This window comes from Zonotrichia leucophrys, chromosome 2 (genome assembly GCF_028769735.1).
Source record: "Zonotrichia leucophrys gambelii isolate GWCS_2022_RI chromosome 2, RI_Zleu_2.0, whole genome shotgun sequence".
NCBI classification, from domain to species: Eukaryota; Metazoa; Chordata; class Aves; order Passeriformes; family Passerellidae; genus Zonotrichia; species Zonotrichia leucophrys.
In genome coordinates, this window is record NC_088171.1 from 83,699,001 (window position 1) to 83,820,896 (window position 121,896).

The 121,896-nt window shown below is 40.5% G+C and overlaps 2 protein-coding genes across 10 annotated transcripts; one reads left to right on the forward strand and one right to left on the reverse strand.

Moving 5' to 3' along the window:
• Positions 1 to 32,137: 32,137 nt before the first annotated feature.
• Positions 32,138 to 100,773, forward strand: IKZF1 (IKAROS family zinc finger 1). 7 transcript variants are annotated; one of them, XM_064705565.1, is made up of 9 exons: positions 32,138 to 32,199; positions 44,553 to 44,606; positions 51,449 to 51,568; positions 77,384 to 77,443; positions 79,501 to 79,761; positions 85,550 to 85,717; positions 87,606 to 87,731; positions 92,084 to 92,218; positions 96,408 to 100,773. In XM_064705565.1, exons 2-9 carry the CDS (start codon positions 44,567 to 44,569, stop codon positions 97,109 to 97,111), a joined length of 1,614 nt encoding a protein of 537 aa, XP_064561635.1. In that variant the 5' UTR covers positions 32,138 to 32,199; positions 44,553 to 44,566; the 3' UTR covers positions 97,112 to 100,773. The 7 variants fall into 7 exon arrangements, with proteins under 7 accessions (XP_064561635.1, XP_064561629.1, XP_064561630.1 ...); XM_064705559.1 differs by having other exon boundaries at positions 51,449 to 51,535; XM_064705560.1 differs by lacking the exon at positions 77,384 to 77,443.
• Positions 100,774 to 116,074: 15,301 nt separating this feature from the next.
• On the reverse strand, positions 116,075 to 121,395 carry FIGNL1 (fidgetin like 1). Of its 3 annotated transcripts, XM_064705568.1 has the most exons (3): positions 120,473 to 121,198; positions 120,096 to 120,206; positions 116,105 to 118,747 (listed from the first exon to the last, which is right to left on the reverse strand). In XM_064705568.1, exon 3 carries the CDS (start codon positions 118,737 to 118,739, stop codon positions 116,670 to 116,672), a length of 2,070 nt encoding a protein of 689 aa, XP_064561638.1. In that variant the 5' UTR covers positions 118,740 to 118,747; positions 120,096 to 120,206; positions 120,473 to 121,198; the 3' UTR covers positions 116,105 to 116,669. The 3 variants fall into 3 exon arrangements, with proteins under 3 accessions (XP_064561637.1, XP_064561638.1, XP_064561636.1); XM_064705567.1 differs by lacking the exons at positions 120,096 to 120,206; positions 120,473 to 121,198 and adding an exon at positions 121,313 to 121,395 and having other exon boundaries at positions 116,075 to 118,747; XM_064705566.1 differs by having other exon boundaries at positions 120,096 to 121,198.
• Positions 121,396 to 121,896: the final 501 nt, after the last annotated feature.

The window sequence follows — 121,896 nt, forward strand, 5'->3', positions numbered from 1 at the left end:
TTTGTAGAGAAGGAGGAAAAATCCAGCCCAAGCACTTATTGCTTTTAGTTCCTGTGGAGTGATGCTGCCCCTATCTTGTCAGGAAAATCAGGGAAATGATGAGAGACTGTGAAGTGCAGGTTTAGCCAATGCAAGATTAACACATTTGCAGAACTTAAATCTCATTTTTCTAGTACCTTAGTTTACCATGTTCCTCATTGCAGTGAGTTCATAGTCAATCTTCCTTTATTCTTGGCTTCCTCCTTAAGAACATGAGGGTTATGGGGCTGTACTCCTACACCACCTTAGGCAGCAGGCAAACTGGTTTGTGACTTTCAGCTAAAGTGGATGTGTTGTAGAGATCAAAATATATAAGTTTCTAACAGACATTTTAGGGAATTTATACCTTTAAGTAGAAAAGAGTTAGTACTGAGAGAAAACAGAAGTTGACCTGTGCCTCAACTATTGGCAGAGGGTAGGTGACCAGGAAACCTGTGCTTATTGCCAGGCTGCCAAGAAATGTCACCCAGAGGCAGCCACTGAGTACACTGACTCTTTGTCAGCTAGGAGTGTAAAGGATGTTGGAAGAGAGGAAGAGGAGGGGAGAGTGACAGAGAGACACATGGGAAGGTCAAGGTGGCATAGAAGGGGGTTGGTTTTGAAGGAGTGGAACATTTGAAGAATGGGAAATTTCATTCCAGAAGAAATAATGCTTCATGTTCAAAGAATTATTGATTTTTTTAATATATATTCTACATTCTGTTTCTATTTCACAGTTTTTTTTTTTCCCTCCCCACACTCATTAACAAGGCTTGTGACAACATGGAGTTAGCAGTTTGGGTGGGCTGTACATTTGCCTCTGGAAGATTTTAGCCATCACTTAGAAGAATATGTTAAAACTCTCAAGAGAAGATGCAGATGCAATGCACTGCAATGCACAGTTAATGCTGATCTCAGAATAAGACATGAGACCTCAACCCCTTTTTTTCAGTCTCAGAATAATAGCCTCCCTGCTGAAGCAAACAGAAAATGTGTTGCCTGTGCAGATAAGAGAACCTAGAGTACCTTGAAACTGTGATTCAGCACACTTGAAGTTACTACTGTTTTACAAGAAGCTGCTGACTCATTTACTAACTGCATGCAAAACAATCTAGAAGTGCCACTCTTTTTCTCCAGCAAAAATTTATACATTACTATCAGTAGCAATCACAGTTCACAGAAGGGATCAGGGTGGAATGGATTGTTGGTTCATCTACTCCAACCTCCCTGCCCAAGCAAGGTCATCCCAGAGCACGTGGCATAGGATTGCCATCACAGTCATGAGCAAAGGATGGCCAGAAATAAATGGCTTTTGGGAAGGCAAATGCTTCCCCACTTGCCAAAGCTGATCAGCCCATGTTGGGAATTATCAACAACTTTCAGGAACAAATCTGAGCACTGGTCACAAGAGACGTGCTTGTTTGCTCTCTTGTGGCATGATGAGGTAGGAAAGGGATTGATCAAACTTTGAATGTTGTCAACGGAACTGATAGAGACAGTGAGAAGGCAGTCAGAAACAGGTACAAAGTTATTCTTTCTGCTCTTTCTTGCTTTTTAAGGCAAGGTGAGGTGAACGACCAAATTCTTCTTCCTTTTTGATTTCTTCACAGCAGCAAGGACATAAAGACTGTCTCTGCAAAGAATTTGGTAAATGTCTATAACAATTTATTTGGTAAGGTTTTTATTGTAAGGCTTTTTTCATAAAAAATAACATGCTAACTGAAAGTTAATTTTGTTCAGATTTCCTAACAGCAAATGCCCTAAAAATCTAAGAAATGCCAGTTGAGCAGTCATTAGTGCCTGGATTGTCAATCCCAGACGATGTAGCATTCAGCACTGCTCTCTGATTTTATCCAGGAGAAGTGATATTGCCCCCATGCAGCAAATGACCACCCATACTGCAAACCTTCAGTTCCTTCCACACACCTCCAAATTGACTCCAGCTCCAGTAATGTGAGATGTCATATAGAAAAATACTGCACTGAGTGAACACACAATGGTCCTAGAAGTTTTGGGCTGCATTCAAGTTAAAAAGCAGTGCTGGGGAGTCCTCTATCATCTGTGCCTTTCTTCCTGATTTCACACCTCCTCACATATTAAATAACTTTTCAGTCATTTTAAAGTCCTCATGCAGTCTACCTGTCTTTTACTAGGGAATTTACTTAAGTGGATGCCAAAGCAGCACCATAGCAAAGACCCAGATCTAACTAGTATAGATATAACCTTCTCAAATCTCTCCAGATGGAAACAGATGGTGAAACTATCCCATGTTCTTTCTTCAAGAGTTTGATAAAATCACTTCTCTTCTTGTAAGTTAAACCATGGTAAGGCAAGTATGGAAACCATGAGCAATGATCAATTTGTAAATGTAATTCTCATTCTTTCTCTAGATCACACACAGGGAAACTGTCTCCTCAGCAGACCTGGGCAATGGATTCAAAGTGCTTGCTCTGCATCTCTCAGGGTAAGATCTAAACTTGCATTTTCTGTATTTTAGCTGAGCAATTTATTTAATTTATTCAATGTGTAAAATGAGCCTACTACTGCCATTTGTACTTTTGCATAGGACTGGCTATATTAAAAGTTGCTGACATAAAGTAATATGAATCCCACCATGGACTGACAGGAATGAAGTGCATAGTTGCTCAGAGGGACCTGGAGTCTAGCAATTGTAAGATGTGCCTGGAGATCAGGGGTTTGCCTGGAAAAAGCAAAAGTATCAGTAGGGCTAGAATTTGGTTTTGAGTGGAAAGGATACCAGTAGCACATACATGCTGGAATTGTGTGCCCTGGTGCCTCTTGTGAATCTAGCCCAAAGCTTTCCTGTGCTGCCCTGCCAAAGTGCCTCAAGTCAGTCCAGCTGGCAGATGAGAAGCTAGGCCACATCTTATGCTTTTTCTTACAGTTCCCTGAAGGGTTAATTAGTATATAGAAATAAAAATAATTACGTGTTGTTTTTACAGGGCTTATCATCAATAGTGCCTAACCTTAGTTTTAGAGAAACTAAGGCAAAAAAAGCAGTTATTTGCCCAAATTCACACATCTAGTGAGGCTTAACACTAAAGGCAGCTTAGTTTTGTGTATTGACTTTTCTTTGCACATGCCCCCAAAGTCTGACTTTGCAACTGAAGAATTAAAATTAGCCTGCATTGCACATTTCTGAAGACTTGTATAGCTAGAAATTTGAAATACCACAAAATATTGCATGAAAAAATATCTCCATTGAAAGTGTAAGAAACTTGAACAGCCTTCTCCTTCATTGCAGAAGGGTTTTAATCCAAGAAAAAAAAAAAAACCATACTCTCCCATGAGTGTGTACAGGATAAATAATTGTAGTGTAACCTTATGACACTACAGAGCTGCATGACTACAGGAAATACACAGGCACAGGACAGGCTCCACTGGAAGAGTTTCAGAGTCGAGTATTTGGTAATACAGAGACAGCAGTGCACTCAGTCCCTTCTGCATTTGGTTTTCGTGGGGTTTACAAGAGACAAGACAACAGGGAATCATAGCCCTCCTCTCCATACTCAGGAGAAACACAAAAATATGAATCTTGTTGAAATCTATAGCATAGTGATAATATCTGGGCTTTTTTTCAGGAGGGGAGTAAGACTGATTTGTAGGTACATCCATGTCCTCTTGCCATAATTTATTTTGAGAAAAATTATTAAGTACTGATTTTCAAATCTGACCTGTAGCTAATTCCTTAGGTGTATGACTATAATGGAGTTTATAGGGTCATGCCCTTGGTCGTCTCTTCTTCTGGACAATTTATTTATTTATAATGTTCTTTGCCCATCATGCAGCATTTCAGTTATATCCCTTTCAATATGTGAGTCTGTTGAGGTTCTTGCAGTGCTTCTAATTCTGCTAGCTGCCAGAAACAGCTCTGAACATCAGCTAAAGCCTGAGGTTTTTTAATTTTTTTTTCTTGTGTGTCTGTGCCTTGAAAATTGTTAGTTACAGCTGCACAACTTCTGAACTTTGTTTTTATCACCTAAAGAACTAACGATAGGGTGTATTTTCTCCTCTAGTGATCTGCTACCTGGCCTTTTAATTTTTCATCCCTTTTCATCCCTTCTGCTTCCTCCTACAGATGCTTCCTCCCCACCTCTCTGGTCTATAATTTCCCATTATGCCTTGTAGCATTCAGTCCACTGCAGGAGGTATTAAATCTACTGTAGAAACAGGAAAAGTCGCTACCAGCTTCCCAGCTGTGGAGGATCCCCACAAGGAGGGGAATTCTCTGAATAAAAAATGGGAGAGAGTGTTCTTGTGGCTCCACCTGTGCTGCACAAGCAGAATCAAAGGATTGATGGAGAACCCAAGCAATTGTTATCTTGTTGGAGGAATATCTGTTTGAAGAATGTGGTGGTAACTCAGAAAGTCACTTTGGCTGATGGCTCACTGTTGCTTTTTGCTTTCCTTACTGTTTCACATTGTCTCTGTGTGACACTTAGAGAGGCAAAAAAATAGGTGTCTGCAAAGAGTTTTCAGAGCAATGGTATAGGGGGTGCTTGTTTCCTGGAGATTAGTTTATACTTGGTGTGACTCAACCCTGATAAGATCAGCTTATAAGAGGATAGCTGATCATGATTTCTGATTAGATTTATTTTTCTTTTTATTTCTTTAAAAAGTTTGGTTTTGACCCAGAGTGATATTTTATAGCTTGCATTCATTCCCTAAAGAAGCCAGAATGTTTTTGCAGTCAATAGTGGAAGGATTGGATTTAGAAGGATGAGCTTTCATGACCTATGTATTAGCTCACCTTGCCACACAGCTCACTGAGGTGATGCTGCCAAGGGGTTCATTCTCATACCCAGAGTGTATCTGTGCTCCAGAGAAAGTCTGTGCCTGAATGCCTCTGGCCTGCAGGACACTCTATATACAGGCTTTTGCTTTCAGGAAAAAGAGTTGAATTCAGAGGCAAAGGCATAGTCTCAAGCTACATAGGGCTAGTGGTTGGGTACTCTCAGAATCCAAGCCCAAGGCTCCTTATTCCTTGGTGTCACCTCACATAAGTGTGTATGGATGAAGCAGGGGGCCTAAAGATCCATGTGCAATGCAGAGAGGAAGACTTAGGTGGGAAAAGACTCAGCCAAGTTAATGCAGAACTCTGTTTCAATGACAGCATTTTTGAGCTGACAAAGCCATCACTGCCAAAAATACCAATACTGCCATATTAGTTAAGGGTGACAAACTAACTCCAGCACTGCCACATACACCTGCAAGGCGTTGCAAGCAGCCACTGCAATCCTTTTTTGACAACATATGTGATATATAAGACAGGCAGTTTAGGAGTAGTGTCTGTTAGCCAAGGCTGTTTCCAGGGCAGCTGGAGGATTTACAAAATGAAAATAAATAATTTGGGGGAAAGTAGTTTTAAAAAAGGAAAAAGAATGTGGATTCCTGTTGCTGAAATTTTAAGAATTATAATTATTTATGTGCAAATTGTTCATTTCTGGTGAATATTTAGTGCATGGAGTAGGTGAGAGAGAATGGCTAAAAAGGAAACATAAGACAGATGAAAAATTTCAAATTTTGAGATCTGTTATTAAAAGCTTTTACTATGTGGTGGGGCTTTTTTTTTTTGGCTGGTTGTTTTGGATTTTTATGTCAGTTCCTCAGAAGGAAAACAGTTTCTCAGTAAAGTCTGAAGTTGAGTGGTACAGTGAGAATTGGTATGAATTCTATGACACCTACAGTAATTGATGTTAAATATCAAATTTAGAGTAATATGTAGTTTTTGTAACAACTACCATTTCCCTATAGAGATAGTAAAAAATTGTGTCCATAATTAAAAGACAAGTCAGAGATATGTAATAGTTCAAGTTTACAGGTTTACAGTACATGATGGTATATTCCAAAGTATTTCTACTAAAACTGTTGATGTTTAGGAAGAGAAACTTTTTTTGAGGCAAGTATGAATGTACTCCCTTCCAAGCAGGATGCAATTCTCAGTGTTCTCTTCTCCCACCTTCTGCCCACACAGATTATGTGAGAAATGTTTCAGCGCCTTACTATATATAGTCAAGGCTTCTTACTCTCCTGCAGAGGTCAGTGGGAGGTGCTGAAACCGAGATGTGGGAGGAAATGAGCCACGTGGGAGTGAGCTGGTGCGTCCTGAACCTGGGAGGCACAGGGAAGAGATGGGTCAGCTTCGTCTGTCACATCCAGCAAACGGCTCAGTGGGGGTGCAAGGGAAAGAGTTGGTGCAAAAATAAGTGTTGTTAATAATTGTGTGGAGGTGGAGTGGGGCTTTTGCTTTAAATGAGATGTTTGAGCTGTCTAATGAAGCTGAGGGGAAAGGTGGGACTGAAAGATGCCAGTTAGAGGAAACTGTGAATATGTTTGCAGCTCCCCTTTGTGAGCTGGCAGAGTGTGTACTGGGACAATCTCCAAATAGGTTGGGCAGAAATGATGTAGGAAGAGTCATGTATTCCAGTGATTTATGATAGGAAATTTCCCATGGCTGAAATACTTGCCATTACTGGATTTGTCTTTCTCTTGTAGTAGGTATTATTGTTACAATATATAGTTGACCAGACAATATTCCTCAACTTTCAGAACTTTCCTACCCTCTAGCTGAAATCTGGTAATGAAGAGAAACAAAAATTTCAAGTGACTTTCTTAACAGTTTGGTGGATTGTTTTTCTGGTTTTGGGGGGGTTTGGTTTTGGTTTGGTTTTTTGGGCTTTTTTGGGGAGAGGTTTTTGGAAGGTTTTTTTTTGTTTGTTTGATTTGGTTTTTTTAACAAAGTAATTTTTTTTTAATTGGAAGTGTCTATCTGCACTAATGATTGACTCTTACTTGCACTGAGATCTAGCTTGAACATCTGAGTTCTCTACAAAGCAGCGCAAAAAAGGAGAGCCTGCTCTAAGTATCTTTCAACCTTGAAAATTCAGGGACAAACTTTCTACTTTGGACGGAAATGAGTGGTGTGTTAATATTTTTTGGATAGGCAGTTTTAATTAAAGGCATATTACACAGCGAAATTGCAGGGGAAATCTCACACAGCTTTGAATGGGACCTGCAAGTTACTCTCCCTTTAATGATATGTTAAGTCTGATGGCTAACCCTGACGCTGAACAAAGATTAGAGCAGTTTCTATGTAACTTGGCATGCATTTTTCAAATTTTTTTTTTCCTCAGGCAAAGATTCTTTCTGCAAGGAAGAATCACCTTTTTTCAATTCATTTTGATCACCAATTTTTCAATTCATCACCTAATTTTACAATTGGAAAATGCTTTTGCTCACAGAAGTAGAGATAAGTGAGGAATTGGACACAAGTTCTCTTGTGTGGAAGACCTTCCTTTGCTGGTTTTAGAATTCAATGAACGTTTGTGAGTTTGTATATGAACCAAGCTCCACTGGGTTGGGCAGTACCCATTTCCAGCTCAAGGAAACTTACCTTTAGGATAGCAAATGAGCAAAGTTTACATTTGTTTATATTTCAATGGTATAATCGTTGGATAGCTTTTTCTTTCAAACCCAGTGAAATGAAGAAGGAGATGGTTTGGACAAACCGCTATGTTTCAGAATTAGAAAGCAAAAGAGTGGGGTAGAAAAGAGGAACTATTTTATTAGGCTGCAACTCATGTTCTTTATTTGGCATCTATTTCATTATCTCCTATTTCCTGATGATAACATCATGTCCTCTCTTTTCCTGTTACCCAAGCACTTTACAGAAGATGTGTTGCATGCCTGTTGGCAGTCATGGACAATTTGACATTCACAGTTTATTACATGACTTGACATCACTTGTTTTTCAAAATACTCCCTCCCTCATCAGTGGAATACATCTCCTCCTTTCCATTGCTGTCTCACACACTGAAGACCAGCAGATGTTACCTGCAATGAATTTTAAGGCCATGGATCCATTTGTGTGTATCTGGACTGATCTGGACCATTCTTGGATATTACCCTTTTTGAAGTCAGGGGTGCTCTGGGTGGTCCTGGGGACATGGGAAAAGCTTTGACTATGACTATAAAAAACTATGACTATAACTATAGTTTAGTTGACTATAAAAATGACTATAAAAAACTATGAAACAACTCTGTTTCAGTTTTTTCCCAGGGTGAGTTTTAAACAGCAGATTTAGAAGAGCTATAAGGTCTCCTGTAATCATGGTGAGTGTCTCGCTGCTTTGTGAGCAGTCTAAACATGTTCTTTGTGTGAGACCAAGAGACAGGTTCCCTGGCTCATGTCAGGTGTGTTTCCATATATAAATATAAAGCCAAGCTGACATCTGCTCTTAAACTTGCTGAGAAAGGTTCCTCTTCACCCTGGAGACTCAATTACCTTCCAAGCATGGTTCCCCCCACTGCCATACAGCACGCAGCTCCCTCTATACAGGAGGCTTGGATCTTGGAAATGTCACCATCTCTGAACTGCTCTGACGCTCCTCTCCCACCTGGTGCTTGGTCACGGTGTCTATCCTGGGCCCTCAGCTAGAGACAAAGATATACTTTTGCAAGGCAATACACCCACTCTCCTTCTCCACAGCCCTCTGTTCCACTGCTGGGAAAACTTGCTCTCCTCAGAGTGTCTACCAGCACTGCTGCCTTGGCTTGACCCAGCCTTACCCTGAATCTCAACCTTTTGGTTTCAAATGTGTGGGTTGTAGGTATATGGATCCCCAGCACAGAGACTTCTTTACAGCTTTCTCATAGGTACCAACCTGATGGAATCATCACTTCTGAAGTGAAGGGAAGGACCTCCAAAATTATTATCTGAATCTATCCCTCCCCCATCTTTTTTTTTAGTCACCCAGCAGACACTCAGTATCTCATCCTCCCATCTCAACTGGTCATCTTTGGGGTAAGAGAGAAGACACATGTAAGTACCTCACCAATGGGAACAATCAATGACTTCTTTTCAATAATTAGTGGGTTTGGGTCAATGTAGGTCCACAGTCAATGTCAACATTTTCTGTCTGATTAAAGTTTTCTGAGTTCACTGATGCATTTTCTTCTCAGGTTTGACAGTTCATTCTGTGGGGACTCCAGTGCAGACTGTGAAATAGTTAGATTTTCTTTCCCACTTCCACTCTTACCTTATGTCCAGGCATTTTTTCCTCTATTTTTCATTATTTGTTCTACAATGAATATACTGAATTGGGATTGTTGCACATTTGTTCTTTGTTGACATCCATTTGCCCTTTTACCAATGCTTTTTGGTTTTGTCTGGACTGAGCTAGTGACTTTTAGGGCTCTTTTAGCTATTTCTTGACCCATAAAGATGAAATTGTTACCTGGACTTTCTGCAGAGTAAGGCTTGTTTTTTCTCTGACTTTATTTTAAGAAAAGTCTTGTTGGTGCATCCAACAATGCTGAGTAGAGATCCATGTGGGTGCCCAGGTAGCTAACAGAAGAACCTAGTCTGCTTTTTTAACTTTGGGTTTCAGGTTAGGATCACAAACCCAAAATCCTGAATTTCTCAGATGTCTGATTCTGCCAGTGGTCAAACACAGTTATAGGATATCCTGCTTTTCAGCCACCAATCCTAGCAGCACTCACTGCAAAGCTGCTATGGCAGTTATTTAACTTCCAGTAGTCCCTGAGCTGCTCAAGACCACACTTTGTGTAAAAGTGTTTTAAATATTTCATATGTGGATATTAGTTATTACTATGCTGAGCAAGAAGCTGATGTACCCATAGCCAGAGAAAAACTATATTTCATCTGTAATGTATAGAGTATCTATTAATCAGCAATGGTTCCTGAATTGATAGCATGCAGAAGTTAAATATAACCTCATATACATTATTCTACTAAATTCTTTAAATTCTCCTTCTTTTAAGTTACTTTTAGGGAGAAGCTGAGTTACACACTTGATAGAGAAAGTCCATGTTTTTTTTTGTTTATGCAGATAGTAAGACATGCCTTGTCCCTTATGTTTCTTATCAAAGGGAGTGAGTAGATCTGAGAAACACTTGGGTGGGAATGCGGAGAATGAGTTAGGATCTTGATTGTTTTTTCAAGCAGAATCCCAGGGGAAAAAATTTTATTCCATAGATGACATCACATAACAGTATCATATCACTTGGCTGTTGAGCTACAAAACCACTCAAAATGCCTTCCAGGGCTATGGTTTTTTGTAATTAAGCACCATATTCAACATTAAGAAACAGTTTTCCTACCTTAGGATTGAAAAATTTGCAGGATTCCACTGATAATCTTTCTGCACATGACATTTGCAGTGGTTCAAGGCATGGGGCCTTAACTGAGGGACACTAATGTCAAGAAGATGTGGATGATAGAAATATCCTTTCAACTACATCCATCCCTTGCAACCTTTCAGCTTTCATTTGTGAATCCACTGTTGGTTCCTAAGGCAGCAAGTGTGAGTTTAGGATGATCTGGTCTAAGAGCAGAGACTGCAGAACAGGAAATTTCTGTCCACTGGAGCTTTCTATCTCATCTGGAACATCTAGTGCTTCAGTGGGTGGGAAATACTATGGCAATAAGGAGGCAGAGGAGAAGGTCTCTAGCTGCCTACGCTTTTCCCCATAAAAGTACACCAGCCTAGTACAATGATGGGAACAGGGGAGACCTGAATAAAAGAACCACTCTTGGACCTTTTGAACTGCAGAAGCATGGATCTTTGGCTAGGACACCTATTGTATCGAACAGTGAGCAGCTGCTGCCGATATGCAATTGAGACCTGAGGTCTATTTAGAGAAATAATTGCTTTAGTTTCCAAGATGCTCCTGGAAATGGGATCTAAATTTCTTATTATAATCTTACCTGGCAAAATACAGTATGTTCTAAACAATAATTAAAATTCTCAAATGAAAAATTCTCAAAGAAATCAGGTCAGTCTTTCAGGTTTGCAATGGCAAAAAGTAGGAACAAACAATCCTCTTGTAAAAAGGAGAATATTATTTTTGTCCTGTTCTCTCATCAAAGTGAGGAATGAAACACCTGCGCTCATCCTTTCTGGAGTAGTTCTTGGGACTATATTTTTCACTGGGAGTATCTTTCCTTCGAAAGAAAAATGTCAAAACCAAAGAGAAATAATTTGGATACCTTTGTTTTTCCAGCCCACCCCACAGGATATGATACAGAATGCTGTATTGTTTACATTTCTCCAGATTAACTATTTCATTTTGGTAATTCTTTTTTAAGTTGTTCCTTCTTAAATTATTTTAAAGGGATAGTGCTTCTCAAATGCATCTGAAATTACATGAAGTTTTTTAAACTGTGGGCTGCTAGCAGTTTCTTGCATCTTACTGTTAAAGGCCCATGGTCCTTTCTTATGCTGATGATCTTAATAATACTTTTTCAGAATGGCAGAACTGAGAGTGCACACAGTGAGGGAACAAGGTAGGGCCCTAAATGCACAAAATAATCCTTCATATGAGTATAATCTTCTAGTCACTTCCTAAATACTATCTAGTACTGGGAATCAGGACATTGGTTAAGAAGTTGCAAATTCTGAGAATTCATCTCCTGCATTTTATAGTTAAGAATTTCTTCCTTTTTTTCTTGTATTTCACAACAAAAATTTCAAACACTTGCCATCTCCCTTTTAAGTGTGGCAGCAGGACTAATAATCTTTTCTAAGATTCAGCTGAAAACAAACTTTCCTTACACAGCATCCAAGTTTTCAACCAAACATAGATGCTATTACTTGTATATTAAATAAAAATAGATGGCATAGCATTTTAGGACTTCACATTTTACCTTTTTATTTCCTTTTTCCCATCCTGTTCCTACTAGCCCAGATGGTTCAGAACTGAGAACTGCAGGATTAAACCTTCAACAAATTATTTTTTTCCAGAATTTTTACTTTGTTTGAACCTATGTCCTTATAAGTCTTTGTTTTTAAATGAAAATTCCACAGTGACTTCCTAGCAATTCTCTCTTACTCTGAGTATTCACTCAACTTTTTCCAGAAGTATGGATCACTCATTGGTCTCATGGTTCTCTGCTGAAATGAAAGCCTCATGCGTGACTTTTTAAAAAACAGTAGCTTTGATGAGTGAGATAATAAATGTTCAGCCTTTATCTCTTTATCCTCTGGCTGATGCCATGCAAAGATGTGAATATCAAGGAAGAGAGCCAGCTGGGTTTCTGCCCCATACCATAATCGTTCCCTTTGCTATTTATCACACCAAGCACCACAGTACCCTCTTCCTCTGTGAGGAGCCTCCTGATGTGCTGCCAGCTGAACTCTGCTGCTGGCAAGGGGCTTTTGGGGACCACTGTACCATTCATACTCAAAAAATAGCCTCCCACTGCAACACATCTTGTTTCCGTGACACTGTCTTGGGGAAGGACAGTGTCAATTCCCCTTTTGGAATATGGTATCAATGTTCAGTGTCCATGGAGCTTGCCTGTGTTATATCACAAAGCATAATTAAATTATTGGAGAAAGAAAGGGAAACATAAAGAATAATTGATTGCACATTTCTGTGGGCCATCTATTTTCTTTGGAAAGAAAAGAAAAATATCTATTTTTGAGGGAGAATTTCTTTTCATGCCTTACCTGTTTTCCACTAGTGTACACAGATAAGACAGATGGCTCACTGTCCATTTTAAAAATTGCTGGGGAAGAAATTCCTTTTGTGAATGAAGCTAGTCTTCCCAACAACTGAAGAAGTCCAAGCCTAGTTAGGATTTTCCTACTGTACCCAGGTCTCCTTTGCCTGAAGGAGCTGAAAAGAATAAATGTGCAGACAAATACATGTGTAGGTTTCCCTTAACAGCAAAAATTAAAGGGAAACACGGTCTTAAACTAGGCACAGGAACATAATTTACCGGCTCTCTGATCCCTACCTAGGTTGAAAATCTGTTCATTTCCCAGGCATTGAACCTGTTCTCTAATTATTTTTTATTTCCCACACCAATTTTTCCTATCTCAGCCTGTTGGAGTGCATTTCAGGGGTGCCTGCAGGTTTGACAAGTTACATCAGCCAGCAGTGAGAAGTGTGGGTGATCAGCATCTCATAAGTTTGGACCCTTCTAGCAAGACTTTATTGGCTGGAGTCAGGGAGCAGGGGCAAAGCACTTTGCCCACAGCCGGACTCAGAGTTCTCTCTGTTTTGAGCGAGGCAGAGAGGAGCTGACAGGAGGCAGAAAGCCATAAATCCACGCTGTGCTTCACAACCTCAGCAGAAAAATTACACCAGTTTATTTGTGACTTAAAAAGGAAGACTCAAGAGCAGTTAATGTGTAACCAAGCTGATCTATAATTACCCCAAGATTGTGTTTGAAAGCATTTTTAGTGATATAAAATGTAATACCAGTATTACATAAGCACAGCAACAATCATACCGTCTCTAAATGGTTGCATACTGCCTCTTTTGACAGCTGGGGTAGAAAATGGATCACTGGATGGTCATGAAATGAATACTTTCCCTAATCAGAATGGAGAGCTTTATTACCCTTATAATTACTTGTTTAGCAGTCACTTATTATTTTTTTTTAATCCATGAGTAATAAAATGGGCCTGTTTATTAAATAACATTTTAATTGAGAATCATTTTTAACATGGTGCCAAGCTCTTAATGTTTTCTCCTGTGCAATTACTTAGATAAATGCTTGTATTTCTGATAACTCCATTAACTCCATAAGACAAAGAAAGACTTCCCTGGTATAAAGCCCATACAACAGGCTCCCAATGCCTTAGTTCTCTCAAACAGCTATTTTTTAACATATTGCTATAGAATATTGCTTATTTTACTAAACCATTTTCACAGACTCCTGATAGATACTGTGTATTTACAGCTCATTTGAATTCAAATTTAATATTTTTGCTCAGCTAAATTTATTATTGACTGCACTGGAAAGCTTGCATTTAAACATTTTTTTAAAAATTTCACATTTTCATTAAAACACACCTCAGAGGCAATGTTGACAAATTGTTTTGCAAATGTCTGCATACTATTTGGCCATGCATAAAACTTGTTTAAAACATTATGAATGTTGATATAATGTTGAGTAAACATTTTAAGTGTTGATTTCTAAATAGTAATGATCACTCTGAGGAAATGCAAAGGTTTTTCTTTTGTCTCTACGATAAAATCTGGACTTCAGGGGCAGGGGACATTGTTTGATTTTTTTCTCTTTGCTTCGGTTTTTTAAAGTAGGATCAGCATAATCAGGGTGCCTCCTTGTTTACACAGACATACTAGCACAGTTTCTCGTTTTGTCTTGAGACCGAAACCCTCACTCTGGTCAAAAAGAAAGATGTCTGTCCTTTCACTAAGACAGAACATGAGTAAATCAAAGACCCTGTGTTTGTGGAAATAAAGCCCTCTTTGGCCATGCGGGCACTTAGTTTTGGTATAGGTATTGGCCTAATGAAGTACACATTCAGGTAATAGCACAGGGCCTACAGATTCCCTGCCCAGTGCCAGCTGATTTTAGTGAGCCTCTGCAGATTTCTGCTCACCAACATTTTCACTCTTATTCTGTAAATACATATTTTCTGGATTTCCTATTTTGTCCCTAACATTTCTGTACAGGTTAGAGGTTAAAATTGGCCATCCTACATAGCAATACAAATTGTCTAATGAGACTCATTTTCAAAGACGGGCTTGCAGTAAATTTTTCTCTGTCATTTTTAGGATGGTGGACCTTGTGTCCTAGGGATATCTGGAACACTAGCCTTTCTAAAGTCAGTACAATTTTGTTAGGAAATTTAATCAATGTGAGGCATCCCTGTATAAGGGAAACCATTTGTTCTCTGATTTCAACAGAAACCTTTTCTTTGGAATTATTCTACTATGTGGTAGTTACCATTTCTCAGTAAACACTGGATACATAAATTCAGTTTAAACCTAGTTTTGAAGGACAATTGAAGCAAACTAAGGGTTCAAGATGACTTAAATGAGAAACAGAATCTGTTCTGAAATTAACATTTCCATTCACTCACAGGAAAAAAGGGAAAAAAATGAGAAAACCAAATTAATTTGACTGAGGACTGGTCTACAGACCCAACTGATGGCTTGTCTGTATGTCAGATACATTAAGCAATTTGCAAAAATTGAGATGTTTTCCTTGTTTTTTGTGCTCCAGATCTTTATTTGCACAGCTTGTTTCTTTGGGTGTTTTTGGGTTGGGTTCTAGTCAGTCTTGGGTGATCAGTCTCATCATCCCTTTTAACTTTGCTCAAATCTTCTCTGCTTATAGTTATATACTGTACCATGTAGTAGAAGCACTGTACACAATAAAATTACCTTTGATTCTTACAAGAAGAACATCCTTCACCTGGCATTGCTTCCAAGTGAAGCCTTGTCTATATTGATATTTCTGTGTATTTTCTCCCAGTTTATCTCATAACAAAGCAAGGTGGAATTGAATACATATTTTTCATGTGGTTAGAAATGAGATTTGAGATCTGTATCTAGATCCTGGGGCTTCTTTGGCCTTTTTGGATATTCTCTCCAAGACAAAGATGTTCCAGTGTTGAGTTAAAAATGATGATTTGAGAAATTCCCTGGACTGCTGCCATTTAGGGCAAATATTATTGTCTCTGTGATATGCTGGCTAATTTCCAGGAGCATTAAAAGCAGCATTGTATTGTCTCTGATATTGTCAGAGCCCTTTGGAAGCTTTCTAAATTGACCTAGAGGTTTATCAACCTTAGTTTTAGGGGGGAACTGCAGTGTCACTTGAGCACAGAAGCTACAGACAGTTCTGGGCAGTGTTGCTAAATTTCTGAAAACCAAATCCACCAAGGTCATTGCCTGACAAGGGAAACAGCTCTGCTCATGGCTGTCTTATGGTCCTTTTCTTCATCCATTTCAGCTGGGAAACACAACGTGATAATTGATGGTCACTGCCCTGAAATCAACTTTGATAGTTTGGTTTTACCTACAATGTCTGCTTTTCTTTCCTGATAAAACGCAGCAAAAGCTCCTCCTCTCACCCTGCTTCCTGCTCTCCCCACACAGATTTTTATCTGATTGTCCCTGTTACAGTTCTAGGAGACCAAGTTTTAAGTTTCCCCTCTGCCTATGGAGGAGAACCTGTATTTGTAGTAAGAGAGCATGGTCATTTGATTGAGCTGCTGCTGCATTGGTCATTTGGAGCAATGCTGTCTCTGTCTTGCCTATTAAATCCTAACAGCTTTCATCAAGTGGGGAAGAGGCTTGAAGCCAGGTCCTGTAGCTGAGGGCTTTTCCTGACACAATAGAGTGCACAGGAGATGTAGGGATTCAACCAGCAGGGTGCACAAGTAAATCTGGGTTTGCTCAGGCAGAGGAGGGATATCTCTGTGAATGCACAGTGCGCACATGGTCTTTAACTGCTGGCTTGGGGAAAAGAAAAAAAGGGTGCTGACTTACTGGGGAAACATACTGAGGGGCTGCCAGACTGAGGCGGGAGAGGAGTCTTGATTTGAGTCTGGATTGTTCTGCTAAGTTATCTATAAATATAACAGCAACATAAACACCAGTTTAAGACATTTTGTGCATCAGCTTCCTTGACAGTTGGGTCTGAGGCTTGGACCCTGTCTGAGTTGCTTCTTCCTCTCTGAAAAAGCATCCTGATGTGAAGATTGCCTTATCATGACAACCTCAACTCAACTGAGTGTTTGGAGACATTCTTTAGATGAGATAAGTTTCCTTTTTGCATGAAAAAAAAAAAAAAGAAAGAAAAATGAGGAACATTGGTGCACTAAGGATTAATAGAAATTTTTCTTAAACAGTTTTAAAGTCTAAGAGACTGCTACTATGTCTAGCTGCTCTGGTTTCAAGGAGAGAGGCAAACAATGCTTGTCAAACTTGACTCTGAAAAGACACTAGCTTTTTCTGTGGTGGTATCCCTCAGTTTCCATTGCACTGACTTGTCCTATTTTAAATTTGTAATGAAAGAAAAAATTCTAAAGCTGGTAATCATGTGCCTTCCTTGTATAAAAACACATCTTGTTTTTATCATCAGTAACCTGCACTACATAAGAGCTCTGACACATACATTTCAGGATAGATTAGGAATTGCCTGCTCCATTTGCATAACATTAAAATCACTGTCTAGATACACAAAATAAAATGAATACCTTCCTGATTCTCTAGTATGGGCTTGCATGAAAACGATTTTACCCTTTTTTTCATGAAAGCAACAGCCCTTTTCTTTATTTAGTAGATTGGAAGAGTAGGATTTGATAGCTGAGTGAGGGGATACCTATGTAATTCATTTTTCTTGAACAGCATGATTACTGCATTTAAAAAAATATGGGGTACAGGCAGGGGGGAAGTGTTGCAAAAAAGCATATGGAGAATGTGACAGGCTGGCCATATCTGAGTCCCCATCATTCCTTGCAGCTGTCAGAAGCCAACCGCTCATCTTTCCAAACCACAGGCTCATGCTGGTAATGATATGATTTCCTCTATCTTGTGTTTTGTGTTTGTGCTCCAAGAAAAGCAACCCCCTCAAAACTCTACACACTCAGTTAATCAAGATAGCATTGGCTTCTCTCATCCTACTGTAGTGATTCTTGCAGTGGTGGGACAAGGATCTGGGGGCTTCATCTTCTGTCCCAAGCAGTGTTCACTGTCATTCACGTTTTTCTTGATTGCCTTGAGCTTTGTCCTCTTTCTGACTACTAAGTAGCACACTCACAAACTGAAAAAAAAAAGGAAGGGAACTTCATATAATTTGGTTTCATACTAGTATAAAGTATTTATTATTTCACTTTCTTGAGAAGGTAATCTGCATATTACAAGAAAAAAAAATGTAAAGTCAAGATTTTTTTTTTCCAGTTGTTGCGTTTATCATCACTGTTTTGTATTGAGGGCTTTTAAAATCCTGGCTCTGTCAATAAGTGTTGGAAAGAATTGATATCTTACAAAGAGAAGTAAGGCTACATTGGTGTTGAAAGTACTCATGTTCACTGATTTCTTATGATGGGGAATAATTTCCAGTTTATTCTTCAAACAGCCATCTTATAGTCCACATGAAGCCTCCCCCACTATATTACAAGTATAAATTTCAGTCTTTCTATGCCTGTTAAGAACAGGATATTGTTTTTAGCTTTAAGAAACCTTAATCCTGGCTTACTCAAGGCCAGAGAATGAAAACTTCCAAACAACAAAAGAAATGGTAGACTGGGAGGTGTTCCCAGTGAGGAGCAACATGGGTGAGAGCAAATATTCGTGTTTGGAAAAGATATTGTTTCTTTTGGTGGAGGCAGGTTGCAAAGGCCCACTGAATATCAGAGCTTACACTTTGATAGGCAATAAAGATCTTACATTTTGATAGGTCAGAAAGGTCTCAAAAAAACCCTCAGATTCATTTGTTTTAAGCGATGGAATGAATTGTGGATGAAGGTATCTAGGAAAAGATTCTACTTGCTTAAAGGGATAGGACAACAAAATAAACCCTCTATCCATATTCTGAATGATCATGACTGGAGCTTGTCATGATGAAAAATAATTTATGAGAAAGAATTTTGCAGTAATCAAGATACAAGGGGATGAGAACACAGAGTTAGCTGTTAACTGTTGGATGTATAGAAATAGTTCTCAAGTGTTTGAAATAGTCTGAATGTGAAAAACATGAGAGAGTTCTAAGTTCAGGATGGGGATTTGGGGTGACAATGAGAGAAAAGAAGCAGGATGCTGAAGAAGCAGGATGCTGATTTTGCATACTATTATTCAGAAGGAGGTAGTGGTCAGAACCCAAGGGAGAGAAGTGACATCTGGTTTGGCACTGTTGAACTTGGGCTTAGAGAAGTATTCTCAAAGGCATGTTAAAGAAGGCTGAATTTTCAGTTTGAACAGAAATTTACAGAAACTAGACAGTCTGTGAGTATGGAATTGCTAGCTAAAACTTTAATTGGAAAAGTACCTTACATTGTCTTATTTTGGAGAAGTGTGGGATGAAGAGGTCTAGGACAGATCCCAGAAGTCTGCCCAAGAAAAAGGTTAAAGAACAAGTGGAACTTCCAAAGATCATAATGAAACTAGGAGGAGAATCTAAAGTCAGCACTGGTTTTGAAGCCATCAAGACAAAGGGAGATAATGTTAAAGAATGCAGACAGGGCAAGAAGGAAAAGTGTAACAAATTCTGGCTGTTAAATTGGCTGTAAAGTGATCATTAGAGATTTTGACCAGAACAGCTGGGGGTGGTGAAAAGGATATCTCTGTATCCTTGCCCGTACTGATTATACTTCACAGGCATCTGGCTTGGCTACCGTGTAAGACAGAATATTGGGTTAGATGGTCCTCTGATCTGACCGAGTTCAGCTGTTCCCAATTTCAGTGGAGTAAAAGGTGCAGAAACTAGATTAGACACTCTTAGGGTGGAAATGGAATACAGGAAATCTTATCAGTGCTTGCAGACAGTACACTCAATGTGGTCAGATACAAAGGGGAAATGTAGGAGGTAACTAGCCAGGCAAGGGAAGTCAAGAATGGGAGAGCCTGCTGTAGAATTGGCATGGGAACAGGGGAGATGGATTAGCACAAGTAATGAAGGGAGTAAGAATGGGTGTGAGGGAGATTGAGGAAAGATTTGGTGGACAGAGCTCCTGGGGAAACTGGAAGAATTAGAGGAAAATAATTGCAAAATTCCTGTGCCTGTGGGAATGGTGAAGGGAAGTTGCAGGACATATAGGAAGAAAAGTGGTCTGTTGGGAGTGCAGAGGTCACACCAAACCAATATGCAATTGTTACACCTTTGCAAATTATGAACAGAAGTGACAGTGAAGTAAAATTGAAGCCATCTGATATTAAATTATTAATATAAGGATGCAATAGAAGCATTTTTGTGCACACCCAGCTTGCAGTAATTTCGGTCAGGCAGCTGTACGCCATGGTGACCAAGTGCTACAGCTGCCTCAGAATAAGTAAAGAAAACAAAATTCTCTCAGTATTTTGGATTTACCTTTGGGGCTGCCAAATGTGTGCCTCTTCCACTCACACTAGGGGCTGCTGGATAGGTCCCTGTTCCTACACTGCATCAGCAGCAGCCAACTCTCCCCCACTCAACCTCCACCTCCCTTGTCAGTGGGAGACTGGGTGTGTAGATTGCTTAGTCCTGAGTAGTCCCACATAGAGCCCAGAAATCCAGAGTATAAAATGGGTTGGATGGAAGGTATTAACAATTCCCTGGAAAAAGTGTTTTTGGAGACTATTCTTCCCAAATGGTCCCAAATGGTCTAACTGAATTTTGGAAGTCCATGTCACTGTATACTGGCTTTCCTCTGGGCAGTCTGAAAATTCCATCCTGGCCAAAATAGCAAGCTTCTGGCAAATTAATCCTAACAAAAGTGTCTTAATTTGCCACAGAACAGTCAATTTAAACTACTTAAAATACACGGAGATCTTAACTCACTTGAGGGATACAAATGTCAATATATAGTGGTATAAAGGTATCTGATAAACTGGAAGATATTTTCACCTGGCACTACTGGAGATTGGAAAGTGAGGTTCCTCCTCAAAAGCCAAGCTCAGCAGACACGTTCTGACTCTGCTTAACTATTTCTGCAGGAGGAGAGAAATGAGAACCCTAACTACAGTTCTTTAGAGGGTGCAAGTAGCATTTTATTACATTATTCCATTATGCATTTATTCATAAGATAAATTAAAAGCTGTGCATGTTCATGATTTTTTTTCTTGCTTTGCCTTAATGTAGTTAATAATCTGAAGTTACTTGTTTTTTGTAAAGCATTTCTATTCTTAAATTTTTAAATATTATAATGCTTCTAATATTTCTTCATGTTCTGAATTCTTCATGGAAGGAGAGGCACTGAGAGAGTACCCATAAGGGTGGTTAATTTGTTCAGTTTTGTATATTTAAATAGCATTCTTAACTTTTTCCTGATTAATTTTCCCTTGAAATATTACCATTTTCAGTCTGAGATCTACAAGAAAAAATCTCTCTTAGAGTAGACCAAACTAGCCCTTTTATAGCTACCTAGTCTGCCTTTTTGCTTTACTGAAGTGTGGAATCTAGTTATGATTGGGATTTGAGAGTTTTGATTTTATTTTTGGGGGTTTTTTTTGTTTTTTTAAACTAATGCTAACCTGTAGTGGCAACCACAAGAACAACAAAGTCAGGAAAACTTTTTTTGGCAAATGATTTCAAAAAGTATTTCTAAAATAGAAGAAAAATTATGAAACTGCAGATTCTGTGGTTCTGAAATAATGGTCAAATTCTCATCTCCTTTCTTATTTCAAAGTCAGGCTCCATTGCAACCATCAATTGCAAGCAACAGTTAAGACACAGAGCTTGAAGATCACAAAACAGGTCCCAGGATTCCCTGGAAATTTGTAGCTATTTTTCAGACATACACACAGAGAAACACTCCAAGAAGTTAAAAATAACAAAAAAGCAGATAAATTAATGTGGAATATTGACTGCTTCAGCTGAGCTCAGTAAGGACCATTGTTCACTGTCTAAAAAACTGGGTCATATACGTGGATGTGTACTATACTGGCTCAGCAGATGTGAGTGATAGTATTTTTTGAACCTCATATGCAGCATTTTACATGTTCAGTCTGGGTTATATTTTTTAGAACCCTGAGCCCTACAACTGTTGGAGCTAAGCAAGAAAAATGTTCTCATTTGCTATATACCCAATTTTATCCAATTATGAGACAAACTTTTCCTCTATGTAAAAATAAGTACTTATTGATTTAAGAAGAAACAGGCATATTGATCCAAAGGAAAAATACACTGTACATGTTGATCAATATTTACCTTGCAGGACAAAACATCCTGGTATTCACTTCAAGGCATCAATATATACATATTACTGGATGTTTGTGTCATTAAGTCAGGTAACTGGGCTAGATCTCCATCTAACAGCATAAACTCTCTTAATGATTATTTTTCTAGTCAAATATTAGTCTCTAAAGGGAAGAAGGAGTTAGAGAACCAGAAAAAAGAATAATTGTTCACCTCCCTTGAGATAAATAATACTTTTCATTAAACTCAGCTGATGCCTATCAAGAGACACTAGACTGATTATGTAATATAAGCAGTGAGAAATACTCCAGATTCCTCCTAGAAGTTTTTACCTGTATGGAGGTAAAATTGGAAATCTAAGCATAGATATTTGAAGATATTTAGGTGCCTAGTTTATTATTAGTTTGATATCAATTAACTTGTACAAAAAGGAGCTGTTTCCTTTTAATTTCTAAGGATGGGACACAGTTCACATAATTCCTTTAAAAATTCTTTGCTATCCAGGGCTCCTCTCTTTTTCAGCCCTGCTGCAGGCCAGGATCTTCTTCTGTCAAATTCATTGACATAGAGCTAAGCATAAATTATACAAAGATAAACTAATTATAGTGTAATGGGGCAGTCATGGTACACATTTTTTTTCTCTGACATTTCTTTTCTGTCCCATAATAGCTCTAACAGTGGGTTAATCATTTTTATTTAAATGTTTTCTTTATGGTTAATTTCACCCTAATATCACCCATCTCCATCTTGAGTCTCCTGAGGCGCCCTCTATAAAGGACACACCCAGGGAAGGGGCAGGCATGGGACAAAGAGCTGCTGTGACAGTCCCACCTTTAGTATGTATTCTCAATAGGATCATCATAATTACAATGTCTAATACGTGTTTCTTCAGACCCGGATAAATAAGATGACCCTCCCTCCAAAAAGCCTTTATCATAGCCTCATCTTAGGAATGGGCTTGAAAGCTGTGGATCCTTTCAGCATGGCTTTGTCCAGGTGAGGCCCCTCCTAAACCTGCCTGTAGCTGTAATTCATGTATAAATTCTCATCACCTTGTGTCTCATCCTTGTCAGAGACAAACCTATCCTCTCCTGTTCATGTGCATTCAAAATTCTGGGAACATCACTGCCTTAGCACATGGTTTGGGGAGTTTTTATCCACTCCAGGCTCTCCATCTTCAGTTAATCTAATACTTACTTACTGTACTTCTGCTGGAAGAGTCTTGTGTCCCTGACCACTCTTTCCAGCCTGCTCATTCTCTTTTCAAATCAAAATTTTCTTCTTGGAGAGCTGGAAAGGATGTATCTGTATGTTCTACCCTGGATAATTAATTTTCTCCTTTGAACCTGTTTTTATCTGTGGGATAAGAGAAACTATACAAATAATACAAAACCTGATAGCAACTACAGTGAGGCTGCACTTCAGTCCCTGGCCTATTTATTTGCTTGATAGGATCTCACCTCTTCCTTGAGTTCCCTGAGCTGTGTGTAGCTGTTTGTTATCTGTTGTCTGACTAAATATAGGTCATGAACTGTTTGCACACTGCCTCACACGTGATGGGCTCCTAGACCCTGAATGGCATCTGCATTTCATATTGGCATTCAGGTAATTCAAATAACAAATAAAATAATCAATAATCTGAAGTACAGACTTTTAGTAGCCCAAGTGTAAAATACTGCTTATCTGCCAAACAGGCATCCCTTTACCTACATGAAGGGAAGAGATACAGTGTTCCCTACCTCTGCTATGCATCCACTGGAGTAAGCAGCTGTACACTGGGAGTCAGCTGTGCTGCAATCTTCAAGCTACCATCAGTGTTTACATGGCATGGCATTGGTAGGGAGGGGAAGCTGTAGCCATGTCTTCTGTCAGCTGCTGCCCCTTGTCAGACAGATCCAGTTCCAGCCAGCCAGAGCCAAGGCCATCAGCAGCACTGGTGGCAGCACTAGGGAATTGTATGTAAGAAAGCTGTGAGCAAATGTGAGAGAAGGAGCAAATACCAAGACCAGTGAACAAGGAAGAAGGGGTGCTCCAGGTGCTGGAGCAGAGGTTCCCCAACAGCCCAGGGAGAAGATCATGGCAAAGCATGATCTTGAAGGCCACGGAGTATCTCAGTGGAGCAGATATCCACCCTGAAGATCAAGGAGGACCCTATGCCACAGCAGGTGAATGTGCCCCAAAAGAAGTTGCATCTCGTGGAGAGATCATGCTGAAGCAGGCTCCTGGCAGGATATGAAATGCAGTCCAGGGAGAGGAGCACACACTGGAGCAGGTTTTCTGACAGGAATTGTGACCCCATGGGGTAACAAATCTGATGCAATCCACTCCTGAAAGACTGCAACCCTTGGGAAAAATCCATGTTGGAGCAGTAGATGAAGTGAAGTCCCTCCCATGAGAGGGACTCCATGGAGCAGGGGAACAGTGTGATGAAAAAGGTGTGGCAAAAATGAAGTGTTAAGAGCTGACTACAAACCTCATTCCTCAAACTTCTGCAGCACTCAGCGGGGAGGACACGGAAGCATTAGAATTGAAGCTGAGCCTAGCAAGAAAGCAATGGAGGGAGGTAGATTTTAGGTGTTTTTGTTGTTGTTTGGGGTTTGTGTTTTTTGTTTTTTTTTTGGGGGGGGGGGTTTCCTATTCTTCTCTGTTGTTAATTGGCTATGAAACAAATTCATTTCCCCAAGCTGAGTCTCTTTCCCCATCATGGTAGTCAGTGAGTGAGCTCTGGGTCCTTACCTTGACCCATGACTTTTTTCTTGGTATTTTTTCCCCCTGTCCTGCTGAGGAAGGGGAGCCAGGATCTATCTTGGTGATCACCTGGCAGCCAGCCAACGTTAATCCATCACAAGCTCATAGCTGGCTTGTCATCTGGCCAGCTCAATGTGAAGGCAGAGAAGGTTCTGCCTGCCCTGCAGACATGCCCTCATAATGGATTCCTTTACCACAATTTCTGAAATTCTCAAAATGTTTATGGTGTTCTCTGAATACCCTTGTGAAATAAAGAAGTGTTAACATTGCCATTTCTCCAAGGAACTATGGTACAAAGACACTGAATGGTTCACTTAAAACTGCACAGTGAATTCTATCCAATCCTCTTGCTTGGAATGCAGCAGTGGTCTCCAGAGCTTGCTTTATCTCTGTTAGTAATAGAAGACATCTCCTTCTTGGATTCCTTAACAGAAACTCTGAACTGCTATTAAATACAAAAGGTTTTGAACAAGTGATAGAGATCACAATGGTACTCGTACCACAATGGCACTCTGACCACCTACCTGCTATCAGTAACTATAAATAAAATAATCCAGAGACATGTACCCTCTCAGCTATATTGCAATACATTGGATTAGGAAGCCATGAAGATAATCTTACTTAAAATAGGTTTGTTTTTCTAGCCTCAAGATATTTCTCATAAGTGCAGGAGGTATCAGAAATTATAATTAATCTCTAACTATGCACATGAGCAACATCCTGAGCCAGGTGGGGCCTGTAGAAGATCGCAGATCTCACGGACACCAGAGCTTTTTTCTAGGGCCAAACAAATGTACTTATAAAGCTGAATTAAACTTTTTCATACAAATGTTCAGTGAAAGCAAATCTGTCACAGAATGAGTACAAGATCCACTAAAAGGTGAATATTCTTGCCATTTTTGGACAGTTCACAAACAACCACATGTGATTCACATAAGCAAATAAAACAACTGAATATTGAAACAGCAGGCAATGCAATTGTTCAGAGATTTTCACTAAATATATATCAGTAGTAAGTTAACTTAACTTAAAAAATTAGGATTTGTTACTGAAGATTTTGTGTGCAGTGATGTTGAATCAATCCTTCAAATATTAGCAGTGCTGTTAATAGTTTACTTTCTGAAAATTGACAGTAACATACTTCTGAATCTTTCTAATCTGACTTCATTAGAGATCTGTGACTTGAAAAAATAGACAAGAGACCTTAAAAGATGGATTTAAAAGAAAATGAAAAAGTAAATCTCTATGATCAGTATGTCAGTTCATTAACACAACTCTTCATTGCTTTCTGTTTCTTAGTAGAGAGCACTGAAGTTACAGCAGAGTTGTATCTTTTCACCTTTGCCAGAAAATCCACCGGATTTTTAAAGATTTTTTATCTGCCCATATAAATTTTTAGGGGGTAATCATAAGAGTAGCTGAGGAAGAAGGTGAAGTGTCCATTTGCCAACCAACTACCATTCTTCCTAATTAAGCCGAGATTAAGGCCATGCAAAAATGGACTTATATCTTTTTCCTACTTCCAGTTACTTTCTCATGTAGGTATAATTTTGGCAGTAGTCCCTCAAGAGAAATGTTAGTCAGCCCTTACACAACTCTATTAGTGGAGAAATGCCTGATTAACAATGCTGTTCTTGGAATAGATCCAGTGTCTGACTGGGTTCAGGAGCATCTTCATCTCTGCCTGGGTAGTACATAAGTCATAAACACTGTGATCTTCATCTTGTAAACAGACAGCTCTAGCACCTCCATGTAATATATATTTTTAAAAAAGGGCAAAAGGTATACAAACCAAACACTTTGATCCTCAGATGCAATGGATGGCCAAAGGAACTGTGTGATAAACCCTCTTAATTCAGCTCCTTTTGTATAGATTACTTTTACTGCACTTTTCTGAGAAGAAAATTAGTTGAGAAATTTAAGCTGAAGTACAGCCTTAACTGTACAAGTTTGGAAGGGATCAGTAACAGAAAAGTTAACAGGAGACAACATTTTTCTTTTTAAATTTGTATGTATATTTAATGGTCTCTGAAAAACAGATTATTGCCTTTTTTTTATCCCAGGCTCCTTAGATCATCTCATCCACCCCCGTTGCTGAAGAAGGGTCAGCCAGAGCAGGTTACCCAGGACCAAATCCAGCTGGGTTTTGAATATCTGTACAGTTGGAGACTCCACAACCTCTCTGGTAAACGTGTTCAAATGTTTGAACACTCAGAGTAAAAAAAGTACTTCTTTGCTTTCAGGTGAAATTTCCTTCACCTCTTTTGTCTTGTCCTAGCAGTGAGAACCATTGAGGAGAACCTGGCTGCTTCTTCTCCCTTTTTCCCATCATGTATTTAGATATGAATATCCCTTTGGGCTGTCTATTTCTGAGGCTAGACAGCCCCAGCTCTCCCAGCCTTTCCTCATAGGAGAGGTGTTCTAGTCCCTTCATTGTCTTTCTTGCCCTGGGTTGGACACTGCATGTTTTCCCTCATGTCTGATTGAAGAGTTCTGGAAACCTTGCAGATACATACTTGAAACATACTACTAGGTACATACTCTACATAAATTACTGGGGTCCTCTTCTGAGGCATTTTAAGAAAAAGAAATATCAAATCATTTTATGTTTGTAATTCTGAACAAAGCACTTCTGTTCTTAGTTTTGTTAGAAATCTAGAGTAACTATTGCACTTCAGTAGCTGTCTCCAGATGTAAATGGATGTTGAATTTTCAATATGTTGAATATGTTCTATGTAAAGTTAGTTGCAAAAAAAGAAGCATAAACTAAACTTTTCATTTAAAATAGCTGAAGCAGCAAAATTTTGTCCATAGGCCATAGAGGGTATTTCAAAATAGAGAGACTGAATTTTGGTTTCAGTTACATTAGACTAAATCCTACATGCCATGTTTCTATATGCAAAGTCATTGATGGGTAGTCTTCAAAGCAAAAAGTGTCACTCCTGCAAGCCTGGTTTTATTCTAGCTGAGGGTGCTGTTGGTGACAGCAGTGTCTCAGTCCTTTGTAGTCAGAACTTTCCTATTGTAGAAAGAAATTGTGTCCTGCTGTCTTCCTTTGACACCGAGGTATTGCTGTATGTAACCAAGTCCCTGACAAAACTGATTAGCCTGTCATCAAGACTGCCCCATCTTACTCAACAGACTGGGCAATTCATGTTGCCTGGGAAGCTAACAGCTTGTGATAAAGTGACACCAATTACCTAGCACCTTTGTGCACTGCCTAAAGATAAACAGCAATAACTAGAGTGTGTCAATCCTATGAAATGGAATGGTGGTGTGCCTGGTTCCTATCTCCATCATACTTGTCCTGTAGGCAGACCCAAAGGCCAATTGTTCTTCCAACAGATTCTTCAGGTTACAAAAGCCATCTGAGTGAAAATGCCAGAGATCAACCAGCAAAACAAGGAGATAACAAGTTGGATGTGAATGAGATTTCCTGAGTTTGTTCTTAGCTTTGGTCCAGATGCAGCTATGAGCAGAAAGTTTTAGAAAGGATGCTTTTTGAACAGTGATATGACAGAATGTGTGGGACTGATGATGTCTCTGGTATGTCCCTTCCCAAGTGTTTTGTGCATGTGTAAATGGATGTGTGTATATGCACACCCATAACTAGAGCATTTGATTATCATAAATTATAAATCCATGAAAACTTGAGATTGTCCTGGTTGAAGAGCAATTGTGATTCAGCTTCATGGTTACACATCAGTCAATCAACAGACATACAATATGCACCTCTCCTTGATGCCAGAAGTGTCTGTAGTCATACGAATTCAGCCTATTACATTTCCTTAATATAAAATATTCTTCTACATTAAAGAAAAAAAAAGGAGAAAACAAACAAAAAAATCCACAAACAAACCCCCTTCTCTTCCCATACACTATTCCTTAAAAGGAAAGAAGTTAACAAAACCACTGATTACAAACTGTTATATACAAACTTTCACCTACACACAGATTAAAATCTCACATAGCTGATCATGTCAGCCACGTTTCCTTGCATTGTTACAGCAATTACTTATCTCATGTTGGTGTTAGTGTCTATAAGGCATAAAGAGATTCTCTAGCCTCTCAGTAAGCAGCTCACAAAGAAAGAGTGGAGAGGCTGAGGTGCAGAAAACCATTTGAGGGGGGCTTTCGAATCTTACACAGGTGACTAAACAGTAGAATGGTAGAAATTAGTGGAAAAATACACAGCCTGGAGAGAGAAAGGGACTTGTAGTTGAGTTCAGGGAGGTCAGTTGGTGAAAGAAATTATGTAGGGAAAAAAAGTCTGAAATGCTTATATATAAATGAGCTACTTGAATTGTGGGAGAGATCAAGTAAAGGACAGTGGGAAGCCAGCATAAATTGGGAGAAAGGTGAGTAAGTATGTTGTAACAGAGCCTGAGGAGTCAGCACAGCAAGGAAGAGAGGAAAATTACATGAACAGATTGATGGGAAAGAAAGAAGATCTTGGTGGGGATATTTTCTATTTATATGTCCACAGCACAGGTGGTATTTCCTGTGATGTGTAAGGAGAGGAGAATGTGGAATTTTGAGATGCTTTTGAGGTAAAAGCATTAGAGCTCTGCTGAGAGGTCAGAGTTCTTTTCTAAAGCTAAAAATCTGAGACTACAGTTTAATGGATCAAATGTTTTATTCTAAACAAAAGTCTATTAAATGTTAGACATTATGTGCAATTGGAGCAGTGATCTGTATTTACTAAGTAATATTCAAATACTTGCCAATCAACTACTTAGTGTGAGGTCCATGATATTTTTAAGTATTTCTGGCACTCCAAACTATGAAGAGCCCTCTGAGAGGAAACTAGTCCAGTGGGGGATTTCTCAGGGTGAGGGAACTAGTTACTATAAGGACTGTGAAATGAGCTGGTCACACTTAGCATTATGGTAGAATGGTTCATGGGAGATTTCTGGCTGTAGAATACAACATCCATTACCCTTTTGTACCTCTGAAAAATCACCAAGCTTCTGATAAATCTTCAGCATCCTCATCTTGATCAGAAATTCTGTATTCCAAACTGAATGAGAACTTCTCACCCAACCAGTTCAGGATCCCACAAGCAAACCCTCTGAATAATTAGAACTAAAATAAAAATTTTGTGACAGAAAGCCAAGAGAAACACCTGCCTGGCACACTCCAGCTGTTGCACCTAATATGCATGCTCTGTGTTTAACACTTTTTTATTGATTCTCAATTTGCAAATCTTTTCTGTTGTACTTTTATATTTAATCATCAGCACCTGCCTGGTAATGGACTGAAGCAGCATGAGCGTGGCATGCTGTCCATTTTGAGGATTCAGGCTGGTAAGACTGCTGCAGGAAAGCAATAAATGGGAAGTGGCAATATACAGCAGTAGAAACACAGTAGCTCCTGCAATACAAATTACTATTTGTATTTAAAAATAAATCTGAAAGAAACCATTCATTGTGCAGTCTTGTTAGATGCTTCCCACAATAAATCTAGCAATGGAAAAGCCTCTTTGGCAGATATCAACTGCTGTAAGATTTAGCTGGCAGTGAATTAGACGACTCTAAGGCCACTCTTTTTTTGTTTTTTCTCTACATTGCTCTCCCTTTACAGCCCACTTTGGCTCATCCTAAATTCCCACTAATGTCACTGGAAATACCGCAAGGGGAGGATTGTAGAATCTGACTCCTCAGGCAAATACCTGAGTGTGCATCTGCAAGTATCCCTCAAGAGATCTGTTTGAACAAGCTCTGGGCTTGGGGCACTGCACCGGGACAGTGAAGGTCTCTTCACACTGGCCACTGCTGCTTGCCCAGCAAGGAGCTTGCTGCACCTGACAGAGCTGGGACCAGTGAGCTCAGTGCTGCCGTGCTGTGCTGCTGGTCACTCTCCAGGGTGCCGGTGGTAAAAGGATTTTTCCCAACATCTACTGAGTATAGAGAGCTCCTACGAGCTGTTAACAAACCTAAACACAGTGAATAGCAGAAGATCACATCTCACAAGATTCAGCTTTAACAGGCTCAGCTCACACATGTCTAGCGACTCAATTTTGACCTCAAAACTTTGTCAAGTATTTAATGGGACATGGCTTGTGCAGTGTAAAATCTGCCTTTAAAAATATATGCCAATCAGTTCCCCCTTGGTGTGCTGGAGCACACAGACCCTGTGCCAGCTGGAGCACAGGAGAGCAGCAAATAGCTCCTGAGAGCCATTCCCCAGTGGAGTGTCAGTCCTTTTACTTTGAAACATCCAAACGCACATATCTGTGGAAAGTTGCTGAGTTCCCTTGAGTTAACCAGCTTCTGCTTTTGAAGGTGTCTGGTGAAGCTCTTCCTGCCTGTATTCCCGGTCCTGCTGAGGATGAGCTCTTTGTGAATTGCTGGAGAAAAGTACTAACTGCAAGGCACATGGTGGCACCTTTTTCTGGATCTTTTGTAAATCTCTTTCTTTCTTTTTACTACCTCGGAGTGCCAGGTGTTCTACTCATCAAATGCTCTTGATTCCCTGTATGCAAACCTGCTGGAAGACATGGGGTTCTTCTGGAATAAATATGAGAATTTGCCTCTGAGTTTCAACCCTACCAGATCCATAAAGTCTACTTATAAGTTACAATAAAAGGAGGGTTCTGCATCTCTTTAGAGATGCAGTGTGAAAAATCAAAAACTTGAGAAGCCCCAGGTCTCATCTTACACATACCCAGATACTATCCCAGTTTGTGAAGCACAAAGCAGTCACATCTGCAGAACTTCTCTGAGGGAAGGAGTGCCTGAAATAAATCTCCGGGTACAGTCTTACTATTTCTGTTTTTAAAAAAAGTCCAACTTACCCTCGGAGACCTAATTTTGTTCTATAGTACAAACTTTTAGGAAGTAGTAAACAGTTTCTGTTTCAAAAAGCTTGCATTCTAAGCTCCTGATCTTTCCAATGCCTACTTGCTTAGCTTTCTTTTTTTTTTTTTTTTTTTTTTTAATCCATGAGATTACACACATGCATAAAGCTATGCCTAAACTTTTGTCATATGAGAGCAAAGATAAAGGTAGGATGTGAGAAAGGAAGTATTTGTTATCCACATCTTGAGGATGAGGAACTGAAGCACAGCAAAAAATTAGATCCTCATCCTCCACAGAGTGTAAATGTGCTTAATTCTTAGGCATGAGTAATTTCCATCAGGTTTGACGTGCCCTCCGGACTGAAGAGTTAGGTCTGGGTTTCAGCTACTGTCTCTGCCACCGATTTTAAGTAAGTTACTTAAGTTCTGCTGCGGCGGTTAAATTCAAGCGCACAAAAAGCGCGGGACGCGTTTTGCACGGGATGGGAAAGACTAGGTTGAAGTAAAGAAGGATGATCTGACCCCTTTGCTCGGGAGGTGGATGCCTGCAGCTGACGGTGTGTGACTCTGAGCCCTATCGCTGTGCCTGGTAGCTGTCAGCCGTGCGGGGACACCCGAGTCCCGGCACCGCAGGAGTCCGGCCCCGGGAGCCTCCGTGGGGCGGCGCGGAGCCCGGCCCCTCTCCCGCGCTTCCAGCGGTGCGCAGCCGGCGGGGCGCCCCGGGAGCAGGTACCGCAGGTGAATGTCCCTGCGTGCCCAGGGCCGCCGCTCGCCCGCCGCCGTCCCGAGCCCCGGCGGGGCAGGGGGGGGCGGGGGCGCGCGGGTGCGGAGCGGGCGGCGGCCGCGCGGGGCGGAGGGCGGGAGGCGAGCGGGAGCGGGAGCGGCGGGGGAGGGACCGGGCGCGGAGCCGCCGCCCGCGGGGCAGCGCCGGCACATGGAGCGGCGCCAGCCGCCGCCACAGCTGCCGCCCGCCCCGGCCCCGGCGTAGCAGGTACCGCGGGGCGGGGGGTCCCGGGCGGGCACCGGCTCCAGCCCCCGGGGCGAGCGGGGCGTCAGCCCCGGCGGCTGCGGGGCGCGGGCGAGCAGGGGCCGCGCGGAGCCGGGGCTGCCGCGGAGAAGTTGCCGGGCGCGTAAAGTGGGAGACTGCGGAGCCCGGTCATCCCATCCCATCCAATCCCACCCCATCTCTTTCTTCCCGTCCCACACGCCTTTTTTTTTTTTTTTTTTTTTTTTTTTTAATTTGAAAACACTGAGCCGAATATACACCTCGGGTGTAATCCAGGCGTTTTAGAGTGCTTCCTTAAAATTTCAGAGATGAGTAGCCATGAGGAGCTGCCCGAGATGGGGTGTTCATTGATTCAAATGCGGATTGGTCTGCGTTCTCGTGTCAGCTGCAGCACTTAGGTTCAGTCAAAGCCCGCGTTCCGAGTGCTTGCGCCTGTAGTTTGCAGAGGGGAGGCAGATACGGAGGTCGTAAAAACTATTAGGAAATTGTAAAATTATCAGCCCCAGTGCGCTTGAGGGGAACGGCCTTAGAGAAGTTGCTGACTTCCGAGTAGCGGTGGCACCAGAAGTTTTTCTCCTTGCCGTACAGCCTGTCACAGCTGGAGGGTTTTTTTCACCTTGCTCCGCAAAGTTACCCTCTCTGTGAAGGGACGGTTTCGCTCCGCTGTCGTTGCTAAAGAAGATGCACTTAGTTAGAAACTGTGTGTGTGAAGAAATGAGTTCCCACTGCAGCAGTCGGTTCTAAGGAAACTTTTAATTTTGTGCTTCAAGAAACCTGATTACTTCTTGGATTGCTTTTCTACCTTGGTTTAGAAGGTATGGTAACACTGCCAGATATTGTAAAAAGCATTCTGCTTCCAAAATTGTTAAAAGTTAATAATACTGTGTCAGAAAATTTTGTAGTGTATGATTGCAAATTATTTCAAAAAAGTGATGTTTTGTGGGATGCGGGAATTTTTAGACCAGGATGGCCACTGGCTTAAAGTATTGAAATTGTTGTAGAAGAATATAATGTAATTTCTTTTTACTTTTTCTTTCTATCTTTTTCCTTTTCTTTTTTTTTTCCTTTCACTTAGTGCAAGAGGTATTTTCAAGGACTTTGTGTAGAGATTAGAACTTATGACTTAGAGCTTCTTGACTACGTATTTTTCTTTCTGATATCTGGATGCTACCAAGGTTACATCGATATGCATTTACTGTCCAGATGTCCAAACCTTACTCAAATTAAATAAACTAGGAATATAATCCTAGGTATATTTTGTGCATACACATTAATAACCCATTTTCTAGACTTAAATAGTTTAGTTTAAAAATTCGAAGCTGTGTGCATTGTAAGGTCCAAACCCTTTAAAAGACACGCTTTGTTAGTTTCAGTTGACTGCTCACATCAGTTGTAACTCACACACCCTGCAGTACCATGGAGTATGACTCGCTGTTAAACGTTGTAAATTATCATTGAAATGTAACGAAAAAGCATATTGATGTGTTGCATTTAGAAGTAAGTACTAAAATTTCTTTCAAATACTTGGAAATAATTTATCTGAATCAGCTAAGCAGGGGTGTGTTCTGAGTGGCTTGTGGCACTGCTCTCTCACCTTGCTAGTGAATTGCATAGCTTAAGGTTTCTATTTCTTAGTGAAATAGAAAAATGAAGGATGTAATGCCTTTAGCTTCTGAATTTTTGGAACAAAATTTTTGTACTTAGGTAACTTTATTTATTCTTTGTTCTCTTCGTTACTGAGGGAAAATGTAAGTCCAAAAAGTGCTAATGGTTTTGACCATGTTACTATGAAAATTCCCCGTTCATGGGTTAATATAACAGCTGACACAGTAGTTGATACTATGTCTCTTTTCTAAAAGGTTTTATTGCTCCGATGTTAGGCTTCTTTCTAACATTGGCATGGTCTGCTTTGATTTTAACTCATGTTGGTCAAAAAACTGAATAAAAACCACAAGATATGCTGCTTGGAGTGCATTATATGCCCACCTCCTCAATCCTTAGCAAAACTCTACCAAGTTTTAGTTACATGGCTGTATGCCTTACTTCTTTGTCAGAGCCTTTGAAACTGAAGCCTGAAGAGATGAGAAACCAAGTGCCATGTGCAAGACCAAGGACTCTTAAAACAGTTCATGTCCTTATGATAGCTGCCTGTAGCAGAACTGCGGGGGGGAAGTGTCCGAAATACTGCAGAGCTCTGCACTTTATGTAGTTCATGTTTCTGTTATCCCAGACTTGCTTCCAACCTTAAAGATTTTCTCACAAATCTTAGTATTGGTGACTAACCCAGGTGATCTTTTTTTGTATTTTCCTTTGGGGTTTTTTTTTTTGAGTTTTTTTTCCTTTTTTTTGAGTAAAGTGGGTGAAACTCAGAACATTATATATTGCAAGTTTTTGAAAAAATATAAATAGAAATTATATCCCTAATTATATGGTAAATTTAAGATAAAAGCCAAGGAGAAATCAGGTTTACCCACTGAGTGAGAAGACTGACCAGACTAAAGTCAATGTAATTCCAGTGCTGGACATTCCCAGCATTCAGGACTTCAAATCTAGTGCACTGATCATTGCAAGAGTCCTCTACCTACTGGGTATGGCTTCCAGGTGAAATGATAGAAACACAGAAGCATAATATGAAATTGTACTGAGTGTCCTGATTGAGTCAGGAAGGAGTGATGGACTCTAGCATTTGAAGAGTAATCACTAACGCCTCTGGGCCAATGTAATGATGGGAAGACAGGGCAGAGGGCTCTTTGCCCTTTATGCTCCCAGTAACTGGAGAAGCTTAGGCACTGATCCTATGTGCATGCTTTATCCCAGCTGAGTATTTCTCAGGGTGGCTACTTAACTAAAAGTGAGAAAAGTGCCTTGGTGTGTTTTAAGTAGGTCTCAAACTCCTGAGTTGCATTAGAGAGATAAGCTTGTCATATACCTCAGACTTTCCACCCCAGCTCCCAGCTGCCAATACTCCCTCCAGGAATGATGTGGTCGCTTGCTCCCTTTTATAAACATGAACAACACCTTTGTCATTTGTGTTGCATTCAGTGTACCATTTAAAAATGCAATAGTCTCCATCTCAGCATTACTGTAGCAGTTTTCCTTTTCCCTGTGGACCTTAATACCAAAAACCTGGTTTGCTTGCCGCTTCCACTGCATAGCAATGCAGAAATGTAACTGGATAACCAATCCACAGAGTTTACAGCAATGCAAACTTCCTTCTCATCATTAAAATTGGATAACTCCAAAATGAAGCCAAAAACATTTCCAGACATATTTTATTTGAGCTAAGGTACTTCATACTAACACCACAATTTTGCAGAAAACAAGGAAATGGGTCCAGTCTGTATTTCAGCAACAAAAAGCAAGGGCATAATGAATTGTATGCTGTTCTGGCAGATCCTTTTTGGCAATGTTCTCTTAAAAAGTCCAGAAGATATCGAAAGTCATGGATCGCAGCCTAATTGTGTGGCTCTGTGTCAGGAAAAACTTCCATTGAAGGCTTGTGGGATTTTTTTTTTCCTGTTTTATGTGCAAGAAAAGCTGGATCCATAGTAATCTTTGTTTTTTGGTCAAGATTCACATATGTACTTCATTACATTTTGATCAGTCATTACTTTCTACTATTATTAAAAGTAATAGAATTAGACCAAAAAATCATAGTAAAATAGTAGAATTTAGTGTAGCAATAATGGAATCTTTGGAAAATGTTGTCATCCTTATGAGAGTAGAGCAGGATGCACTGCTGGCTCCCCTGGAATTCCCCTCCCTAGTGACAGACACCACTTTTCTAACACATATAAAATTACTCAGAAAGAAAGAACACTGGGAATACATTATGCCAGTTGAGAAGTGGAAGATAAGGACTCTCATCGGTGTTTTCTGGGACTTTAATTCTTTGGGAAGCCTTTTTAAATGCTTGCAACTCAATGCAAGAGTCAAAAGAGGAAAGACTTATTCTTCACTGGTATTATTTCTGTAATCCAAAGATTATTTTTGCTCCCCCCACCCAACACTGGAGTGGAAAAGTGTGTAGAGATGAGTGTGAACGCCATATGAGGCAAGGCAGACAGCCTCATCTCAGCATGTCAGCTTTGTGGCATTTTTTTAAACAGGAGGCTACTTTAAAGACCTTCCACTCATCCAAAGTAGCTGCAGGAGTTTTCTCTCTCCAGTGGCTATCCAGCAAAGTGAACTGACTTCAGCTGGAAAACTCCCTTCTTCCAAGATCAGCTGTGGCTTTTTGTCCCTTTATCAATCTATATATAAACCTAACTACAAGTCAACAAAAGTTTTGTTTGCTCCCTAAATTTAAAATGAATTATGGTATGTTGCAATGCATCTTTATTAAAACCCCGACAACTTCTGCCTCACCCTTCTCCTTCAGAACAGCTTCCTCCATGCTTTTAGGTGGTGAACAAGAAGAGAGCAGGGGGTTTCTGCACTAAGCAGTTTACCACCAACACTGTGGTGGCTGCAAAAGTAGGCCCTAACTCTGAAAAGATACATGCATGTTCTCAGCTTTGTTTGTACCATTGGAAATTCTTGGGGATAGAACCATGCAGGTTTGGGAGTTTCATGGCACACTCATGCTTCCTGTATAAATGCTTCCAAAGGCCATTCAGACTGCAAGTTTGGATGAGCATTCACACTGAAATCATCGTATTTTTTAAGCCATGGGAACTGTCCACTTCTCTTGCTTATTTTGCTTATTTCATGTGAAATATTTACATTTCTTCTTCTGATTCCACTTGCTCTAGCTTTCCCAGTGAAAGAGAAACTTGCTCTGTAAGAGAGATCAGATTCCCCGCTGAATTGCTTCATTTTTGTTTGTTTCAACTCACTGAGAACAGCAGAGCAATTGCAGTATAGAGCTGGAATTGACCATAGTGGATTGGACCCTGAATATTTGCAACAGCAGAGTCAGTTAACTAAAATATATAGTATGGAGGAACTTACTAATTTGCTTTAATTTTAGGAGTTATTTTTAGGAGTTATTTAAGGGTAAAAAAAAAACCCACACCAATCTCTAATATGCTTATTCAGGCTGGTAATGTCATTTAATAATTTGTAACAGCCTGAACAGTTTGAAGAGAAATTAGGAAGCAACTCTGTGATCATGAAGCAGAGTTACTGAAATCTTCTATAATTCGGACAAATTGACTGCTTATATATTGTAGGGTATACTCAGCAATAACAATTCTCGGCATGAAGAGGTGCTTTTATGTTCTCTCTATTGCATATTTAGATACACTGTGGGGAGGACATCCTACGCTTTTTAACTCAGATAAATAGATATATACAAAAAGTACAGCTCTTCGTCTGCTGTTTGCCTCCCCTTGAGGGAGAGCTCTGGAAGAATATCTAAGAGCTCTATTTGGCCACTTGAGAATATGCTGTGTTCTTAGATTGAGTGCCTTAATTTACACCCCTCACCTTTTATAGTCAGTTTATTTATAAGATGGAAGTGTGTGCGTTTTCTTTGTCCTGGTGAATTTATTCCACTTTTCTGCTTGATTTTTAGTGAATAAAGGTGACAGGGTTTAATGAGTTAATAAAACTTGCCCTTAATTAGGAAAATTACCTTCATATTTTTCTCATATTGTGGAAACAATTTATAATTACTCTGGTTGCAATTCAAAAACTTGAAGGAAGAACATTTTTTCATATTTGCAATGATATCAAGTCCAGTAATTTGCACACAAAGTCAATTAAAAAATGGATTTTTTATGATCTCCTTTAGCAATGAATTGTTACATGAGTATAGCTCAAGCAGAGAAAATGCTAGGAGGAGCACATATGGAACACACATATATGATACAAGATGCACTTTTTATCATTTGTCAGTGATTTGAAAAAAGAATTCCCAAAGGACTGAGAATTATGTAGGATCTTTGAGACAACTTTTTTTACACCCTCACAATTGTTCCCTTACACGGAAATTAATTTTACATGTGCCAGACATTTAAACGTTTCACATCTGCACTGTTAGCAGAGTTCTTTTCTTAATCTTGTGTGTTGAATTACAGTGCTTCCTTCATTTTGCAGACAGGAGCTCTCCATTGAAATTTCACTGTATGCTCATAATTGTATTGTCAATTCGTGTAGTTAACCAGCATTTACACTAGGCAGGAATAGAGAAATGACTGAATAAACTAAACATCTCCCTTGACTATGTAGAAAATGCTGAATACAGAATTAGTGCAGAGGGAAAGAAATTGATCCACTTAGTTTTAATCTTTTTTTTAATGCAGTCCTTTAAAAGACCTGGAGGTATTTGTTTTGGTTTTTTGAACAAAAATGGAAGGACATTGAAGTGCTCATTACGACTCTCGGTTTTCAGAAAGGACCACCCCTCACCTTGGTAGTTATTATTTACACTGAGCTGTGTGATGAGGCGGAAATTAAAAATAGAATTAAAGTGGTTCTAAAGTAGAGTCATTCACAGAGATTGTGAAGTGTAGCATATTAAATTACAATAATAAAGCTAATTATCAGCTGCTAGCTGAGATATTGAATGCTTTTAATTAAAATGAGTTTGTAGAATTCTAGCAGTTTTCTTCAAGTATTTGAAGATTGGTTACACAATGCAGATTACCTTCTTTCCATGTTTAACAGTCTTCCTGTTGCATGTTTAACCATATTTAGCACATTCGTACATGAAGTTATAAGCCTGTTTATTTTTATATATATATATATATTAGCTCCTTGGTTTAAAATGAAGCTAAACGTTAAATCCTTTTACGAAAGTGTCTTTATTCACCTCTTCTCTTGGTTGTTGCCCTATATTCCATAACTTCCATGGATACAAGAGCCTTGGTTCCATTAGGTTGAGTCCCTCTGGTGCAATTAGAAATGCAGCTTACTATCTTTTTGCAGGCAGATGCAGCTCCCAGCTTAAACCCCAAAAGATTGATGAGACATATATGATGATTGCCCTCTAACCTGATTTTTAATATGAAAATTCTCCTGTCAGGTATTTCAAGGGCTATAGGAATTTTTTGTGTTTTTCGGGCTGCAACCTCCTTTTCCTTTATTAATTAATTTATTAAACTTATCTTTATGTGTCTTGGGTGGTTGCATCTAGGACCCATTTTAGGAGCTTCAATTTAGGTTTTAAAGTGGATTAGGGTTTTATGGTTTTGGTTGTTGGTTTGGAGTTTTAGTTTGCTGAAGGTGAAGCCTGTGTGGTGAGGAGCCAATGAGATCTGTCAGAGACCACAGACACGAGACGTGCTCACACACCAGTGCTCCATCAGAGCCGGCTGCTCCAGTGACCAGCGTGAGCAGTCCCTTTCCTGCCATGGGACTGCTCACAGAAGTGGGGGTTGCACAGCTGGGCTTTCTTCAAGGTGGCTGTGGAAGTAACTCTTGGGTTTGCCTCTTTGCTTGTTTTCCACACTTAACCAAGAGTTGTCACCACTGAGGAATGCATGTTCCCCTCACTTTTTATATTTGCAAAAGCACATGCAGAGCACCAGGTCCCTTGTAGAAAGTTTATTTCCCCTCTCCTCAAGACTTTATGAGTGCTTATTTTCTGCTTTGAGGTTTCAGGGAAGTGTACCTGCCTCTGCAGGCCACATTCAAGACAGAAGTGTTCCTTCGGGCACCTTTCTGTCAGCTCAGCATGGCTACACCTAAGAATTGCCAGGAACCACGCAGCTGGATGTGCTGTACGTTTGTGGAGTCCTTGCAGCACCAGAGGTAGAGCTCTCTGTAGATGGAAGGACAGCTCTGAGTTTCGGTGTGCTGGTGTAAGACCAAAGTGGCTCCACAAGTATCAACACTTGTGATTTCTTTTCCTTACTGTGAGGTTCCATTGTGCTGAGTGTGGGACATATCTCATCCCAGAGAAGTCAGTACATAGGTAGCTCAGGGAACACAGAAGAGAAAAAGGATTGCTAGTCTCTGGCATTGGATTGGGTCATTCCATTGAGTCACATCAATGGCCTAATCTTGGGATCATTCAATATCCTAAGAGAACAGGATTGTAGAAGGACTGACATGCTTACACATGCTTTATATCAATTGATGAAGTCTTGTATGAATGCTAAGCATTCATTTTCTTAACAAGGAGGTTTACTTTTGAATTTGCTGGGAGACAAAAAAATAAACCAAGATTCTCCAATAATTAATTTGTTGTATTCTGAAAGATTAAAAAATCTTGATCTTATAACGACTTCTTCCTGTTTACACCTGTAATTCTAAAAGGTCCTAAACCCACTTCTGGTTGTAATTTACATTAGGTATAAATGGAGCAGTACTTCCAGTGACTCATGGAGTGTATTTTGGTAAATTATTAAGACATCGCATAAGTTATATTGTAGAGAAACTTGAAAGGAGGGAAATTCATGACATGTGAATTTTCTTCAGGAAAAATGCTGACTAACTTTAATCCAAAATCATGGCTACTTAGATGCTTCCTTATTTAAAACAAAATCAACATAACCTTTCAGAAGGGTTGTGTGTTGATTATCAAGTAATTTAAGGTTGCAATATTTTGATTCTTTTTCCAAAGGATTGTAGTAGCATCATCTCTGAGTCTGGTATTCATTAGTCTGAAGAGGAAAGCATACAGGTTAGATTTCCTTATCTGAATAGCCTTGAAGAAATAATTTTATCAGTTTTGACCGGAATTTTATCTATTTTGTAGCTCTTGTAATAAGGGGCCAAACTTTGAAGCTATTTGTATTCCCAAATAGAAGAATTATCTATTATCACCTAGGTGCGAATCCCTTTCCTGCCATAAATGAGAGTGAGACAGGTTCAGCATTTGAAAGCAAGATTGTTTCAGTTGGGTGCCCATCCAGCTTTTGATTTCTAACTTTGGGCTCTTAAATTAGCTGAAAATGTAAAGAAATGTGACTGCATTGAAGACAACGAAGCCATACACACTAGTGTATGCTAGTGACAAATTTGATTCGTGGGGAAAACTTAAACAGTGAAAAATTAAAAAACATCTCTTTAGTGCCAAACCAAAACAGACCGTAATTTTAGGGTTTTATGTCAGAAACATTGTTCTTTTAGATAAATCATTATAAATGTTTATTGATTTACAAATTGATAACAAATAGATGCTTCAGTGCAAATTCTCATATCTGTTCATAAGATCTCTTATTTTCTAGAGTGTGACAATTCTTGCTTCTGCTGATTCTAGAGCAGAGGAAAGGGAGAAAAATCAGGGCATGGTTTCCTATTCATAGATTTACCATACCAAAGGCAAAAGGGTACATTCTACTCTTAGCATTTAAAATTTAGCCCAAGACCTGTTATGCTCAAGTCTGGTGGGACTTTTAACAGACAAAGGGCCAAAACCTACACATGGCCAATTGCAGAACTGAGATGGGGTGCCAGATGTCCTGTCATATATTCTTTGCTGATACAGGGCCTAAGCTGAAGTTAGCTGAGATTTCATTAGTATTTACCCTTCCACTGCGAGGGATTCAAACACTCTTGAGGATTTTCTAAATTTTATTTTCTGCTTTTATCAATTTGTGTAATTTGTGGATCTTGATCTACATTTAGGAACCGCGCATAATTATTCTAAGTAATTATTGGGAAGAAAAAAATATCTTTCCATCATCACTTTTCCACTAGCTCTATTTCCTCTCAATGTTCCATCCCTGTGAAATGGATCAGCTTTGCCGAGTGTCTTAAAATCACCTAATTCAAGCCTAAACCCTAATGTGAGATCTGAGGGTGTATGTTTTGAGACAGGAGTCATCCAACCTCAAAGAAAGCAAGCTAAGAATATTCCATTAAAAAGAAAAAAACAAAGCCCCGCAACAAACTGTACTCCAGTTTATTTTCATTAAAAAACCAAACAAACAAACCAAACAAGTAAAAAAAAAAAATCAACCTTGTAGTTTAGCTCTTAATTTAAGAAATCAGGAAATGGGACTTCTCCATTGGGAAGTGTTTTCCAACTGAGTTCTGCTTGATGACAGTGAGAGGCAGGAAGTACAGCTGACAAGTGTGTGGCTTAAGTTGCAGAAATACTGAGTGTCAGTCTTGTCAAGACAAAGGCAGGTAAATTCAGGAATGCAAAACTAGAAGAAACTTTCTTCTTTGCACCTTCTCCCCTTGGCACTCCCAGTCCTGCTGAAGCCCCAGGAGCAGGTGCAGTTGGAATAAAGTGCCCTTCCAGAGTGTGACCCCTTTCTTGTGGGTATATTCTTGAAGTGGTTGTTTTGGTCGGTTAGGGTTCACTGTACTCTGGAAAAATGTGAAGTAATTAACTGATTAATAGTAGCTAGGTGACCCTAGAAGGCAGTAGTAAAATGCATTCTCATTTTTTTTTTCTTCCTTTGTGTTCAGTCATACTTGCAGGAGAAGTAAGGCACTTGTACCTAACCACCTGCCATAAATTCGCCATGCTTTCAGTAATTGAGCAGGCTATAATTATAGGGTTTTCCCTCCTGCTAGAGAAGCTGCTTTTCCCACTGACTACTTTAATAAAAATGGTCCTATTGAAAGCTCTTCAGTCCCATAGGAACTGACTCAAATTGTTAAGTGGAAGGTGATTTTTTGCATTTTGCATAGCTGTAGTAATTTCTGAGGACTATATATAGATGTTAAACAAATTGCTTGTCTGGAATTAAAGTTTAGGTGCAGAATAAAGCAAGACAGAGCATTATTGGACATTAAGCAGTGTTACGGGACAGGTGCAACAGCCGGAATGCTCTGTAAGAATACCCAATGTTTTTTGCAAATTGCGTGGACTATAATCTGTTCAACTTCCTATCCATCTGCAGCCCTGCAGCCTACACACTCTCTTTTTGCAATTCTAGCATGGGCCTGGTGAAGAAAGACAAGATTTGTAAGTTGGAAGGTGGGGGGCAGCAATATATTGGATCTGAGATGTACTGTTGACATTCAGAAGCAAGGGAGTAGACAATACAATTTATGAAATTATTAAATACAATAATAGCTGTTACTTTCCCACTGCAAATTTTGGAGAGCAGGTTGAAGATCTTGTTTTCAGAAAAGAATAATCATGGAAATTGGGCTAAAAAAGGTTAGGATAAAATTGAACCCTTTCCCAGGAACTTGAACTACATCCTTCTCTCCTTCCATCCTTCAAGAAAATGCTTGTTTAATTCCAGGAAGCAGGTTTGACAGTGCAAGCATCTGAGTTTACAAGGAACAGGCAGCAAAGAACAGCTTCTCTGCTTGGTAGGATGTGGAGCCAGCTGCAGCAGGTGAAGATGTGACCTGACATTCCATGGATGAACAAAGAGTGTGTAGGCTCTTTGCCCCCTCCCCACCTGAGGCTACCTCAGCTGCCCATGCCATACTTCAAGGTGGGGACCAAGTTGTGATGGGACTACCTGCTCCAGCAGCACATCTGTTATCCAAGGAGCCACCAGCTGTCTGTAGCCAGCCCTCGAGCCTTGGGACCTGCAGGGTCCCCTTCTGATTGAGAACCTGAGTTTTGTTTCTACCCCACTAACTCTCCACACACTTCTCCCTGGTGCTTGTGGTCACTGGTCGCTGGCTCCTCGGAAGATGGTGTGTCGCAAGCAGAGGGCAGGAGCTTCCTGGTATCGCTTACCATGCTGTGGAGCCAGCCATCTGTCAGCAAAACAGGAAGGCACGGGTTCCTTCTGCCTCCTGGGCTTGTTTCACTATTTTTGGGAGCTTACTTCTGCCCCGCGCAGTGCCAGGCTGGGGCGATCTGAGGCAAGGGCTCCCAGGCGAGCGAGGGGCCAAAGCCTGGAGCTGCTGCTCTGCCCATCTGCTGTGGCTGGAGGTGTATTCATTATTAATGGAGGTAGTGGCTGTTGCTGCTCAGATATGCAGCCCTGCCTGGGTAAATGAGACATTCTTCAGCAAATTGCTTCGGTTTTTGATTGCTGATTGTACGTGTGTCACCAAGCTGACTCAAGGTTCATCGATGCATGCTCAGTAAATTAGAAAGAACATAACTATGGATCAACCAAGAGAATGAATTCTGTGCCTACAATGACCCAGGGCCATTTAATTTTCTGCTTAATTTTGTTGCAGTCAGTTTGCATTTTGGGTTATTATGCAGTAGGAAATTAACAATAAATAACAAATTTGGTCCTCCTGTGCTTGTAATGATATTTTTATAAATCTTTGTAATGCTGTTTTTCAAAGGATCAAGGTCTGCGCCAGTCTGATACTCCAGCAAGTATGCAGGGACGAAATAAAGAGAAAAATACATTATTCTTCCCAGATAATCTTTTAGTTAAATAGCAAAGGGGTTTTTTTCCTTTCCCCTTCTTTCTCCTTCTATGTGTGTGAGGTGTTTTTTTTTCTTTTTCTGTGTGTGTATGTGTGTGTTATTTTACATTAACATAAGGCTTTTCCTCTCTTCTCAGATAACTCAAGGAAAATGGAAACAGATGAGGCTCAAGATATGTCCCAAGTTTCAGGTGAGGTCGTTACTTCTACAAAGAAAACACTAAATTCCTGCTCATCTTTCTACCACAATTCAATGTTTTTCTCGTCAATATAATTGCTTTGGGTCTTTTTTAAAACCAAAGTGGGAATTGAGATATAATTAATGCTATCACTTGATATCAAGCCCAGTGGTGCATGGATTTTTTAAAAGGGACTGTGTAAATAAAAAAGTCAAGGGAATATATAAGCATTGATGTAATTTTGCATTAAACCTGTGGTAGTGTATCCCTAAAGCATGGTCAGGTGCACGTTTACACCATTTCTTTTGGGATCAAAATTCTGATTGTTACAAAATAAATATACTACAAACTAAATTTACCAGGTGGGAGGGGGAAAATACAAATGAAAAACAAACTGTATTTACCATACAGGGTTATTTGACTTTTTTCCAAAGCATTCAGTTTTACTTATACGTGTTTAAAAACAGAAAGAAAAAAAAAAAGAAGACAAAAGAACAAGAAGAAAAAAAGAAAATGAGAACTGATTGGCATAAGACTTTATGCTTGTAATTGTTTTTGTTCAAGATGATATTTTAAAATATGTTTAAATGGCAGAGAATTTTGGTATCTAAAACTTGCTCCATAGTCACTTGAATACAATTTTGCAGTCTTACCCCATATTGATATTCCTTGGGGGTATTCTTAACTTCCTTGGAAATTGATTCCTTAAAAAATTGGCATAGCAAAATAATACATATTCATATTGTTGTGCCTCCGCAGCTGAAAAAGGCCAAGTTACTGTCTTTCCCAGTTTCCCTAAAATGTTGGCAGCTGCAACAGTAATGGCTTTCAGTTTTCACTTTTAGTGTTCAGCCTGGAACACGGCAGCCCCGTCACTGAGCCCACTCACAGCAGACACCTGGGCGTGCAGCTCTTGCTTCAGAGGCAGCTCTTGGGCGCTGCTGCCTCAGGACCTCAGGGGCCCAGCTGTAGGAGGCAGCTGGTAAAGGTCTGAGCATAGTGTAGGTGACTATGTCACTGGCTTTTTCTGAAAAACATGAATGCAGTTTTCTTTCCCTCTCTCTTTTGTTATTTTTCTGCTTCCTTCCTAATAGTTTTTGAAAAGTTTTGTCAAAAATTGGAGCCCAGAACTTTCAATGTCATCTGAGAAATAAAAATCAAACACATGTTCTGTCTGAAAGAGCAACAGTATAATAATCTTTCATGCCAACAGAAGATTACCAGTTATGTTTATTATAGGGAAGTCATTTCTAGTTAGCCCTGTGGAGACATGTTGCGCTCGCTCCTGAGGTAACAAATTTGGAATTGTAACTGGATAAACTTACATATCACTGCTTTGTTGCAGGTTGAACCAATTTGTAAATGAAATAAAATCTGTCTTATGCAGTTCCTGGAGCATTTGTGGCCTTAGCAGAAAAAGTAGTGGAGTTTTGTTGTTTATTCACTTTGGATCTGCCTGTAGCGATGAGAGGCACCATGATTTGAATCCAGCTCCTCTGCCTGCTGCAGAAACCCTCCCTGCTTGCACGAGCTCTTTTGGGGAGGAGCGCTGACCTCCTCTTCCTCTGCAGCAGCACAGGCTACCCTGGATACCCCCACCTAACTGTTGTGGTATTCTTTACAACGGTGCGAATTTGAGTTTCACACCTGCTACTTCTTACTAGAGCATTGCTTGCTTTTCTTTTGACATGAAGAGTAGCAGCAGGGGAGATGCTGCCTTGAGTCAAGGATTGGATTGGTAGAGCAAACACTTTGCATTCCTTGTGGCCTGCCTCTCCCCTTCACAGGGAAATCTTACAAGAACATTTGCCATTTTGAATGCTTGTATATATGTAAATATATACATAATAAATGTATATCTATAATTTGTAGTTCTCAAAGTTTTTGTAGTTGAACCACTGTAGTATTTTGCTCTGCCTTTTAGCTTTTCTAGCATATCATGCAATAGTACTATTCTTCAATGAGAGAGGGTTTTCTTGAAAAAGAAAGTTACCTTTGATAAGAGGGAGACTTACACAAACTGATTAAATTGTACTTTGAACTCTCCTGCCATTTCTGTCACTGAGCATCTGGTACTTTCTGTGAGTAAAGGCTGGGTTGTTCGCTGGATTTATGGCCAAAGAAAGAACTTCCTAATTTACTTTCATTTATGGTAAGAGATATTTGGGAACTCACCTTCTGGAAATGAGAGTTTGTCAGATTAGGTTCCACAGATACTGCCTCTTCATAAGCTCTTACTAGACCTCAAAAGTAGAGGATCTGAAGGTACAGGGATGTTATCTACTTCTTTCTTATAGGTTGGTGAATACAGAAAGGAATTTTCCCCTTGTATATTCTCCTTGCTTCTGGGATGCTTCCTAGCATGATGAGAGAGCTCTGCTATATATTGGGAACCAGTTAAACAATTGCACAGTTTCAGGAGTGTAAGATTGTCCTGACAACTGTAAAACACTTATTAATGAGTTAATACTCATAAACCTGTTTTATGAGTATTGCTCATCAGGTATATCTGGCTCTGTGGGCCTCTGGAATTAGGGGGCTTCAGGAGCACACTTGGTTGGGTTTTTTAAAAATATAAGTTAAAAAATAAATTTGGTTTGGTGGATTTCTTCAGGACTTTTTGTTTTGCTTTTCAACCCAGAAATAAAGAAGGTCTCTAGAAACAGTTGCCCCAGCTCAAATGTGGTGTTTTGCAGCCATGTGCTCTATGCAGCTGCAGCTGACTCAGGTGTGGCAGCGACCAGCCGGGCCAGGAGAGTGTAAAACTAATGTGAGTGAGCCAAACCCTGCACGCACACAGGCATTCCCACCTCGGGGAATCCAGGCATGGCTGACTCCTAGAGGAACTGAAATACTGTGTGACTAGCACAGAGTTCACACTTTTTATTTTTCTCCTGAAAGTGATATTTCATGAGACAAGCAGTTGCAGTTCTGAAATGAGGAGAGAGCTGACATACATTTAACCAAATGGTATCCGGCACCCGTACAAGAGAGTCAGAAAACACAGATAATATCTCACTTAACAAGCAGTATTTTTCCTGCCTTTTTTTCTTTTTTTTTTCTCTTTTTTTTTTTTTTTTCAGCTTTAGGGTCTAACAGTTAAGGAAGATGAAAAAACGGTACAAATGTTTCCACATCTTACATTAAGAGATCTCCTAGAACTAATCAGGCTGTGCTGCACTCTGCAAAAGCAGGAAGAAGAAACCCTCAGTATTAAATACACACACACACACACAACATTAGTTTTTCAAAGGAGAGGGAATGAGATTTCTATAATACATCCTGCCCTGGCTTTCTTTTCAACAATTGTAGCACCAGCAGCACCATTCTGGCATGAACTGAATCACTCTCAGATCTGGATGCACATGTTAAAGAAACATGTAAAGGCTAAGGACGTTGACAGAAATAGAAGATACTAAAACCTTATTGAACTTTATTGCAGTTTTTTCCCCTCCCTCTCTTTCCTTATGGCTTCAGGTATATTTTTAGGGCAGAGATGAGGAAACTCAAATAGAGAGAAGTTGAGGGTCTTGCCAAGCATCACTGATAGGTTAGGCTCTGATTATTTTTATACAGAAATGGCAGTGTAGAAAATCTAAGACCATCTTACAGAGATGCAGATTGGAATAAAGGAATATTTGATACAGTGGTGCAGTGGTAATTCTTTCATTTGATACAGCCTGCAGTGGTAATTCTTTCTATTTTTGAGTTAATCAAGAGCAACGCGAATCAGTGGCAGTACCAGAAACAGAACTTCAATTCCACAGCTAAGGTGGCTTTTTATAATAATTAATTTAGAAACCCAAAACTCACCCCCTAGACCCCAAGATTAGATTTTTTTTTTATACTTTTCTTAAGCTACTTTGCTCTGTTATGTGACTTTTGAATAATTTTCCCCAGTACTGGCCACTAGGTATTGGGGTGGGGTTTAGCTCCTTTTTCTTTGACCAGTTGTTGTTCTGGGCACGTCTGTTTGAAATTAAAATGGAAAGCATTCCCACCTTCCCCCACTACCCTTCCATTTCTAAATTCAGTGGAAAAAGAATGTTGTTGAGATCGTGTATGTGTAAGATTGCCATAGTAATGAGCTTACCATGGTGTAATGATTCAGATGTAGTTAAGGCATGAAATACAAATACGATGCTCTAGAACCAAGAGACAGAGCTCAATAAATGGATCTATTTAAAATCCACTATTTTTGTCCTGTCTTTTTGCATGTAGGGACTTCTCAATCATGAGTAACAAGAAGAAATCAAATTATATTAAATGGGTCATTAAAGACAAGTTTATAAGTATTCTTAACTGCAGTCTCCTGCAAAGAGGGAAACAGACCTGATCTCCAGCTTCTGCCCCACCAAGTCCAAGAGGCAAGCCTGATTCATACCACCTGGGCAAACTGCTATTAATTTAACAAGTAGAAGACTGATACCCATTTAGTGAACCAAAGAGCTCACCCCTGCAAATGTATTCTTCTGCTAACAGGTTTCTATTTCAAAAAAGACTGCTCTGACTTCAAATCCTGCCTAGACTACATATTGTAGGATGCCTAATAACACACTTATAAAGATATTATTTTGTTGTCTGTTTTCTAATGGTTTTGGTAGTATGAGTTTATATTGGTTTGTAGTCAAAAATAGTTTTCAGCTTTTTAGGATAATTGTTCTCAGTCTAGACTCAGTCAAAGCATCAACATCCATTGTTGTAGCTGGGAGTGCTGTTTCATCCTTGGAAGATGCAGGTAGCTTTGGATTACTGTTACTTTTTAATGAATTTTGTTAACTTATGTGTAATGTAAAGAGAGCTGCCAGGCTGTTGCTTGCCCTCCAATTAAACCTCTGGGTTTTTTTGGTTTTCGTTTTGTGTGGGGCAAAATATGTTGAACAAACTGAAATATTTCTGCTGTCTCTCCTCGGTTATGCATTTTATCTGTAAGAGATGCCTCAACTTGGCAGGTTAGGACTTGCAATGGAAAGTTGCTGTCAGTTCTGTAAGTTCCCTACATCCCAGGAATCTGAAGAAATAATTTAATAAGGAGTTAAATTGTTAATGGCAAAAAAAAATTAATTCACTTAGTTCCTGCTTTTATTTTCCTTTGCTGTAAAATTCATGCTCCCTTTTCTCCATTTATGCAATCTGCCTTTGCTCTTGCATTGATATCCAGTGGGTGTGATTTTGCCCATTTAAGAATACGCCACAGAAGCTGGATATGAGAGAGACCTTATTAAATCATCTAGTTAATCCTCCTGCCAGTGCAGAACTGTTTCTTCAGCACCCTGGAGTCCTCTGGCTGCAGTTTGGGATGGTTCACCTGATGCAGCTCTCAAAACTCCTGCTCAGCAATTATTCTGCAGTTTCATAGGTGTGTCATTAAGAAATGCAGTCACATACTCATTTAATTCATTTAAACAAGTCTGTGCCAACAACTCAAACCAGCTAATTTGGAAGATGATTTAAAACTACCTATCATTTCTCCCCATCATGATCAATATAGATGGGAAAACACAATGCTTTGATCCATCCAGGAGGCAGGGAGGAAACCATTCACTTCATTCAGATCAAGTCCATAACTGGCACTACTAAGCTTTGGTTTAGTTTTTCCATTTCTGGTAAGTGTTTAAGGTTTAATTGATGTTTTTGTTTTAATGAGGGAATCCTCGTTAGGAAAAAACCCACAAATTTGCTAAGGCTGTGTGCCATAAAATTACTGCCCTTACTGGTGTGCCAATTGCCACAGGATGTCAAACAGATTTCATCAATGTAATTTGGTAACATCTCCATTTTCGAGACAAGGGTCTTATGTGAACATTACTGCATTTGAATTCTGCTCTGGGCGTGTTCTGTTCCTTGCTATTAATGCAAAGGTCAGTCTTTTAGTAATAGTCAATGAAATTAATCACTTAGATAATTCCTTCAGTAGATGTTTCCAAGGCATGCTTTTGTTAGGTATATATGCAGTCATTTTGGAAGTTCTTCAAGACAATGATAGTACTATGGGCAAGAGATGTATGCTGTTACTGAGGGGTGAATCAAGAAACCTCACCATTTCTGGAAGCACAATACTTAGCAAGAGAGTTCTTTTTTCTTACTGTATTGTGTTTGGCACTAAAACAGTTCCACAATATCTACAGTGTTTTAAAGCGCCAACCTGTTTGCCTCTGCAAAGCCTTGTGTACTCAAGATGTTGGGGTTTGTTTACTATTTGCAAATAGAAGACAATAAAATCCTTGAAATCTGCTAATTGTACATGTTTAAGAAGTCCTGATAGTTACAGGCATTTCGCTACTTCTACAAGGACCAGCCAGAACTTGATCTGGGGGTATTAGTGAAGCTTGCTGGCATTGTAGCTGAATTTTCAGTTGAAGATAAAACTTTATTTGAGGTAGTTCATTTGGAGCCCCAGAATACCTGTGGGTTAGAATTCCCTATGTCTTTGAAGCAAATCCAGATGTGTTCTCAAGAAGTTGTGGAAGAAAGAAGATTTTTTACCAAGGATGTCCATTTGATAACCTTTATAATCTGTCAGTCTGTGTTGGCTAAGTTGGACCTTCTGAGCATAGCAGCTGGAAAACATACATATCTCACAAATATCCAGAATGGTAAGACTAATAACTGTGCATCCATACTCAGTAAATTTGTCACAGACATTGATATGCATTCTTTTAAAAAATATTATTCCCCTGTATTCCTAAGACGTTTTCTTTGCGGGAGTGGGGTTGGGTCCTAAGAATATCATGTTTTAGTAGTGTTTAGGGGTTTTGTAACTTTTTTTTGGTTTGTGGTTCCTCTTATGGTATTATTTGAAAATGAGGCTACTCTGACAATGACAATCTAACTGATGCTTTCCTCACTATTAGGAAAGGAAAGTCCTCCAACTAGTGATGTCCCTGATGATCCAGATGAACCTATGCCTATACCAGAGGACCTTTCAACTAGTACTGGAGGTCAGCAGAGTTCTAAGAATGACAGAATCTTGGGTAAGATAACAAATACAATCTAATAAGAAATACTAGTAGATGATATAACAAAAATGTTAAATTACTTTTTCACAAGCTGGTAAACAAGCAGGTCCTGTGCCTTTCCATCTTCTTCAGGTGCATAGTGTTTTTTATGCAACCTTTTTTTTGGGAAAGGCATCTTCATCTGCAGAGAACTTATGAAGATCCTACTTTTTATCTTCTTACCATGACTGTTGCTTGATATTCTCCTCAGGAAAGAGAGTTTTCATTCTGTGTAGGAAATGGAATGAAATATGTGGGTCCAGGTCAAAATTATATGAAGTCAGATTTGATAAAAATTCAATAAATGCTCAAGTATTTTTATTATTATTTTTTTATTAATTTGAATGCTATCTTGAATGTTACTGTGTTATCTCCTATTCAGATTTCTTCAGAAATACATATTAGAACACACATAGTATTTATATATTTGAGATTCCAATATTTAATCTTCATTTATCTCTGATTTTGGGAACTTTGGGAAACACTTATCTTTTAGATAAAAATCCACAATTGATGAAGTCTGTTGGGCTGGAATTTTTGTCTAGAGATGATTGTGCAAAATGCTGATTATTCTTAGGGATCCTAGACTCACACCAAGGACTAGCAATGCTGATGACTACTGTATGCACCAGCTCCCACGTGGTGCACTAAAAAGACTAAATATTACCTTAGCATCATGCCTGTTAACTAATAGGGAAAAAAAAGGAAAAGAGGGAAAAAAACTCCCAGAATGCTGTGATAAATGTCCTATGTGATAAAAATGGGGATGACTATCAAAGTACAAGTATTTACCCACGAATAAAAGTATTGTTCATTATTCTTACATTCTAACATTATTGTAAGAGTAAGCGTCAGGGTGGACGATTTATAGAAAGATTGCAAGTGCCTTTAAATATTAATTGTCTAGGGAAATCCAGTAAAGGATATTAGGTGGAAAGGGAGGCACAGAGGGCAAAATAATTAATTCAGCATAATACAGAAGGATGGTGTCAGCATTAGGAATAGAACCTACTCCCAAACTCCAGCACAAGCTAGTAGTGAGTGCATCATCTCATGCATCTTCATTCTATTTATCATTTGATCCTCTCTTATCAAAAATGTGAGCAAAAATTTCAGCTCCTAGATGCATATTGACATACTTTATGAAAAAAATAATATTTAAAAATGCTTTTTAACAATCTGATCACTTATTAAATGATTTATTTTTCAGTCCAATGATCTTTGGACAAAATCTTTCATTAACTGCTTGTCTGTCAACTCAGCAAAACAAGTTGTGTCACCTTTCTACCACAGTAACTAGGCCTACTAAATATTTAAGCCCTGAGTCAAAAATTAAATTTTTAAATTCTTTGTTCAAACCCAAACACGATTTTTCATTGTGTTGAATTTTCTTTGATATACATACAAATATCATGAAGATGCAGCAAAGTTGAACTTCATATTTGCTGACGATGTAGTGATTCTGTCAACAGTTCAGTCATATATCAACACGTACACATATTCTAAATAAGTTCCATCTGTTATTCTCATTACTCAGCAATAAATAAGATTTTCCATGCTCTGACACTAACAATTTTTCTACAGCCACTTTACCCATAGGTCTTTTGTTTATAAGGGCCATATCTTGTAGTGAGACATTTACCATAACCATAGCCAACAGAAACAAAGACAATTCACAATACTCTGCCTTATGGATGATCTGTAGGTATCAATTCCAATGCTTGCAATATTTGTTTTTTCTGTAAAGCTGCATGCACTTTTACCTCTTCTATTGCTCCTTTTTACTAACTTTAGGCTAGCTCTCTGAAAACAGTATACTAAAAAAATTAATTCTTCCTTTTTACAAAGAGGATCTGAATATATGCCCCAGGCATATCAGGAGCCATATGATTGCTGTTCACATTCTGGATCTTCAGTTTAGGAGTAAAATAATACCTTAGGAGTGGTGTTTGGCCTACATGATCCTATAGGTGTATTAGGGGTGAAGAGGGCTGTCTTCCTATGTAGGCGGTGGCCTGGAAGCATAGACAGGCTTGGTGTTTAGTACACCACTGTCATTGCCATGTCCCTAGATCTGTTCTTCACTGTTAGTCATCACCAAACTTAGGGAGACAAGAATGATCTGAAAAATTAGTTTGACAGATAGACAGGAGAGCATTGTAAAGACCCAGATGTTTTCTGTATGTATCTGGCAGGTGGGAGCTAGACTGTGGCCTGTGGTAACCAACAGGCCCTGCATGAACAGATATGGCCAGCCAAGAATTTCTCCCTGTATGACTTTCCTAATGTCCCATCTGTTTCTTTCATCAGAAGGGAATCCCCTAGCATTTGGATTTATTTCAACATAGGGTTTACAATGCATTCTACTTAACCTGTAACACCCTGAGAGATCAGCTGTCCATGCAGCATACATCAAGGAATTTGAGTCAGACATTTAATGAAATCTCTACATTCTGGAGGATATTTTTGTATACGTAGGGCTATAGAGGTAACAATGGGAATTGCAAGTTTTTTAAATGAAAAGAATAAATATTTACCTCATCCTATTGAAATTAGGTGAGAAGTCTTTTTTTAGTTTTAATCAATCTGTGAGAGAGAAATGTAAAATTGACAACTCGCATACTCAGATTTGTAGTAACATTTAATGAAAAAAATTTTTATTATTTAACTCCTGGAGTCAAAAGTTTAATTACCTTTTTCATCAATTTAGCATTTCAAATGTCAAAGATTACAGGAAATAAGCATTTTTAGAAAAAAAAAAATAGGCTCTACTCTTCCATGTGTTTTTAAAAATCTCTTTTTGTGCTTCTTCCAAACATGTACTGAGTCTTTAATGTGGTGCTACAGAGCTGATAGAAACATTGGAAATATTTCTCCTGCTTTGAGAAGGAAGGCGTTGAAGGCCTCTACTTGCCAGATTTTATTGCTTGCCTTTAGTTTTTGAATTATCATTTAAAATGACTATAGAGGGTGCAAATTTCATAAAGGAGGTACCAGGGGATCATGAAATGTTTGTTTTGACTTGTGTCCCCAGGCAGGGGGGATGCCCAAAACATGGGTTTCTTCTGACCAATGATCAACAGGTCTGAAAGGATAATTTATGGAAGTAAAGTCATCAACAGTTTCTAGTAATAACCCCAAGTTGCACAGCAAAGCAGAAACATATTGGAAGAGATGTTCTGGTCATCATCAAGACTCTTCATTTCCTTGATGAGCTTACTATAATTTTAATGTTGCAACCCCCAGAAAGCCACTATGTGTTGAGCAGCTTCCTTCTGCATGCTTAATTTCTGCTGCTCTGTCCACTAGATCTTCTTCCTTCCTTGTCCTGTTCTCCACCCCAAATTTACTTCTCAGGCTGATCTGACACCTATAACATTTTATTATTTTAATCTTGTTCTTTTCACCCATGTGCTCTACAGATAGTTTCTCTAGAAAACACAGTGAACATTTTCAGCAAAGTGTGAGATTTTCACAGCTCTTTAGGGCTCTAGAGACTCTCTTTTATCATCTCTCCTAAATATCCTTTTGAAATCTTGGTCTGAGTTATTTAGAAATCCACTGGAAGTCCATTCCATTAAGAATTAGTGGCTTTGCAGCCTATTTTGAACAGCCCTATTTCTCATGGTACCCTATTGGAAATATCATTTGATAATTCTCAGTCTCTGCAAGGTTCAGGTTAAACGTTGTGTGCACCTTTTGTGATTGATCAGTACTGAACATCCTGTATGTGGTAAACAGTTGCAATTTAGGGCTGTTTGTACTCTGTATCCTAATTCAAGCCATGTGTGGGAAGCTAATGACTCAGTGATCTGTAGATCAAATCCTACTTCATGGAGAAAGAGCCCTTTGCTGCAGTGGTCGCATTTGTCTGGAAAGATAGGCCATGCCTTCTTTAGCCATAACTGCTCATTCCATAGGTGGCCATCACTGGATAAAAAAAAACCTCTTCTAACTTCTCACATTGTTAGTGGCTTCAGAAAGAGGCTGTGGGCTCACCATTTCTGCGCAGATAGCTGTCTGGTGCTGCAGATGACCATAGGCTTCTAAGATGGAAGTCAAATGTTACCACTGCAGTCACAGATTACAGTCTGGGCCTGGAACAAATAATGTATAGAGATCTTCTTCTTTTTAAGAGGTGGGGAGGATTCATCTCACAAAATTGGGTTGAAACTGTCAAACAATTGACAGAGTATACCCAAAGTAACCAGTCAGGGTGATCATAGCCATCAGTAGAAAACAGATAAGATTCATATGAAATTATAAAGTCTATTTGTTTAAAATAAATAGGTATAAGAAGCAACATTAAAAGGAAGATTTTTTTTTTTACATTTTTCTCTCCCAGTGGGTAATACCAAATGATGATGTTCTGTCCCTCTCACAACTCAGTTATTGAAGCAGAAGCCTGTGTACCTGCAGGCTTTGGTGTCTGGCATCGCTGGGACCCTGGCATTGCCTTCACACCCTGGGGTCCTCCCTCTCAGGCATGGGCATTCAGAGGTTGTAACCTGCATGAGGAGCTACTTACTGATGCAGGCTAGTGTCCCTCTCTGAGAAGCTTTGATACTTTATTTCCTTAAAAGGAGCTCCACCATTTGAGAGCACGGGCACAAGAATTGCTGAGGGGCCACCACAGGCAACCACAACCATTGCCATTACATAAATCTACTGCAACTCACACACAGCTGGGTGGAGACCGAGTAGAAGTGTGGAAAGGCAGCAGACAGAGGGGAAAAGCGAGGAAAGACAAAAGGGGAAGTGCCCCACCCCAGCTTGCAAAATCGGCCCTGTGGTTCAGACAGGTCCAGTGCACTGGTGCCCTGGTAATTCTGCTGGGCAGGAAAAGGGGCTGAAGAAAAAGGCTGCTGGAGCTATTTGCACACTCCTCCTTGTGGGTGTTTGGTGACTATGAAGGCAGTGTCTTGTGTATGAATAATAAAGTTTGGCATGTGTATGCCTGGACATTCAGGGAACCAAATTCCAAGAGCTGAAATAACCTGGAGGACTGTGTAATATGTTTTATTTGCTCAGGTTTCAGATGGACATCTCTACTACTCAAAGGTCTGGAAGTGTGTAGAAGCTGACAAGCCTTTGTAAATAATCAGTGATAATTGTTGTCTCACTGATTGTCTCAATTGATGTAGCCCCCATGAGAGCAGAGAGAAAATTTGTTTTGAGATGGTTTGGGGAGCTTTGAAAATTAACCCTCCACAATGAGACAAGGCTTGAAAGTCCAACTGAGGAGGCTTCTGAAGGAATTGAAAAACTTGAAGCTGAAATATTTTAGGAACTTTTAAAAATAGGGAAGTCAGGAATCTCCCCTCTTGTTTGGTCTGAAGCCCCTGTTTCTAACCCCAAAATAACAGTCCCCAGTATGGACTGGTATTGTATGTTCAGAGAGCCTGCCAGTATGATGTATATTTTTTTTAAGAAGAATGCAGAAGATATTTTTGTCAGGATTATTTTAGCTTTACCTGCAAAACTCTTATAGGGATTTGTATAGAAGAGGATGGGGATGGTTTAGTTGGAGAAGGCATGTGACAAATTTCATGAGTGCCCTTAAATGTGCTATACAGGATATAAGTTATATTCCAGCCTTCAAAGGAATATTTTGCATGAGCATAGTGTGAAACAGAGTGAGGTGCAGAAGACCCTGGTATATGGGGCCATTGGGAATTTCCTGTTGTGCCAAGAGACAAGCTCTGACCTATGTAATGACTTGGAAAAATGTGCACAAAGGCAAATGGAAAAATGTCCTATTACTAAAGGTGAATTCCTTTATCAAATTTTAAAATGCTTGCTGCAAGTAATGGAGGGTGAACATTTTCAGAATAAACTTGCAAGAAATTTGTGGAAGTAAGGGTGACCCAGCCTGGAAAACAGAGCTGCTGCAGCCTCAGTGTAGGCTGTGCTGCATTATGAGCTCAATTCTCTCAACCTGTCCATGCAAAGCCAGATCAGGCATGTAAAAATCTGCCTTCTTGATGCAACCATAGCACATGACAAAACCAAACCCTTGAGAACAGAACTGATCCTAAAAAGAGTTGTATTCATACAATGATTTTTATTTAGTTTTCTGAGGATTTTTTTTACTCCAAAATGTGACAGAAGCATGATTTGTGTTGCCACTGTGTGGCAACATGATATTGCAGGAGGTGCTGAAGCTATGGTTTTTTCTCCTATTTCTCCAGAGCTGTGTAGCTTGTGGAGCTGCAGCCTATTTCATGAGCACCTGCTGGGTAAAGCTGTGTTTTTAGAAGATAACATCAGCACAAAAGTCAGGGAAAACCTGGGAACTGTGCAAGTTTTGTTTGTTCAGTGTTGGAGAGTGGCACACATTGCTTGAATAGGAGAGATGCAGTGTGTTTAGCTGTGTGGCTTTAGGTACAGAGATTGAGTCTGCTGATCTAAACTGCAGTGAGAGGAAGTTCTCTTTATCTGAGCAGAAGAGATGTGCCTCAGAGATAAGCCCCCTTCTAGCTCAGGAGTTAAATTTATCTAGCAGGATCTCAGCAGTGGCTGCAGCTCAACTCAGAAACACCAGGCTCTGGCTGGAAGGTGGGCATATTTTAAGCTGGGGAGGACATCTGTAACTGCAGTTTTCAAAAATTCAGGTGATTTTTAAGGGAATAATTCTTCATCAAAAGATTGGATTCATCTCCTGACACCAGCCACCCCTCTGTTCTGTGCTAATTCTTGCTTAGTCTTTGTTGTAGACTTGCTTTTTACCTTTAGCAAGTTTTCTCTCACCCTGAGTGCTCTTGACTGTAGCCTTACCAAAAACTTAACTGCTGGACTGATGCACAGTGCAGGAACTACTTGCCCCTACAGAGGTGATGTTTCAGAACCAGCTGTTCTTTTGGTCTTGTTCAGCCACTCCTCACATTTCTATAATTTCAGCTCCTGCTCTGGTGGCTCCCTGGGAAGAGATGATTTCTGGCTGCAGAGGACCTGCAGCTATGCTCTCCCCTCAGATGAACTTCCTGGGCTCTGTCCCATAGTAAAATGTGCAAACACAGTGTCACTCTGGCTCGAGCCCCCACATCTGAGATTTGCAAGGAAGGATGTGCAGCGTGGCCATGCCTCCACAGTTTTCTCCAATGTAGAAAAAGCCCTTTATGATAAAGAGAGGGGATGGAAGAGCTCCTTTTTGGAGCTGTAGTCCTAAAGCCAGGAGTGAACACCAATCATTGCAGCAGGGCAGAGGTTTGTTCCCAAACCTTTTCCTTTGAGTTCACTATGTGAGGTTTCTTGAAGCCTCAGACAGCCTCTCAGGAAAAAGCTTTGCCTGTCAGGCAGTAGAGAGGTGTGACATAGGCACCAGTGCAGGCTTACCCTCAGGGTGTCATTTATGGTGGTGATGTGGGACCACAGGAAGCTGTTAACTTGTGAAGGTGGATCAGCTAGCATCCCAGGATTTTGGCTTCCAGACACAGCTCATTTGAAACTGTCATGCCTCATCCAGCTCACTCTCTGAACAAGTGAGCAGAACAGCAGCCCAAAAGCAGGCTAGACCTCAGCCTGCAATGCAAGACATCCTGCTGCTCCCTCCCTCTCTTGTCTCCTTCTTCAACCATAGATTCTCTGTGGATTCTGTCTTAAAAAGGTGCACATGCAGGAACACAATTCCTACGAAAGTAACCCTGGTGTGTGCTTATTTTTTTTTTTTTTTTTTACACATCTTGAAGTTAGGAATAATGCCCAGTTCTTGTATTGCAGTTTAGGGTCATGTTTCTCAGAAGCATTTAGGTGTCTAAGTTGCCTGCATAAAAAGAGATCCCAGGAAGGTATTTAATCTATTGTTTCACCATTAGCCATAGTGACATCACAGGCACCGAATAGGATTTTTGGGAGTGAGTAACTCATACTCCATTGATGAAAATGAGATTACAATCCTAACATGGCAAAATCCATACCTAAAAACTGAATTAAGAACCTGATTGAAGGATTGGAGAAAAAAAAAAAAAAAAAGGCAGAGCAAGCACAGAATTATTCTCAAATTCCAGCCAAAACAAGCCTGATCTAAAAAGAAAATTTAGGCACATATTTTCCTCTTTATTTTTCACATTCCATTTCTCTTGTTTCTCTTCCCTCAAAGATAGTCCAAAATTATCTAGCTTGAGAAGTGCAATAAATGCAGCAAAAATGGAGAAATATGACAGCATGAATTAACTTCCACTCTTCCCAGCCACATATCAGAGTTTAAAGACAAACAAAAAAAGGAGGGAAAAAAAAAGGAGAAGAAACTGAAGGGTAAGGAGAACTTTCACATGAACTTTTTTTTTACCCTGGAAATGTTACTTCTGAGGAAGTGGCTCTTACCAGAGTTTTCAGTAACGTCTAGATTATTTCATGGAATGATATGAGAAACTCACTTGTTCCCTGACACATACTTGAAAAAATAAACAATAACTGAGATCTTTAGAATAAATTGCTAATTCCTTCATATAACAGAGTATCTGCACATGATTTTGCCCTCCCTGCTGATTAAGTAACAACAGAAATGTTTAATAGCAATGAAAAGGTGGGTTTGAACTAAAGTTGGCACAGTTGGCGACACTTTCAGCTTGTGTTGCAATTAGTAGAAGAGGAAATATTCATTCTCCATATTTCATCATTTAGAAGCATCCTGTGTTTGTAAGAAGCTGTGATCAGCCAACATCCCTGTTATGGATTTGAACTTCCCAAATCTTTGGTGGTTTTTGAGTTTTGGGGGTTTTTGTCTAAGCTAAGAGTTTTGTGTTCTGATTTTTCATAGTGGCTTAGGGGTTTTTTGGAGGGAGATCTGTCCGTTCTCATTCACAGTAGTGTGCACCTCAGCATTATATGGGCCAAGTTATGGAACCTGTTTTTTCCTGCTGTGAATATGTGTTGCAATGCTCGGAAGTGGTGGTAGTGGTTGGCGTTGAAGCAGGATGGTTTCATTAGCACCAAAATGGGGACTGTGAACTGAGGAACACTGTTTCTGCACCCCTTATGCTGTGTCTGAATTTCAGATACATCTTCCAGTTCTTTCCATGTGAAAATTTATTTTCAGGGGAAAACAACACATGCACCTGTAGAATTTGCTATGATAAGTGTGTTTGCCTTATTATGGGGTGCTTGGGTTTTGTGCCCAGGTTTGCAAAGAAAAAACACCAATGAGACTGAGGGAAGTGTCAAATTGTGCATGATCCATCTATACTCTGACCTCTAGCTGGCTGTTATTCACAATTCAGGCTGTAAATGTCTCTGTCTTTCCAAAGCAAAGCACCCCTCCCAGTTTTCTCAGACTGCAGCCATGAGCAAAGAAGTGAGAGCATCCCTTCCCCATTCATATGGCCCTTCCTTTCTGAGTCAGGGTTTGTTCTTTTTCGTTCCATTTGTAATTGGTACCTCCTGTGGCTGGATGGTGGAGAGGAGGTGGGGAAGCCTTAATGGCCAGCATGGTCACTGGAGCTTTGTCTGCTGCAGGTGTGGATCTACAACAATTTATCTAGAAGTCAAATGGGAACTAGGCTTTTCTGGGGAGGGGTTGAGTTTCCTGCCCATTTGTCCACATAATGGCAAGTAGAAGTAAAAATGAGAAATGATAATTGTGCTAGCAAAAGGCTTCAGTGGCTTTGGAGCCCAACACATGAAATATATGAGGGTGGAATAATGGTAATGAGGCATTACCTTTGTTGTAGTATCACATTTGTTTAATCTTGCTACTACATTGCTAGTAGATCCTAGTAAAGTTGGTATCCTATCATGGGCTTATTGTGGTGTTAAGTGGAATTCTTTTTCTCCTTGCAAAACAGACTAGAGAAGTCTGATATTGTTTATTCTGTAATCACACATTAATGAGTCTGTACATTTGCTGTACAGTATAAGCATTAATAATAAGCTCTTTCCTGTGTTCAAAGAAAGAGACTGATTTGTACCATACATGATACAAGCCTTGGTGTTTAGAAGAGAATGCAAATATGTTTTAAAGCTTTTTATAATTCATGTGTTCTCTTAAACACTCCCTTTGAAATTTGAAATGACCATGTATTTTCCAGCCATCAGGACCCATTTATTCTGTGTTTTCCCCTTTGCATGTTTATATGTACACACATACACATATGTACATACAAATATGTGTCTGTCAGCACACAAAATTATGTGCCTGCAAAACCAAGTTCCTCTGTCTTTATGTCTCTGTAAAAACAGTACACATATGCAAAAGAACATTTATCTTGAAAGCTGAGCTTTTCCTTCTTCTTTAGACCAAGCAAACATATACTCTGCAACATAAACACATGCCATAAAAATATTTTTTTCAAACCTAAAAGAGGAAAAGGTTAGTTCCTGCTAGCTTGTCTGTATCCCTATAAGAAACCTAACTGTAAATTCCATTTGGGAAGTGGGTAACAGCTGAGGAAGATCCGCTTGTACCCACTGTGGCTTTTGTAGTCTGTGTAAAGTGGCTGGGCCAAGGCAGCTGTGAAGGTCATAGTACAAGAAGGACCACCAAGGAGTTCATGAAGATAGAGGGAGATGGAGAAATGAGGGGGAGAAACACCCATGCTCCCAAGTCTTCTTGTCAGCATTCTTTGTCTGAAAAGGCTCTCCTGCCTGCCCCTACTGGTTTAGCAGTCAGGGGTACATGAGTCCTGAGGATTCTTCCCTGCAGCTCATAAGTGCTATTCCTCCTTGCATTCAGGTGCTCTATTTACTTAATTCCTTGCAGCATTATAGAAGTAAGGTCTGTAATGAAGAGACAGGGAAACATTCATGAAATGTTTTTCTCCAGAAGATTCTTTTGCAGTCATATACCAAATTGATGACTGCATAGTGAAGCTTTGGGAGGCATATGACACCCACAGCAGAGGGAGAGATGGATGACATATTGACATAATCTAATGGAAAATGCAGATGTAATATCTTGTATCTCTCATTTGAGATACAGTTTTCCACTGAAAGCCTATGCATGCCTAACTTGATAACTTTCTTAGAGATGTTTCAGTAGCTAACTGAGCTGACAAATACAAAAGCACAATCAAAAGTACCAGTGTAATAAAGGTAGCGATGGACTCCTCTGCTCGTCTGTCCCAGAAAGCAATTTGTATTCAGGGAATCTCCTTATGCGCATCTTGGGGAGCTTCAGGTAAGTTCAAGATATAACTCCTCACAAACACTGGGCTAGTTGAGCACAATGCAGTCCCCTGCCTTCCCGTGTGAGAACTCACGTTTTCTCTGCAATGGTGGTTTTTTCACTCCTCTTTTTTGCCCTCAGTGAGACAGAGCACAAATAGTTGCCTACTTCCTGAGAACACAGTGATCCTCACATTTTGGGCTGCGGGTTGTGTTTTTCACGCTCAGGCATAGGATGGGAGTTAATCAGATAGCCATGGGCAGCTCTAGCAAATAGCACATTTGCATCAGCAGAAGCTAGTTTCAGCAGACTTGCCGGGAAGGTTTCTGCAGCATGCCACCATCCTGCCCTACTGACAGGCACTGCACATTCATTTAACAAAACAGATGACAATAGAAAATGAAACTTTTAACGTTCTCTTCTTAAAACACTTGAGAAGCACCTTACCCTGAAGGTGTGAGCCTGTGATTCACACCAGCTTTCCTGGGACTCCATGATGAATTTGAGGTAAAGAAATTTGAAGCTGTGGATGAGCCATACATCATTTATTCAGGTGGCAAGGAGATTTCTTAGAACCACTCTAATGCAAGAGACAATCCTGATGACTAACAGTTTCCAAGAGTCCAAAGGCCTTCAAGTAGAATATTGGGATTACTGAGATTTGAGTGTCTTATGTGCTCAGAAATAATCAGCAATTAAATTTTTAAATTTTTGTGTTGGACAAGTAACTTCAGATTCAAAGTTGACTTTTTCTCTCTTCTAAATGAACAAAGCATCATTCATCAGTCACAGATTTTTTTCATTTTTCCATTTGCCTCACACTTAGTGTGAGGCACCATACTATACTGTCTGGGTGTTAGTATAAAATTTAGGTGCTTTATGACCCCTGGGTTGGGCACTGCTGATGTACTCTCTCTACCTTGGTAACAACAAGGAGCTGCAACTTGGTAGTTCGTGGGAAAGAAGGTTTTCTGATATGTTGTGGCACATTAGGACACACATTTGTTTGTTTCTACCCTGAGAATCCATCATATTTGGTGAAAACACAATGCAATGTCTTATCCTTTGGAATATTCGAAGGGCACTTTAAACATAAACTGGGCAGATGCTTTAAAAAGATTCTTCCAAGTAAAAGGCACTTATACTGGCTAGGACACGCGACTAGGAGCAGAGAGGAAGTTTGACAGCAAACTTTGCATGCTAGACATTTTCAAATATTCCATAAATGCTGAGATGGCAGGAAATGCCAACAATGATAGTCTGAATAGATCATTAACCCTTACAGGAGACCAAGTTTTGATTGCCCTCTGAATGCCTGGCACCAGTTTTCACAGCATAGATCTTGTTCTAGTTGCATATAATTGTATGCCCTTTGTCCATTTTAGCTCTTGCTGTTGGTATCAGACTGGCAAAGGGAGTGAATTAAGCTTAGGTTTTTTTTACTGCCATTTTTTTCCAGTTGTTTTGTTGGGACTTTTTTTTTGATTCTCATTTTACTTTGTGGCACAGGGCTACTGGAAAAGAACCTCTGTTACTCTGAACACTGCACAAACATCAACAAAATACCCCAAAGAATTTACAGTCTAATTAAGGCTCTATATATATATACATAATTGATTAATTAAGCTTTACAAGTTCTAGCCAAGGTAAGTGCAAGGTAGGGCAGAACGAAATGTAATCAATTCTGCTGTGCAATCTAAACCATATACAATATTCCGGAGATCAGAGAGCAAATTTGTTTTTCTAACAGATGCAGCAAAACAGTCTTGTGTGTTCTTCTCCAGGGTGCAGTGGGATTGGTGTGGTTCAAAGTACTCAACTTTGTTTTAAACCACATCTCTTCAGCTTGAAAAATATAAAGCAGGTAAAAGTAAATAAATTAAGGATTTGGTGATTGTACATGAGGGAATAAAATAAATATTGTCAATGAATTATTAGATCACTTGGGGAATCAGGAAATAATTAGTTTCCTGACTTCTAATTAGTCCAGATCTTAGTACAGAGGAGCAATCTACTGTATCACTTGGACTTCTGGAAAAAAGAGGAGGGCTGATTCCAGGCTCTGTGCCTGATTTGGAAAGGCAGAAATCCTGGGTTGTACCAGTGCAGTGAGTGAAATTTCAGCCTGGTGTTGATGTGACAGAAGTGAGTGAGGCTGATCTTGGGATGCTGGGCAGGTGAAGATAAAGTAGGGACAGAAGCCCAAATTTCAGGATATCAAATCCATACTCTGGTCCAGACTTTTCTTTATGCTGAGATGCTTCTGAAGATCTTTTACATTTGAGAAAAAATACTCTAGCAATTTGGTTTTGGAGTGAGTTTTTGCACCTCATAACTGAACGTGTAAGAAGCACTATGCAACTGAACTGGAGATGAGGATTTTCGGTTTTAGGTCATTTCCCACACCAGAGGTACAGGCTGAGCCCCTCTCTTCTCTCCTTTCTCTGACCACTGATTATTTTGCCATGCTGGCCTCTGTGTGGAGGATAATTAAAAACTGCTTTGACTATTAAACAGCTTATGCTTTTTTCTTTCCTTCAGGTAGTTGTCTTTGAGATTTTTACATCTCTCTTGAAACAGAGTGATAGCATGAGAAAAGATCAGTTGAGGAAAAATGAAATGTCTTTCCTGATTCTGCATCAGTCTGAGGAATGCCGTTTACTTATTGATCTTGAACAATCCTGGATAAGGAAGAACTGGCTGAGGGCTCCAAGCATTTGCTATCAAGTATTTTATGGATAGAACCAAGATTTATTAGACTGGACAGTAATTCTACCTCTATATAATTCTGTAGGATGCACCACAGACTATGAGTAGCATTTTCACAACTACCTAAATTATATAATTTTTTGGAGCTACAACTTCTGCCTGCTTCATGGTCCCCAGTCTTCTGTGGAACACATACCAAGAGGATGACCAGTGCATGGCTATATTTCAGCTTTATGAGTTAGGACACTTGAGAGGCATGTACCTGAATAAAGGAATCACTCTAAGCAGCAAAATGGCTTTTGAGTTCCCCATTAAAAATAAAAAAATAATAAAAAAAAATAAAAAAAGAAAAAAGGCTTATCCCCATTTAAAAAGAATTGAAAACTGTGCAGATAGGGAAGTAAGGGCACATGATGGATTAAATGCCTTTCCCATGGCCACACAGGAAGTCTGTCACTAAGCTAGGAATTAAACCTAGATTTTCTCAGTCTGCATCCAGTGCCTTGCCCCATTTCAGGCTGTAAAATTTTGTTTGTTATCAAATTCTCTGTAAGCTGAAGCAGTAGGACACTGAGTGTAAGAATGAGAAATATTAGAGAATAAATACTATTAATAATTGGTGAGAAACTGAGAATAGTTCTGGATCGAGTATTACCCATTTCTATTGCTATTTAATGTTCTCTTTTTCCAAGTTTACATCAGCATAAAAATCCCCTTGTGGTATTGTTCCTTAACCAAACTGCTTGTGCCTTTCTCTATGGCTAGGGTTACAGTGGAGCCCAATGCTTAGCTGTTTCCAACTGTTCTGGTTTAACAGTAAGTAACATTATGACTGGATTGGCAGAAAAGTGATTCTGTTTATGCCTCTTTTGCTTTACATTTCTCATCCAAAATCAAATAGAAAAATTACATCCATTTCCTGTGGAGAACATCCATGTCTATGTTCTCTCTTACCATGCTCATTTGACATAACAAAACATTCTTTTTCTTGAGCTGACATATGACTGAATTTTATCCTTGCAAATGCTGAACTACATCAAGAGGGGCTCCATTGAAGTGAAAACCAGACCAGGACCAGTAAAGTCAGAAGGCAGATCATGCCCCTAAAATCTGAAATAAGCAGAAGCCCATATCTCTAGTAGGCAGGATATGACAAGCTAAGCAAAATCTTCACAATGGTCATAGTTCCTCTCACATAAATGTACTGGGTATTTCACAGCTTGGTCATTGCCAGCCCTACAAGAACAATGCACTGTGTAAACTCTGCCCTTGTAGCCTAGAGGTACTGGTGCTGTATCTGTAGGTAACTGGGAGAGCAGTAACAGCTGCAGGATGGGACATGCAGTGCAGGTCTCCAACAGTGATTCCATCTCAGGGACTGTTGCCATTCACTGGAGAATAGTGCTAACTCCTTCCTATGCAGGTAGGAAGTCCCACATATCCCAAATTACCTTGACTTTAGCTGAAGAAATAAACACTGCTCAAGTGACCCATAGGATATTTTCTCATTTACAGGTAAATGGTAGGGAGAAGAGCTGAACCTGCTGATATTCTCTGTTCAAGAATATTTCAAAGAAAGTGAAACCTTTCTAAAACCTATTTCTTATCACCTCCTGACAGCCTCTTTTGTGGGGAATAGCCCCAAATGGTTTTGACAGTTCTTCTAATAAGGTAGCTTTCATGCAGTGATGAACAAATAAATGTACCACAGTACACCTTTGTGTAACACTCTTGTCCTTATTTACATGCAAGATTTGACCAATATCTTCCAGAGAAACTACAAAATTCAGTTAGCCAGCAGATAAGACAAAAACTGGAGCTTGACTCAAAAATTATGCCTAACTGTTGGTGTTGTGATATTTATAGAGGGTAATTTCTCACATTTTTACTTTCTACTTAGCTCTTTATCAGACAAATTCTTGCTGAAAAGTCCCTAAGAAATGGAAGAGTGTAAAAAGCTGGTGTTCCCACTCTGTTCTTAAAGAAGTCCATGTTCTGTTTTGTATCTATTTTGCCTGGAAATGAAGAAGAGAAAATCCTTCATGTGAATCTCAAATGCTTTCTTCTCCAGCCAAGTTTCATTCTGAACAAGTGGGACACATGATCTCAGTGGAAGGACTTCCTAGGTTGTCTGCTCCATCCACTGCCAGCCCAGCGGGATTGCTAGTTAGGCAATCCCTGCTCTGCTTTAGCCAATTTCCTTCTGTACTCCTCCACTTTGTCCCCCATGGCTAGCTTCAGGAAAAAAGGCTATTTTCTAATTTTGCCTTTGATATGAAGGAAGGGGCTCCTGGTTAGTTCAGGTTTGGAGGAGTCCAGATGCACGCAGAGAATCACAGTTTGGTGCTCCCTCTTTTTCTCTTTTCTCTCTCTCTCTCCTTTTTTTTTTTTTTTTTTTTTTTTTTTTTTTTAAGCCCCTAAGTATAATTCCTGGTCTATGCTTCCCTTTATGTCACTTCTCCATAATTCTTAGCATTTCAGTTGGGCTGCTATCTCTTGGCTGCTTCCTCTTTTCCTGCTTTCCTATATTTCATTATTTGCCCTTCTTCCTCTTCGAGTACTTTTATAACAGAGTGAGGAGGATGTGGAAACTGCAGTGTCACAACTGCAGCTCTTTTGTTTCACCTCCAGGAATGCAAAGAAGCAGATCAGAATGGAGAGGCAGGAGTGGTAGGTGAGTGAAGGAAGGGAGAGATTTATAAATAGGGAAGAGAAACGACAAAAAGTCAGAAAGTTTCCAGCTTGGTAACTTGAGATAATAGCCTTCCACATAGTTCAAGGTAATCCCAAATTGTACCATCACTGTGTCCTTGAATGCAAGGGAGAGATGCAGGCAGTACCAGTGTAGGGACCTCCCATAATACTGCTGCAACAGAGGAGATAGAGCCATGATCTAGATAGAGCCATGATCATGTTTTTGAACTTGCCTGTAGAGATGAAAGCTGAGCAGAGATCTAGACCTGTATTGTGCACAGTTCTTAAAACTGTCCTTTCAAAACAACAGACAAACAAATAAATAATAGAACCTCAAAAGAAAAACTATTCTTACACAGAGAATCACAGTTTGGTGCTCTCTCTTTTTTTGAAAAATCCTCTCTCAAAGATTTTTTCCAGCTGCTTCCTAGGGCGCCCATTAGTTGGAGGCTCTTCTCTCTTCTCTTCTCTTCTCTTCTCTTCTCTTCTCTTCTCTTCTCTTCTCTTCTCTTCTCTTCTCTTCTCTTCTCTTCTCTTCTCTTCTCTTCTCTTCTCTTCTCCTTTCTACTTGAGTGAATTAAAAGTACATCATAGCAACTGGTGTAGGAGTTGATCCAAACTTCTAGACCATGACAGATGTTAAGGAGATAAACAACTGTGGGTAGGGAGGAAATATGTCCAGACTGCTCTTTGTGGAAGGAGTTAGAGGAACACTAGGTAAAGGTTTCCTGTTAAGCCAAGGGAACAAGGGGGAATCTGTAATGCCTTCTCAGCTATGGCTGCAGTTGGACTCAAGTTTCACAGCCTTCTCAGTGCGGATTTACTTTTTCTCTGCCCCCGCCAGCACCCCACCACGAGAAGCTCAGGTTGTCCTAAAAATCTGAATATTACTAAAAGTCAAAGAGATTTAAGCTCCCAGATAATTTTGATACTTCAAAATTGCTCTCCACTGCAACATAGTTGCTTCCAGTCTATCTGGTGCTGCAGTGGACCAAGGATTTCACAGTCTCCCTCTGCTGCAGGTTGGAAAGCAATAGCTGAACCATTTCTGGGATTTGAAATGCCACTATAGGTTCTTTTTATTAACTACTGCACTACTGATCAACTTACAGGTTATACCAAACAGAGTTTGTGAGGAAGTAACAAATGCCTGCTTGCACATGCAGGCTAAACAGAGGAAGCTTCTGAAATGACTGGATGCCCAAGATTCAGATGCAGAGCTTGAGACTGTGGTCTGATTTTTTAGTGGATCAGAATTTTCCAGGGTGATCTGTTTTCTGATAATCTAGTTTCATTAGTGTCTGAAGTTGGGGTGCCTCAAACCATTAGTTGCTTTTGTGAAAATCTTTTGCTGGTAGACAAGTGTTAAAGGAATTGGTAGGCCTATTGAAATGAGTGGAAGAGTGTTTGAACTGTACTTAGACCTTATTGGATTATTCTGTTCTATACCTTATCCAGAAATAAAGGTTTTGATGGGATGATTTCTGTCACCTGAATTATATAAGTTTCTGATGTTCATAATAATGAGCTTTGGGCTCCTTGTCACAATTTAGTTGAGTGATTGGAGCTATTGGAAAATATTCAGTTTAAAAATTATAATTTTGAAAGACTTGTCCCTTGAAGCTCTGCCAAGCAAGGTATTGGCTTGGATGATTTGTTGTTCTATACAAGTTAAGGAAATGTTTGTATTTTGATGTAAGAAACCCAGCATGGTGATTGTAACTGTCCGAAGATGGTGATCTTGACTGTGTTTACAGTGAATTTCAAATGTCAGATTACTGATTCAAGAGATGTAAAATAATTTTAAAACACCTTTTACACTCACCAGCCTTAGATATTGCTGAAGAATTGTTCAGAGTTTGAGGAAGCTGCACCTGAGTGGATTGCCTCTCTCTTCTGGAAGCATGGTGATACCTGCACCAGAAACTCAGCTAAATTTCAGCTCTGCAGCATAGTTTCTTTCTGGTTTTGGACACACACTTCAGGACAGGAATAGAGACTCCTAAATTCAATAGTTTCAAATCACAGATGAGGTGTGATTGAAGATCAGAGTTAGGAAGTTTAGGTAGGATGCTGTAATATCTTTTATATATCAAATTTAGTCTTAACTTCTGACATATTTTTCTCCACATCTTTCTGAGAAACTCATCTTTTTAAAATATTATCTCCTTCATCTTTTACAGAAAGCTAGTGGAATCTAGGTTTTTCTCTTAACACTGCACTCAAAGACCCAAGAAAACAGTATTTCACTTAACAGTTCTTGTATGCTTCACAGAAGAGGCATCCAATGTCAGGGATTACTTATCATAGAAAGTGTATGATACAGTGTAATTAAGGATGGATTCTGTTCAGGAAAGGGAAGGTGTGCTTGTTTTTCCTGAGGTAAAATCAGGAAAACTGCAAGCATGAAAAATAATATAGGAGGGAGGAAAGACAAGAAGTCTCTCAAAAATGTGTACTAAACTGAGTTTGTAGACTTTCAGAATAATCCAGATCTCTGAGTGCTTGCGAGTTTGCCAGCATCATTTGGTATTTCTTGCCATTTCAGCATAGAGGACTGCTTGCCAGAGAGGTAATGCAGGTCACTGTAGCAAAGCATTGTCTGTGATATACAGTGGGAAATAATTGATATTATCCTGACATTTTTCCCCTCAGGAGCTATCAGGTATGTCCATATTCAGAGAATTTCTTTGAGATTTCTGTAGAAAAATTTTTGCCTCTTCCCCAGAAGATGTAGATTTGGATTTCTTTTTTCTGGAAGGTTGAGTACACTCTGATAAAGTAAACAGCAGTTTAGATTGCAAAACTTTCTCATAATATTTTTAAAATCGAAAAAGAAGAATCTTCAATAGCATCTGGAAAAATAACTGAGCACTTAGGGTTAACAAACCTAAAACAGGCTTTGTAATTCAACATCAGCTTCTTTTCACAGTCCTCAGAGAGAATATGTATTTTATCACTCATAAAGTGATGACTGTATTTTATTTGCTTTGGTCTAAAATAAGCTTTTGATATCCCTGGGGTTTTTTTCCCCTGTGTCTTCTGAGGGGCACAGAAGACTCTGCACAGCAATTTGTTTTTAAAGTAGGCAAGATAATACAATTTTCATAGTGTATTCCCTCCAAAGTGCTGAAATGGCTGGGTTCCACCCCACTTCATCCTCTGACCTCTTCTCAAAAGAGGACATTGAGAGTGCACAGCTTTGGCACGACAACCAAAGGCACCTCCCCAAACCTAAACACAGCTGCTTGGTCTAAATTTAGATCCACTGACCCTTTGACAGCTATGGGGAACTACGTACATTGGTGCAAAATGTTGCTCAAGGCATCATAGTGATAGCTGAATGGTCCCTGGAAAAGTCCCTGTGTCCGTTCACTGAGAGTGAAGGCACAACACATTGTTAGCACGCATGGACTTGTTAATGCAGATGGACTTGCAAGGGCCTGACCCTGAGACGGGGTAGCTCTGTGTCACTCTAGGCACAAAAATAAGCATGTGCAAGCAGCTCACTGAGGTGATACATGAAAAGGGGAGGGTTTGAAAAGAAAGGCTAACTTTGCATTCAGGGCAAGGGAAATTAAGGTTCTCTGAAGGAATATGAAAAACAGTTCATCTCCCTGCCTTTCCCTAAACAACAGAACCAAGGGCACTTCATTGCTCCAAAGTGGCAGTTTTGTTCAACAGTGGCAGTAACTGTTGCCTTGATCTGGTACCTGACCAATACCCTCTGTGCATGTTCCGATTTCACAGGCTTTTCTCTTGGTCAAACAAGCTTAAAACTCCCCTTCTAACTACAGTTCACATTTTTCATATGTAAGTGATGGCCTTATCTGTTTTTAATCCTGTTTCTACACTTCTTAAGCCCTTTGCCTTGTTAAAGGATGCCCACAGTAACTCCCAGAAGAACCTAGCTGTTTCTTCCATCTTTTAGAGCTTCTGGTCTGTCTGTTGAATCTCAGTGTAGTCTTTCCTCTTCTCCAAATCACTAATCTTTGCAGGTGCATGCTCCTTTCATGTTCTCCCAGCTGCCACGTGCAACTCCCTTTAGCTGGAGTTTTGTTGCATTAATTGAAAATGAGTCAACACCCATGAATTTCACTAAAGCATGCTTTGTGGAAGGATTAGAGAAAGGAAAAGCCTTATTAATGTTAGGATATCATATATCTCAGGCTTTGCTTTTCCTGGATAACTGTTGCTGTGTGGGGAAGAGTGTAAGCCACAGTGAGTGTGTGGGCAGTCTTTTTGGAGAATGCAGCTTTGGAGGTTCCAGTCTCAGCACATAAGCATGTGCATTCAGGGACACATCTGTATGTGCTTGAGAATACTTGAGAATGTTTTCAAGTGTGGTTATTTTTTTCACCTCACTGTTGTGCATTGTTACTTAAGGTTACTTTGCTTTTTAAAAATTTCCTGCTAAGGGCCCTTTTAATACTCCCTCATCCTTTAATGCCCATATTAACAAAAATCTGGTGAAAGCAGAAGAGACAAAAATGTTGAGAATTAAAAGTGCTGTTATTACTATCATTTGTCAGCAAATCTTTTTCTTCAGTTTGAGTGTTCGGAGCTTGCTTCTCAAAGCAGACAAGTGTCAATAAACTCTGTTACCAACAAAGCTGCAACAGTTCCCTTAGCTTCTCCATCATGCAGCCAGTAAAAGATGCAGAGCACTTCCAGTCTAGGAAGCATGTAGATACATACATGTAGAACTTGAGAAAGAGGTTTAGTATGGCATTTCCTGACAGTGCTATTTCTCTTGCCTTTAAAGTCTAGTTTTACTTATAGTTCAGATGATGAACATCAAACAGCCAGGTAGTTAACTGTCCTTTGGAAAAACACTTGAATGCAGTACAAAATGTACCAGGAAGTGTCACAACAAAGACAAGAAATATGAACTAGACCAGCCCCTTGGTTTGGTTACAGATCATTTCCTACTGAAACACAAATTTGGAAAAGTGTATAAAAGGCACATATCTCCAAGTGTATATTTAAGGGCATTATTTGAATCTGTCTTTAACCAATGTATCTTTACTGGTCCTTTAGAAAATTCCTGTAGGTAGCTAACAGGAGGCTGCTGGGAGAATGTACAATGGAGCAAAAGCCACTTTTTGTACCTAGAGAGGACATACTTTGTTGGTTGTTTTGTTCACTTGTCTGATTCCGTACAGTTTGATTTCACTGTAGCCCCTAGAAAAACATGTTGATGTGCTTTGCGATGCAGTGAAGCACAGTTCCCTGCTCCTTTCTGCTGAGGACAGGCTGTGCATGCTGGCAGGCGCTGGCGCTGGCTCACGGGGCGGGCACCTTCCCCAGACAGCAGCAGGGAGAAATTGCAGTCATGGGTGATGGCATGGGTGGAGCTCCTCACACCAGTTGTCCCGAGGGAGATAGCTTATCTGTGGATGCCTGTGTTTCTGGAATAATATCCATTTGATTGAAAGCCAGAATTAGAGTAGGGAAGAAATTGGCTGCCAAGGGCTGATTGGCACTTGGAGTCAAAGGAAGCAGCACGGACCCTTCAGCGAGGATCTCCTTATCCGTCAGCACCAGCCTCTCTACCTGCAGGTGTGTCCCAGCAGTTCCTGCTGCTACTCTTCTTTCTGTTATTTTTGTTTCCCTTCGCAAATGCCCTCTAACTTTCAGCATTTTACACAGAAACACACCACAAACACTTGATTAGCACTGCCAATGCAGTGCTTATGTAGAAAGGAGAGAGCAGAAGAGTAATTTTTAAGAGCACTTGGGTGCACCTGCTTTTTTCTGTAGCTAAATAACCAGTTAGTTTGATCAGTCCCATCTCTGTTCTGTTGTGTCATCTGAATTAGACTGAAGAAGAGCTCAAGGCATTGCATTATGATTCCTCTGCCCAGACCTTTTGTTGTCATTTTTCACACTCACACAGTTATTCGTGTTGCTTCAGAGCTCATAAGGGAAAGAAATTATTAATGGAAACATAATTTAAGTTAAAGAATTGGTCATCGTTGTTTGTTGTCAAGTCTGGCTGGTGAATAATGACTCCTTAACTATTCTGTGGAAAGGCAACTTTCATTTCTGAGAATGGCATCCTACACCTGCAGAGCTCTTGTGGGGTGAGAACAGAGCTGATACCACAGTAAATGACCATGATATAAAAAGGAAAGGGGGAAGGATTTCAGTGCATAAAACCAAATGCTAAAATTCTCATATCCAGTTACAAGACAGAATAGCTGTTATGTCTTGTATCAGAAATGACAGGTGGGATTGCTGAGAATATTGTTTTCTGAGTACCTATGTAAACAAGAAGAGATCCTGTCTGCATTTATTGACACATGTTGGCATGCTGAGGTGATTTATTTTAGCCTGATAAGTGGGGTTACTTCATCTTATTCTGCCTTTTTAGCAACATTTTCTATCATTTGTTAGAAAGGATGGTGTTAAAGTTTTTTTCCTCATGGTTACAGTGATAAGCTACTGTTCAAATGAGTCAGGTAGGGTTGCTGGTTGAATACTTATGGTGTCTTCATGAGAACACCTGGATTTTAAAGCTAAGATTTAAGGAGCAACTAATATCAACTAAATACTTCTGACTTGTCTTGGAATAAAAAGCAAGCCATGAAAGCAAAAAATTACAGGCACTCAAACTATTTGCAGACACTTGAAGAGAAATCTCTCTCTGCTCTTGGCTACAAAGTACAAACAAGACATTGCATGACACAAAACCAAATTATTTGGATTATTTTCAAATAATGTCTAAAGGATAAGTTCTTAAAGGCAGGTATATGCCACAAGATACAGTTTAGTACTTATTGTGATAAAATGTCAAATCCCATTAAAATTAAATAATTCTATTGTGTGAATGTTTCAGAAGCTTCAGTGTGATTTGTCTTTGTCTGCTACTCTTTAAAAACCTTTAATAACCAGGTCTTATGCTTTTTTACATCTTTAAAAATCCCTCTGGAGAACAATATGACTTGGGAGGTGAATGCCCCATTCCAAATAGAATTATGGCCCAGGTACTGAGACCTATGCCATTGCCAAAGTCTCACAAAACTGAAAGCATTTTACAGCTGGGAGGGACTCTCATAGCTAAAAAAGAAAGTAAATTGGCAGTGGATTGTAAACAAATTACTAATTGTTCCCCTGCATCTTTTTTCCAGCTGCCTATTTCTCTGTCCTTCGAAAGCCACCCTCTACGTCCAGTTTCCCAGGAGGTCTGTTTGTTTTCTCCTTTCTGCTTGCCATCAGCTCTTTCACTCATTGCAAAATGCCTCCCTTCCATCTCCATGTTGCTCAGCTCTTCCCGGGGAAGTATGACGCTGTCTGCTCTCACACCATCCTGCTTTCGTGACTGCCCCAGCCCAAGTCTGATGTGGAGCCAGCAATGCTGCTCTTTAGTGATAAATTATATCATCACCTCTCTCCCCTTTGACATATCAATTTATTTTTTTTCCAACACTTGCGTAAATCACCTTTAGCCATAGAATACTGAACAGATGTTTTAACATTAATTTAAAATGCTCTTCAGAAAATCCAAAGTGAAATTTCCAGTAAACATAAGAGACCACAAGGGACCCAGCCAGTGCCCTGCTTTTGAGTAATTTTCCCACACTCTGGATAGGTAAAAAAGGAATGGGGGAAAGCTGTCAGTTCAGTGACATCAAAGAGCTCTGCACCTCTTCCATAGAAAAAAGGTTTGTATTAAACAGCCCTGAGTTGTGATAATGTGTACAAAGGGAATAAAATACTGAGCTTTTTAAGGTCACCTCCAACCAAATTGAAGGTAATTAATTAATTAGTAATTTCTTAATGGTGTTAGAAGAGCCAATGAGAAGTTATTACCATGAGTTATTTTAAAGCTAATTAATGAATGCATATGTGTGTACATAGCTATGGATGTGTACAGAAATTATTTCTACAAAAACTGTGTTGGGTAGCAGTTTCAGAAATGGGTACAAAGTCTGAGTATGTTCATAATCAGTGTACATGAAAAATATGGTTTACAGGTATTTTTCACATCGTTGTTGCTCCATAAGTGATTTCTCTACTATAACAAGGGAGGGACAAGATCACTCTCACAAAAGTAGAAAACACTGATGGTTTTTATTTTCAGTTTAAGCCCCCAAGGGAAAAAAAAAAAGAAAGAAAGTATACCTTGCCTTTCCTATTATTTAGATTTAATAAAAGTCCTTAGCATTTTTACTGGAGTGATTTGTCTCTCCTGTTGTGTCTCCTACATCAATGGGACTCTTTTCACCAGTTCTTGTATTGCAGACAGATTCACAAGAAGTAATAAGTTTGAACAAGGAGAGACTTTTTTTGTTAATTAGACCTATAAAATTTCTGTGAGGACCCAGGATGAGTCAGATGCCCTCAAAGTCCACCCTCTCTCACTGGCAAAGTGAACTCTGCACGTGAGCTGAGCCTCTGCCATGAGGTGCGCTGGTGAATGGATGCACATCCTGGGTACTCGGCCCGGTCTGCACAGGGACATTCATTGAGCAGTACAGCTGCAGCAGTCCAGGACATAACTGTGGAGAGCTTCAGTGAATATTGGCTAGATCAATATTCCTGTCATTGCTTATGTCAAGTAATGAACTCCAGCATTACCTGTATCAGCATGCCCAATGGCATGGTAATTTGTATGGCTACTTATAATATGCAGGGTATAATATATTTGTACAGCTGTTCTTTGTAAATAAATTGTGAGGACAAGCCTTAGAAGTACAAACCAAAAATATGCCAATATGCCATATACAAAAATATGCCAATAAGTAAACCTGAACTCCCTCTTCTTCCATTGCATAAGACCAGCAGGCGTAAGAGGAAAACAACACAATTTCACTTTTTATAACTGCAGAGACTAGAAACAAGGATGTTTAACAGATTTCTGTCACAGAAGGAGGGCATATTGGCAAAAAATAATTTCTGAGGAAGCTGCACTATAGGGGCCTGGATTGACCCTTTTGAGAAAAGAGTTAGCAAGAGTTCCTCTTGACTTCAGCAGGAATTACTGCTCAGGCAAGGGGAATACCCAAGAGCACATAATGCTTCTAGAAAACATGATAAAACGTGTTGGCCGCTTTGGAAGAAAAGGGCATTTTCGTAGATGGGAATGTTCTAGACGAGTCAGGATTCCCCTGCCAGCTGTCCTTCTCCTGTTCCTCCTTCATCCTAAACTGCTTATGTTGCTTCTGTGATGATAGTTTTGTCTTTCTCCTAGGTATTTATCTTATAGCAATAGTGCCATCTTCTTTTACATTTACTGCTAGCAGTACCACAAACCAGCATCCTGTTTGCCTTCTTTATTGCAGCTGCATACGGGGCGGAAGGCTTTAGGGACTTTCATGCAATAATTCCCAAATCTTTTTCCAGTAAGTATACTGAAACTCAGTTCACTACAGAGCATTTCCATCTAGTTCCTACTTTTATGATTTTTTTTGTTTGTGTCATTTCATTTCTGAGTAGTGTATGTTTGTCTGCATGCACTTAAGTAGTCTGATCTTTTTGTTTTGTTCATGTGTGTTTTGTTTTTAACTTAACAAAAAATCTGCTTCAAAAGTTACCTTCTCCAAATTCCTGGCAGGCACGGAGCCTAGAATTGTTTATTAAAAGTACATATTTATTATTCTTATAACTGAAAAGAAAAAAAATTAGATGAAAATTGTGGAAAATCTTGTCATATACTCAAGCCAAATATTTCTATTGCTTCCATTTGCCATGATGAAAACAGCAGTATGACATTGTAGCTCATTAAATTTGCAGAATCAGATCTGTTTAACCAGTCATGCCATCTTTTTAAGTCATTGTTTGGTCATTGATTTTTTTGGTACATCACTAAATTATTCCTCTTTCTAGAACATACATTTTAAAGGAATACTGCTGTTTATGATATGCACTTATTCTGGTTTGCATATGATTTTTATTATAATGCAATACTTGAAAAAACATTAAAATACCTAGATTGGTAAACTTTTTAAAAGGTGTCCAGTCAAGCAGTATTCATAAATGTGAACACCTTTAGGCTTCTGTTTCCCAATAGGATTTTGAGTCAGATACTCTTGTCAGTTACATCCTTGCACTCCTTCTGGGACCCCTGTGAGGTTACAGGATGTATCAGAAAAGAGTTTGTCAATCCTCTCCATTTCAAAGAAATATCAAAGTCTTTCAATCTCTTGAGGTAATTATCGTCCGTAGCTTTTTGTTATTTTATTGCTACACCATCACTTTTTTTAATTAGGTTACCGTAAAACCGTTGTTCCACAGAAGAAAAAGACCTGGACTTTATTGGGTGAAACAGATCCCTCATATTCTTAGCTACCTACTGAAGTAAACTCTTTGGTTTTTTTGGGTGGGGTGGGATGAAGGTAGAGGGGGTTTTACTGTATGGAAAGTAAGATTTTGGGCAATGAAATGGTCCTTTCCAGCCTAATGAAGAATATTTTTTCACCAAAATCACCAGATTAGAGAAGAGGGAAATAATAGCAAAGATTTTTTTTAGTACATAAAACATCGTGCAATCCTGTGGAGAGACTAGGAATGAATACTGGCATGAAGTTGTCTTGACCCTTTTCCTTAATGTTGAAGTTTTCTGTGTTCATATCACATCAAATTTACTAGCCTCTATGTTATCACATGTTGTGTGGCTGTAGCAAATTTACATAAATTCTTATTCTGGCTGCAGACAGTTGTCACCTATGGGATTACAATGTAAAGGATTTATCCTATAAAATCATAATAGTTTTCCCATCCATCTTTTTTTTATTTGACTGGTTTTTAATCATAACTTCTGGTTATAGTAATAGTCTGCAATTACTCAGCGATCCTAATCTTGCTCTCCTAGAAACACAACTATCACTCCTATAGCTTCCTTAAATTCTTCCTTCCATCCTTCCCTACCCTGATTTCTTTATCAGTGTTTGTACTCTGCTTTCCCATTGGCATTGCTTACCCTGTAGAACTGCAAACCAAAAATTTGGATTCCGTACAACCCTAGGAATCTTCCTGCCATGTGGAGAATGTTGCATTTTCTGTTCATCCATTGAGTTGAGTTACTTTCACAATTGTTTTGGACAAATCCCTGTGAAGTGGGTTAATTTTAAGTTTCATTCCAATTAGCCTGGTTGTCAGAATGAAAGCTATAGAAAATCTCAAAGCGACCTAGAAACAAACCTGTAATATTGTTTGGGTTCCCAGCTCGCTGGATGCCTCATATTTGTTTTAGTGGTATTCACTGTTCATTGCTCCACGTGTTACAAACTCATCACATTGCCCACAAAATTATAGTTGAGGTCACAGCATTTGTTATTTAGTGTTATTTAGTGATATTGTACCTGCTGTTTAGAAGTTAACTCCTTTCATGTGATTGTTTCTTTGCCACATTATTTGTTCTGTAACCAAACTGAGTGGCATCCTGTATTGTTTCTTTCAGCTGGTAATATTAAAATAGAGACTCAGAGTGATGAAGAGAATGGGCGTGCCTGTGAAATGAATGGGGAAGAATGTGCGGAGGATTTACGAATGCTTGATGCCGCAGGAGAGAAAATGAATGGCTCACACAATGGCCCAGGCAGCAAGGCTTTGTCAGGAGTTGGAGGCATTCGACTTCCTAACGGAAAGCTAAAATGTGATATCTGTGGGATAATTTGCATCGGTCCCAATGTGCTCATGGTTCACAAACGAAGCCACACTGGTAAGGCCTGCCATAGTTTTTCCTATAGTTGACAAGAACTGGCCTAGTTCTTGTAGTTAGTAGCTAAGACTTATACTCTGTATCATGCACGAGTTGCCTCTTCTAAGGTAACGCAGCATGGGTGAACCTTTGGAAGTCAGTTATTTTGGTACGTCTTTCCGGCCTGAACAGAAATTGAGACTTCTTCATGGAAGTTCATCTATTGGACTAGAAATTGTGCTGTTTGTTTGATTTGAAACAACAAAAAAAAATTGAAAAGTCAACTTAAAAGAAAAGAAGTCTTGTTTAATTTCTAAGAACTTTCTAAGAACTGCTGAAGAAAAGCCCATTTGTAGCTAATTCTGAAATTAACCCAGTTGTTATGTTGCCAACAAAACAGAAAAGCTTATTATGGATCAGTGATTATGAAAGTGATTGGAAAAATATTTATTAAGAGAACTGTATTGACAGACTTGGTCAAAAAATACTTACATTTCATGTCCAGTGTTTCATTAAGTGAAAACAAGTATTGTCATGGGTCAAATGTGCACTAAAGTGTTTCCACCAGGACACTAAAAGAGACATGTAAAGATTTTGTGTCCACAGGGATGGCTTTTCATTATACAGTGCTGTGAATATTCTTTTCTCAATTTTCTAATTCTGATAAGTCTCAAAGAGGGCCAAAAATGAAAAGGCTGAAACAAATGAAAAAGTAAAGAATGAGTCTCACCTTGCCTGATATAAGATGTCTAAAAATTAGGCTTCCAATCTAAACTTTAATGTCATTCATAGCTAAAAGAGAAGAACCAAACTATATTGTTATTTCACAGAAGTTGCTTTGAAAATAAATTTGGGTTTTGGCATTTTTACACGAATATTCCAATGAGAGCAAATTTTAAAATATTTTTAAGGTAAGAATTGATCTGTCTTGTAGTTACAGTTGAAATAGTTGTGCCAATAAACACATAGATTCTTTCTTCCTCCATATCCTCACAATCTTGCTTAAGTAACTTTCCCAGAATTACTAAGCAGTGAGATTAACAAAGTGCTTTCAGAGTTAAAATGGAGAGGATTTGTGAAAAGGCCCACAGTGTGTTCCATTGCCCTCAGTGTTATTGTCTGTCACAGGAACTGTGAGCCATGGAATCGTGCGATCTGTTAGTGTAACACAGGGTAGCCACATTGAGAAGCAATGCTGCTACATTGCCTGCTTCTAAGTACTCTTCAATTCTATGTGATAAATCCCTCTGTCAGGGAAGAACAGACAATTATTGGAAAAGTCACAACTAGTACTCAGAAGAGAGGCAGTAGCCTACTTTCAAGATATAAAAAGTACTGATTGATCCTTTCCTTTCCTTTCCTTTCCTTTCCTTTCCTTTCCTTTCCTTTCCTTTCCTTTCCTTTCCTTTCCTTTCCTTTCCTTTCCTTTCCTTTCCTTTCCTTTCCTTTCCTTTCCTTTCCTTTCCTTTCCTTTCCTTTCCTTTCCTTTCCTTTCCTTTCCTTTCCTTTCCTTTCCTTTCCTTTCCTTTCCTTTCCTTTCCTTCCTTTAAAAATTGATAAAATGAACATGTAAAATGACTTGTACGTGAGCCCTTTAAACAGGGCTAAAGAGGTTGCTGTAATGGTTGAAACAATATGCTGCAACTTGAAAGGCACTTAGAGGTAGAAGTTTTTGTGCTTGCTTAAGCAGACTGCACTTTTGTTAAAAAACTCCCACTGTTGCTGGATCAGAGGAGCTGTTTCAGGTCCCTAAGGGTCCATGGCAGTGTTTGCACCAGGGCTAAATGGCCTGTGTGAGAGCACACCTGACTTTAGGGAGGTGGTGGGCACAGCTGCCTTTGCTTCTCATGAGCTCCTTGGTACCCAGCTCGCTGTCTCTGAGCATGCGCTGGGCTGCCTGGTCCCTATGACAGTATCCCCAGGGGCCGCCTCACTGAGTGCCAGGTCATTTCCCCAGACCTTCAGCTCGCCGAACCTCTTGCCTGTCAGAGGGACCCATTTGCCTGCCAGGGGTGCTTGGGGTGCTACCACACAAAGATTGTCACTTGAAGATTTCTTCACCCTTTGCAGAGCTCTTCCCTTACCAACTAGACCTCTTTTTAATAAGGGAATATAGTTCAAGCCTACAGTGGAAGCAGCCCACAAGAGGCACTTTGTTCAGCAAAACCCTCTTTTACACTCGATAAAACTAAAGGGTATGAAATTTTGTCCCTAGGCCCTTCCATGCAAAACCTTTGCTTTCCCTCATGCCTCATCCTCAGCTCCTCTCCTGAGCAGCCTCTTTGAATGAGCTCAGGTGGTTTTTCAGGGGCTGGCGAAGGAGTGGAAGTTCAGAGCTGGTAGTTTAAATTAAAGGGACGTCATGGGGAAACAGTGGTGACTGCTTTTCCTTTCAGCTGCGCTGTGAAAATTAAAGTCAAAATGGGATATACTATTACAGACATTTAACTGACTATGCCGAAGCCCATTTCAATACATGCCTGGTGAAGGAATAAGCCTCACAAATGAATTACTTTGCTGCTAATTCATGTAAAACCTGCATATGCAGTGAGGTTTTCTTAAATAAATATTCGATAAGTGAACAAAACTCTAGCACACTAAAGTGCCAAAATAACATGACTGCCTGACCTGATAAAAGATGTAATTGTTTTTAATGAATACACCTGCCAAGTGCAGATATGCAGAGCAGCACCTGATATTTCTGCCCTCTTCTGTCTGCAGGCAGCTGTACAGCACTGACTGCTCCCTAGCACCTTACCTGTTGCTTAGATCTGCAGAGCAAATCCCAACTCACAGATGCCCAACTCTTCTCACTCCCCTTTCAGCACATTCATTTTCTCCAGCTTGCCACTGCCTTGTTTGGTGTTTAAGAAAAAGGAGATCTTGAAAGGAGAAAGAAATTCCTGCTCCCTGATACTGAAACCTCAGGGTATATTCAGGCTTCTCTTGTTCACTGTGCATATATCTGCACATTCATGCATATCTGTTTATACGTGTGCATAAGTGTATATATTGCCTCTTATGTGTACACTAAGTTAAGTCACCAGTTAGTTCACTCACATCTTGTTACTTGGTTCTGAATGTCTCAAATTTTTTTAGAAAGAGAGGTCTGCTTGTTAGAGGTCTCTGAGTGTTAGGTGACCTTGTGATTGTTTAAGAAATTAGAAATATTTTAATTAAGATTATAAGTATTCTTCACTGAATATGTGGTTCAGGGCCCAAGCTCCTACTAAGGCTTGCAAATCACTGCAACGGTGATAATGGTTGATTGATTTCAGGGTCCCACTGCAGTTTTTGCTCCTGGGCCTATATTTGGTCATGGCTACATGCCAAGGACAGGTATGTACTGTTCAGACCTGAAGAAAATAATACAGTTTAGACTGTAGAAAATAATATTGTTTAGACTGTTTAGAAAAACAGTCATTATGTATTTTTTATTTCTATCCTGTTCCATCCTCATTTCTGGAGGTATCACCACACCCAGTAACCTTCCATCAGTAGCTGTCAGCATCCTGGCAGGTCTGGGAGTTTTGCTGAGCTCAATAAAGGAGGCATTTCCTCACCCCAGTAGTTGCATCATGGGCAGCTAAGGGCCAGCATAGCTTCAGAGTCTTTTGGTGACAATGCTGTTCTCCTTCTACAGGAACATAAGTTCAGGGTTCCTTACATCTGATCCCACTCTACGTTCTGTAGAAGTATTTGATGTGCAGCAGTCTCATTTCAAATGCTCCATCCATCTTCTCCACCTAGTGCAAGACTTCACCCTGTGACTGGGAGGGCTGCAGGCTAGAGATACATTGCATTCTTACTTGGTTTACATTTCATCCCTGGAGTACTTGTATGATTCTTGTTTTGTCTTCTTACAGTCCTCTGAGTAAAAATAACAGAAATGAGTGCTAGAAAAGCTACTTAGTAAGAATTAACTACTTCTTCTGAATGTGCCCCCCTTGCTGAGCTGACTTCTTCCGTTTACTGTTTCAGTCCATTTCTGAAAAATACTTCCTGCACTGAGTAACTGCCCCAAATTTTAAGAAGTTAAGTAGAGAGACACCTGTTTTCTTTTCTCCCTAAACATACCATGCATGGTTTATGAAGTACATTTCAAAGTCCTGTAAGGCTTATGCTGGCATTTTTGTGTGCCACCCCCGCTGAACCAGATGTGGGTATAGTTTAGATGAACAGAGCTACTTGACAAAGAAAGTGAGCTCATTTGACAGGCATTATGCTGCCGTGCTTGAAACTGACCAATGAAAATGTCTTGCCATAGAGGGGATTCATTTGGCTCTTTGCTGTATGCTGAAGCTGCCAGCCCGGATGGCAGAGTTTTCATGTTTTTGGGTTGAGACAGTGCTGCTGTCTAATTGATCTTCAGCTGTTTTGATGCGTTACCCAGAAGTCAAAAATTATCATGCTGCACATATATGCACATGTATATGCACATAAAAAGTCATCCTAGGTGTGCAAAATGGTACAGGATGTTTGAGTGAGAGAGAAGGAAGAAATTGTTTTTGTTTTTCTTTCTTTTAGTATTTTAACTTCAGCACTGAAATCTTAAATACAATATTATTGTTACACCAAAAAAAAATTATAACTAAGAACTGGTCATCTTTGGGCTGTTTCTAATGTTGACACACTATACTTACTACAACAGATTGAACTGATGCCTAAGAGAAACAAAATTCAGCAAATGTCTTTTAAAGGCTAGTTTGACTTAGTTGAGGACTGTACAGAAACAGGCATGTAGAAGCAGTTCTGGCTGATAGAATGCTCTAATGTATAATTTTTCTGTTATTCCATCTGTTACAACTGGAAACGTATTTTATTTCCCATTGATCTCAGAAAAAGCCTCATCCATCTTAAATTTTTTAAAAAATATACAAGAAAAAACCAAAAAACCCCAAACTAATAAAATACATTGATTTTAAACAACACTAAAAAGCAAACAACAGCCATATTAATTTTTGATAAGGCTTTGATTCACTTCCTTGATAACAAACACCAGTTTAGACAAATCAAGGCTGCATCTCTTCAAGTTTTTCCCCATCTGTCCAAAGTATAAGCCATCAGAGCCTGTATGTGCTGCTCCTCTGCTCATACCTTACCTATAGAAGGGTTGGGACTTAGACATGGAAGTACAGGGCTTCCTTTGCACTGTCTTAACTTCTGTGATTTTACTCTCTAGCTTTCTCTCTTTTCTCTGTCTCTTTCCTGATTTGGCTGCTTAGGGACAGACAGGTAATGGAGAAGAAATTGAAAGGGAAAATACAGGGAAAATGTAAATGAAAAGAAGTTATTATAACTGTTATAATGAAGTGCCTTTCATTTAAATATAAGAATGTAACGCTGAAATGAACTTGTGATCCTGAAATGCATTTTTAATGAGTTTCCTTTTTATTTTGCTGCTTCAGTGGCATATTTTAAAGACCCTTTGAAAAAAGCCACATTAAAAACCCCACCAAATGCCACAACATGCAAAATTGGATATTGGTTTATTCCAAAACTGCTGATCAGGAAGAGTGGCTCTTCAACACAAAATGTTGCAGTCACTTTATTTAAATGAGTTTGAATTTGCATTGTGATGTGCCATTCTGATTTAGAAAAAAAAAATTAGATTTTCAGATCAAATTGACCCAGCCAGTGAAGCATTAAGAAACTGGCAGGTTTAGTCTGAAAGCCTCATGTTATATCAAACCTGCAGCCGGTGGAAGTCACAGAGCAGCAGTGAGAAAACAACTTTCTCCCTGAAATCTTTCTCTTGTTACTGTGTAAGATTTTTTTGTTCTCACATATTTTCCCCTTCTTCCCATAGGAGAACGCCCTTTCCAGTGCAATCAGTGTGGAGCCTCCTTCACCCAGAAGGGCAACCTCCTGCGCCACATAAAGCTGCACTCAGGTGAAAAGCCCTTCAAGTGTCACCTGTGTAACTACGCTTGCCGCCGCAGGGATGCCCTCACGGGACACCTGAGGACTCACTCAGGTAAGCAAAGGTTTGGGAATAACCAGGGCTGCTTATCACCATAGCCACTGAGGAGATGGAGGTGGCCACCAATCCTGAGAGCTCTTCTCACCCTGAGTAGCCCCATCTTGGGGTTAACCAAGCTGTGAGCTGGCCGCAGCGTGTTAGCAGCAAAGAAATGACTAAACACACGTCACACTCACGACCCTTCACCAGAAGAACTGGGTTTTTTCCCATACTTCTTGGCTGATTCAAAGTTTCTGTATTAGAGTTTCATCTTACGAGCCCCGTGTGAGTAATCCATTTCATAGAAGTACAAACATGACTTAAGTTGATGAATGTTTTAGGGTTAAAGATAATATAAAGTTGAAATACAGTCTTGTATTCATCTTCAGCCTGAGGAGTGAATACTGCCTACACCATTTAGCAGGAGTTATTTGTTGCACATTGTTATTACAAGTACTTTGAAAGAGAGAGTGGGGACAAGGCAGAGGGTGGGAGAAAGAAAGATAATCATCTTCCACAAAAGAGGATGCTCATGGAGTTTTTTAGTGTCTGTCTCAACAGTAATATGGAGATATGAATAAATATTTTTGAATAGCTGCACTTTCCCATTACCATGAACCTCTCATTGTTTGACAGAAGCCACAGTCACATACCTTCTGTGAAGTAAAACCAATTTAGCACATTTAAAGTGCCTTTAAAAGCAGAGTGCCATCTCATCTAGTTCCCCAAGCTAAGCTACAAATGCAAATTGCTATTTGGATGGGAGACTTCCAATACACTTTGCTGGAACTGACACTGGTAATGTTACTTGTGAAAGTTGGTTTTGGGTTCTGGGTGGCAGAAGGGGAGCTCTCAAAGTGATATTTTTGTGCTCCAAAAAATTAAGAAGATTCTTCTCTAGCACATGTATTGAATAATAAGATCCTTAGATTTTCAAAATAATTTCTCTTTGTCCTGTTTTTTCCCAGCCTGATTAAGGAAGGTGCATATTTTAAATAGCATTTTGCCTCCCTCTCCTTGTTTTTATTGATTTTCATGGATGCACAATTTGAAACATAGTTTTCATGTATACCTATATATGAAATCTCACCTAGACACTCTTGGTAAACCCTGAGGATTCTGTAGTTAGAGACAATGCCTAAATTATAGATAATGATTAGTTCCTGCAACTGGCAAATTGGCACTGATACATTATAAAACAAGTTGGATGTCTGAATCTGATTTTCCCCTAAGAACCTGTAAATAAAATTCAGAAATTAAGCTGTGTAACTATCTAAAATTGTGAAATCACATATAAAGTGACAGTCTTATCATATTAAGACAGAAAATTCAAGTCCAGAAGCACACCGAAAAGTATTATTGGTGAAAAATTCCTTGAACTAGCTCGATCTGGACTGATGTAAAACAGAAAATAAAGTGTCATGCCATTTTTCTTAAATTTCCAGAAGCAGAAAACACACAAAATCTGAGACTGTCTTAAAAGAGTTGAGCTGGTTCTGTTCACCAGAACTGACCTCCAGCCAATCAAGTCCCTACCTATACCACCTGTTTGTCCACTGGCAGTCTCTGTGCAATTGGACACTACAGAAACCACTCCCAGACCTTTGAAGGTGTCTCAGTTCCTAACTTGTGTAGATGCTGTTTTTAAAGATTTAATGTCACAGTCTTTATCTGATCTGAATCATCTAAAATCAGTTTGTAGCACCCATAGAATTGGCCTGTTAATGTAAAGATATACAATCAGTTTTCCATTAGTTGTTTTTCACGTAGATTTTTTAAATTGCTGAAATCTTCCTTCACCACAGCATGGCTTTATTATTTGGGTAGGCTTTTTATCTCTCATCTTTACCATATGCTGTTGAATTCCTCATCTGAATCTCATAATGAATTGTGTTTTCTCCAGTTGGCAAACCCCATAAGTGTGGATACTGTGGTCGCAGTTACAAGCAGCGCAGCTCTTTGGAAGAACATAAAGAACGCTGCCATAACTACCTTCAAACCATGAATCTCTCAAGCAGCATCTATCCAGGTAATAAAAGTATCTATCTGGGCAATACTGCTGTCCTGTCATAAATGCAGAGAAAGGAGTGCAAAAGAATCAGTAGTACCATTTGTGGCAACTTTTGCTTTGGAGAGTCACACACATCCCCCACATGTGTGATATTGTGTCTGGATTAATTCTTTATTTGATAAATATTTGGCTGTTTTCTCACTTTTTTTTAGCTCCAATAAAATGCCAAGGTACAATTCAAACATGTAGCAAAACACTTGCAAGGCCTGGAAAACATCAGTTTGTCGTGTCAAGAAAATATGGCTACACCACCTCACCACCTTCTCTTGGAAGCCTATATTGCAATACACTTATGGATGTATTTTCAATAAAGACTTAATTCCATTGTTCTAGTTGGTGCTGCAGAGTTTTCTGCACTGCACATCTCCTCCCCTTCCCAGCCACAGCTTAAAGGGCTTACATGACCAGTGGGACCAGCTCATCTAACAAGGATGAAATATCTGGCTTTGATCTCACTCTGCCAAGCAAGAGAACATGAAGCCAGAGATATTTAATTTAGGCAATTTGACCTGAGATAGTCCAGAATGGCTAATAATTTGTTGACAGCCTTCTTCCCAAGCTTCCCTTTGAAAGAAAACTGGGGGGAGGTAAGGACTTGTGTTGAGACTAGTGTAATCGTGAAGGTAAAGTCCATTTCTTGGAGAATATCAAAAAACTATACCCAGAAAGAGAGCAAACAGATATTGGGGCTTGGATTATATTTTGTAACAAAGATCCAGAAGATCTGTAAGGGATTCATCACAGTAATTAGCCACACAAAGTCCTCTTGCTTGTGCAGTTTTAGATGGAGAAGATCCAGTTTCTATGGTGGAGTTTAAATCCAGCCAGTAAGTTCCATTTCCTGCATACCTTTTTAATCCTGTCAGTATATATTATTTAGCTTGTCAAATGACAAAAAATGGAAAGTTCTCTCTGCCCTTTTTGCCATGATGCTTCATTTAATATTTTATATCTGTACAGAACCAGAATATGTTTTTACATGCTATCAAATAATGTAAAGTATATGCACATAATGATAGCAGTGAATACAACTGAGATGCTTCTGCAGGCAGCATGTTAGAGCAGTTCCCCTTCTAATTTTATTGAGAGGCTGCAGAATATATGAATAGAAAACCTCAATGTAATAATACACAGTAAGGAGAAATACTTATTTCTCAAAGACATGACAGGCTTTAGAGCAAATATTCTGGTTTGGGATTTCAGTCTTCAGTGTCTAGCACATGAATTTAAGTGCCTGCACACTGAATTTGAAAATCTTGTGAATGAGTAGCTGAACTACTACGAAAGTCTTAGTAAAATGAAAGTGATGTCAGGAATCCTAAACTTTAATAAGAAATTAAACACTTTTAGAGACTGACCCTTGTTTTTATCAAATCCTGAAAGGAGACCTTGCACCAGCTTACTACTAAATATCCAATAATTCCATGGGATGAAAACTTGAAGGAATTAAGTAATGCTTTGGAAGAATGACTTCTTCTTATATATACATTTATTTATGTATATTTTCTTGTATATTCTTCTTATATTCTTCTATATTCAATATATTTGACATTATAGGACTGCTTTTGCAAATTAGAAAAAAATAAATTAAATAAAAAGTTTAAATCTCATATTCAGCCAAAGACTTCACTCTTAAAGAAATTTAGTCCTCAGTTAAAAAAATAATTTCTATACAGTTCTAAAAAACTGAAATTTTCCTGCATTTTTCCTCATATTTTGCATGATGAAAATGTAGAAAAAACAGTTGAGAATGAGTGGATGCCGTGTGAATTTTACTGTATTCTATCATATAACTAGAAAAGCAAGCAGCTATAATATCACTGCTCTTAAACTATTTCAAGGTGTGATGTGGATCTGTTATTATTCAGACCCCTTTTTTCCCCCATTCTCTAAAAACAAAATTCAAAAAATTTCTATAAAAATATCTGCTAGTCCATCTGATTTGACATTCTGCCACAGCAAGACTGCTTTTTACAGATTTTTTAAAATACTTTAGGCAGCACACATAGAAAAATTGTCAGTAGAAAGAACCTAAACCTAAACAGCTTGGAAATCTAAAAAATGTAATTGAGAAAGAACTTAAATAAGGGTAAGATAGAGTAAAAGGGAGTAAGAAGTGGAGCGGGAGATTGTACTTACATTTTTAACTTTTACAAAAAATTGGAATCAGATGAATTGAATTGCAAAATTCTTATTTTAGAGGACTAAAATATCACTGTCCATGGGAAGTTCTTCTCTTAGAGATATTACCTGTAGTTTTGCATTTGAGTTGAGTGGAAGTGTGCTGAAGTCTTACCAGGCTTAAATAAAACAGTAGGAGAAGTAGTTTATGAAGTTTTTAAAAGGTCAATTACAGTTCTTGAGTCACTGTGAGTTTTGTGCTTGAAAAGATGACATGATTTTTTTCACTTTACAGACACCAAATTATAGAGAAATAGTTATTCAGTTGGTTGCAGATTTCAGAGGGTTTCAGTTGCAAGTACTGGGGATTAGTACATGATTCACTTTGCCCTCTTTTTTAAGAAGTTTTAGAAGATTGAAAGTTTAACTGTTAAATACATTACTCACCCTCTCTTGAACTGATTTGAAATGTTATTATATCCTAGAAAGATATTTCTTGATAATTTCAACTTTTAACTAAGTATTCAGTCTTTTGTGTCCCTGTTGAATGTCTGCCTTAAAAGATTCTCTGTAAGTCTGTTCCTGAGATGGTACCTGGAAGCCTTGGTCAGCACAAGATGCTGGTGTGTGCTTGTTCAATGATGGCTATGTGCCATAAACACCTTTTAGTTTTCTGCACCTTCACGACTAAATTCTTATAATTTCCTGCATTGATCACAATCTTTAGTGTCATATGGGGCTGGAATATAATTCCATGAAACTCCATATAACTGTCATTGGCACTGGCATTGTCATTGTCACTGTCACTGTCTCTGCAGTATGTGCTGCTGCAGCAGGGACTCAAGAAACAGTTGTGTACTCCTCAGTTTGGTTGCAGGGTACTGTTGAATAGGAAACTTCACCTGTTCCTCACAGGTATCCATCAGAGCTGATTTCATATATTTCAGGTTGAACAAAATTTTCACAATCGTCCTTTTATATGGATGATAAGCTGTGTTATATTCTCAGAATAACATTGGATCACAACAATGTGTTCTCAGCTATTGAGAAACAGCCAGGTACCAGAGTAATGGGTCCTGTGAACCAGTTAATCCAGTGATAAAACAAATTCTCAGCAGGCACAGAAGGAAAAATATAGCAGAGCAGGGCACTTAATTGAAATAACTCAAAGAATCAAAGTGTAAAAATAATCTTTTGCGTCTTCCTTTATTAGCAACCCAAAAGTTCAGGAAAAATGTCCGTATCTTAGTAGCTGATAAAAGTAAAATTAACCCCTTTTTCTCCCTTGACAAACAAACCAAAAAGGCCCCAAACCCCACAAACAGAAGGCCTACAGCAAAACAGTTATGTTGTGATCTCAGTACATTTGCCTTTCTCTTAGGTGCTGGAAGTCAGAATACCTTTCCATACCTGTTTCACAGTCATTGTTTTGACAGTGCATTTTCATACATCCCTTTTGTTTCTGCAGGAAAGTACTGAAGTAAAATAAATGAAAATGAAATAGTCTCCTTTTCCTAGAGCCTCACATTAAGCTCCTAATTCTACAGAGTCTCAGCAGCAGCAGGAGGTTGGGAAACAGGTTTGAGTATTGGAAATTAGTGTTCCACTGAAGGTGTGATTTTATCAATTTAAATTGTTAAAGTCTAAAATAGCATCAAGGAAGTACTGAAATATTTGCTATGGGATAAAAGGGGATAGAAACAAGGGCTGGTGTAGCTTGCAAATAGATTTTCCACTGTTGGAGTTGAGAAGTTGATTAATTTTTCCTGCTGAGGAAGCAATTATCATACACTGGGAGAGGTGCAGAAGGACATTGCAGAGGGTTTCAGTGGGAGAGTGGAAAGGTGAACTGCTTTGTGTCCAGGATAAAGTTAGGACCTCATTTATTCACAGAAATGCAGAGTGGCTGTAGAACAAAGGGTGGAGTGATTATGTGACATACAGGCAGAAACCTTGCAGTTGCTATCTCATTTTTGTGTCCTAAATGAGGAAAACATGAGCATGTACATAGATTAACCAGCGTGAGGGAATTTGTTACCAAGAGTCAGAATTGTCCTGTGTCTCATATGCTGAGCTCCTTCATCCAGCTGCTTGGGAGCTAAAAGACATTGACTGACAAATGATAACCTAAGACAACAGTTCCATTAAAATGGAACCTGCCTAACCCTTCTGATGTCATTTGATTTCAGTCATAAAAGACGAAAGTAACCAGAGTGAAATGGCTGAAGACCTGTGCAAGATAGGGTCAGAAAGAGCCCTCGTGCTGGATAGACTAGCAAGTAACGTCGCCAAACGTAAGAGCTCTATGCCTCAGAAATTTGTTGGTAAGAGTTAAACGTTTGCTGTCTCCTAAAAATAAAATAAAACAAAGCCCCCTAAAAAAATCACAGCATTTTTACTTTTGCATTATAATATTACTTGTTTTGCTAAATTAACAATATGTATCTCTATAGAAGCAGATACACAGATGTGTTGGAGGGAAAAAGCCAACTAAACATCTCCAGCATAAATTTCTGTGTGTTTAATTGTTCACATTTGGAGATCAATTTTAAACCTATTTTCTGTGTTTCTAAAAGCTTACAGACCAGATCATTACAAAATCTGAACAGGTTCTTGAAGTTGCCTTGAGAACCTGAAGATAGGAACAAAAGTTTCCCGTTGGGATAGCATTTGATCAAACTTTGAGAGTTATTTTTTTGAAATCTTGAATGACATTCAGATCTGGGCATATTGCTGTTTCCGAAAGCATTTGTGACTAGTTGAACGTAGACTGGGTAATATTCTTCACCCTTTCATAAACTCTGTTTATTTTTATAGCCCAAATTGATATGTCTGAAAACAGCACCTAAATGAAATGTAAACTTTGTGTACATTCTATGAAAAATTCAAAAATTTCATGCCCATTTGCACATAGCAGTTCTTGTCTTAACAATAAAAATTTGACATTAAGCCTATAAAAGTGAAGGCTACACATATTGTTCTGTTTAGTAGGCCTGTGCTAAGGAGGGATTACAGCAGTTTTGTGAGACCCACATACAATATTTTGTCAGTTAGGTAAGGTTATTCTTCAGTAAATTAAAACATGGGAGATCAGAGGACAGCATATACTCACATCTAGTTAGGTTCTTTTTTAAATCTCTATACGTTTAAAAACATTATTCTGTAGGAAACAATCAGATTAAAGTCTCTGAAAGAAAATGCACATTAAGAAGGTCTTCAGTCAAAAGTCAAGGGAAAAAAAAGATCAGTTTATGGGACAGAAAATGCAAATATACTTTCTTCAACAAGGACACGGATGAAAGGAAAATTAGTATTTCCTAGACATAGAAAGGGGAGTTCCAGCTATGTCAGGAGGTGCAACAAAAGGTTTTAAAATAAATTCCAAGGCTTTTTTTCAAGTCCAAAGACAACAATTCTAGGAGGTTGTCAAGGATAAGAAATGCTTATGCTTAAAAAAGGGCAAAAGTTGTAGTAGAGATAGATACCAAAAATATATCAACTATAATATATATGTAAGGCCAACCAGACTAGTTTAGACACTCTAGGGTTTGCATTAGACCAGATACTAATTCTATGAAAGCTCCAGGAAGATTAAAAGTGCTTAAATTTAAAAGGTACTAGCAAATATACTATATGTAATGTATCCTTGGGTGTGAACTGGCTATTTCATTCTTTTTTTCTCTGTTCACCCTGAAAAACAATAAAGACAGCCAGTTTAACTATGAGTTTTAGGAGGGCAGACATTCCTGTCAGTTTTTCAGGATGCAGTGTAGGAAGACAACCTACTGACAGCAGATATTTGTGGAAATTTGCTAGGCTTCAAAAGAAAAAAATATTCTAAAAAGAAAAAAAATGCTCACAAATTGTTTCCTTTCCAATCATCATCTGCTGCTTCATACAATAGAAAAATTCCTGACTAACACAAGGTTTGGCTGGCTGCTGAGGAGAGCTTTTGGGTACTTCATTGCTCCTGTAAATTGTCATGTCCCAATACCTGTGCTGAGTCTCAGGGAGAAGAAGAAAATGGCATCCTTCACATAAAGGAAGGAGTGTCTTCTGCTTCAGTAGTTTTTCTCAAGACTAAATTAATTACCTTTCAAAAATTAGATTGTTCAACAAATCCAGCCAGTTACCTCTAACATTCTCTCTGTATTCCGAACTGGAATAGTTCCGAAACCCAAAAGAACTTGGCCATCCAAACCTGAGAGTGAGAACTCCACAAAAAATTGATATATGCTTATAATGTTTAAAAGAACAGGCAGCCAAGAAAGGGAATAAAAAACACTAAGAGAAAGGTGCCCACATGCAGTGAGTGCATTTTTACTGTTTAAGTACCTGCTGCAGAATCCTGAGCAATGCAAACTTTGAAGTGCATCAAGCTATTAGCAGTTTAATTTACTTATGCTCTAATAACCACAGAAATGAGCTATTATTTTTAATGAGTGCAAGTATTACTGCATTGCCTAGATATAGAAATGGTGTCTGCCTTCCCTAACTTTGTGTGTGTTTCAGACACTTTGCTTGGAAACAAATTTTTCTTATGAACACTTGATTCTCTCAGCACAACTACCAACTAGTTATGCTACATAAAGCAAATACTACCCAAGAAACAGATATTAAAATCTTGCTTTCTGGATGCCCAAAATTTTGTTTAAAATGAGGACCAGCCCCATTTTTCAGTGGTGTGTAGTGCCCGTGGAATAGGAATGATTTTGGCTTCATTTTTCCTCCTTGAATAAAGTGTATATGTTCATGTTAGGAGAGTTTTCCTGTATTTAATTCAAGAGTCTTTTACAATGCCTATTTTGAATCTTAGGCAAATCTGCCTGAAAAGTATAGCATTATAGAGGATAAATCTGGAGTTTAAAAAAAATGCAGCCCAAATTGGCAGAGTGATTGGGAAAGAAAACAAGAGGAACTGGAAGCTTGTGTAGCATAGCAGCTAGAAGGTGTCTGTACCCTACATCCCCTGTGGGAACTTATGCAATGCTCAGGGTATTTCTTTCTCTGCTTGCAGAGCATGGAACTGGTATGAAACCATATCTTGTGGGAAATGCAGACCACAGGACTTCCTACACTTTAGCCCCCATCATTGCAAAAGTCTTATGCTAGAAGGTTTTTGGTCTCTTCACTGACTTTGAATGGTCAATCTGAGTAGAAGCTGCGTGGAAAATTGTTGATAAATTAATGTGCAGATCTTCTGGTAAAATTTCCATTCTTCTGTTAGCATTTCTTTTGACAAATTAGGACTTTCCAAGACCTACCAGTAAATTTCATGTTCATCAGGAAATGGTGACAGCACTTCACAGAGATGTTTGTGGCTTTTAGTGTTTCCCAAGATCTGAAGAGCTAGAAAATCCATCCAGACTATCAACAATATGTTATTGGTAGACCATAGGAGCTTGTGAAAATCTTTTACCTCTTTACATTAGCATGAATTTATTAAGGGCCTGGTAGTAACTGATGGTTTACACTGTTAGAGAAGACTGCTTAAGTTCATAAAATCAATATCTGCACATTTAAATAGTTTTTCCCACTCCTAACTTTTTTCTTCTATATTTTGCTATCTGTACAGTAATTTGGGGGAAATTGTAGTGAACCTCAATGTTCAATGCTGGGGTATCCAGCTAAATATACTGTCAAGGTATGCTATTAGCACAGTCTGATTTAAAAAAAAATATAGATAGATTTACCCCTTACTCAAGGCATCCCATCAGAATTAAAGATACCAATAACAAGTAATCTTGCTCCAGCTAAGGCTTTCTCCCTTGTAGGAAAAATATGCTCCAAATACAAATGTGCTTAAATTTTTTCCATGATTCTTGGTTTCTCCTGTATACAGGAACTTTTTGACACAAAATATTTAGGGACATGGGTAGCTTCTGGTAATGTGTCTAATGTGGCTTATGATAGGTGTGTGGGGATGGAGACAATATGAAAAATAAAGTTTTTATTGATTTTTCTCCAAAATGACATATATATGACCACATTGCTGATATGGATTATTTCTAAGAAACTGAAGGTCTGAAACTAAACCATACGACTTCCAGTCTAAGATTGTAATACTTTATGTAAGAATATTGATAATGTGCATCATGCTCTGAAGCATCGGGCCGAGCTTGCTGTGGCTGTGAGGGCACACTGGCTTCAGCAGCCACAAAGGCAGTGAGTGCCTCTGCTCATTGTAGAGGCAGATGCGGGACACCAGTAAGAAAGGAGAAAGATATGACAAAGCGCTAGATCTCTAGCTCCCAGGAGTCCCTGTATAATTATTTCCAGTATTTCTTTCATCCATTTGCTTTTCCAAAACCCTCAAATTTTTTTGCATGCTGAAAAAGACCACCAACCCACCACTTTTCTGAGCAGCTGTATTAGAGAACCCTGAATACCTTAGGTGGATTTCAGAGGTGGATTTGGTCAACTGTCCTCTTCCCTGTTTTATTAATCCATGACATTAATTTCCTTAATCGTGTGGAAATCAGCCCTCTAACTCCTCTCTGTGTTCCACTGTAGGTGACAAATGCTTGCCCGATCTTCCATACGATGCCAGCATCAACTACGAGAAGGAGAACGAGCTGATGCAGACGCACGTGATCGACCAGGCCATCAACAACGCCATCAGTTACCTGGGGGCAGAGTCCCTGCGCCCCCTCGTCCAGACACCGCCGGGAGGCTCTGAGGGAGTGCCCGTCATCAGCCCCATGTACCAGCTCCACAAACCTCTTGGGGACAATCAGATTCGCTCCAACCTCCCTCAGGACAGCGCAGTTGAAAACTTGTTGCTGCTTTCCAAAGCCAAGTCTGTCTCCTCGGAACGAGATGTCTCTCCCAGCAACAGCTGCCAAGACTCAACAGATACAGAGAGCAATAATGAGGAGCGCAGTGGTTTAATCTACCTGACAAACCACATAGGTGCCCATGCAAGAAATGGCATCTCTATAAAAGAAGAAAACAGGCAATACGATGTCTTGAGAGCAGGCACTGACAATTCCCAGGATGCTTTTAAAGTGATCAGCAGCAATGGGGAGCAAGTAAGGGTTTACAAGTGTGAACACTGTCGAGTCCTTTTCTTGGATCACGTGATGTATACGATCCATATGGGCTGCCACGGGTTCCGTGATCCTTTTGAATGCAACATGTGTGGCTACCACAGCCAGGACAGATATGAATTCTCTTCCCACATAACTCGAGGGGAGCACCGTTTCCACATGGGCTAAAACACTGGCACAGATCAAGCCTCAACAGCTGCGTTACTGGAGCTGCACGAGCCATGACAGCAACAAAGCAAAAGTCAGCTGGACAGTAAAAGTCACAAGAGAATCATAAGTTCAGCAATGTTCTCCCACAAGAACAGAGATTTCATTTTGGTAGCATGCATTGCAACTCAGTTTTCTAAAATGAGTTTTTACTGAAAATGTTTGATCACCAAAAACCTTTAGTAATGTATGTAGTTTTTGTAGTCACATAGCTGAGAGCCCTTCCCTGAACTGATGCTTCTTGCAAGCCCCCTTGCCAGAACTCTTAACCACGTGCAGAGTGCTCCACACAATGAGGACACAAAAGGCAGCAGCAGCCAGGCTTTCTCTCTTAGCACCCTGGGCGCAGGGCTCTTCTACCAGATGTGTGATTTGTTTTGATTTCCAGTATTATTTGACTACTTTAAGAAGATTGAACTCAACTAAAGATGGATGGACCCATTTCAGATGACTTCACCAACCGCTGGGGTTGGATGGGACCCCCTCAGCCAGAAGGTTCTGAGCTGCTTTGGTGGTAAGAAGAACATTTCCACCTGCAAGGGTGCTACTGGTATTGATAGCACAACATGCCATGTTTGTGTCACTAGGCAGGCGAGCAGGAATGCAAAAGATAGAAGAAACACCCTTGTAATATACTCTGTGAGGTATGAATTGCATTTAATGTATAGAAAAAGGGTATTGTTGGCTCTTCTTTGAATAAATATTTTCTCTTCCTATCTAATAAACCCCCACTTTTTGTTAAGCAACCCCTCCTTACTCTTCATATAAAAGTTACAATGTATTTAATTTTTTTTTCTCTTTAAAGTTTTAGTTATTTAGAAGGGTATGATGTACAGTTGAGAAAGTAGATAGGTATTTGTGTGGGGAGTCTCCTTAAGCACATTTTTCATCTTTTTAAACTGTCTGGAAAATGTCCAAATGTCCCTCTCTTAGATACAAAAAAAATCCTATTTTGCTGGCACAGAAGATGTCCTCTTGTAAATGTTGTGGCTCTACTCATAAGTGTTGCACTTGATTATTTTTAAAGCACTGAGATTAATTAAACCAGCCAGTCAAAATTTGCAGCCCTCTTCTTTTTTCCTGGCAATTGCCATATAGTGAGGGACCAAGACCCACAAAGTTGTGGTGACCGTTTACTTTCTATCCAACCAGTCATTTCACTAAGTGCTTTGAGTTACTTTTACTTCAGTGGAACTAATCTTAAGATACAAAAAATATTGGGTTTTGCAAAATGGAGGCGAGAGGCTGCAGCATTTTGTAGAATGCAGAGAAGCCCACCAAAATCTTTCTCCATGATGAGTTCTGCTGCAGGTACTATAGCTTCAGTTAGAATCAAAACTTCTACGACAAATAGATTTTAACTCTATACACATCTGATAAAAAAACTTTTTTTAAAAGCTTCTACTTAACTTCCTCTTCCAAATAGTTCATTTCTCTCCCTAAGCACCCCCATGCATTAAGACTGGACACAAGTAATTTTTTTGCAGCTGCATAAAAATCTGTCACTGATGCTGCAATATTTTCTGGGAAACATTCATAAAAAACCCATCTTATTAACTCAATGTTGAAAATACTTCCACTCTGCATAAGGAATGAATATTTTACAGTAAACACCATTAAATACCCAACAAGACTAGCAGTCTTGTCATACATTTACAGATTTTCCATTCGCAAGTGCATGCAAGCACATGTATTTACTATAAAACAGATTTGATGGGACCATGAACTGCTTGTACCTGGGCCAGTGTGGCCTGATACTACATTTGCAGCTACATTTGATAAACATTTCCTATATACACATACCATTACAGGCATGCCGAGTTCCTTCTGCTTTCACTTTGGCAGGTGTAGGTCAGCAGCAACAACAGTGGAGCTGAGGAAGGACATTGATAAAAACATGAATCACAAATGTGTGCTTACACAAGCTCCAGCTTTGGCTGTTCATGCAGCTGTGAGGCCCTTGCTTCACTGGACACGTGGGCACGGTGGTGTTTTTACACTGAACCTGCAGGAGAGCCTGACAATGTGGTGGCTTTGTCACCAGAGTGAATGCTGTGCAGGAATGCCCACAGACCAGTGCATCCTCAGCAGGGAAAACACATTACTAGTACGTGTTATCCCCCAAAATGAGCAGTGTGAACTACAGACCCAAAGGTGGTCGTCTCTATTCCCACGTTAGAACTCAGTTGCCTTGAGGGATTTTGTTGATGCCCTCTACTGTATCATAACTCAGCTGGGAGGTTGTTGCTTGTTGCCTTCCAGCCCAAGAGGCTGCACGAGGGGTGAGCACAAGGAATCCCTGGCCAAGCCCCAGCCATGGTCTTGTCATCAATGCCTGCTACACATTCAGCTCCAATTCACCTGGCAGTAAGGTGTTACCAAATATTTTGCATAGGAATGATCTGAAGAGGACTTTCCGGGGGTTAACTTACATGGATGAGTTTCCTTAATTTTAACCTTTCTTTAAGTACAGATGGAATAGGTTCAGTTTTCATAGCTGGCAGAGTTACATTCAGCTGTTCTTACCCCTCTCCAATTTTGATTGATGCCAAACGAGAGGGTACAAAGTAATTTCTGAGCCCTGCTGCAATGTCCTGTGTGAGATCAGACATTGGCTGTACAGAAATGTTCTGCTTTTATTGCTCTTAGACCTCTTTCCTGTTCTTCTTAGGTTTAGGTCACTATATACCCCATGCCATATTTTTTTCCACCCTTCATTTTAAGACTCTCCCAGCTATACAGGGGAGGGGGACAGCAGCTCACTCAGGTGGTTTTGTTTCTTTGCTTTTACCAAAAACCAGCACATATAAAGCCACGTGCATGAACCGTGCAAACAAGCACAGCTCCAGAGGAGTTTGAGTGTGCCTCAAACACAGCTTGGAGAGGTGATTTCTGATTCCTGGGTAGGTTTGCTACCTTCATCGCATCTCTGTGCACGCACACGTGTCTCAGTCCCTGTGTCTCTCCTCCTGTCCACATGCACATGCCCTCTCTGTGGCTTTGTGTATCATTAATATTTTATATACATTTGTATGTGTATATGTATCTAAAATGGTTGGTATGACATGATGGTGATGCACTGTCACTCACAGTGGGTTTGTTTCCTGACTCTGGAGTTTTCTTATTTATACTATAACAGAATATGTTGATGTTGTATAATAAACAGTACAGTAGTATAAGTAAGCATATTAAGACACAGTGTATCAGGGCATAGTCTAAAGGCAGAGCAAATGGCATTCTCTGTTCACTGAAGGGCTTTTTTAGTTTTGCTTTTTTCCAGTGTTCTTCTCTTTTGCACAAAATCATCCTCATTTTGTTTAGGAACAAGTGGTTCAGTAATTTTATTTATGAACATATGCAAGGATGGCATGAAAATAGGATGTTGTGTCTGTGTTCATTGAAACAAACTGTGCCCTCAGAAAAGTATAGTGAATTCTTCTTTTTTGCTCTTTTTTTGCTATAGTGCAATACCCTGATATGGCTTAGTTGATCTTTAAAAGGAGTAAATATGTGAGTGGTTTTAAGTTTATATCTGTTTTAAAAAAGTAAAAAGTAATTGAGTCCCATTCTTCCCCAGGCACTGCCTTTTCTAATGGAAAAAGTTGTATTTACACTTTTTTTTTTTTTGCTGTGGTTTTATATTGTAACTTCATTTTCTTTGAGAATATTGTATTTAAAAAAAAAAGCAATTTCATATAAATTGGAAATATTATTAAATTATGTCTGCAAACTGAGATGTATCTTTTGAGACAAGAGAACGAGATAAAAACCCCAAACCCCAGAATATTTTGGTCACTCTCCTCATGGGTGAAGGAGGCACTGGGCTCAGCTGGAGGCTCTGCGTTTGTGGTGTTGACTGTGTGGGAGGGGACACAGAGTAAGGTGAGGTGCAGATAGACAGAGCCCCATGGGGATTCCATCATGCTGTCCCTGCACCATGGAAAGTCCATCCATGTTTTCCTGGCACTATGGTGAGTCCATCCGTGCTGGCCTTGCAATCCAAACTCTGTGGCCAAAAACACCAGGCTGTGTCACCACCCTTCGTGCGAGGCAGCCTTGCTCAGCCAGCTCCAGGTCCTGAACACCTGCTCTCCAGAGTGTCCCTGCCCATCCCAATCTCCCAGGTCCTGCAAGCAGCCCACTGCTGAGAAGTGCTTCCCCTCCAGCCCTCTCCTCACCCCCTTCCCTCCCACCAGCCAGATGGAGTCATTACAGAACACAATTACTTCTGCATGTAGAGTCATGGTAATTCAAAATAAAACACAGAGAAATTATTTCTACCATTTGCCATAACAAAGGTGATTTCTCTGCGGGTGTCCCTCTTTGTTCGGATTCCAGCACAGTAAATTTCACATCACATATTTAATGCAAACTAGGATCAGTGTTTTTCTCAGAAAAGGCACCATTTATAAAGTTTCAGAAATATTTCCATTTGTTAAATACCATAATTTTGAACAAACAGAGGTTTTTAAAAAAAGAAAAACAATCTCCAAACAAACGCTTATGATATTGCAATTAATTTTTTTACAGGTTCCCAAAATCTAAATTTTCCTTAAGTTCCTTAAGTTTTTGTGGTATAGTTTCATTATAAACTATGACTGCATAATATATGAAGGAGCTAACATCCTCGTTTCTTTGTTCCCCATCATAGCTGGTTCTCAGTAAATGAAACTACAGATTTCTGTTTCAGCTGGTGACTTTTCTCCAAAACAAATATGTTCTGTTTAATAATAATAATAATAAACACAAAAAATAGACCAAATTTACTATTCTCAAGCAGTGTTATTAAATCCTTTAGCTAGAGAAATCCACAGATTTAAATGCAAGTTTGTGTTCCTAAAACTCTATTCTGGGTCTCTTATCTATTATGTTTCAAAGACTTCCTTCAAATCAAGACATTTATATTTTTTCCTACTCCAATAGATTGATTAAATTACATCAGAAACTGTGGCAGGTGCCAAGATACAAATTGTTACACAGACAAAACCTGCAGCTACCAGGGCTGAGTAGTTTCAGCCTCAAGTGCGCAGACCAGCTTCCCAATCCATACATAGCCATCAAAATACCAAAACAGCATTAACCTCTGCTCAACAAACAGTGGTTTTGAAATCAAGAAATACACTAAAATACACAAGAATATTTTAGAGATAGCAAAATGAGAACTCAGAGCCAGACCTGGAGCACATGGATCCTGTGTGTGTGTGTGTGTGTGTGTGTGTGTGTGTGTGAATCACTCAACATTGTACTAAGGGGAAAGGAGTTAGAAATGCTCCTGACTTTGCCAGTACACTGAGTACATTGCACTGCTTTTATCAGCTTGTCAAAAAGATGGTCAAAAAGAAAGGAAAACTTTCACTCAAAGCTTCATGTTTCACCAGCAGCACCAGCAATTTGAAAACTGAAAATATGGCAACTGGAAAAGCAAAATATTTGATTTCTGAACAAACTGTTCATGCCTGTCTTGTGGGTCAAATCTCCAGGGCATCCTTCCCTGCTGTGGGCCATCCAGGCTCTGTCCACTAGCATGAAACATAGGAAGCTTCTTATCTGGAAGGAAAATTTTACATGAGAACCAATTTTGGTCAAAATGCATCATGAAAGAAAGAAAAATTCCTCAGATCTGACCTGTGGAAGGCAAAAGAAGTCTTAATCTTAACAGACACCCAAATTGGGACATCCATTATCCCAATTTCTAAATTTTAATGCTTTATTTTGGCCACACAGACTTTGACTTTTCAGGGCTGCTGAATTGAAGTCACTGGCAGCAGCAGACAGGGATTTCTGAAATCCTGCTGTAATTGCCAGTAGATGGACGTACAGAAAACAGGAAGGACAAAAATTTTCCAAGTTTCGCTGAAAGTGGGATAGCTGGAAGTGAGAAATCCAAAGCCAGGCTTCAGACAGCAGGAGTTAATCACATTTAAACAAAAAAAGGCTGCACAAGCATGACTGAAACCCTGCTCTTGCCAAATGAACAGATCCCTGTTAACTGCAGCGACATTTCTGCTGCATTTATTGTTACAATTTTTTTTTTCTTTTCATATAGAGAAAGGTCTCACTGCTTCAAAGCCATCCCAGGACATGGAACAGGTCCTGGTTTTATCTGTCCTGACCACACATATGAAACATGTGAATGATAGAGGGCAGCTGCTGCTGTTCCTGCCGCTGGTGGCGGCTGCAAATCACACAAACCAACGCCTTCCTGTCCCTCGGGAGAGAAGTGAAGGTTCTGGTTTATGAGCAGTTAGAGAATAAAAAAAGAAAAAAAAAAAAAGTAGAAAAAAAATCTACACCTTGCAGCAGACAGTGAGGCAGGGGCTGGTGGGGGTGAGGAAGTTAATCAGCCCCAGGCAGGCTGTTCGGGATGAGGCCAAACAGATGGCTCGTCCCCGAAACGGCAAAACGGGAAGCAGATGTGGCCACCGCTTCTCCCCATGCATAACTGGGAACCAGCCGGTTGGTGAGGAACTTTGCATAACAAGGATAATTTGGTATCAAAACTGTCCCTAGAAGTGATCTGAATGGATCTGGGCACAGTTGACAGTTTTCACTTCTTGTTTCCCACTCAAGGTTCAACCAGATTAAATCTTAAATGTGACCTGACTGCTTGCCTGGGGTTGCTCTCAGCTCTTTTCTAGGGAAACCTCTGGTGGGAGTCCTCAGGTCTCCACTGGAGCTTTCAGGTATAAAACCCTGCTCTCTGTTCAGTCAGTTGACATTTTAGTGACCAATTTCAGCATGCTCTGATTTTTCAATCTGAAGCCCATAAACTTTTCAGCAAGCAGAAGAACTGACCTTGAAGTCATCTCCTCTATTTGCATGCCCCAAAACTCATAGAGCCTGGATACAGGAATGCCACAAGCCTGTGCTAACATCCCCTGTAATCTCCTTTCCACTAAGAACAAAGCCAAGGGCCCCAGAGGAGCCCAGCATCCCCTCCTGGGGATGGGGACAGATCATCTGCCTGAGGGAGCAGGGATAGGAGCCTCTGGCTGCAAAGCCTCACCAACATGTCAGAACGTTTGCACCTGCCAGCCCTGCATGCACTTTACCACCATAACTGGGAAAATAGCCTGAGTATTGAGGGGGCAGTTTAAAACATAGATGGGATGCGTACTACAAGTAAATGAGGGGGTTTTCTTTTTCAATTCCTCCCTATTTTGTTCCAAAGGAGACAGCAATGTCAATTTGACTACAGATTTTACTCTGTAGTGTCCCTGTTGCATTGACAGGGATTAAAGAAACTACAGCCCTAATATGTCATAAAAATCAGGAGAGAGATCCACACAGCTCTTAACATTCAGGGTTGTTCAAATCTGGATTCAAACACTCCAGGTTTATTTCACTGATAGTTGCAGTGTACAAAAATATATCTTTATCACCTTACAGAGATTCCTCAGTGTAGCCATGGGACAGAATATAGACTTACTTTCCATTATGTTAAAGAAAAAGAAGAAGGTGAAAATACTTGCCAAAAACATATTTGTAGGCAGTAACCAAAGCCCTGTTACATGAGTTTCACTTTTTAAATAAGTGATTTACCTCCCCAAGTCCAGCTCTGAAACATTCACAAACTCTTTATTTTTGCTTTGCATCCAGTCACTTAGTTCCTGGCTAATAATATAGATAGTGTCTTATTTGCATAGTCTAGCAAATGCACATGGGAATTGTGCTGAGCACTCACATGTACGTAGGGGGTTTTTGGACTCATTAAGTATTGGTACAAATTAGAATGGTTACTTCTGCTTTGGGAACATCTGTCTCTCCATCGCTCTGTAATCAAGGCTGAGACACCAACCAGTTTTATAGGGAGTATTGTAATTATATTATGATATTATTATAGCACCTGACAAGAGAATTTCTTCTGCATGAACCAGGGTAAAGCTGAGTAAGTGAGAATAGTCAGGCTCCTGAGGAGCACCCAGCACCAACAGACCCTGCAGCTGCTTTTTCCTGAGCCACAACTCCATCACATATAATTGACCTTTAAAGAAAGGTGGGATCCTGAGCAGCAGAAAGAGCAGAGGAAGAGAAGCTTGAGTGGTTTTAGGAAAACAGTGAAATGCATGTGTTAATAGAACAAATCCAAAAATTAAGCATTTTCACCCATTTTCAAAATTAGGCATTTCCAAACCCCAGGCCAGGAGAAGGAGACTACAGGCATCTGCCTGAGTTTCATTAACTACTTCTTGATAGCTTAACCATTGGTCATTGAAAGTAGGAGCAAATGTACCAGAAGTGATAGGCAGACCAGAAGGGAAATGAAGGGTGGTAGAAGATTGGGTGGAAAAATTAAGATATCAAGTTCAGCAGTGAAGAAATTGCTCTCTACCATAAGGGTTATTACTATGGAATTAAGAAAAGCCAAACCCAGTGCATTCCAGGGGAAAAAAAATCCACTTTTCTTAATGGCTGCATGCCTATTACAGAGGGCCTACTATACCATGGGAGAGTTACCCTCTTCTCTTGATTATCCTTAAACCTGACATCAACTTCAGAATTAAAACTATTCTTCTATTTAGATCTAGGTGACAGCTCCCTACCCCCCTGATAAATCCAGGCAGTCAACACAGGAGATCCCACTATACATTCACACTTCCTTTTTAATATCTTCTGACAAAGCAGAGAACTGTGTGCTGCAAGTCCTTTTCAATAATTCCTTTGATGCAGTCATTAATCAAAAAAATAAATATTTTCTTACTATCCTGTTCTCTGGAGATACAGAGTCCTGGAGAATATCCATTTTTGTTACCAACACAGCAGGTGTGTAGCTCTCTTGACTTCGGGATGAGCGTGTGTCTGTGTGTGTAACATTACAACAAGTGGAAATTACTTTGAATCAAAAGGTGATATAATTTCTTCCTGTTATCTTTATTTTATAGTTTCCAAAATTCACAATATTTTTTCTGAAAGGTTGCAAACAGCAGCACTAATGTGAAACAACTGCATCCTTTCCTTCCCTGAAAGGGAAATTGAAGCACAAAACACTCCCTGAATTCCTTATGCAAGCTCATGCAATAGGTTTTTTGACAAAATCAGGATTGGGAGCCAGGTCTTCTTATTTATTCTCCAGCCACAAATTAGGCTTCCTCTTTGGTGGACAGTAAACTCAGGAAACCCCAGCAGACCCTTGTGCTAACAGCTAAGAATTGAAAAAAGTCCACAGGACAAAGAAGTCAGGCTTTATGTTACATCAATGTGTGTGTTTGTGCACAGTACTATGTGTAAATATTACATGTCTGTCTAATTCAAAATTTTCAATAATTTTTATCTTTTTAACCAAGAGCTGCCAGTTTTCCTTCCACTTCTTTGTTAATGAAAACATCTTAAGTTGCCTATTTTCACAGAACATTTTGACCAAACATATCCAAGACACATAACCTGTTCCATGATTAGCTGTTGAAGTTAGACTGCTTTTTCTTTGCAAATGTCTTCCAAATGATGCACAGACAAAAAAGGAAAGCAATGCTGGGACAGGGGCTCCCTGTCTGGTGTACAGCCCTGTGGGGCCTCTTTCCATTTTTCTATGGATACATAATGCTCTGCTCGAATATCTCTTTTATGTGACCAACTGATTTAATAATTTGGGATGCTTTTCTAAACCTTCAAAAGCACAACACAAAATTACTCCGTTTGCTCTCCCAGCAATGTCAGGGAAGAAACTAAAAAAAAAAAAAAAACAAACAAACAAAAAAAACCAAAAAAGAAAAACAAAACAAAACAAAACAAAAAAAAACAACCAAACAAAAAATAAATCAGCCTAGGAGGGCTTTAGTTAGAGGCTCATTTGCAACGGAAAAGATGAGGCTCACCCAAACTTTGCACAAATAGGAACGTGCAAAATAGAAACTTCAGATAAGCTGTGGAAAGAGGGTGGGATTTCCAGAAAATAGGGAAGAACTTGTTACACCCTCCTTGTCTAACTTTGCAGGATCACCACAGCTTCTCTGGAGAAATAGTACATGCTGAGGGGGAAAGCGAAGAGCTTTCCTTTTGGTTCTGCTTCTCCTGTACAAACTGCTTGCCTAATTTCCTTTGCAATCAGGGAAATATTCAGCTCAAACCCCATCATTTCCACATCTGCTTTTGCTACAAAGTCTCTTGCTACTTCCATAATTTTATGCCATGAATATTGTACCAGGACCGTGGTTCTTCTCCAGGCCAGGACTGCATTAGTGCTGAGCAAGCTGAAGCCTTCAGGGCAGGGGGAAGAGGGAGAGGCTGGAGCCACTCAGCCCCACAGCACGCCCTGACAAGTCTGCTAGCGTGGGGTTAGAAAGGAAATGCCCAGGAGAAACAAATGCCAGGAGGTTTGGTGGCAGCACAGAGGTGAAAAGAAATTTACACAAGATAAAAAAAAAAAAAGAAAATCGGGGTAGTGATGTGGGGAGAGGAGTGTTAAAATACAAAAAAAGATTTCTTCAGGAAATTGCACTTCTTGCCTTCTTTAGCCTAAGCCCGTGTCAGCACCAGGAAAACACTGGGAGGAATGAAGGTTGTAAAAAACCCTGGCTTCTGCAGTGAGGGTTTTAGAACTTTTACAAAAAGTTTTGCAGCAGTGATAAGGAAAAAAAAATAATATAAATAATAGTACAGTCTCAGGAAACTACACAACAAATTTCTGGACCCCACAGAGTACCTTGGCCTGCTTTAGGCACAAAAATTAAGTGCAGGATCCAAGAGAGCAGCTCTTCACCTGTCTCACTCGCAGGACAGCGGTGCCACAGGGCCACCAGGAGACTCCTGCAGCCATCACCTCGGCAGGACCTCAGCAGCAGCTCCTTCAGAGCCGGCACAGAGCGAGGCAGAGATGTTATCACCATTTACCATTTCCTTTCCCTTCCCTCAGGCGAGAGCTCTTTAAAGCAACACTCCCTTCGAAAAAGGGAATTGCAGCAGCGCTGGGCTTTCCCCGGCCATCCATGATGCCACCCCGTGACGTTGCCTTTCCAAGGATTTGCCGAGCGCTGCTGTGTGGAAAAGCAAACGCACAGTCCCGAAATCTGTTGGCTGAACAAAAGGGATGGCTGGGACACGCTGCCTGACAGAGAGCGTGCGCTTCCTGTTGTTGGCAGAAAGCGAGACTTCACGCTGTTCCCCCTTGCTTCCTTTAAAAACAGTGCCAGGAATTGATGTAAATTGGCTTCAGAGCATCTGACCCACCAAGCAGGGAAGTGAGAAACTGTAGGACTCAGGGAGACAGGGCAATATTAGCCACCTCTATCTGAATATAAACGGGGTTTTAATATCCCTGAGCAGCCATCCTGGGTGGCATCAGTGATTTTCCCTTGAAGCGCGCTCCAGGGGCTGAGGCCTTCAGCGGCTCTGGAGAATTATTTCTCCAGAGGAATCAGCCAAGGGGCTTCTCCAGCCACAAAAGCTCTCTAAAGCGGGATGCTGGGCCCACACAGCTCAGGGGAACGCCGGCAGAGGGATCACCCCAAAAGTTCACCCCTTGCCCAGCACAAGGGGATCCAGGCTGGGGCACCAGGAGCAGGCCCGGCCCTGCTGGGTATGGGCGGTGCTGCCGTGTGACCCTGGAGCAGCAGCACAAAGGCTCTCACTGCTGGACACTCCTGAGAGAGCAGCAAGTGCCATTTACTATCCACCAGAACTCAAGTAAATTGAGACTTTTGAGTTAATCAGACTCAGTTCCTGTTACCTGTTGTAAATCTACATGTCAGTGCACTTTCGGGATCTTCAGCCTGGGAGACTCTTTGTATCTGCTCATTTATCCTGTTATTAAAATGTCAACATCAGCATCAGTTTAAATTCAATGCACTGTACCAGGATTTTCATCTCTTTTCGCAGCCCTGTTGACCTGAGACACGAAGTAAAATTAATCTTTTAGAATCCCAGCTTTGTTAAATAGGAAGTTCTGTAAGTGCCAGCCTGATTTTTGCAGCTCCCTCAAAAAAAAAATCTCAAAAATCTAAGTCCACCCTACAAAAAGAAACAATAAATACAATAATTAATAAAGGTCCAGTAACAAGCCATTGACACTGGAAGATTTTAAGTGACAAAAAGGAATTAATATTGACTACCCTTGGGCTTTCCTTAAGAAATCAGATGGACTTCTTTAGGAAAAGAACTCCATCTGGTGGCAGGCTACAAAAAAAGAGCAACTCAAACACCACAGCTGCGTTCCTCCCCCTGGGAAAGACTGCTGTTACTGGAAATGGAGAGGAGTCCCGGGGATATCTATTTCTCCATAAACTTCTAAGATTTATATAGGATAGACTGAGCAAAGCATCTTTCAGGCTTGTCCTAAATGCAGGCAGAGCTAATGTTTTTGAGCTCCCCTGGCTCCCATGCCCTGCTGCTGATAGCGCTGTGTGAGACATTCCCAGCCTGTGGAAGGTGAGGAGCAGCAGTGCCATTGCCACCTGCTGCATATGTGTCCAGGATACTGGGATTCACCCACAGGCAATAACTACATTCATTCCTCCCTAGTGATAAAAATAAGACAGCATTGCTTTTCCACTGCTCTAGGGGCAATAAAGACTCTTAAAACATGGATATTTTTTAAAGAGATTGTTCTACAGACAAAAGGTAACATTCCCTGGCATGAATTCCCCCTGCTCTGGGGTGACTAGAGGCATAAGTTGTACTACCATGACTATCTGGGGAGTTGCAGTACCATAACTATTTTTAAAAGCACATGAAAAATAGTTTTCATTAATGAAACCACAGTGGAGCAGCCCCCAGCGTGCTCAGCCTTGTCCCTTCTGAGACATTTGCAGACAGAGTGTGTGTATTTTCAGCAGATGACAGCAAAAGTTTCTGAAAATTTGATCTTCTGTTTCTCTGATGCAAAACTTCTGGTTTTGGAATGACTTCTGATATCACAATGTTTTAATTATCACATTTAATTTTTTTCAGTCAGCTCTCAGACTCACTGTCGTATGACAGTAAGGCACCGCATTAAGCAGGGTGGAACCTTTTAAATGTAGCATTAAAATCACTGAAAAAAATTAACAAAATATGTTCAGAAAATAATGAACTGGTCACAGAATTGTCACTACAAGATTATTCTTTCACTCCAGTTGTAGCTATGCCAGCCCAGAGGTTCTGTGACCTTCCTGAAAATGGTCTTCTTTTTCTCCTTTGTTCCATCACCACTAGATGTATGTTTTTATATGACATTAAGCCATTGACAGATATTGAAAAATACATCATCAATGACAAAACAGCCTGAAAGTACACATTAATTTGTGTCTTTACATGTAATCAATCTCCCCACCCACAGTACTTTTCCATTTTCTCTGTTAATTGTTTGAAGAGAAGCCGGCATCAGAATAGCTTGCAGACACCAGCTTCCAGAGTCCGTGCCCTCTCTGGAAAACAATTCTCCATCACTTAAGGAAAATCAGGAGTTTCTATAATGCTATGTAAATGACTATACCCTTCACTATACCAGATCTATATCCATTCTGTGGTGCAAATAATTGGTGTGCACAAAATACAATATATCAAGTGAATTCAAGCTCCTGTGTCAATATTTATTCCCTTTCTTTTTTCTTTCTATACTTGGTTAAAAAACAATCCAAAGGTCAAATAAATTTTCCTTCTTCAGAATATTGAACTAAGTATGTGAGCAGGAGTCATTTCACAACAACTCGTGTAAGAAATCTCACCGGTTACATCAGACCAGCAGGGAGAATCAGTCACTAGTTGCAAGTGACACAAAAGAAAATTACTCATTTGGGAAAGGAGAAAACTGACTTGTAGCTCTTCACCACCACTGAGGAGTATTTGGGACTGGAGATATTTATTAATCAAAATGATCCTGCACAACAGGTTTGGGTGGAACTGCCCCAGCTGGCAGAGACACACTTGCCTCTGGCTGTAGGCAAAAAGTTATAAAGAGACAGTTTTACTAACACCAGTAATCGAAAGCCATAAAAAACACTCCAAATTTAAAAGCAGAAACCTAGGCAATTTAATCTTATTACATTTTAACCCATAGGACAGAACTCAAACCTGCAAGAATTTGGTAGGAATTTTCCAAGCCACTTTCCAGAACTTTGTGATCTACTTCTGAAAAGAAAAAAGGCAGATTTTTTTCCCCCCCTGTGGACACATAATCATTCCAGATAATCTTCCAGAGCAATGCATTAGCAGGCTGGCCATCATTTAATTGTTGGTGCTCAGGTGTTTCCATTTTACAAAGCTCAGAGAGAATTTCAGGTCACAGCTTGCCAGTTCCAAAACCAGGCAAACTAATCTGAAACTGGAATTTTCTCTCAGCATGGTTTAGGGAAAGCCTGAGCTCCTGGGAGCTTTTCTCCCGTGGTTTTGGTGGAAAGCCTGAAGCAGCCTGGCTGTGTTTGATCGTGCTGCCATGGCCAAAGGAGGATTGATAAGATCCCAGGCATGACAGCATGCAGGATTCCACCCTGCCCCTGACCACTGCAAAGCAGCCCAGCTCAAACAGAGGGGCTCCCTTGGGCTCAGGGTGCTGTTTGGGAACCCGAGGGAGCACCGCAGCTGCTCCAGAGCTCCTGGTTGTGGTGCTTTGCCCGAGTCACACGCTCAGCAGCCTGCTCCCTGCTTGAGCTCAGACAGCCGGAGGTTCCCCTTTTCTGTTCCCCCCTTCCCTGCCCAGCCAACGACTCCAGCCATGCCTGGGTGAAGAAAGGGCAGCTGTTCCCCTTTTCCCCAGTTACCTGCAGTGAGGAAGCACTGCATCATGTCTCCCCAGCCAGAAAGCAGATCTTTTGTCTTTACAGCATTCTTGCATTCATTCACTTTCCTTGACCCTCAGCTTCTGGAAAAGAACAATATTGCCTTTTGCTTACTGCTCCATCTTTGCCACAAGAAAACGACTTCATATTCCTTTAGAACAGGTTATGTGCCTTGGTAATATGGGAATATGGACACAGGACACACCTTCTCTGAGTCTTTATTGTGATATTTTCTGAAGATGGAAATTAACACATTTTTGTAACACCTCTGCCCAGCTAGCTGTAAAGCCATAATCAAAGTGCATTAAGAGCCAAACAACAAGGCATGCCCGAGATTCCACTTGGGTCTTTCCTGCAGCTGTGCTGATGGATTCACTGGTGACTATTAGTGATGGAACAGGGAGGCTCCTCTGCATAACTTTGCTGTTGAAACCAACCTGGGCAAGAGGGGAAAACACAGCAACTTCAGAACAGCTTTGCTGAACATGAACAATACAGTGAAAAGTTCATCTACAACCCTGCACCCATGGTCAGTCCCACTCTGCTCCAGTTTCATCCCTTATCACTGACGAGCACTGGCATCTGGGGTATCAGCACTGAGGAGAGATGAGCACACAGAAGTGATCAGAAGTTTAACCAACAGGAAATGATTAAAAGGAGTGGAAGAGTGATTTTATTTAGTACAGGTGCTATTGTAGTGCCAAATGATGACATCCCAACTGTTTCAGGTACCTGCCACAAAGGGGATGATTAAACCTTTCCCTGTGTCTGTGATGTGAGAAATACAGACAGGATAAGGCACAGGACACTTGCATCACAGTAACAGAGATGAGACATTAGGGAAGAATTTTGCTCACCTTCAACCTTGCTGAAGAAGAATCCAGGCAGGAAAGCCACTTTATTAATGGCTAACACTAAACATTTACCACTCTGTGTTCCCATCCCAGCACCTACTGAATGTGTCAAGTCCTGACTGTGATCATATCACTGGCATGGGAATGAAGTCCAAAAAGAGACCAAGGTTTTTACAAGTACTGAATGTTTTTAAAGAACAAACCAGGCAAAACATGCACCAGGAATCACAAAAATTAATTCACATTACACAAAGTGGGGAATTTGAAGTTTCCTCATAGTCCTTTCCAGACCCATAACTCTGTGATAATGCTATTTTGGCTTCACAGCTATGACCCAAGGTTATATGAAACTTCTCAACTAATGGGACAAAAAAAAAAAAAGTACCAGAAACCTATTAGTACTACAGCTTCTTTTATCCACAGCATCTTACGACTGATACAGAATGGTAACAAAGCATTAAAAAGCAAGGCTAAGAAATGTGGACATTGGGAATATGGTGTCTTTGCTATCCCACTTTTACAGGAACTGTTCTGTGCTGGGTGCAGGTGTGAAGGTGTCAGTAGGGGAGGGCTGAGGGGAGGCCTCCTTGGCTGCTTCCAGCAGCCCCATGGAGCAGGAGCCTGCCCTGCAGCCCAGGGGACAGCCCACGCTGCTTTGTTGGGTGGGCTGTTTTCCAATGTCACCTTGGCTTGTGAGCAGTTCCAGGATTTCTGTTAGAAGGAAATTGCCTTATTTCAAAAGGACAATCTTAGTGATGCCCTTAAGAGGCCAGTCTGGTTTCCATCCACTCGTCATTAGCAGGTGATGATCATTTCTGCCTCATCAGCTTTTTCCCCTACATGTGTTGGCACAGCTTTCTGCAAATGAAAATCCCCCAGGGGACTTCATGCAGCTCTGAGACAATTTAGCTAACTCAAATCCAAGATGCACTGAGGGTCTGAATTGCCTTGTTTATTAATAAGACCTGACTTTTCCAGGACTGCAATTATTTGCCTTAAAAAGAAACTGAGAGATTGTGCACCCAACGTTGCTGAACCACAAATCCAGAGTTGTGCATTTCTTCTTCCAAAGATCAGCCAGCCAAAAAGAATAAATAATGAAGTACATAGGTTTCTGCATACACTAAACAGATCCATTAAAGTGGATTTATCTGCACCATTTCCCTTAAATTACAATCATGCCCTATTTCTGTGCAATTTTCTGTATTTTGTGAAATTATGTTCCTGGCAGTCGAATTGCTGTGTGGTGGCACTGTTACAGAGGGTTATGAAACTCACCTTGGGCTGAAACTACAATTCCTGCTGGCCCTGAGCTCTGCAGCAAAGCCCAAAGAATGCCACATGGCTGAAGACATGGTTGTGTCACCTGCGTCATTACTAAAACACAAAAAACTTTACCTAATATTCCCTTTCACTATTTCTATGTGTTTCAAAAAAAAAACCACCAAAAAAAACCAACGGCATGTTCATGTAATTCTTGTAATGAATAATCTAAAGAGTAGGAGGAAGAACAACAGCCTTGTCTGGTTCTACCTTTTATCTCGTTGACAATTTTCACTTTGCAGGAGACAAACACAGGGGCACAGAACTATGTCCAAGTCCTTGTCACCTCAGGAGGAGCTTTATTCTCTGTCACTATGAGGATTCTCACTGGTCCCTCCTTGTGGAGCACTTCCATGAAAATGTGAAAATTCAGATGCAGAGATGACCACCGAATGCTCACATGGCACACCAGAATAATTCCCAGCATAAATAAGGCAATTATTTAATCATAAATAAGGCATTTATTAACCCTTGAGCAACCTTAATTTGACTAAAAAATAAAAATTCTCTGGTGTTTCACTCACTTGCCTGAACAACGAATTTAGAGAAATGTTTGGAGAAAGCAAACATCTTACCTAGTATGTGTTTTTATAGCTCTCCAAAATGGAACTTGCAAAAACAGACTTAATCTCATAATCTTTACCCAAGTGGCACAAAAGTCGATTGGTTTGAACTACATCACACATTTATTCTTTCAGAGTAATCTAATTATTCTATTTTCACTATCTCAAAAATGAAGGTAAATTCCCATACCTGAATTTTTACAACTCTGCAAAACAATTTCTGATATATATTAGACTTTACTAAAAACATAAGCTATGAATAAAACTGACTAATTTGTTTAAATCAGGATGAGCTCTAAGAAATTCTAAGCCTTCCAAATTATTCTGAATTCAAGGCTCACTGTAATCTCCTATGCCCTGTAGTTTCCAAATGTCTTTAAAAAATGCCAGTTAAACAGCATTCATCCAGTTTCAGAGAAATCTGAGGAAGAGCAGCTTTTAAGCTCTGCATTTTCCCCAATAGGAGGAAAAGTTCTTTAGAGAAACTGAAAATGAAGCACAGACAGCAGAGCTGCCAGCTCTGCCACACTGACAAAGGAATCCAAAGGAAAGATTTCCATTTATTTTCCTTTCAGGGGCAGCTGTGCTCAGCCAGTGGGCAGGGACAGGTTATGTGAATAAAAGGCTGTGCATTCTTTCATGCCTTAGGTAAGAATGCCAAATGCAAGCTAGCCAAGAATTTTACCATTGATGCATGAGGACTTTTTAAGGAGCAGTGGAACCCAGGAGGTGCTGGGACATGGGATTTCTCCTTGCTGACCACTAGGGCCCAGCACTCTTGGAGTGAGGCATCTTCCATCCGAATTTGATGGATCCAGCTGCTGCTGCTTCTGCCTGGGGGTCCAGCCAGGAGCGAGGTGAGCCCCCATCCAAACCAGGGGGTACAAAACCACACACACAGAGACAAGGACAGAGAGTGGGCATGTCCTTCCCAGCACACACACACACACACACAGAGACAAGGACAGAGTGGGCATGTCCTTCCCAGCACACTCACACACACACACACACAAGGATAGAGAGTGGGCATGTCCTTCCCAGCACACACACACAAATGCACTCCCACAAACACACCCACAGCCCCACCCTGTCCCTCAGCTCCAGCCCCAAGCACCGAGGTCACCAGTGTGTGACACAAGGCCCACTCTCTCCAGTTTCACCAGGACACCTCACTCACAGAGCCTTCAGACACTGCCACAGGATTTAACTTTATCAAATACCCATGCCCAGACCCTGAGCCCCCTGATCCTGCCTCTGGGGGGCTCTTTCCAAATCCTGCTCTTCCTCCTTACCAGCTTGTCCAGCCCTTAGCTTGGCAGGGAGTTTTGGATGCCTACAGCACCTGGTTGCCCACACTGGCTACCCCACAGCTGGGCCAGATCCTAAAGCCCCTGTGACCCACGGCCTCTTCTCCACCTGCAGGTGTCCAGACCTTCCAATAAAACACACCCACACATGCTGATGCAGCACAGAAAGTAAAGTCAAGCAGAAAATCATCAAAAAAAAGTTTTTAATGAGAAGCTGGGATTGACTGCAGTGATAAGCCTTGGCTGTCAGACAAGAGCAACTCTCAAGAGACCTCCCTCTTTTGTCCTCCCTTCCATTTTTCCATGTAAGTCTACAACCATCTCCATCGTCTCCTCCCAAACAAAGCATCTCTAACTATTCTTCCCTATCCAGTTTTGCCATGCTCCTACCCAAAATGAGCATTTCTGCTATTACTTGAATCCCTTACTGACACAGCATGGTGGACCTTGACATTTCCCCAATATTCCTTCCAATTGTTTTTGAGGTTTGATAACCTTCTCCTTAAACATCAGTGAAATTTGTTTCCATCTCTCCCAGCAATCTGTAAACACTGTCAGCCCCTCCAGGCCACTGCTGTTCAGCAATTTCTCGTATCATGAGCTGCAGTTCCTCGTGGACTTTTCAGCTGGCAAAGCCTCAGCCAGAGCCTGGACATGTATAACATGAGGAGGTTTAATTCCAGGACAGAAGCAAACCCAAGTGCAGATGCACTGAATTGCCACAGGTTTGATAGGTGGCAGTGCTGCAATCCTACCCTGCTCCAGCGGAACAGCTGTGGTGCAGCTCATCTGCCGCAGCCAAAGGTCTGGTTCCAGGTTTCATAGAGCTCCAGGTCCTTGGGGGACACGCTGGGCCGCACCGTCCTCAGGGCGCTCTCAAAGTCCAGGAAGGAGATGGGCCGCACCTGCTCCGGCGTGATGGTGGCAATGTCCATGGACTGCAGGCTGCGGATGGGGCCCAGGGAAGCCTCCCGACAGAGCTGGGTCATGTCTGCCCCAGAAAACCCATCGGTCTTCTGGACTATGAGCTTGATTTCCTCCTCATTCAGAGAGCAGTGCTCCCGTGCCATCAGCCGGGTGACAATCTGCTTCCTGGCGGAGCCTTCGGGCAGAGGGATGTACAGCCTCTTCACCAGTCGCCTCCGGGCCGCCTCATCGATTTCCTGGGGCCGATTTGTGGCTCCAACCACCAGGATCCGATCTTCAGAGGAGGTTGTTGCCCCATCCAACTGCACCAGAAATTCGGTTTTTATTCTCCTGGAGGACTCGTGCTCGCCCTCTCCGCGCTGGGACAGCAGGGAGTCGATCTCGTCGATGAAGATGACGGCGGGCTGCTGGCAGCGCGCCACGGCAAACAGCGCGCGCACCATCTTCTCCCCCTCACCCACCCACTTGGACGTCAGGGAGGAGGCGCTGATGCTGAAAAAAGTTGCTCCAGACTGGCATGCGATGCACTTGCCTATGAGGGTCTTGCCAGTGCCAGGGGGGCCAAAGAGCAGGATTCCTTTGGGAGGACCACGCAAGCCGGTGAAGATGTCCGGCCTCAGCATGGGCCACACCACAATTTCCTTGATGGTGGCTTTGGCAAACTCCACTCCAGCAATGTCGTCCCAGCCGACCGGAGGCCCGTGGTCCATGATCTCGTGCATGATGAGTTCAACCATTTTTGGTTCTATGTTTTTCAGCCGTTCATCCACAGGTAGCAATGGGTCTGTTGATTCTCCTACATGAGGCTTACACTGTGCTCCTCCATTCTCACTTCCATCTTGCTTAGGAACTGGAGGCACAAACTTGCTGAAGGGACCCCGAGACCTGCCTGCACCCAGGGATTTTTTTACTCCTCCATATGATGAGACCGGTGCACGCTGGTTTTGAGATTTCTTTTGCTGATCCATCCACAGCTGTTCCTTTGCAGTTTTAAACCCAGGAGCACTGCTCTCTTCATTTCTGTTTCTCTGCCCTGAAAAACCATTAGTTTCTGTAGAAATGGAAGCCTGACACAGAGCAAGGCTAGGAACAGCTGTGCTACCTTCATCAACCAGACCATAGAAGGCTTTTCTTTTCCCAGAATTTGCAGACCAGGCAGGTACAGCTGACTGGTTGAAAAGAGACGAATTTTGTCCATCATAACAGTTACCTGGCATTTTAGGAGAACTACTATTAGTGGCTTCTTTACTTCCAAAGAGCGGAGTGGCCTGGAAACCTGGAAGAACCTGTTTGTTTGAGGAGGCTGAAGCAGCAGGAAGCGTATCTGAAGTTCTGGTCACAGGAGGCACACTGCTTTGCAGGGACTTGGAAGACGAGGGATGCCCAAGGAGATCTGGTCCCTGACTGGCACATTTTGCTGAGGCAGCAGTGAGCTCAGCCTCCCCGGCACTGCCGAAGCCATGGAGTCTGGGAAGAGCTGGAGCAGCGGGGGCGCTGACCCCTTTATCAGCTCGCGCACGGGCATCTGTCGGTGCCATCTGAGAGCTCTGGAAACTTTTGCCAGCCCGCATCCTCTCTCGCACACACTTCAATTCAAACACGTTCTCTGTTGTCAAGGCAGATTGCCACTTGTCACTGTCACTTTGCTGACACTTTGCCAGAGTCAGGATGTTTTCCGCGTAGTTGTTCAAGCCAGTCTCCGCGTTGCCAGAGTCGACAATGGCGGAGTATTTCTCTGCGTACCTCCTGAACAGGCTGGCAGCACAGGCCTGGGAGATCTCGGAGCTTGCCCATGCATACTGAATGCGCAGCACCTTGGCACGGTACCCGTCTGCCTTCTGCCCCGGGGTGCAGGTGCCAGAGGTGACAGCAAAGGAACTTTCCTGCCACTCACTCAGGTGCGCCGCGCTGGCCCTGGGGGCCTCCATGGCTGACACTGGAACAGACAGAAAATTTCTGCACTCACAAAATGCCATTTCACACCAGCTGCTTCCCCCCTTGCCTAAACACTCACACAGGAAAACCTACATTATTTTAACTGTGAGAAACAGAGCGGGAGGTCTTGCAAGCTACTTAGCCAGTCTGGGCACTTTAATCTTTTCAAAAAGCAACCAGCTTTGTGGTGCAAAGGCATTTAGACTGGGGTTCTCTTTTCTTCCTTGTCCAAAGAAAAGAAAAAAGTGGAGGAAAAAGAAAAAAGAGAGAGTTTGCTTCTAACCAGAGGTCTCCTGGGGAGGTAAGTAGGCTGCAAAGAATGGTAACAGATGGCCAAGCAAAAACTGGCCTTGTTAAATGAAATCACCAGTGCTTTCATTCTTACTTGACAGAATATGGCACAGCGCAGCAGAGGACAGAGGATACTCCGCTGTCACAATGATTTCATTTATTACAGTGATGGTAATAAAAATGAAACAATTAAGCTACTAAGTAAAATTGTGTGCAGTGTCTCTGAGGGGAGATAAAAATGGAATGAATAATCCTGAATGAAGCAAAGACTTCATATTAAGAAAATATTAACAGATTACTAGAAAATGTTCAAAACTATTTCTTATATTTAGAAGGGCACTAAAATATCCTCATTTTAAACTTTAGAGGAGAAAAGCTCTTGCATGTTTAAAACAATCCTTGTTTCTCAGCTTCAGAAAGCAGAATTTAAACTCCTTTAGTGTAGGGCTTTTTTTAAGAAATAGGGAAGATGACATTTGGCCCAGGAGGAGTATTTCATTTGACTTGAAATTATTTGCTCCCATTCATGATGTACTTTCTTTCCCTGCAAAGTACCATGTCCATATATCCTGCACCCTTTCCAACAGAGGGTGAGTCAAGCTGCAGCCCTCTGGATCAGCTACAGACTGCATAGGAGTGCAGAGGAAGGTACAGGTACAGCCTTGCCATGTTCATGCAAGGCTGGGGACACAGAACTGAAGGAATCCAGGCTATGTGGGGGTGTCCTCCCTAATTATTTGCAAAAAATGCCATTAGACAACAGAGAGCACATTATGTTTATTGCCCAAATGCTTATATGGTTACACACACAATATATAATGAGAATGTAAGTCATTTGGGTTTGAATAATTTTTTTCCTACAGCCCAAATTTGTAGAGCTGTTTAGAAAAGTCAAAATACATTTTACCTGCAAATCTGGCACCTCTACAAGCAAATCCAATTAAAACTAACAAACAAAACAAAACCACTTAAGTAAGACTTTCTCTCTGAAAAGTTACTGCCAACTTTTGCACCAGGAGAAGTGTAACGTGCACTTAGAAAATCTGATACTAACTCACATCATCATCATCCGTCTATAGCTGAGTGACAGATGAACAGGGGATGAAAGGCTGCAGCCTTTTACTTCTTTTCTCTAAACAGCTTTCACTGTGCACATAATTTTTTTGCAACTGTTGAATCAAAAATATTTTAAGTGATATAAAAGCATAAATTCAGGAAAAGTTTAATAGCAGTATTTGCCCCCATGAAATACTTCCATAATTCAGAGCACAAAATCTCAAGTTCACCACCACTTTCTTAAGGATTGAGTGGTCACCTTCATAACACTGAGGGAAGGGAATAACAAGTGAACAGTGGTAACCAGGTTGAAATTCCAGTTTGATTATTCTCCGAATCACAGAATGGGGAAGGTTGGAAGAGATCACAGTGGTCAAACCTCCATGCTCAAGCAGGGTCTTCCCAGCACACATGGCACAGGATTGTGTCCAGCCAGTTCCTGACTATTTCCAGTGAGGGAGACTCCAGAGCCTCTCTGGGCAACCTGTTCCACTGTGCTCATTCCCACAGTAAAGAAGTTCTTCCCCATATCCAGGTGGAACTTCCTATGCCTCAGTTTCTGCCCATTGCCTCTTGTCCTATTGCTCGGCACCCCCAGGAAAAGCCTGGATGCGCCCTCTGGAAACCCAGCCTTTAGTTACTTATATACATAGTACACAGCGTCTGGCATCATTCTCTCCCCTTGGTCTAACCCATATTAGTTGTCCTCACAGCCTCACAACTTCTCTCCAAGAGAGCCACACGCACACACGCTCAGCCAGGACGGGGATATCGTGCTCCGTGTGCCCGCCTGTAGCCGGGGGTGTATCCAAGCACGGCCGCCCACGGATCTGGCACTGGGCTGCGCGCTCGCCTCAGCGCGGAGGGGCGGGAGCTGCCGCCGCCGCCGCCACAGGAGCACGCCCACACGGGGCCCGGGGAAACACGGCCAGGTACGCGAGCACATCCCCCGCCCTTCAGTGCCCTCAGGCCGGGAATCCCGCCGGGAAGCTGCCCGGCCATGGCTGAGCCCTCGCCGCCCTGCCCAGCCGGCGGCCACTGCCCCTCAGCTCAGGAGCCCTGGCCGGCGCGGCGGCAAGAAGTGCCCCCTCACGGCACGGGAAGCGGAGGCCATAGCCGCGAGAGGGTCCCGCCACTCGCTCCTCTCCCTTCCCTTCCCTGCTCCCTTCCCGTGTCCCCCCTCAGTCCCGGCCCCGCCGCTCCCGCTCCCCGCACCCACCGGCCACCGCCACCGCCGCCAACCGCGCGCGCGCGCTCGCTCCGCGCCCGGCCCGCCCCGCCCAGCCCGCCAATCGGGTAACAGCGCGCCGGGAGACGCAACCAATCAGAGGTCGGGAGGTCGGGCCTAGTGGGAGAAGGGCGGGTTTTCTGCGCTGACGTCACCCAGAGCACTGGGAGGGACGGCGCGCGGCTGGGCGAACGTTTCCTATTGGCTGTGCTAGAGGCGCTCGCCGGCCAATGGGCGCGGGGTCCGTGCCTTGGAAGGCGGGGCTGGACCCGTGCCCGGAGCAGCGCGTGAGGGGCGCGCGCCTGCTCTGAGGGGCGGGCGGGACCCTTCGCGTGTTCCCTCCTGGATCCCTCCCGGATCCTTCCCGTCCCCTCCGCGTGGTCCATCCCGTGTCCCCTCTGTGTGCTCCCTCCACGTGTTCCTTCCCTGATCCCTCCCGGCTCCTTCCCCGTGTTCCTTCCCGGCTCCGTCCCGCATCTCCCGCTGAAGCCCCTGCGGGTGGCCCCGGCCGCTCCCCCGGTGCCGGTGTCTGGGCTCCCGCGCCTTGCCAGCCCTGCTCACATCCTTCTGAAAAT

Bases quoted from the DNA above. Each gene is read 5' to 3' on its own strand.
- IKZF1 (XM_064705565.1), top strand. From the start codon at position 44,567: ATGGAAACAGATGAGGCTCAAGATATGTCCCAAGTTTCAG. The intron at 79,762-85,549 runs GTAAGGCCTGCC...TTCTTCCCATAG, and splicing joins TCACAAACGAAGCCACACTG to GAGAACGCCCTTTCCAGTGC. The intron at 85,718-87,605 runs GTAAGCAAAGGT...TGTTTTCTCCAG, and splicing joins ACACCTGAGGACTCACTCAG to TTGGCAAACCCCATAAGTGT.
- FIGNL1 (XM_064705567.1), bottom strand. From the start codon at position 118,739: ATGGAGGCCCCCAGGGCCAGCGCGGCGCACCTGAGTGAGTGGCAGGAA.